Genomic DNA, 144,179 nt, shown 5'->3' with positions numbered 1-144,179 from the left:
CTCCAGAGAGAGAGACGTTCTTTGTAACCGGTCTTCACCCTCATCTAAAAGATCCTGTATTAAATTAGGGAATGTGCACACTGAGTCCTTTTGCGGAATTCGTGGAGTGGAAAATGAGTAGAAACTCCAGGTTTTCGAGAAGTTTTGGGGATTTTGAAGAGGATTTCCGCCCACTGGTTTTGTTCACGCAACGCCTTTTTCAATCGGATTAGAAAAACCCCAAAATGCTCAAAAGAATGAACATAGGCATTACTATAAAAAAATGACGTGCTGTGATTTTGAGCGGCTTGAGGTTTCTTAACAATGGTTAAAAAAAGAGATGTGTCCATTCTTCTGGCGGTTTCAGCTCGGAAAACCATCAGTACTTTACTTTGGGAAAGCTCAAAAGATGCACGGAAGATGACCGGATGTTTTATGGAGCGTGTTGCCATCGCTTTTGCTTAAAAAGAAAACACTAGCTGTTCCTTCATTATTCAATGGAGTGAAAAAAAAAAAACACACTGGAAAAGGACAGGAAAAGGAAGACTTCACAAAAACCATGAGGACTCTCCAAAAAAAAAAAAACAACAGGAGGCCAAAACCAGAGGAAAAACACTCAAGAAAGGACCGAAAAAACAACCCAAAAGACACTTTAAGGAAAAAAAGCTGCCAGAGATTCCGGAAGCGTCTTCTGCTTGAAAAACTTGTTGGGTTCGCAAGAGAAAGCGGTCACTGGACAGGGAAAAAGTAGTCAACCCCTTTTAAGAAAACCTGTTAGTGGTATAGGCACTTGTCCCCCCCTAAAAAAAAAACTCTAACACCTCTTTGATAGAGATCCGATGGGCTAGTCATAAATAGTGAAGACACAAAAGAGAATAGTAAAACCAAAAACACTCAGGTTGAAAAAATGTTGCAGTAATCCGCAAGTGCTAGTAAAAGATGTAAAAAACAGGGTATTTGGTTGATTTGTATCAACCAAATACCCTGTTTTTTACATCTTTTACTAGCACTTGCGGATTACTGCAACATTTTTTCAACCTGAGTGTTTTTGGTTTTACTATTCTCTTTTGTGTCTTCAGGTTTCTTGGTGGTGTGTGAACATGATCATACAGACTTGTTCACTGTGCAAGTAGCCCATGTGTTCCTGTTTCCATAGTTATAAATAGTCCAGCTTATGCAAATCAGGTTGAAATTGTCTTGGGGTGTGTCCATGCACTTGGACTTCTTTCAAGTGCATTGACACGCCCCCAGTGCACTTACAACCTTATTTGCATATGACGTCTATCCTCGATTTCGCATTACCGGAACATCAAATCTCTAAAAAAAAGAATATTATTATTTATCAAGGTGTCGTACGCCTACACAGACATACCTCTACTTTCATGTGTAAAAACCTGCTGCCAGGTTCCCTTTAACGCATGGTCTATTTAGTTGAAAATATCAAAATGAGAGGTTTACGAGTACACTGTACCTTAGACTGAATATTCTAGCAGATTTCTTTAAATCCACTAACTATAATATGTAGGACGACTTCTGGAAAACTCTATTGGATATTTGAACTTCAGGTACAAGCCAAGAAGTTAAAGGTGTCCAGGACCCATAACAGGACTTCCCACCTACCATGTTTTCTTTATAATACTGGCTTCTTATTATGTGGCAAAGGAGTCCTTGAGACCACCCCCAAGGAACCAGGGAATGGCTACGACTAATTTATGGAATGGCTACTTGTAATTTATGGACACGACAAGGCCATGGTCCTCCATGAAAGGTAGTGGTGTGACCACAGAAGGACCAAAAGAGGTGCAGAAGGGTTCCCCGTAATATAACCGCGAGTGGGGTATATGTGGGATCCAAGGGGTAACGTTTCTACTTGCGGTGCCAAGGTGAGGAGACTTTTAAGCCTTGCAATGCTCGTATGGGGAATATGTAAATGGTCTCTTCCGGACAATCTGACTTTTAGGATTGCTACTTCCAATAGATGGAACTAGGGTTTTAGTCATCGTACTGTCTGAAGAGACAATTGGGGTTTATGTAGGACAGATTGTGGCAGACGGTGGCCCGTCAGAGACCTATAGTGCCAAATCTGGGCAAGCAATGTTGACTACAGTCCATTTCACTCAGTCTGACCGCTAGTAGCTCCTTTGAGGAGTCAAGATCCTCAACCCAAATTACACCACCTACTCCGAACAATTATTTTTGCCCAAGTGGGGGTCGTCAATTTTCTTTCCCGTATGAATGATAATATTTCCAGACGTCCAGGGGGGGAAACCTGCTAAGACAAAACATATTTTTTTAGAAATTCTGAGTTTTTCATAAATATATAAAAACAAAAGAGAAAAAAACTTCTCGCATTGTTATTTTTCTTTTTTTGCAGCCACACTACATAACATGGAGATTTTATTTCTTGGAAAAACCTGGATCTTATATAATATCTGGATATTACATTTCTGACGAGAAGATAGAAAGCAGCTTGAATTTTTTCCCTCTGGTCTTTTGGCAAGAAATTACTTTGGCTTGACAGATGCCCGGGGTAGACACAAGGTTTGCAGTGAGAAGCTTTGCTGAGATTTGGGCCCCTAAAGCTGAATGACCTTTATACATTTTCATTTTTTGCATTTTTTCCTCTTTTTTTTGTGCTTTTTTTAACAACTGAATTTTTTTTCCTTATTTTCATTTTATTTATTTTTTTGTTACATATGACCTAATATACTCAGATAAGTATTTAATAAAGAGCCCGGTCCTCCAAAATTAAATAGCTTTCCGTGAGGAGATATCTTCTGTCAAAGTTGTTCCGTTTAACCCTTTCTAATTATGTCCGTTTCTGGAATAGTCGGTGACGACCATTATAGCTGTGACAGCACCCCCATGAGGGTAATCTGCCTATTTAGGCCTTAATCCCTTTTAATGCACACACCTTTCCCTGACTCCGGAGTGGTCACCTACACCGGGGGTGTGTGACAGCCCATACTGGAGCTGTAACTAGGCGGCCATATTGTTTGTCACCCATCTTTCCAGTTCTAACTACAAAAAGAGAGGTGGTAGTGGCCCTCATATGGTTAAACTCTTTCGGTAGAGGGCCCGGGGCAGGGAGAGACTGCAAGGATGATGAATTTGGCCGTTTTTACGTTCCTAACACATCGAGCCCTCCAGACCTTTTGTCAGTGACAGCGGGGGAGATCTGTAATGGTCGCGTAGACAAAAGATGGGTCTGTCTGCATTCTCCGTCCAAAACGGAGTACCGAGAAGGGGGAGAGGGTGTGATCTGGATTGGTAACTGTCTACAACACAATGAAACCTTGTGTTTCTCTCTCTACAAGAAGGCCCACTGAGAAATTCTTACACTTGCGGAATAACTCTAGTCAGGTCTCGGCCTACGTTAATCTGGCACAGAGAGGAAATCTGCGGTCACACAAACAGCGGCTTATGTGTGACCAGAGATGAAATGTCACAGGGTTATGGTGGCATCCTGGTGGAAAAATCTATAGCAGGGCACATAAATGACATCAAATGAGAAGAATGGAATCCCTGCTCCCGATCTGATCCTGCCATTGTGATTAGCAGCTCCATGGTATTTTTTGTTCCCGTGGATTAAACTCGAAGCATCCAAGGCCCAGGCCTATGTCAGTCTCCTGCTCACATAGACAACACCAAAATGTCACCCTATTTAGCATTAAGGCTGCCGTCACACTAGCAGTATTTGGTCAGTATTTTACCTCAGTATTTGTAAGCCAAAACCAGGAGTGGAACAATTAGAGAAAAAGTATAATAGAAACATATGCACCACTTCTGTATTTATCACCCACTCCTGGTTTTGGCTTACAAATACTGATGTAAAATACTGACCAAATACTGATAGTGTGACGGCAGCCTAATACTTATTCACAATAACAATTATATTATCCCTGGTGGTCTAGGGGAGTACAATTTAATTTATACTTTTTAAACTTTTTTTTTCTTCTTCCAAGAGCCAAAACTTTTTTATTTTTTTCATCAACATATTGTATTTTTCGGACTATAAGACGCACTTCTTTTCCCACAAAATTTGGGGCCAAGATCCCAGTCGGCGCAGGAGCCGCCTCCGGCGGCCCACGGCTTTGGGAAAATGGCTGCTGGAAAAGCAATGGATTCCGCCCTGCCTCACCGCCAACACCGGGCCCGCAGCATTTGCTCTGCCTCATTACAGACACGGGGCCCGCAGCCTCGTATCGTTGGGGCACCCACTTCTCTCACCCAAGGCCCACAGCATTGTCCCACTTCTGCAGCCATCGGCTGATGTTACGGTATGATTGACCTGGTAATTTTGTTTTGTGTGGTCAGTACGATTACGGCTATAAATTTAATATATATTTTTTTCATGTTTGACTACTTAGTGTCGCCATGTTCTGACAGCCAAAACTTTTTGTTTGAGGACTTGTGATGAGCGAAGGTGTTATCTGCCATGCTCGGGTGGTAACCGATTGTCTTCGGTGTGGCTAGAATAATATGTTCAAGTCCCCACAGCTGCATGTATGTTCGACAGCCGCAACACAAGCAGGGATTTCCTGTTTGTTAAGCAATCCCTGAATGTGTTGCGGCTGTCTAACAGACACGCAGCCGCAGGGATTTGAACATTTTTCGAGCACGCGAAAATCACTTAGCTAACACCCGAGCATGCTCAGATAACACCTCATCCCAGCACGTTTGCTCATCACTAATGAGGACTTAAATTTGCAGGATCAGCTGTGCTTGTTATGTAACACCCCAGGTAACCGGTTGTTACAGTGATGTTGCCTTCCTTTCGGGAAGGGTGATATCATGTGTGGAGGCAAAGGAGATTATCTCTATCAGGTAAGGCACTCACATTCAACACATCTGAATCTAGGCCAGGAGGGGGAGCTCAGGACCCGGATTGAGGGGAGCTTCCTTAGGCTTTATGTATCCTGGTCTGGAGGAGGAGTCAGCCAGTCTGAGAGAGGAGAGGAGAGGAGTAGGACACTTGAATCCCTCGTGGCCGAGCAGCCACGAGGGAGCTGCAACGCCTAGAAAGAGTGATAACTTGAAGGAGTTAAATAGTTGAGGAGCTTAGACGGAAAAAAACAGAGGAGGAAGAGGCTCAGCAGAGGAACAGCAGAAGGACACCCTGGGAGTTAGAGCGCAGAAGCCGGGCACCAGGAGCCCGAGGTCGTGTTGTTCTCCAGAACGCGCAACAGAACCGGAGGGCATAGGACTGTATGTCAATTGCCTGCGCCAAGTCTGAGGTGAAGCAGTAACTTGAGAGCCCAGGTCATGATAGAGATCCTATAAACAGGCTTACACTGCCTATCATACAGACATCTGTCTTAGAACAGGAGAGAGGGGACTTTGCAACTAAGCTTCAAGGGGCAGGGACCTTGCCATCTTAGCGCAAGTAGGAAAGGCTTACAGACCTCACCTGGGAGAGGGATCTCCTACTGCCTCCAAGCCGGCCGGACCACAGCTACTCTGCACTTGGTACCCTGGACTGATGACTACTGCCATCAGTAAACCAGGTAAAAACTGCAAACCTATGTCCTTGTTCTTTACTAAATCATCCACCACATCATCGGTGCCATACACTTGGGAAGCCCTGTGGACCCCGCTTCACCTGTGGGAAGCGTGACCATCTAGCCGCCCTACCATCACCCCAGAGGACCCCTTTAAGCGGTGTCGGTCCCTACTGACCGAGAACCACAGGTGGCGTCACGAACAATAGACTTTATTCGCAATATCCCTTAAAGACCTTTCCTCTTTAATTGGGCGCCCAGGGCCACGGACCGGGTCGCAGCCACAGTGACATCCCCTTTAAGACTGGACCCGGTGCAGAGTACCCTGCTGCCCTGGTGGGCGACTCATCTTTTGGTACAATTTTTTACTCCATTTTGGGGGGATAAATGAAGTGACCAATAGTGATTTAGCCTAGCCACATCTGGGTTTTTTTGGCACTCCCCATATGGAGTAAATATTACATTGATTTATTAATTCAGATCACTACACAGACAACAATTGAAAATATTTTATTACTGATATATATATATATATATATATGTGTGTATATATATATATATATATATATATATATATATATATATATATATATATATATATATATATATATATATAGGAACAAATGGAACAGCACAATGCTCACCAATGGTGGGTGCCTAGCCCCCTGGATAAAATGGTCCAAACATTAATCCAATATGTATACCAAATAGCAAAAGGAAGGCAGCACTCCAAAGATTTCAGATGAAAAAAAGGTGAAGTTTTAATCGACCAACATCACTGCACAGTGATGTGGGTCGATTAAAACTTCACCTTTTTTTCATCTGAAATCTTTGGAGTGCTGCCTTCTTTTTGCTATTTGGTATATATATATATATATATATATATATATATATACACATATATATACATACATACAGGGTGGTCCAAAAGTAGGTGGACAGAAAATAATAACATTTATTTTGATTTATTATTATTTATTTTGAATTTGTATTCTGTTAAACTAGAGAGATATGTGACAAAATAGTTTATAAATAACTTTTCCCACATGTCTACTTTACATCAGCACAATTTTTTTTTGTTAGGAAGTTATAAGGGTTAGGCTAGTTTCACACTAGCGTTTACCTGATCTGCGGCGGGCTGCGGACTTCCTCCGTGAAGCCCCGCCCTCCGCCGCACCTCCGCTGCTAGCTCCGCCTACATCTGCATGCGGCCAACATGCGGCCTGCGTACCTATATTTAACATTAGGCACGCAGGTCGTGCGGCTGTATGCGGAGGGTGCCGCATGCGTCGTTTTGACGATGCGGCGTCCAGCATAGGACGGAGCCTGTAGCATTTTTTTTTTACGCATCGTCAAAACGACGCATGCGGCACAATCCGCATACAGCCGCACGACCTACGTACCTAATGTTAAATATAGGTACGCAGGCTGCATGCGGGCCGCATGCAGATGTAGGCGGAGGTGCGGCGGAGGTGCGGTGGAGGGCGGGGCTTCACGGAGGAAGTCCGCAGCCCGCCGCAGATCAGGTAACTGCTAGTGTGAAACTAGTCTTAAAAGTTGACCAGTGATTGCTCATTTTTACAACAAAATTTACAAAACCATTTTTTTTAGGGACCACCTCATATTTGAAGTCAGTTTAAGGGTTCTATATGGCTGAAAATACCCAAAAGTGACACCAATCTAAAAACTGCACCCCTCAAGATGCTCAAAACCACATTCAAGAAGTTTATTAACCCTTCAGGTGTTTCACAGCAGCAGAAGCAACATGGAAGGAAAAAATGAACATTTCACTTTTTAGTCACAAAAATTATCTTTTAGCAACAATTTTTTTATTTTCCCAAGGGTAAAAGGAGAAAGTGGACCCCAAAAGTTATTGTCCAGTTTGTCCTGAGCAATCCGATACCCTATATGTGGGGGTAAACCACTGTTTGGGCACACGTCGGAGCTTGGAAGAGAAGTAGTGGAGTTTTGGAAGGCAGACTTTGATGGAGTGGATGTCACGTTGCGTTTGCAAAGTCCCTGATGTACCTAAACAGTAGAAACCCAAACATGTGACCCAATTTTGGAAACTAGACCCCCCCAAAGAAACTTATCTAGATGTGTAGTGAGAACTTTGAACCCCAAAAAACATGTTCGATAAATCTCCCCCTTCATAACCCTACTACACATACTATCCACCTACTTTTGGACGACCCTATATATAGATAGATAGATAGATAGATAGATAGATAGATAGATAGATAGATAGATAGATAGATAGATAGATAGATAGATAGATAGACATACACACTTTTTTTTCCTTTACTTTTTTGGAAAAAGGTTGGTGAACTTTTATATTTTTATTTACCATTTTGTATTATGGGACTTGAACCTGTGATCACTTGATTGCTTTCACAATGTATACTATATTGTAAAATTAGGCTGGATTTTATTTGAGTACAAACATGGCAGACACCTTTAGAAGGCCCAAATGCAAAAGCGGCTAGGGGCGCTGCATATAATGTGTGTAAATATTAATGGTACTCCTGCTGCGAATATATGGACACAACTACCTAAAATGTCCAATTTAGCGTGTAAAAACACAAGGAAATCTATATAAATCTATATCCGCGCTGGAAATACCATGACGTGCAGGCCTAATCGTAACGAAAACTAGCTAAAGGAAGTATCTGTTCTATCCAAAATAAGCAGTGACCTGGTTGGGCAATATTGCAACGTTCAAATAAGCATATGGAATGAAAAAAATGGTTACCGGGTAATAGCAAGTGGTCATCTGTTGATCCGGACTCCCCCAATGTTGATCCGGTGATGGAGAAGAACTTGTGCTTTCTTTAAGGTAAGTGCAGGAAGTTTGCAAGACCTCGCGTGACGTCACATCCACGTGATGATTCACGTGAACGGCTAAGGAATACACACTGTGCCAAAAAGGTACTTGTCCTGGCAATCAGCGTGTGGAAGCGCCGTGCAGCGCTGAAGACCAGGTAATCGCGTGTGTGAGGTAGCGAGGTCTGTCACCGGCCGGGACAGGCTTTTTTTACTCCCTCTCCTCACTCACTTACCTTAAAGAAAGCACAAGTTCTTCTCCATCACCGGATCAACATTGGGGGAGTCCAGATCAACAGATGACCACTTGCTATTACCCGGTAACCATTTTTTTCATTCCATATGCTTATTTGAACGTTGCAATATTGCCCAACCAGGTCACTGCTTATTTTAGATAGAACAGATACTTCCTTTAGCTAGTTTTCTTTACGATTAGGCCTGCGCGTCATGACCTTTAGAAGGCCCGACTGCTGTGACACCACTGTCGACACCCTGTTATCCATTCCCAGTGGATGGGGACCATGGAACAGATACCTCACTAGATTCCAAACGTTTAACTCTGGCCCAGATGTCACCTCTCTGCTGTCCAGAATCCCAGAGGGTCTATCAGCCATATCCTCCTTCTTCACCTCTCGCTTCCTAAAACTCAATGTAGACAAAACCGAACTCATCATCTTTCCCCCATCTCACGTATCCCCCCTACCTGACCTATCTATAACTGTAAACGGCATCACGCTCTCTCCTGCACCTGAAATCCGCTGCCTCGGGGTAACTCTCGACTCTGCCCTGTCCTTCAAACCGCACGTCCAAACTCTTGCCACCTCCTGTCGCCTCCAACTCAAAAATATTGCCAGAATCCATCCCTTCCTCAGCCCACAATCTACTAAAACTCTTGTACATGTCCTCATCATCTCCCGCCTCAATTACTGCAACACCCTCCTCTGTGGCCTCCCCGCTAACACTCTTACACCACTCCAGTCTGTCCTCAACTCTGCTGCCCGGCTAATCCACCTCTCTCCTCGCTACTCTGTTTCTCCCCTCTGCAAATCGCTCAACTGGCTGACACTGATCTACAAAGCCATCCACCACCTGTCCCCTCCCTATATCTCTGAACTGATCTCCCAACATCTTCCCTCACGTAATCTCCGGTCCTCCCAAGACCTCCTACTCTCCTCCACACTTTTCGTTCCTCACACAACCGCCTCCAAGATTTCTCTCGAATATCTCGAGTCGCCCAGCCAGGGCAGTGGGGTACTCGGTACTGGGTCTGGTCTCAGAGGGGGATGTCACGATGGCTGCAACCCGGTCCGTGGCCCTGAGGCTCAACGTTAAAGGGGAACAGTCTTTAAAGGGGAAAATGTTCAAAGTCTGTCGTGACGCCACCTGTGGTGTTCGGTCAGTAGTGGGACCGACGCTCCATTGAAGGGGTTCCCTGGGGGATGTTGTGGCAGCTGGGGTGTTACACTTTCCACAGATGAAGCGGGGTCCCCAGGGGTCCTATTGTGTGTGGCCAAGAAGATGGTATGTGCCGATGAATAAATTGAGGAGACAAGTTGTAAGTCTTTATCTGGTTTACTGTAGTTGTAGTAGTCCACAGTCCAGGGTACCAGGCCTGCCGCCTCCCCACCACCAGAGCTGCCGCACCCCCAACCTTCTGTCTCTTCCCCATTATCCCGTAGAATGTAAGTCCGCAAGGACAGGGTCCTCCTCTGTACCAGTCTGTCACTGTAAAGTTGTTTACTGTAAACGATATCTGTAACTCTGTATGTAACCCCTTCTCATGTACAGCACCATGGAATTAATGGTGCTATATAAATAAATAATAACTGCTGCTGGCCCAATTGACAGTGGCATCTAAGCTGTTGTAATCACAGCTAGCCCCTGATCAAAGCAGTTAATCTCGGGTGCTGGCTGTGTAACACACCTGTGCTTTATGGAGCGGGCTCAGGTCCCAAGCTGACTCCATACATGCAATGCGCACCTTCACTGTGCCTGTACAGTGCATGTTGGTAAACTTAAAAGGGAAATTTGACCCAACTGGGTCCCCAGACACGGTAAGCCTCAGCACTTGTACTGAGCAGAGTGAGATTTTGGCAGGTAGGAGGGACACTGAGGAGCTGTCAAATCGGGTAAATAGGGAAGACTCAATCACAGGGAAGAGGGACACTGAGGAGCTGTCAATCAGGCTAGATGGGGAGGACTCAATCACAGGGAAGAGGGACACTGAGGAGCTGTCAATCAGGCTAGATGGGGAGGACTCAATCACAGGGAAGAGGGACACTGAGGAGCTGTCAATCAGGCTAGATGGGGAGGACTCAATCACAGGGAAGAGGGACACTGAGGAGCTGCCAATCAGGCTAGATGGGGAGGACTCAATCACAGGGAAGAGGGACACTGAGGAGCTGTCAATCAGGCTAGATGGGGAGGACTCAATCACAGGGAAGAGGGACACTGAGGAGCTGTCAATCAGGCTAGATGGGGAGGACTCAATCACAGGGAAGAAGGACACTGAGGAGCTGCCAATCAGGCTAGATGGGGAGGACTCAATCACAGGGAAGAAGGACACTGAGGAGCTGCCAATCAGGCTAGATGGGGAGGACTCAATCACAGGGAAGAAGGACACTGAGGAGCTGTCAATCAGGCTAGATGGGGAGGACTCAATCACAGGGAAGAAGGACACTGAGGAGCTGCCAATCAGGCTAGATGGGGAGGACTCAATCACAGGGAAGAGGGACACTGAGGAGCTGTCAATCAGGCTAGATGGGGAGGACTCAATCACAGGGAAGAAGGACACTGAGGAGCTGCCAATCAGGCTAGATGGGGAGGACTCAATCACAGGGAAGAGGGACACTGAGGAGCTGTCAATCCGGCTAGATGGGGAGGACTCAATCACAGGGAAGAAGGACACTGAGGAGCTGCCAATCAGGCTAGATGGGGAGGACTCAATCACAGGGAAGAGGGACACTGAGGAGCTGTCAATCCGGCTAGATGGGGAGGACTCAATCACAGGGAAGGACACTGAGGAGCTGCCAATCAGGCTAGATGGGGAGGACTCAATCACAGGGAAGAAGGACACTGAGGAGCTGCCAATCAGGCTAGATGGGGAGGACTCAATCACAGGGAAGGACACTGAGGAGCTGCCAATCAGGCTAGATGGGGAGGACTCAATCACAGGGAAGAAGGACACTGAGGAGCTGCCAATCAGGCTAGATGGGGAGGACTCAATCACAGGGAAGAGGGACACTGAGGAGCTGCCAATCAGGCTAGATGGGGAGGACTCAATCACAGGGAAGAGGGACACTGAGGAGCTGTCAATCAGGCTAGATGGGGGAGGACTCAATCACAGGGAAGAAGGACACTGAGGAGCTGCCAATCAGGCTAGATGGGGAGGACTCAATCACAGGGAAGAGGGACACTGAGGAGCTGCCAATCAGGCTAGATGGGGAGGACTCAATCACAGGGAAGAGGGACACTGAGGAGCTGCCAATCAGGCTAGATGGGGAGGACTCAATCACAGGGAAGAGGGACACTGAGGAGCTGTCAATCAGGCTAGATGGGGAGGACTCAATCACAGGGAAGAAGGACACTGAGGAGCTGCCAATCAGGCTAGATGGGGAGGACTCAATCACAGGGAAGAGGGACACTGAGGAGCTGCCAATCAGGCTAGATGGGGAGGACTCAATCACAGGGAAGAGGGACACTGAAGAGCTGCCAATCAGGCTAGATGGGGAGGACTCAATCACAGGGAAGAAGGACACTGAGGAGCTGCCAATCCGGCTAGATGGGGGAGGACTCAATCACAGGGAAGAAGGACACTGAGGAGCTGCCAATCCGGCTAGATGGGGAGGACTCAATCACAGGGAAGAAGGACACTGAGGAGCTGTCAATCAGGCTAGATGGGGAAGACTCAATCACAGGGAAGAAGGACACTGAGGAGCTGCCAATCAGGCTAGATGGGGAGGACTCAATCACAGGGAAGAGGGACACTGAGGAGCTGTCAATCAGGCTAGATGGGGGAGGACTCAATCACAGGGAAGAAGGACACTGAGGAGCTGCCAATCAGGCTAGATGGGGAGGACTCAATCACAGGGAAGAGGGACACTGAGGAGCTGTCAATCAGGCTAGATGGGGAGGACTCAATCACACGGAAGAGGGACACTGAGGAGCTGTCAATCAGGCTAGATGGGGAGGACTCAATCACAGGGAAGAGGGACACTGAAGAGCTGCCAATCAGGCTAGATGGGGAGGACTCAATCACAGGGAAGAAGGACACTGAGGAGCTGCCAATCCGGCTAGATGGGGGAGGACTCAATCACAGGGAAGAAGGACACTGAGGAGCTGCCAATCCGGCTAGATGGGGAGGACTCAATCACAGGGAAGAAGGACACTGAGGAGCTGTCAATCAGGCTAGATGGGGAGGACTCAATCACAGGGAAGAAGGACACTGAGGAGCTGCCAATCAGGCTAGATGGGGAGGACTCAATCACAGGGAAGAAGGACACTGAGGAGCTGCCAATCAGGCTAGATGGGGAGGACTCAATCACAGGGAAGAGGGACACTGAGGAGCTGCCAATCAGGCTAGATGGGGAGGACTCAATCACAGGGAAGAAGGACACTGAGGAGCTGCCAATCAGGCTAGATGGGGAGGACTCAATCACAGGGAAGAAGGACACTGAGGAGCTGCCAATCAGGCTAGATGGGGAGGACTCAATCACAGGGAAGAGGGACACTGAGGAGCTGCCAATCCGGCTAGATGGGGGAGGACTCAATCACAGGGAAGAAGGACACTGAGGAGCTGCCAATCCGGCTAGATGGGGAGGACTCAATCACAGGGAAGAAGGACACTGAGGAGCTGCCAATCAGGCTAGATGGGGGAGGACTCAATCACAGGGAAGAGGGACACCGAGGAGCTGTCAATCAGGCTAGATGGGGGAGGACTCAATCACAGGGAAGAAGGACACTGAGGAGCTGCCAATCAGGCTAGATGGGGGAGGACTCAATCACAGGGAAGAGGGACACTGAGGAGCTGTCAATCAGGCTAGATGGGGGAGGACTCAATCACAGGGAAGAGGGACACTGAGGAGCTGTCAATCAGGCTAGATGGGGAGGACTCAATCACAGGGAAGAAGGACACTGAGGAGCTGCCAATCAGGCTAGATGGGGGAGGACTCAATCACAGGGAAGAGGGACACTGAGGAGCTGTCAATCAGGCTAGATGGGGGAGGACTCAATCACAGGGAAGAGGGACACTGAGGAGCTGTCAATCAGGCTAGATGGGGGAGGACTCAATCACAGGGAAGAGGGACACTGAGGAGCTGCCAATCAGGCTAGATGGGGAGGACTCAATCACAGGGAAGAAGGACACTGAGGAGCTGCCAATCAGGCTAGATGGGGAGGACTCAATCACAGGGAAGAGGGACACTGAGGAGCTGTCAATCCGGCTAGATGGGGAGGACTCAATCACAGGGAAGAAGGACACTGAGGAGCTGCCAATCAGGCTAGATGGGGAGGACTCAATCACAGGGAAGAGGGACACTGAGGAGCTGTCAATCCGGCTAGATGGGGAGGACTCAATCACAGGGAAGGACACTGAGGAGCTGCCAATCAGGCTAGATGGGGAGGACTCAATCACAGGGAAGAAGGACACTGAGGAGCTGCCAATCAGGCTAGATGGGGAGGACTCAATCACAGGGAAGGACACTGAGGAGCTGCCAATCAGGCTAGATGGGGAGGACTCAATCACAGGGAAGAAGGACACTGAGGAGCTGCCAATCAGGCTAGATGGGGAGGACTCAATCACAGGGAAGAGGGACACTGAGGAGCTGCCAATCAGGCTAGATGGGGAGGACTCAATCACAGGGAAGAGGGACACTGAGGAGCTGTCAATCAGGCTAGATGGGGGAGGACTCAATCACAGGGAAGAAGGACACTGAGGAGCTGCCAATCAGGCTAGATGGGGAGGACTCAATCACAGGGAAGAGGGACACTGAGGAGCTGCCAATCAGGCTAGATGGGGAGGACTCAATCACAGGGAAGAGGGACACTGAGGAGCTGCCAATCAGGCTAGATGGGGAGGACTCAATCACAGGGAAGAGGGACACTGAGGAGCTGTCAATCAGGCTAGATGGGGAGGACTCAATCACAGGGAAGAAGGACACTGAGGAGCTGCCAATCAGGCTAGATGGGGAGGACTCAATCACAGGGAAGAGGGACACTGAGGAGCTGCCAATCAGGCTAGATGGGGAGGACTCAATCACAGGGAAGAGGGACACTGAAGAGCTGCCAATCAGGCTAGATGGGGAGGACTCAATCACAGGGAAGAAGGACACTGAGGAGCTGCCAATCCGGCTAGATGGGGGAGGACTCAATCACAGGGAAGAAGGACACTGAGGAGCTGCCAATCCGGCTAGATGGGGAGGACTCAATCACAGGGAAGAAGGACACTGAGGAGCTGTCAATCAGGCTAGATGGGGAAGACTCAATCACAGGGAAGAAGGACACTGAGGAGCTGCCAATCAGGCTAGATGGGGAGGACTCAATCACAGGGAAGAGGGACACTGAGGAGCTGTCAATCAGGCTAGATGGGGGAGGACTCAATCACAGGGAAGAAGGACACTGAGGAGCTGCCAATCAGGCTAGATGGGGAGGACTCAATCACAGGGAAGAGGGACACTGAGGAGCTGTCAATCAGGCTAGATGGGGAGGACTCAATCACACGGAAGAGGGACACTGAGGAGCTGTCAATCAGGCTAGATGGGGAGGACTCAATCACAGGGAAGAGGGACACTGAAGAGCTGCCAATCAGGCTAGATGGGGAGGACTCAATCACAGGGAAGAAGGACACTGAGGAGCTGCCAATCCGGCTAGATGGGGGAGGACTCAATCACAGGGAAGAAGGACACTGAGGAGCTGCCAATCCGGCTAGATGGGGAGGACTCAATCACAGGGAAGAAGGACACTGAGGAGCTGTCAATCAGGCTAGATGGGGAGGACTCAATCACAGGGAAGAAGGACACTGAGGAGCTGCCAATCAGGCTAGATGGGGAGGACTCAATCACAGGGAAGAAGGACACTGAGGAGCTGCCAATCAGGCTAGATGGGGAGGACTCAATCACAGGGAAGAGGGACACTGAGGAGCTGCCAATCAGGCTAGATGGGGAGGACTCAATCACAGGGAAGAAGGACACTGAGGAGCTGCCAATCAGGCTAGATGGGGAGGACTCAATCACAGGGAAGAAGGACACTGAGGAGCTGCCAATCAGGCTAGATGGGGAGGACTCAATCACAGGGAAGAGGGACACTGAGGAGCTGCCAATCCGGCTAGATGGGGGAGGACTCAATCACAGGGAAGAAGGACACTGAGGAGCTGCCAATCCGGCTAGATGGGGAGGACTCAATCACAGGGAAGAAGGACACTGAGGAGCTGCCAATCAGGCTAGATGGGGGAGGACTCAATCACAGGGAAGAGGGACACCGAGGAGCTGTCAATCAGGCTAGATGGGGGAGGACTCAATCACAGGGAAGAAGGACACTGAGGAGCTGCCAATCAGGCTAGATGGGGGAGGACTCAATCACAGGGAAGAGGGACACTGAGGAGCTGTCAATCAGGCTAGATGGGGGAGGACTCAATCACAGGGAAGAGGGACACTGAGGAGCTGTCAATCAGGCTAGATGGGGAGGACTCAATCACAGGGAAGAAGGACACTGAGGAGCTGCCAATCAGGCTAGATGGGGGAGGACTCAATCACAGGGAAGAGGGACACTGAGGAGCTGTCAATCAGGCTAGATGGGGGAGGACTCAATCACAGGGAAGAGGGACACTGAGGAGCTGTCAATCAGGCTAGATGGGGGAGGACTCAATCACAGGGAAGAGGGACACTGAGGAGCTGCCAATCAGGCTAGATGGGGAGGACTCAATCACAGGGAAGAAGGACACTGAGGAGCTTTCAATCAGGCTAGATGGGGGAGGACTCAATCACAGGGAAGAAGGACTCTGAGGAGCTGCCAATCCGGCTAGGCAGGAGGAGATTCATCTGTAGGACAGAGGGACAGTATGGAGCTATCAATCAGGCTTTAGGTGTTTGGAGATACGAAAATAGAGAAGAAGGTCAATGAACAGCCGTCACTCAGGCTAGGTGTCAGGAGATTGAGTATATACTTTCAGGAATGATTATACAGCCATTTTTACATGGATTATCAAATACTCCAGCCTCATCAGGTCTAATTTGTAATGTATTCAATATGTTTTGTGAAATCTGGAGACAGATTTGCTTTAAGCATCATCCTTTACCTCACCCATGGCCTCCTAGACATTTGGATATATTTATTTAATTCTGCGATTATTAATACCGTCGCTAACCCCGTAGCGGACGATTCCTGACTTTGCTGTGAATTCTAGTTCTCTTTTATATAACAGGTCAGTGATAAGAATCATATGGAGAATGCTCCCTCTGCTGGACATCAGAGGATTTACAATCACAGAATAAAAGTAATATGCACAAAACTAATATAAAAAAAATCAATTAAAATCTTAAGTCTCACCCCATATAAATGTATGTAGTGCAAGCGGAGGGTGTCACACCTGCATTGTATGCAGTTACAAAAATGATTTATGTGGATAACGTTAACATCACAGCCCCTGAAGGGACTAGATTTATTAAATCAGGCATAGATTTTCTTTAATTAAATGTATATGAAGCTTCAGGCACACGGCGCAATACTGTCTGTTAATTCTGCCTGAACGTCTTGTAAGGAACAAATTTGCTGGGTCTTTAGGCAAAGTCATAATGTTAAAGACAGAGGCTGAGACCTAAGCTCTGATCCTGTGCACCGTGCAAAAAATGATGGGGGGGGAGGGGAGAAGACATAATACCTTGATAGAAGAATACACACATTCATTTTCCAGGAGTCCTGGAATTACCCCAGTGGAAACATCTCTGTGCATTGTTCTTCTGTGTTCTGGATGTGGTTTGTGATGCTTTACTTGAGGACACACTTTCTATTCAGTCATCTGAGAGCTACCAGATATTATTATTATTTATTGTCATAGCGCCATTTATTCCATGGCGCTTTACATGTGAGGAGGGGTATACATAATAAAAACAAGTACAATGATCTTAAACAATACAAGTCATAACTGGTACAGGAGGAATGAGGACCCTGCCCGCGAGGGCTCACAATCTACAAGGGATGGGTGAGGATACAGTAGGTGAGGATAGAGCTGGTCATGCAGCGGTTTGGTCGATCGGTGGTAGCTGCAGGTTGTAGGCTTGCCGGAAGAGGTAGGTCTTCAGGTTCTTTTTGAAGGTTTCGATGGTAGGCGAGAGTCTGATATGTTGTGGTAGAGGGTTCCAGAGTAGGGGTGATACGCGAGAGAAATCTTGTATACGATTGTGGGAAGAGGAGATAAGAGGGGAGTAGAGTAGGAGATCTTGTGAGGATCGGAGGGTGCGGGTAGGTAAGTACCGGGAGACGAGGTCACAGATGTATGGAGGAGACAGGTTGTGGATGGCTTTGTACGTCATGGTTAGGGCTTTGTAGTGGAGTCTCTGGGCAATGGGGAGCCAGTGAAGGGATTGACAGAGGGGAGAGGCCGGGGAATAGCGGGGGGACAGGTGGATTAGTCGGGCAGCAGAGTTTAGAATAGATTGGAGGGGTGCGAGAGTGTTAGCGGGGAGGCCACAGAGCAGGAGGTTGCAGTAGTCAAGGCGAGAGATGATGAGGGCATGGACTAGGGTTTTTGCAGATTCTTGGTTGAGGAATGAACGGATTCGTGAAATATTTTTGAGTTGAAGTCGGCAGGAAGTGGAAAGGGCTGGGATATGTGGTTTGAAGGAGAGATCAGCGTCAAGGATTACCCCGAGGCAGCGAGCTTGTGGGACTGGGGAGAGTGGGCAGCCATTTACTGTAATGGATAGGTTCGTTGGGGGGGTCGCGTGAGATGGGGGAAAGATGATGAATTCTGTTTTGTCCATGTTAAGTTTCAAAAATATAGCGGAGAAGAAGGATGAAATAGTGGACAGACATTGAGGGATTCTGGTTAGAAGGGAGGTGATATCTGGTCCAGAGATGTAGATCTGTGTCATCAGCATAGAGATGATACTGAAAGCCATGAGATTCTATGAGCTGTCCCAGGCCAAAGGTGTAAATGGAGAAGAGCAAGGGCCCAAGGACTGAACCTTGTGGGACTCCGACAGATAGAGGGCGAGGTGAGGAGATGGTGTGTGAGTGGGAGACGCTGAATGTCCGGTCTGTTAGGTATGATGAGATCCAGGATAGGGCCAAGTCTGCGATGCCAAGGGATGATGCCAAGGGATGAGTTGTCCCCCTTACCAGAAATACGGCTAAAATACAGCGCTTATGTTAGACCAGGAACACAGCTAGAGAACCAAGCATGAATTAGAACAGGAAAACAGGTAGAACACTACAGATGGGTTAGACTAGGAACACAGCTAGAGCACCAAGCATGCATTAGACCAGGGAAACAGCTAGAGCACTACAGATGTGTTAGATCAGGAACACAGCTAGAGTACTGAGCATGCGTTAGACCAGGAACACAGCTAGAGTACCAAGCATGCGTTAGACTAGGAACACAGCTAGAGAACCAAGCATGAATTAGAACAGGAAAACAGGTAGAACACTACAGATGTGTTAGACCAGGAACACATCTAGAGTACCAAGCATGCATTAGAACAGGGAAACAGAGTACTACACATGTGTTAGACCAGGAACACCGCTAGAGTACCAAGCATGCATTAGACCAGGAACACAGCTAGAGTACTGAGCATACGTTAGACCAGGAACACAGCTAGAGTACCGAGCATACGTTAGACTAGGAACACAGCTAGAGTACCAAGCATGCATTAGAACAGGGAAACAGCTAGAACACTACAGATGTGTTAGACCAGGAACACAGCTAGAGTACCAAGCATGCATTAGACCAGGAACACAGCTAGAGTACTGAGCATACGTTAGACTAGGAACACAGCTAGAGTACCAAGCATGCATTAGACCAGGAACACAGCTAGAGTACCAAGCATGCATTAGACCAGGAACACAGCTAGAGTACTGAGCATACGTTAGACCAGGAACACAGCTAGAGTACCAAGCATGCATTAGACCAGGGAAACAGCTAGAGCACTACAGATGTGTTAGACCAGGAACACAGCTAGAGAACTGAGCATTCATTAGACCAGGAACACAGCTAGAGTACCAAGCATGCATTAGACCAGGAACACAGCTAGAGTACCAAGCATGCATTAGACCAGGAACACAGCTAGAGTACTGAGCATACGTTAGACCAGGGAAAGAGCTAGAGCACTACAGATGTGTTAGACCAGGAACACAGCTAGAGAACTGAGCATGCGTTAGACCAGGAACACAGCTAGAACACTACAGATGTGTTAGACCAGGAACACAGCTAGAGAACTGAGCATGCGTTAGACCAGGAATACAGCTAGAGAACTGAGCATGCGTTAGACCAGGAACACAGCTAGAACACTACAGATGTGTTAGACAAGGAACACAGCTAGAGAACTGAGCATTCATTAGACACAGGTCACAGCTACAGTACCACGCCTGTGTTAGACCTGGAATACAGCTAGACACCTTTCTCTTATGCCAACTCTATGTTGGCTTATTTTAGACTATTAATTGCTGTACTCCAATAATAAAAGTAGGCCTTTAATTTTTTGTGTCTCACACGGTCACCCTTTTTTCATGTCTGGAAACTTTGCTTCTTTTTTTTTTTCAAAAGGACGGATATATCAAGACTTTTTTCACTTTTTATGCTTTCAAAAAGTTACAAATTATATTGCGTGCTGTTTTGGCAGAAAATGTACAACTTTTTGCTATTTTATGTGCTTTCGCCAATTTTGAAAAGCAGGTTTGAAAGTGGCTGTGGATATCTCCGCAAACAACCAGATTTTTTTTGAAAGTTGCAAAAATTACTATTTTTTTCTCTTGTAGGTAGGAGAGTGGAAAATCAGTTCTAGACAGTTCTTAAATAAATCTCCATTTTTGCTCTGTCGGATCGGAGGCAACAGCAACAGAACAGTGGACACCAGGTTTGGTGACTATACCCAAGGTATAGTCACATTTAGGTTCGGGGGTGCAAAATTGTTTTAAATCCAAAGATGCATCATATTTATCATACATTGCGCGACATCTTGATACATTTAGTAAAAAATATCGGCAACACAACCACTAGCAAAACTGAACAGGCCAGAAAATAAGTGCAACAACATTGGTAAATGTGAGTAACATTACCTCCCCCTGGTGGAAACTTCCAGTACTGCAATATATATATTTTATTACATAATATTAGTATTTTCATTATTAATAATAATTTGGCAAGTTTATTATATTGTATTATTTTATATCTTTAAGCAACTTGCTTGTAGTAAAATCTACAGACATGTTAATAATGTATCTAAATAGCAATAACAATGCAGAGTTTGTTGACAGCTGCTTTCCTCCTTTGGCTGCTTCAGAAAAGTACTTATAGAAGTATTGTCCATTGTTGATCTAAAGTGATTGTGCCCCCATCAACGTTACCAGTAAATGTGACTCAGCGAGACAGTTACACTTTAAAACGCAGATTGGGATATTCCTCCAAAAATTAAGTTATTCCCCATCCATATAGTGGAAAACTTGGCTGCTTCCTTCCAGAAATTCCTCTCCCGTCCATTAGATGTCCAGCTTTATTGAAGTGAATGGAGCTTAGCTGCAATACCACACACCACCAGTGGACAAGTGTGGCGCTGTTTCCATAAGAAAGCTTTTTTGAAAAAACTTTTGTTTTTTTCTGTTTCAATTTAATAGGCTCGGAAAAAACAAACAAACTCCCTTCACTGGTTTAGTTTGATAAGACGCACATGAGCACACAGACCAGGATTAAGCGGAAGCCTCGGCTGTCTGATACCAGCTGGTATGTGTCACACAATATCTAAAAAAAAAAAAAAAGGATGTAAAAAGAAAAAATGGCTTTGAAATAAAACTGTTCCTGTTCTTGTCCATGATTCCACCTATAATGGCCTATAGACTCCCCAAAATGTATGGATGAGGTGCTGAGGTCAGGTGAGACCAAAATTTAAATTTTGGCCACAAAAGGTAAATACTATGTCTAGTGCCAAAACAATCACAGCTCATCACCCCAAGAACACAATCCACACAGTGAAACATGGTGGTGACAGCATCATCCTGTGGGGATGTTTTTTGGCAGTATGGGGTCAGGGGAAAAGGTCCACGTTGAGGGGAAGATGGGTGGTGCAAAAAACAGGGATATTCTTGAGCATAACCTGTTTCAGTCTGTCAGTGATTTGAGACTGAGACGGAGGTTCACCTTCCAATAAGACAATGACCCAAAGCATACTGCTGAAGCAACACTCCAGTGGTTTAAAGGGAAACGTGTAAATAGTTTTTGAGTGTCTTAAAGTAGAGTAGTTTTTAACCCGTTACACTAAACGACTTACCAACGATCACGACCAGCGATATGACCTGGCCGTGATCATTGGTAAGTCGTTGTGTGGTCACTGGGGAGCTGTCACACAGACAGCTCTCTCCAGCGACCAACGATTCGGGGAACAACTTCGGCATCGTTGAAACTGTCTTCAACGATGCCGAAGTCCCCGGGTAACCAGGGTAAACATTGGGTTACTAAGTGCAGGGCCGCGCTTAGTAACCCGATATTTACCCTGGTTACCATTGTAAAAGTTAACAAAAAACAAACAGTACATATTTACATTCCGATGTCTGTCACGTCCCCCGGCCTCCACAGGGCTAAAACTGCTTTCGGCAGGAGCGCTGCTAATGCACGCGCTGCTGCCGAGAGCTTTTCCTGCACTGTGTCAGCGCCGGCCGTAAAGCAGCGGTTATGTCACCGCTGTGCTTTGCTTTACGGCCGGCCGGCGCTGACACAGTGCAGGGAAAGCTCTCGGCAGCAGCGCGTGCATTAGCAGCGCTCCTGCCGAAAGCAGTTTTAACCCTGTGGACGCCGGGGGACGTGACAGACATCAGAATGTGAGTATGTACTGTTTTTTTTTTTTTTTTACTTTTACAATGGTAACCAAGGTAAATATTGGGTTACTAAGCGCGGCCCTGCGCTTAGTAACCCGATATTTAGCCTGGTTACCAGTGAACACATCGCTGGATCGGCGTCACATACACCGATTCAGTGATGACAGCGGGTGATCAGCGACCAAAAAAAGGTCCTGATCATTCCCAGCGACCAACAATCTCCCAGCAGGGGCCTGGTCGCTGTCACGCTTAACGATTTCGTTAACCATATCGTTGCTACATCACAAAAAGCAGCGATATCGTTAACGAAATCGTTATGTGTGAAGGTAGCTTTAGTCAAAACCCAGACCTTAATCCAATTGACAATCTGTGGTCAGACTTGAAGATTGCTGTGCACCAGAGGAAACCATCTAACTTGAAGAAGCCGGAGCAGCTTTATCTTGAGGAATGGGCAAAAATCTCAGTGGCAAGATGTGGAAAGCTCAGAGACTTATCCAAGGCGACTTTCAGTTGTACTTGCTGCAAAAGGAGGCTCTACAAAGTACTGACTTTAGGGGGGGTGAATACATATGCGCATGCCAATTTTTAGTTATTTGATCCCATAAATTTAATTTATGCCTATATTGTTCCCACTTCACGAACTTACGTCTATATAGTGCTGATGCATCACACAAAGATTGGATTACAAAAATATTTAATGTAACAAAATAGGTAAAAAGCCAATGGGGAAAACACTTCCGCAAGCCACTGTAAATACAAGCAATTTTGTAACTTACTGTTTCTTAAAATTTTCAACCCTTCTTGAGATATTAACCCCTTTTCGACATCGGATGTAAATGTACGCCGATGATGGACTCCCTCCCTTTGATGTGAGCTCCGGCACTGGGCCCACATCTTTCCCGACATGTGTCACCTGTTTTAAACAGCTGATATGTGCACCTAACAGCCGCGGGTGGAATCGCGATCCACCAGCGGCTGTTAACTAGTTAAATGCCGCTGTCAAACTGACAGCGGCATTTAACACAAGCTTCCAATAAGTGCACTGGAAATCCTGCCCATCGGTGACCCCGTCACGTGATCGCGGGTCACCAATGCGTTGGTATGACAACCAGTGATCTCCAGCAGACCTCTATGGTTGTCACTGTCGGATTGCTATGAGTGCCGCCAGGTGGTCGGCGCTCAGAGCAAGTGACCAATTCTGCTACACACAGGCGATCTGATCATCGCCTGTATGTAGCAGTGCCGATTGGGTTAAGGCAGTTTCTAGTCTCCCATGGAGACTACTATTGAAGCATGCCAAAAGTAAAATAATGTTTTTAAAAATATAGAAAAATATATAAAAGCTCAAATCACCCCCTCTTTTGCTGCATTCAAAATAAAACAATAAAAAAATCAAACATATCTCTTATCGCCATGTTCAGAATCAACCAGTCTATCAATATAATAAAACAATTAACCTGATCGCTAAACGGCGTAGCGAGAAAAAAGTCAAAACGCCAGAATTACTTTTTTTTGGTTGGCGCAACATTGCATTAAAATACAATAACGGGCGATCGAAAGATCGTATCTGCACCAAAATGGTATCAATAAAAACACCAGCTCGGCACTCAAAAAATAAGCCCTCACCCGACTCGAGGTACCGAAAAATGGAGACGCTACGGGTATCAGAAAATGGCGCAATTTTTTTTTTAACAAACTCTGGAATTTTTTTCACAACTTAAATAAAAAAAAACCTAGACATGTTTGGCATCTATGAACTCGTAATGACCTGGAGAATCACAATGGCAGGTCAGATTTAGCATTTAGTGAACCCAGCAAAAAAACAAAAAACAACTGTGGGATTGCACTTTTTTTTTGCAATTTTACTACCCTTGGAATTATTTTCCCATTTTCAGTAGAAGACATGGTAAAACCAATGGTGTCGTTCAAAAGTACAACTCGTCCCCACAAAAAACAAGCCCCCACATGGCCATATTGACCGAAAAATAAAAAGGTTATGGCTCTGGGAAGAAGAGGAGTGAAAAATGAAAATGCAAAACCAAAAATACATCTGGTCGTTAAGGGGTTAACACTTTTCTTTTCTTTACAGCTAATCCAAGCCAGCTTATGTGCAGTGTTTACAAGCTACACAGCAGCAGTGGTCGGTCTCCAAGGCAATGAGCTACTGATAAAAGAAAAAGGTGTTAATATCTCGAGAACGGCTGCAAATTTTAATAAATAAATACAAAAAAAATTTTTTGAAAAAAGTTTTGATTAGGGGAATATATACCGTGCATAAGCTGAGTTTTTCAGCACATTATTTTGTGCTGAAAACTTCCCCCTCGGCTTATACGCGAGTCATTGTCCCAGAAAGACGGTGGGTAGGAGGAGTGGCGGAGCAGCGGGTCACAGAGGCAGGAGGCGGCGGCTGCGGCTGTAACTCTGCCTGCTGCTAAAGAGAAATGAATATTCACTGCGCTGGCAGTCAATATTAATTTCTCTTATAGTGCGCACAGTTACAGCCACAGCCGCCGGCTTCCAGCTCACATCCTACTTACCTTCCCTGTGCGCCTTCGCTGCATCTCCTTCCGCTGCCAGTCTTCCAGCTGTGCGATCACGTGTCCCCCGCTCTTTAAGGTAATTAATATTCACCCAAGGGTGCGCAGTGAAAGTAAGTATGATGTGGGTTTTTTTTCATAAGAACCATGCATACAAGGATGGGGATAAGGAGACATGCAGACAAGGATGGGGATAAGGAGCCATGCAGACAAGGACGGGGATAAGGAACCATGCATACAAGGATGGGGATAAGGAGCCATGCAGACAAGGACGGGGATAAGGAGCCGAGCCATGCAGACAAGGATGGGGATAAGGAGCCATGCAGACAAGGACGGGGATAAGGAGCCATGCATACAAGGATGGGGATAAGGAGCCATGCAGACAAGGACGGGGATAAGGAGCCATGCAGACAAGGATGGGGATAAGGAGCCATGCAGACAAGGACGGGGATAAGGAGCCATGCAGACAAGGATGGGGATAAGGAGCCATGCATACAAGGATGGGGATATGGAGCCATGCAGACAACGACAGGGATAAGGAACCATGCATACAAGGACGGGGATAAGGAACCATGCATACAAGGATGGGGATAAGGAGCCATGCAGACAAGGACGGGGATAAGGAACCATGCATACAAGGATGGGGATAAGGAGCCATGCAGACAAGGACGGGGATAAGGAGCCATGCAGACAAGGATGGGGATAAGGAGCCATGCAGACAAGGACGGGGATAAGGAGCCATGCATACAAGGATGGGGATAAGGAGCCATGCAGACAAGGACGGGGATAAGGAGCCATGCAGACAAGGATGGGGATAAGGAGCCATGCAGACAAGGACGGGGATAAGGAGCCATGCAGACAAGGATGGGGATAAGGAGCCATGCATACAAGGATGGGGATATGGAGCCATGCAGACAACGACAGGGATAAGGAACCATGCATACAAGGACGGGGATAAGGAGCCATGCAGACAAGGATGGGGATAAGGAGCCATGCATACAAGGACGGGGATAAGGAGCCATGCATGCAAGGATGGGGATAAGGAGCCATGCAGACAAGGACGGGGATAAGGAGCCATGCAGACAAGGATGGGAATAAGGAGCCATGCAGACAAGGATGGGGATAAGGAGCCATGCAGACAAGGATGGGGATAAGGAGCCATGCATACAAGGAAAGGGATAAGGAGCCATGCATACAAGGACGGGGATAAGGAGCCATGTACACAAGGATGGGGATAAGGAGCCATGTACACAAGGATGGGGATAAGGAGCCATGCAGACAAGGATGGGGATAAGGAGCCATGCAGACAAGGATGGGGATAAGGAGCCATGCAGACAAGGATGGGGATAAGGAGCCATGCGTACAAGGACAGGGATAAGGAGCCATGCAGACAAGGATGGGGATATGGAGCCATGCAGACAAGGACGGGGATAAGGAGCCATGCAGACAAGGACGGGGATAAGGAGCCATGCATACAAGGACGGGGATAAGGAGCCATGCATACAAGGACGGGGATAAGGAGCCATGTACACAAGGATGGGGATAAGGAGCCATGCATACAAGTACGGGGATAAGGAGCCATGCAGACAAGGATGGGGATAAGGAGCCATGCGTACAAGGACAGGGATAAGGAGCCATGCAGACAAAGATGGGGATAAGGAGCCATGCAGACAAGGACGGGGATAAGGAGCCATGCAGACAAGGATGGGAATAAGGAGCCATGCAGACAAGGACGGGGATAAGGAGCCATGCAGACAAGGATGGGGATAAGGAGCCATGCATACAAGGAAAGGGATAAGGAGCCATGCATACAAGGATGGGGATATGGAGCCATGCAGACAAGGACGGGGATAAGGAGCCATGCATACAAGGATGGGGATAAGGAGCCATGCAGACAAGGATGGGGATAAGGAGCCATGCGTACAAGGACAGGGATAAGGAGCCATGCAGACAAGGATGGGGATAAGGAGCCATGCATACAAGGACGGGGATAAGGAGCCATGCAGACAAGGACGGGGATAAGGGGCCATGCAGACAAGGATGGGAATAAGGAGCCATGCATACAAGGATGGGGAGCCATGCATACGGGGACGGGGAGCCATGCATACAAGGACAGGGATAAAGAACCATGCATACAAGGATGGGGATAAGGAGCCATGCATACAAGGATGGGGATAAGGAGCCATGCATACAAGGATGGGGATAAGGAGCCATGCAGACAAGGATGGGAATACGGAGCCATGCAGACAAGGACGGGGATAAGGAGCCATGTACACAAGGATGGCGAGCCGTGCATACAAGGATGGGGAACCATGCATACGGGGACGGGGATAAGGAGCCATGCATACAAGGAAGGGGATAAGGAGCCATGTACACAAGGATGGCGAGCCATGCATACAAGGATGGGGAACCATGCATACAAGGATGGGGATAAGGAGCCATGCATACAAGGACGGGGATAAGGAGCCATGCAGACAAGGACGGGGATAAGGAGCCATGCAGACAAGGATGAGGATAAGAAGCCATGCAGACAAGGATGGGAATAAGGAGCCATGCATACAAGGATGGGAATAAGGAGCCATGCATACAAGGACGGGGATAAGGAGCCATGCAGACAAGGATGGGAATATGCAGCCATGCAGACAAGGACGGGGATAAGGAGCCATGTACACAAGGATGGTGAGCCATGCATACAAGGATGGGGAGCCATGCATACGGGGACGGGGATAAGGAGCCATGCAGGACGGGGATAAAGAACCATGCATACAAGGACGGGGATAAGGAGTCATGCATACAAGGACGGGGATAAGGAGCCATGCATACAAGGACGGGGATAAGGAGCCATGCAGACAAGGACAGGGATAAGGAGCCATGTACACAAGGATGGCGAGCCATGCATACAAAGATGGGGAACCATGCATACGGTGACGGGGAGCCATGCATACAAGGACGGGGATAAGGAGCCATGCATACAAGGACGGGGATAAGAAGCCATGCATACAAGGACGGGGACAATCCATACCCGGCTTATATTCGAGTGAATAAGTTTTCCTAGTGTTTTGTGGCAAAATATGGTGCCTCGGCTTATACTCGGGTCGACTTATACTCGAGTATATACGGTTGTACATGAAAAGAGCCATGCATACAAGACAGGGATAAGGAGCCATGCATACAAGGATGGGGATAAGGAGCCTTGCATACAAGGATGGGGATAAGGAGCCATGCATACAAGGATGGGGATAAGGAGCCATGCAGACAAGGATGGGAATAAGGAGCCATGCAGACAAGGACGGGGATAAGGAGCCATGCATACAAGGATGGGGATAAGGAGCCATGCAGACAAGGACGGGGATAAGGAGCCATGCAGACAAGGATGGGAATAAGGAGCCATGCAGACAAGGATGGGAATAAGGAGCCATGCATACAAGGATGGGGATATGGAGCCATGCAGACAAGGACGGGGATAAGGAGCCATGCATACAAGGATGGGAATATGGAGCCATGCATACAAGGATGGGGATAAGGAGCCATGCAGACAAGGATGGGAATATGGAGCCATGCATACAAGGATGGGGATAAGGAGCCATGCAGACAAGGATGGGAATATGGAGCCATGCATACAAGGATGGGGATAAGGAGCCATGCATACAAGGACGGGGATAAGGAGCCATGCAGACAAGGATGGGAATATGGAGCCATGCATACAAGGATGGGAATATGGAGCCATGCAGACAAGGACGGGGATAAGGAGCCATGTACACAAGGACGGGGATAAGGAGCCATGTACACAAGGACGGGGATAAGGAGCCATGCAGACAAGGAAGGAGCCATGCATACAAGGATGGGGAACCATGCATACGGGGACGGGGAGCCATGCATACAAGGACGGGGTTAAGGAGCCATGCATACAAGGATGGGGACAATCCATACCCGGCTTATATTCGAGTGAATAAGTTTTCCTAGTGTTTTGTGGCAAAATTTGGTGCCTCGGCTTATACTTGGGTCGACTTATACTCGAGTATATACGGTTGTACATGAAATTTAAAAATGTTATAATATGCAAGGCATCAACTCAGCCCAACATAGAAAACTGAATAGTTGCATGAGAAATGTATGCACGAGCCAAGATGAAAAAAAATAGTCTTGGGCTCTTGGTTGAAGTGGAGTTTCAAGGAATCACCCTTAAAGCACCACTTCAGCATTTTTTCTCTTTGGAAATATGAAGGCTTAGGGGCGATCTTATTATATTATTATAATAATAATTATTATTATATACAAATATATGAGGGGACAGTACACAGATCTGTATAATGAGCTTATTACACATAGGCCTGTGATGGGGTGAATCCTCTACATCTAGAGCAAACAAGGTTTAATCATCACAGACTGATTCTTTACTGACACAATGGATTTGTTCAACATTTTTTGGTCTAAGGACCATGTAAATCTACTGAACCAATGTGAAGAGCTAAAAACTTTTTTTTAAAGGGGTATTTACATGAATACATCAGCAGGACCAAGTTTTGAGTATTTCAGAAGTTTTGGGAGCATAAACTCAATTAAGTAATCCTCATAATCTCAAAACTAAAATTTGAGAAGTTTTCAGTTTTAACACAAAGCACATTATGGATTGCTACATCACAACCACCGTTAGTACATAAAAACAGTGCTAGAACCACCATCAGTACATGAATACATCATCAAGGTTAGTACAGTAATCAATTGCAGTTTCAGGTCAGCCCCATATACCCTTGTATCATGTAAACCTGCAACTCCCAGTATATCGTTAACACTGGCAAAGAGATATTGGGATGTGTTGTTACCAGCCACCTTATAGGAGACATCTTCTCTGATTGAAGTCATTCTCATCCCTTTTGTCTCCACACAATACAGGTGCCATTATGAGATTTAATGCCTCTCTACAGACGTCCCTTTTCTCTGTCTTCAGCAGCACTTCCTGACATGGTGCCCTTAAAATCTTAAAAATAAATGTATCACTGTACTGCTCAATAAATAAAAATATCTGCCACGCTGTGCACCTGAACAAATAAGTGGCCCTCACTGTGCTTCCTGCCCAAAAAATACTACCAACACTGCCCCTCTCCATAATATTCACCCACCGCTGTCCCTCTCCATAATGTCCCTCCGACACTGCCTCTGCCTGGAATGTGATTCTACACTGCTGCTCTCCATAATATCCTCCCCATTTTTCCTCTCTTCATAATGCCACAGAGCTGCTCTCTATAATATACCCCCCACAGGCCCTCTCCCTAATGCCACACCACACAGGTCTTCTCCGTAATGTCCCCCCACAGCACATCTCAGAAATGTCCCCCCACAGCTCCTCTCTGTAATATTCCCTTCCGTACAGCTTCTCTCTATAATATCCCCCCCACACAGCTCTTCTCCATAATCTCCCCCCACACTGCCCCTCTCCATGATGTCCCCCCACACAGATCTTCTCTGTAATATTACCCCCACACAGCTCCTTCCCATAATGTCCCCCAACACAGCTCCGCTTTGTAATATTCCCCACACACAGCTCCTCTCCATGATGTCCCCCCACAAAGCTCCTCTCTGTAATATTACCCCCACACAGCTCTTCTCCGTAATATTAACCCCACACAGCTTTTCCATAATCTCCCCCCACACTGCCCCTCTCCATGATGTCCCCCCACACAGCTTTTCTCTGTAATATTACCCCCACACAGCTCCTTCCCATAATGTCCCCCAACACAGCTCCTCTTCGTAATATTCCCCACACACAGCTCCTCTCCATGATGTCCCCCCACACAGCTCTTCTCTGTAATATTACCCCCACACAGCTCTTCTCCGTAATATTAACCCCACACAGCTCTTTTCAATAATCTCCCCCCACACTGCCCCTCTCCATGATGTCCCCCCACAAAGCTCTTCTCTGTAATATTACCCCCACACAGCTCCTTCCCATAATGTCCCCCAACACAGCTCCTCTTCGTAATATTCCCCACACACAGCTCCTCTCCATATTGTCATTCCACATAACTCCTCTCGATAATATTACCCATACAGCTTCTCTCCATAATGTCCCCTCACACAGCTCCTCTTTACAATGTCCCCACTCCTTAGCTCCTCTCCGTAATATTTCCCCCCACAACCTGCCCCTCTACCTACTGTGCCTCCTTCACAATCCTCTCCCCTGTTGCCCCATATTGTGCCCTAATAGTAACAGCTACCCCCCCCCCTCCTCCTACAATAGGATGTTTAATATTTGGCTCCTCCTGGAGCACTTATTTTTTCCGACGTGTCCTTTCCTCCTCTAGGCTGCGGTGCCGGTGACAGCAGAGGTGTGATGAGGTCACAGTGTGGCGTGATGACCTCATCACGCTACTGCACGTCGGTGTGTGGGCTAATGAGTGCTGTCCTGCTATGCCCAAGTCCTAGCACCAAAGTGTTTAACTGGATTTGTGCCTAAAGATGTGAATAAAGTTGAATATAAGGAGGTGAGAATCGGAGTCTCCGGATTCTCCACAGGCCGCATGTTGTCCTCTACAAACTGACATTGTTCTAGGGAACTTATCTGGTTGCGATATGTAAAGTCCAAAAATAAATTTTTCCCTAAAACTAGCACCTGCCCTGGAGGTTCTTGTGCCCTTTGGATCAACATGTGAACTCATAAGTTGGACTTTTTTGGTAATTTTTCAACCTTAAAACTATGAAACTTGAAGGTGTTGTCTGGTTTAGAAAACATAATTTGAAACACCCTATCAGGTCGTAATTTTGAGTTAATAGAAGCCGGGGGTCCGTTAATCAGAAACCATTAACCAGAAGAAAGGTTTTCCTGCCTTGGAGGACTCTGCGTATACGATCATTCCACATATTCGAGTTGAGTTGTTATAAGGATTCAGTAGCAAATAAAGTTCAGTAGGTCTTTACGTGATTAGTGATCCATCAATAAATAACAGATAGCGTCTACCATGAGACATTGTCACGGATTATACTATTACATAGGAAGGTGATTTGGACCTTTGACCCTTGAGGTACTGAAGAGGTTAAAAGGGACAGTCGCCAGGAGAATAGTCTGTCACGTGGTGCAGTGATAATCCGGGATCTCTTGCAGAGGAGGGTTGCCAGCTCACTGAGAACAAGACACAATGGCTAATGACGGCAAGAAGACTGTCCTTATAACAGGGTGTTCATCGGGCATCGGCCTGAAGATCGCGGTGCAGCTGGCGAAGGACCCCCGGGAACGTTATCATGGTGAGAAATCACAGGGCAAATTACTTAGCCCGAAACTTAGATACTTAGCGTCCCAAGGAAATGTTATGAGGAGTAAGAAAGAGGAAGAGGTTATCGGAGGTAATAGTCGGGATTGAGAGGTCACAGTGGAGCACCGGAGAATACTCGACGACACGTAACAATCCGGTGTAGGGGTTCACGCACTCAGGTAGGCACTAGGGGTTCACACAGGCACCGGGTTCTTGCGTCCAAACAGTGTGAGGTTCATTCAATTCCTTAAACTTTCACACTTCTCGAAACACAGTGTCTGCAAATTGAGATTCTGGTTTGGCTATTATCCTAAGTCATGTGACAAGGCTCGTTAAAGGGTCGACATTGACTTTTAGGATCGCTACTTCCTATAGGTGGCACTAGAGTCCTAGTCCTCTTCCTCTCTGAAGAGACAATTTGCAAAGGAAAGACAGCAATTTTCTGACACAAAAGAAACAACAAAAATCGTAGTCCTTTCTAAGGGAAGGCAAAGAAACAACAGGGTCTCGCCAAGACAGCAATACAGGTCATGGTTTAGGTTCAGTCTGATCATCGTTACTGGTTACAGCTCCAAAACCTCACACTCACCTGAGCCAACCCAGCTGCAAACGTATGGGAGCGACCACTCCCACCCAAGCTCTTTTGATCACTCCTAAAGCCCAAACCCAAAATCCAGTGCACTAAAAATCCTCTCGGAAGCACAAACTGTAGAAGACAGGGTTGGGAAACAAACGTAGTCAGCAATTATGGGTGAGGGATCTGAAAATAAGTAAACAGAGTATTTACATTTCAGCCACCTTGCCCTGAAATTGGTCAGTAGTCCTACAAACTACACCCAGGACCTGAGAATATTTCTTATACTCAAGTACTTTAGTGACTAGTGATCCTTATTTCATATCTAGGAAACATGTTTTTTCTAATCCCTTACCACTTCCTTAAATGAGTCCAACAGCCAACAACTTCCATTATTATTCCATTAAGATGTAATTGTTGTGAATAGCAATATGATAAAAGATGTCATGGACAAGAAGCATTCCACCAGTGTTGTGATTTCCTGATGTGAGAGGGGCAGAGAGAGCTGTTTCTCTCTCCTGAAAGAAGCTCTCCCGTGAAGTTTTTTTAGGTGTTGGAGGTGAGCTGTGACATCACCTATTGAGAATAGTGGATCCTGTGTTATCAGCTGTATATACAGGTGTTATCAGTCATTGTGCAGGAGGAGGAGGTGAGCTGTGACATCACCTATTGTGAATGGTGGATCCTGTGTTATCAGCTGTATATAGAGGTGTTATCAGTCATTGTACAGGAGGAGGTCCTAAACAAAGAAGTAAGACAGGCAATTAACAGTAAAAAGAAAGCATTTGCACTATTAAAGCAGGATGGCACCATTGAAGCTCTAAAAAACTATAGGGAGAAAAATACTTTATCTAAAAAATTAATTAAAGCTGCCAAAAAGGAAACAGAGAAGCACATTGCTAAGGAGAGTAAAACTAATCCCAAACTGTTCTTCAACTATATCAATAGTAAAAGAATAAAAACTGAAAATGTAGGCCCCTTAAAAAATAGTGAGGAAAGAATGGTTGTAGATGACGAGGAAAAAGCTAACATATTAAACACCTTCTTCTCCACGGTATTCACGGTGGAAAATGAAATGCTAGGTGAAATCACAAGAAACAATGAAAACCCTATATTAAGGGTCACCAATCTAACCCAAGAAGAGGTGCGAAACCGGCTAAATAAGATTAAAATAGATAAATCTCCGGGTCCGGATGGCATACACCCACGAGTACTAAGAGAACTAAGTAATGTAATAGATAAACCATTATTTCTTATTTTTAGGGACTCTATAGCGACAGGGTCTGTTCCGCAGGACTGGCGCATAGCAAATGTGGTGCCAATATTCAAAAAGGGCTCTAAAAGTGAACCTGGAAATTATAGGCCAGTAAGTCTAACCTCTATTGTTGGTAAAATATTTGAAGGGTTTCTGAGGGATGTTATTCTGGATTATCTCAATGAGAATAACTGTTTAACTCCATATCAGCATGGGTTTATGAGAAATCGCTCCTGTCAAACCAATCTAATCAGTTTTTATGAAGAGGTAAGCTATAGGCTGGACCACGGTGAGTCACTGGACGTGGTATATCTCGATTTTTCCAAAGCGTTTGATACCGTGCCGCACAAGAGGTTGGTACACAAAATGAGAATGCTTGGTCTGGGGGAAAATGTGTGTAAATGGGTTAGTAACTGGCTTAGTGATAGAAAGCAGAGGGTGGTTATAAATGGTATAGTCTCTAACTGGGTCGCTGTGACCAGTGGGGTACCGCAGGGGTCAGTATTGGGACCTGTTCTCTTCAACATATTCATTAATGATCTGGTAGAAGGTTTACACAGTAAAATATCGATATTTGCAGATGATACAAAACTATGTAAAGCAGTTAATACAAGAGAAGATAGTATTCTGCTACAGATGGATCTGGATAAGTTGGAAACTTGGGCTGAAAGGTGGCAGATGAGGTTTAACAATGATAAATGTAAGGTTATACACATGGGAAGAAGGAATCAATGTCACCATTACACACTGAATGGGAAACCACTGGGTAAATCTGACAGGGAGAAGGACTTGGGGATCCTAGTTAATGATAAACTTACCTGGAGCAGCCAGTGCCAGGCAGCAGCTACCAAGGCAAACAGGATCATGGGGTGCATTAAAAGAGGTCTGGATACACATGATGAGAGCATTATACTGCCTCTGTACAAATCCCTAGTTAGACCGCACATGGAGTACTGTGTCCAGTTTTGGGCACCGGTGCTCAGGAAGGATATAATGGAACTAGAGAGAGTACAAAGGAGGGCAACAAAATTAATAAAGGGGATGGGAGAACTACAATACCCAGATAGATTAGCGAAATTAGGATTATTTAGTCTAGAAAAAAGACGACTGAGGGGCGATCTAATAACCATGTATAAGTATATAAGGGGACAATACAAATATCTCGCTGAGGATCTGTTTATACCAAGGAAGGTGACGGGCACAAGGGGGCATTCTTTGCGTCTGGAGGAGAGAAGGTTTTTCCACCAACATAGAAGAGGATTCTTTACTGTTAGGGCAGTGAGAATCTGGAATTGCTTGCCTGAGGAGGTGGTGATGGCGAACTCAGTCGAGGGGTTCAAGAGAGGCCTGGATGTCTTCCTGGAGCAGAACAATATTGTATCATACAATTATTAGGTTCTGTAGAAGGACGTAGATCTGGGGATTTATTATGATGGAATATAGGCTGAACTGGATGGACAAATGTCTTTTTTCGGCCGTACTAACTATGTTACTATGTTACTATGAGGTAAGCTGTGACATCACCTATTGTGATTGGTGGATCCTGTGTTATCAGCTGTATATAGAGGTGTTATCAGTCATTATACAGGAGGAGGTGAACTGTGACATCACCTATTGTGAATGGTGGATCCTGTGTTATCTACTGTATATAGAGGTGTTATCAGTCATTGTACAGGAGGAGGTGAGCTGTGACATCACCTATTGTGAATGGTGGTTCCTGTGTTATCTACTGTATATAGAGGTGTTCTCAGTCATTGTACAGGAGGAGGTGAGCTGTGACATCACTTATTGTGAATGGTGGATCCTGTGTTATCTACTGTATATAGAGGTGTTATCAGTCATTGTACAGGAGGAGGAGGTGAGCTGTGACATCATCTATTGTGAATGGTGGATCCTGTGTTATCTACTGTATATAGAGGTGTTATCAGTCATTGTACAGGAGGAGGTGAGCTGTGACATCACCTATTGTGAATGGTGGATCCTGTGTTATCTACTGTATATAGAGGTGTTCTCAGTCATTTCCACAGGAGGAGGTGAGCTGTGACATCACTTATTGTGAATGGTGGATCCTGTGTTATCTACTGTATATAGAGGTGTTATCAGTCATTGTACAGGAGGAGGTGAGCTGTGACATCACCTATTGTGAATGGTGGTTCCTGTGTTATCTACTGTATATAGAGGTGTTATCAGTCATTGTGCAGGAGGAGGTGAGCTGTGACATCACCTATTGTGAATGGTGGTTCCTGTGTTATCTACTGTATATAGAGGTGTTATCAGTCATTGTGCAGGAGGAGGAGGTGAGCTGTGACATCACCTATTGTGAATGGTGGATCATGTGTTATCTACTGTATATAGAGGTGTTATCAGTCATTGTGCAGGAGGAGGAGGTGAGCTGTGACATCACCTATTGTGAATGGTGGATCATGTGTTATCTACTGTATATAGAGGTGTTATCAGTCATTGTACAGGAGGAGGAGGTGAGCTGTGACATCACCTATTGTGAATGATGGATCCTGGGTTATCTAATGTATATAGAGGTATTATCAGTCATTGTACAGGAGGAGGAGGTGAGCTGTGACATCACCTATTGTGATTGGTGGATCCAGTGTTATCCACTGTATATAGAGGTGTTATCAGTCATTATACAGGAGGAGGAGGTGAGCTGCGACATCACCTATTATGAATGGTGGATCCTGGGTTATCTAATGTATATAGAGGTGTTATCAGTCATTGTACAGGAGGAGGTGAGCTGTGACATCACCTATTGTGAATGGTGGATCCTGTGTTATCTACTATATATAGAGGTGTTATCAGTCATTGTACAGGAGGAGGAGGAGGTGAGCTGTGACATCACCTATTGTGAATGGTGGATCCTATGTTATCTACTGTATATAGAGGGGTTATCAGTCATTGTACAGGAGGAGGAGGTGAGCTGTGACATCACCTATTGTGAATGGTGGATCCTGTGTTATCTACTGTATATAGAGGTGTTATCAGTCATTGTACAGGAGGAGGAGGTGAGCTGTAATATCACCTATTGTGAATGATGGATCCTGTGTTATCTACTGTATATAGAGGTGTTATCAGTCATTGTAGAGGAGTAGGAGGAAGTGAGCTGTGACATCACCTATTGTGAATGGTGGATCCTGTGTTATCTACTGTATATAGAGGTGTTATCAGTCATTGTACAGGAGGAGGAGGTGAGTTGTGACATGACCTATTGTGAATGGTGGATCCTGTTTTATCTACTGTATATAGAGGTGTTATCAGTCATTGTACCGGAGGAGGAGGTGAGCTGTGATATCACCTATTGTGAATGATGGATCCTGTGTTATCTACTGTATATAGAGGTGTTATCAGTCATTGTACAGGAGGAGGTGAGCTGTGACATCACCTATTGTGAATGATGGATCCTGTTTTATCTACTGTATATAGAGGTGTTATCAGTCATTGTACCGGAGGAGGAGGTGAGCTGTGATATCACCTATTGTGAATGATGGATCCTGTGTTATCTACTGTATATAGAGGTGTTATCAGTCATTGTACAGGAGGAGGTGAGCTGTGACATCACCTATTGTGAATGATGGATCCTGTTTTATCTACTGTATATAGAGGTTGTATTAGTCACTGTACAGGCGGAGGTGAGCTGTGACATCACCTATTGTGAATGGTGGTTCCTGTGTTATCTACTGTATATAGAGGTGTTATCAGTCATTGTACCGGAGGAGGTGAGCTGTGATATCACCTATTGTGAATGGTTGATGCTGTGTTATTTACTGTATATCACGGTAATCGCAACGACCCAACAAATATGGCTAGGTTCACATTGCGTTAGTGTCATCAGTTTAACGGATCCGTTAAACGGATGCGCTAACGCTGATGCCCACAATCTCTTTTTTTCTTCAATCACGTTAACGCATGCACTAACGCATGGTACCATTGCGTCGGCATGCGTTAGTAATGGTGGTCTATGCACAGCGAACGCGTCTGTTCGCAGTCCGTTAGACCTAACGTACCCGAAAACGCAGTTGACCGCGTTCGAAGGTGCGTCACAAAGTAACGGATCATCGCTAACACATGCCGATTTTGACATGCGTTAGGATGCGTTACGATAATGGATGGCAATGGGTGCATTAACGGATCTGTTACATAGCGTTATTGCCGCTTAGTAACGGATCCGTTAAACGGATGGCACCTAACGCAATGTGAACCTAGCCTAGCCTAAATCGTTCCTGTCAGTTTTACTGCACGGTAATAAAAATAATAACTGAATTGCTGGGTTTTGATCATTCTGTGCCTGAAAAATATGAATCTGAATAAAAAGTGATAAAAAAATATTATGTACTTCAAAATGGTACCAAAAAATCTGCAACTCGTCTCTTAAAAAATTAGCCCTTGCACAGCTCTGTTCATCAAAACATAAAAAAGTTAAGGCTCTCAGAATGTGGAAAAAAAACCCACTTTTTATTGAAAAAAAAGCATTTTTACTGTGTGATAGCAGCAAAATCTAAAAAAAAAACACTACATAAATTTGGTATGTAATTACACCGACCTGAAGAATAAATCCACCTTATCACTTATACCGCAAAGTGAACTGCGCAAAAGTAAAAATAAGACCTATTCTTTGTATTGCTATCGATTTGTTAATTCTACCTTCCCCAAAAAATCGGAATAAGGCTCGACTCATATTTATCCTGCGCTCTCCACTGATCGCTTACGTAGGGGTTTCTGTGTAAATTTCCCAAAACCGTGATTCAGACAAAACCCCGGATGGAAAAACTCACTTATGAGGCAGATGGAGTCACTTTGGACTGGCCTCTGTTCCGGCAGTATGCCATCATTTTATGCGCATTTTTAAACGCACAAGTGTGGACAACCACAGATCTGTGCATGCCTAAAATGAAACAAAACAAACTATGAGATCCGTTTTCTCCTATTATCCACTGTGAAAATTACAAATTTGGGGCTAAAACATTTTTGTGAAAAAAATGAAAATTTCAAATATGATGACCTAATGTTATCAAATTCTGTGTAGTACATGTGGGTTCAAAGCACTCACTTTACCCCTGGATAAAATCCTTGAGGGGTCTAGTTTCCAAAATGGGGTCACTTGTGTTGTTTTTACAGTTTAGGCACATCAGGGGCTCTCTAACGCGACATGACGCCTGCAGACCATTCCATCAAAGTCTGCATTCCAAAACGTCACTCATTCCTTTCCGAGCTCTGCCAGGCGCCCAACCAGTGGTTTTCCTCCACATTTGGGGTATCAGCATACTTAAGAGACGTTATACAACAAACTTTTGGATCCATTTTCTCTGTTACCCTTATGAAAATAAAAGAAATTGTGGCTAAAAGTACATTTTTGTGTATAAAATGTGATTTTGTATTTTCACAGCTCTATGTTATAAACTTGTGTGAAGCACCCGGGGGTTCCAGGTGCTCATGGCACATCTGGATAAGTTCCTTAGGGGGTCTAGCTTCCAAAATGGTGTCACTTTTGGGGGTTTCCACTGCTTAGGCGCATCAGGGGCTCTCCAAACGTGACATTCCAGCCGTTTTTGTGTTCAAAAAGTCAAACGGTGCTCTTTCCCTTCCGAGCCCTACCATCCAACCAAATAGTAATATTCTGCTACAAATGTGGTATCGGCATACTCAGCAGAAACTGTACAATACATTTTTGGGTCCTTTTTACTCTGTTACCCTTCTGAAAATAAAAAAAATTGGGGCTAAAATATGTTTTTGTGAGTAAAATGTGAATTTTTCATTTTCACAGCTATACGTTATAAATGTCTGTGAAGCACCTGTGGGTTCTAGGTGCTCATGACACATCTAGATATGTTCCCTAATTGTTCTAGTTTCCAAAATAGGGTTACTTTGGGGGGTTCCACTTTTAGGCACATCAAGAGCTCTCCAAATGAGATGGGGAGTCTGCTCTCGAGCCCTGCTATGCGCCCAAATAGTAGTATTTCCCCACATATGGGGTATCGGTATACTCAGTAGAAAATGTTTAACAAATTTTGGGGTCCATTTTTTCCTGTTACCCTTGCAAAAATAAAAAAAATGGGGCTAAAAGTACAATTTTGTGGGTAAAATGTGATTTTTTATTTTCACAGCTCTACGTTATGAACTTCTGTGAAGCACCTGGGGGTTCAAGGTGCTCAATACACATATAGATATGTTCTTTAAGTGGTCTAGTTTCTAGAATTGTGTTAGTTGTGGGGGGTGCTCACTGTTTAGGTACATCAGGGGCTCTCAAAATGCAACATGATGTCATCTCTCAATTCCAGCCATTTTTGGTTTCAAAAAGTCAAACGGTGCTCCTTCCATTCCGAGCCCTGCCATGCGCCCCAACAGTGATTTTCCCCCACATATGGGGTATCAGCATACTCAGTTGAAATTGCACAGCATATTTTACTGTCCTTTTTTCCTGTTACCCTTGTGAAAAGAAAAAAATTGGAGCTATTGTAACATTTTTGTGAAAAAAACTAAATCTTAATTTTTTACCTTCCACATTGCTTTAGTTCCTGTGAAGCACCTGAAGGGTTAATAAACTTCTTGAATATGGTTTTGGGCACCTTGAGGGATGCAGTATAAAGAATGGTGTCACTTTTGGGTACTTTCTGTTTTATAGGCCTCCCAAAGTCACTTCAAATTCAATGTGGTCCCTGTTGTGAATTCTGTGGCAGAGCTCCCTTCTGTGGTCACAAGTGGTACTTCGGCTGATTCTCTCTATGAGCTTCCGTTGGTGGAGGAAAGTGGTACTGCGGCTTCTGAGTTTCCTTCCTCAGGTGATGTGGTGAAGTCGTTAGGTGCTGCTCTATTTAACTCCACCTAGTGCTTTGATCCTGGCTTCCAGTCAATGTTCTAGTATTGGACTTGCTTCCTCCTGGATCGTTCCTGTGGCCTGCTGCTCTGCATAGCTAAGTTCCGCTTTTGTTATTTTTGTTTGCTGTTTTTTCTGTCCAGCTTGCTTATTTGTTTTTTTCTTGCTTGCTGGAAGCTCTGGGACGCAGAGGGTGTACCTCCGTACCATTAGTCGGTACGGAGGGTCTTTTTGCCCCCTTTGCGTGGTTGTTTGTAGGGTTTTGTGTTGACCGCAAAGTTACCTTTCCTATCCTCGCTCTGTTCAGAAAGTCGGGCCTCACTTTGCTAAATCTATTTCATCTCTGCGTTTGTCTTTTCATCTTACTCACAGTCATTATATGTGGGGGGCTGCCTTTTCCTTTGGGGTATTTCTCTGAGGCAAGGTAGGCTTATTTTCTATCTTCAGGCTAGCTAGTTTCTCAGGCTGTGCCGAGTTGCATAGGGAGCGTTAGGCGCAATCCACGGCTGCCTTTAGTGTGGTTGGAGAGGATTAGGAATTGCGGTCAGCAGAGTTCCCACGTCTCAGAGCTCGTTCTATGTTTTTGGGTTATTGTCAGGTCACTGTATGTGCTCTGACTTCTATGTCCATTGTGGTACTGAATTACCTAATCATAACAGGTCCCTAAAAAATGGTTTTGTAAATTTTGTTGGAAAAATGAAAAACTGCTGGTCAACTTTTAACCCTTATAACTTCCTAACAAAGCAAAAATTATGGTTCAAAAATTGTGCTGATGTGAAGTAGACATGTGGGAAATGTTATCTATTAACTATTTTGTGTGACGCGACTCTCTTGATTTAAGGGCCTTAGAATTAAAAGTTTGAAAATTGCAACATTTTCAACAATTTTCCGTTTTTTATTCACAAATAAACGCAAGTCATATCAAAGAAATGTTACCATTAACATAAAGTACAATATGTCACGAAAAGACAATCTCAGAATCAGTGGGATCCGTTGAAGCGTTCCAGAGTTATAACCACATAAAGTGACAGTGGTCAGAATTGTAACATTTGGCTTGGTCATTAAGGTCAAAATTGGCTCAGTCATTAACGGGTTAAACAGCAGATTATGTTCGGATGATTCATTCTCTGTAGAGAACATTTTATTGTCATGTGGGGAAGTGAAAACACCTGTCATAAACTTTATTACCCACAATCATAGACATTCACCCATTATATAAAGATAAAGGCGACTGAGCCGTAATACATAAAAGCCGACAAGCCGACTTTACAATGTTTAACTAACCACAAACAGTGGAAATCTGGGAGTTATATCCGAAAAACAGACTTATCAGTTCAACAACGGAGCATTTTTTGGCAAAATTTCATCTCTTTTTTGCTTCATTTGATTCATTCTGTTTCCTGAGGACCCACAGATATGCTATAATTTAAGGCATAAATTAGCGTAAATGATACTGCATATCTATGCCTGCTATACATTTTTGGTTGATTTTCTTGGGGGGAATTTTGATGTTAGTCTTGTCTTGTGGATATGTTGCTTTTATTGGCGTCAAATTTATCAAAATATGAACATTTGGCACATCCTTAAATACAATACTTCATTCTAGTTATGTTTATGCAATTTTTATGCCACACACTCAAAAATCTGGCGTAATGCTATTTCCCTATAACAATGAACATATTGTGATGCATCAGTAGCACACTTATGCCGTGATGAGGCAGTGACAAAGCAAAGTTCCAAACAAAAGTCTCTTTAATGCATTTACTTCACAGCAGTAATGTCCAACTCTTAAACACAGCACACGATATCCTCCGGATCGCAGACGGGCACCTATCCTCTGGATTATAGTCACTAAACACGCCAGTCCACCTCGGACTTGTTGCTGTGGACGACTGTATCGCCGTGTTAATGTTCTACTTACAGCATCACACAGAACACGATATCCTCCGGATCGCAGCCGGGGACCATATCCTTCAGTTTACAGTCATGAAACATGCCAGTCCTTCTTCAGAACAGGACAGTCTACCTCCGATTCACCACCGGGCACAAGACAGTCCACCTCCGAGACGGCACCGCTGTGTACGCTGTGGGTGCCAGGCATCTCAGCTCCCCTGGCTGTTTGGCTCCGCTGGCCAGTGTTGCCTCACACAGGTGGAGCGCTGCAGAGCTAAATGCTGTGTACTCCTCCACACACCAGACTGACACTGGCTCTGACCCTGACACACCAAAACCCTATACTGCAGGGTCTTTAACTGGGATCTGTGGCCTTCAGCCACATGGAAAATCAGGCCCAGAATGAAACGGACTGCACGGCTACCATCCTGCAGTCTGTTTCAAAACACAAACGCCCAGAGCAGGTTTCCCTAAATTTGCCTTGGACAACCAGCATGTCCAAGACCTATACTCACTTTTAATCTGCATTGCAAGCACAGCTACGCCTGTGACCGCAACGCACTCTCATGGCCTCAATGCACATCCTGGGGGGAACATACAGCGACCCCTACCTGTAACACCAGTCACTCCCTCACAATATTTTTATCCAAAGTTCCCCTCTTTTCAATTTGTGTTCCTCATAAGACATATCTTATATCACTTCAAGATATTTTTATATTTCACCTTTTAGGGAACATGTGTGTCAGGGTCATAAAGGTAGTAATATACTCACCAATCGACGTCTTTTCCCGTTTTCAGCAGAGCTCCGGTACACTACTTCCCCACATCTGTAACCTGCCAGATCATTGTGTGGAGTGGCGATTCGGCTCTCTAGTCTCATTCTGATTTTCATAGACTTGAACTGAGAAAATTCAGAAAAGTAACCTCCGCTCCAGACAGGAATCACTAAGAGATTCATCAGATCTCAAATGCAGTCATGTAGTGCTGCAATAGACCGGAGCGCCGCTGAAACCTGGAGAAAACGGCAACCAGTGAGTATGTTACTTCCTTCATGACAATGACACACATGATCCCTAACAAAGGGAAAAAATGTAAAAACAAACTACTGGAGTGGTCCTTTAATTTTGATGTGTTCGATTGTCCCACAGTCTCAAACACTGACCTTTGCTCCAAGCAAATCTGTTTATTCTAGAGACTTATTCTCTCCGAACACAAAGCCTCTTAATGTACCATATGACGGCCAACTAATACCCACTGATAGCCCAGGGGATAAGGTGAAGTGTTTTGTAACCCAAACTGATAAATCTTCATTAGCAATTCCTGTAGAGCATAATACCTAACACTATAATAATGATTTTTGGCCAAGGTCGAAAAGAAGAGATAAGACTGGAACCAAGTAGACCAATTGTTGGGTTCAATCAGGTCAAAAAAGGTTACTTTTAGCTTTCCAGCCTAAAAGGTCTCCTTAAATATCAACGGGACATGCAATTAAAATCATACAATGTTCTCAGGTCCAAATTTGGAGACCTTTGTGTCAACGTGATGACTGGCCAAATAACTTGATGGTCTGTTGATTTGGTGGAGAGGCACTAACCTCAAGAAGTTCCTGCTCTATTTGCAGTGATTGCCACCATGAGGGACCTCAAAAAGAGCGAGAAGCTGGAAGCAGAAGCTGGGGCGTCCTTCAATAAGACTCTGGTAATCAGACAGCTGGACGTAACCAATGACGAGTCGGTAAAGAAATGTGTGGCAGAGCTGCCTGGCCAGACAGTGGACGTCCTGCGTAAGTGGTCAATATGGTTGACTTGGTTTATGATTATTGGTTTGGAATTGTTTCAATCTGAATCCACTGTAATTGTTTTTTATTGGTTCGCAGTGAACAACGCTGGAGTAGGTCAGGTTGGACCCATAGAAAGTTTCTCAATGGAAGACATGAGGAAAATCTTTGAGACAAACTTTTTCGGGGTGGTACGCTTGGTCAAAGAATTGCTCCCGTCCATGAAGAAGAGAAGAAGTGGCCATATTGTGGTTATCAGCAGCGTCATGGGTCTACAAGGTGAGATACTGTTATGTAGAAGTATGACATTATAGCTCAACGATGTCTCAGACTGTTGGTGATGGTAAGGCATCAGCAAGACAGGTTCAAATCTCATGAGAAAACTAATAAATACAGTAAAAAAAAAATTAAAAATGTTAAAAAAATTAAATGCTCAATTCACCCTCCTTTTTCCCCATTAAAAATAAAGATAATAAAAAATACACATACCGTATTTGGCATTGCCGAATTCAGAAAAGTCCGATCAAAATATAAAAATAACTAACTCAATCAGTAAACATAAAAAAATCAAACTGCCGAAACCGTTTTTTTTCGGTTGTCGCAATTCCACAAAAAATGCTGTAAGGAGCGATCAAAATGTTGTTGTAACGATCTCAAAAACAGCTTCACCAGCCCGAAAAATGAAAGAGTTAGTCTTGGAAAATGGCGACATAATCAAAATTATGTAAAAAAAGGATAACAAAATGGACAAGTTTGGTATTGTCGTAATCGTACTGATGAAAGAAATCATATTGCAAAATCATGTTTACCAGACAAACAATTCCCCAAAATATAATATCAGAATTGCATTTACTTTGCTGCTCTTTTTCCAGTACATTAAGTGGTAAAGTGAATGGTGTCATTCAAAAGTACAACTTGTCCCGCATAAAAGAAACCTTCATATGTCAATGTGGACAAAATAAATAAAACGTTATGGTTCTTGGAAAAATAAAAGTAATAACGGAAATTGGCCACAGAAGGAAGGGCTTAATGGTCGTCTGAGGATTGTTCTGCCGTGCTGAATACAATTCGGAAAATCATCAAGATCCACTTCTGGCAGCTGCTTTTGTAATTACAGTACAGATCAATGACATCGCAGACGATCCGGAGAACATGTGAACAACACCATCATTGTCGGACCCCCTTTACTTTATGGGGTACATTGTGGATTTTCTTATTTTGATGTCAACCTCAAATAACTTTTATTGTTAAAATGAATATAATTTGGGCTAAAAACCATTTTTGTAAATGGGATTCATTCAAAATTTGGAATCACTTACTTTCTATAGCCTCCATTAAGAAGTGACTATTGCTGACTGCAACCGAGTAGTTGTGCTGACGATTGGAGGCAGCAGAGTTGCGTTCCCTTGACATATTGGTGGCAGTGGTGGGATCTGTGTGACCTTTTCGGTGTCATCTGTGACAAAGTGGTAACAGTGATGGGATCTGTGTTGACCCTCCCCCCCTGGCAGAGTATCTTTGACAATAATCGTGAATGCTTATTGGATGGAGCAGATCAGGTGAGGCGCATTGGTGTAATGAGGAGGGTGAGGCCTAAGGATACAACGCCCTTTATCAGGGTGTGCAGAATTATTAGGCAGCTTGTTTTCCTCAGGCAAATGAGACGAAATTCCAAAAAATTTCATGAGACGAAATGGCAAAATCATTTTTTAGCCCCAAATACCAAAAATAAAAGAAAGTAACATTTTAGCAATAATAAATTCACTGCTGCTATATATTTGATTCCTGGGACTGCATGAGGTAAAGTGTTCACCTGGCTGGTCCTGAATTAATAGAGATGATACATCATAGACCCTCATCTATTGGGACACAACGTTCACCTTGATCTGGAGGACCCGTCCTGTTCTGATTTTAATGCCCACTGTGTAATGCTTCATTCTGCCTGCGGGGGCGCTGCTAGATAATGGAACACTTGTTTCTTGGACGTCAGAGCAGCAGGAAACCTACGATCGGCTTCTTGTCTTGAGGGATTATCATGCTACACAGTATCAGTCTGGGGTTTTGTCCACATGTGATGTGTTCACGTTCTCTTTTATTATGCAGGGATTGTATTTAATGACATCTATGCAGCATCAAAGTTTGCAATTGAAGGATTCTGTGAATGTCTGGCCGTACAGCTCTTAAAATTCAATATCTTGTGAGTATATCCAAAATTGCATTTTTCATTGATCACATATTTATCCAATGAGATGTGAGTTTCCATCTGCTTGAGAAACTTCAGAGAGCTGTAGTCTGGTAGTTTTATTCTTGTACATAGGGGCAGTATTATAGTAGTTATATTCTTGTACATAGGGGCAGTATTATAGTAGTTATATTCTCACACATAGGAGCAGTATTATAGTAGTTATATTCTTGTACATAGGAGCAGTATTATAGTAGTTATATCCCTGTGCATAGGAGCAGTATTATAGTAGTTATATTCTTGTACATAGGGAGCAGTATTATAGTAGTTATATTCTTGTACATAGGGGCAGTATTATAGTAGTTATATTCTTGTACATAGGGGCAGTATTATAGTAGTTATATTCTTGTACATAGGGGCAGTATTATAGTAGTTATATTCTTGTACATAGGGGGCAGTATTATAGTAGTTATATTCTTATACATAGGGGCAGTATTATAGTAGTTATATTCTTGTGTATAGGGGCAGTATTATAGTAGTTATATTCTTGTACATAGGAGCAGTATTATAGTAGTTATATTCTTGTACATAGGGGCAGTATTATAGTAGTTATATTCTTGTACATAGGGGGCAGTATTATAGTAGTTATATTCTTGTACATAGGGAGCAGTATTATAGTAGTAATATTCTTGTACATAGGGGGCAGTATTATAGTAGTTATATTCTTGTACATAGGAGCAGTATTATAGTAGTTATATTCTTGTACATAGGAGCAGTATTATAGTAGTTATATTCTTGTACATAGGGAGCAGTATTATAGTAGTTATATTCTTGTACATAGGGGCAGTATTATAGTAGTTATATTCTTGTACATAGGGGCAGTATTATAGTAGTTATATTCTTGTACATAGGAGCAGTATTATAGTAGTTATATTCTTGTACATAGGGAGCAGTATTATAGTAGTTATATTCTTGTACATAGGGGCAGTATTATAGTAGTTATATTCTTGTACATAGGGGGCAGTATTATAGTAGTTATATTCTTGTACATAGGGGCAGTATTATAGTAGTTATATTCTTGTGTATAGGGGCAGTATTATAGTAGTTATATTCTTGTACATAGGGGGTAGTATTATAGTAGTTATATTCTTGTACATAGGGGGCAGTATTATAGTAGTTATATTCTTGTACATAGGGAGCAGTATTATAGTAGTAATATTCTTGTACATAGGGGGCGGTATTATAGTAGTTATATTCTTGTACATAGGGGGCAGTATTATAGTAGTTATATTCTTGTACATAGGGACAAGATTATAGTAGTTATATTCTTGTACATAGGAGCAGTATTATAGTATTATATTCTTGTACATAGGAGGCAGTATTATAGTAGTTATATTCTTGTACATAGGAGCAGTATTATCATAGTTATCTTCTTGTACATAGGGGGCAGTATTATAGTAGTTATATTCTTGTACATAGGGGGCAGTATTATAGTAGTTATATTCTTGTATATAGGGGCAGTATTATAGTAGTTATATTCTTGTACATAGGGGCAAGATTATAGTAGTTATATTCTTGTACATAGGGGCAGTATTATAGTAGTTATATTCTTGTACATAGGGGGCAGTATTATAGTAGTTATATTCTTGTACATGGGGCAGTATTATAGTAGTTATATTCTTGTATATAGGGGCAATATTATAGTAGTTATATTCTTGTACATAGGGGCAGTATTATAGTAGTTATATTCTTATATATAGGGGGCAGTATTATAGTAGTTATATTCTTGTACATAGGGGCAGTATTATAGTAGTTATATTCTTGTACATAGGGGCAGTATTATAGTAGTTATATTCTTGTACATAGGGAGCAGTATAATAGTAGTTATATTCTTGTACATTGGGGGCAGTATTATAGTAGTTATATTCTTGTACATAGGAGCAGTATTATAGTAGTTATATTCTTGTACATAGGGGCTGTATTATAGTAGTTATATTCTTGTACATAGGAGGCAGTATTATAGTAGTTATATTCCTATACATAGGGGCAGTATTATAGTAGTTATATTCTTGTACATATGAGCAGTATTATAGTAGTTATATTCTTGTACATAGGAGGCAGTATTATAGTAGTTATATTCTTGTACATAGGGGCAGTATTATAGTAGTTATATTCTTGTACATAGGAGCAGTATTATAGTAGTTATATTCTTGTACATAGGGGCTGTATTATAGTAGTTATATTCTTGTACATAGGGGCAGTATTATAGTAGTTATACTCTTGTACATAGGGGCAGTATTATAGTAGTTATATTCCTGTACATAGGAGCAGTATTATAGTAGTTATATTCTTGTACATAGGAGGCAGTATTACAGTAGTTATAATCTTGTACATAGGGGCAGTATTATAGTAGTTATATTCTTGTACATAGGAGCAGTATTATAGTAGTTATATTCTTGTACATAGGAGCAGTATTATAGTAGTTATATTCTTGTACATAGGAGGCAGTATTATAGTAGTTATACTCTTGTACATAGGGGCAGTATTATAGTAGTTATATTCCTGTACATAGGAGCAGTATTATAGTAGTTATATTCTTGTACATAGGAGGCAGTATTACAGTAGTTATAATCTTGTACATAGGGGCAGTATTATAGTAGTTATATTCTTGTACATAGGAGCAGTATTATAGTAGTTATATTCTTGTACATAGGAGCAGTATTATAGTAGTTATATTCTTGTACATAGGAGGCAGTATTACAGTAGTTATAATCTTGTACATAGGGGCAGTATTATAGTAGTTATATTCCTGTACATAGGAGCAGTATTATAGTAGTTATATTCTTGTACATAGGAGGCAGTATTACAGTAGTTATAATCTTGTACATAGGGGGCAGTATTATAGTAGTTATATTCTTGTACATAGGAGCAGTATTATAGTAGTTATATTCTTTATCCCTACTCAGATTTTGAATCCACAGATCCTGCAATGCTTTATTACATTTAAAAGATGCTATGGTAATAGCTGCTCTTATGAAATATGCAAGGACTGTTACAGTTTTAAAAAATGTATAAAAATCAGCAGAATTCTAGCTGCAGTGTGGACTATAGTACAGGTTGTAACTCAATGCAAAATTGATGCAATGTGTTTCCAAGGTCCTTTACCCTCTTTTGTAGATATAATCTATGAATACGTTGAACCCACATGTTGTTTCTTAGCGAGGAGTGATGTAATTCATGCTCTTGCTGTTATGTGCAGTGTTTCTCTAATAGAGCCGGGGCCTGTGAACACAGAGTTTGAGATGAAGTTGATGGAAGAAGTGGCTCGCTCCGACTTTCCTGGAGCCGATGCTGAGACCATAAGATACTTTAAGGAGGTTTACCTCCCTAGCGCACATGAGATCTTCGTCACCATGGGGCAGGCACCAGATGCCGTGGCGAAGGTTAGTAATCCAGCTTGGTTCTTTTGCTTCAGCAAAATAGTCCTTAGGGTATGTGCACACGTTGCGGATTTGCCTGTGGATTTTTCCGCACTGAATCGGCATCTCTTGGCAGAAAACGCAGGTAAAAAGCGTTTTGATGCGTTTTTTTGTTTGGATTTGATGCGTTTTTGAAAGCTAAATAAAGATCTATTATTGAAGAAAAAAAAAGATTTGTGATGTAATTTCTTGTCCAACCTCTTCTTTAACATTTGTCCAACCCATACTCCATTACACACAGATCTATAGATAATATTTATCGATCTATGTATAGATCTATCCATCTCATTCCTTCTATCTATCTATAGGTCTATCTATCTATCTATCTATCTATCTATCTATCTATCTATCTATCTATCCATTATCTATCTATCTATCTATCTATCTATTTATCTATCTATTATCTATCTATGGTATCTATCTATCTATCTCATTCCTTCTATCTATCTATAGGTCTATCTATCTATCTATTATCTATCTATCTATTTATCTATCTATCTATCCATTATCTATCTATCTATCTATCTATCTATTTATCTATCTATTATCTATCTATGGTATCTATCTATCTATCTCATTCCTTCTATCTATCTATAGGTCTATCTATCTATCTATTATCTATCTATCTATCTATCTATCTATCTATTATCTATCTATCTATCTATCTATCTATCTATCTATCTATTATCTATCTATCTATCTATCTATCTATCTATTATCTATCTATCTATCTATCTATCTATCTATCTATCTATCTATCTATTATCTATCTATCTATCTATTTATCTATCTATTATCTATCTATCTATCTATTTATCTATCTATTATCTATCTATTTATGTATTTATTATCTATCTATCTATCTATCTATCTATCTCATTCCTTCTATCTATCTATAGGTCTATCTATCTATCTCATTCCTTCTATTTATCTATAGTTAGATAGATAGCTACATATACAGTATATGGGATAGATAGAACAAAAAATGTTGTAGTCAGTAATGGTGACTTTTTAAGAACAAGCAGAGGAAAAAATATGGACTCACTCAATTATGCGGGAAAATATTATGGAATCATGAAAAACAAACAGATAGATAGAAGGGATGAGATAGGTAGATCTATAGATAGATGGATCTATAGATACAAAGAAATATCTATTCATATATCTATCTATAGATGTAGATAGATATATGCATAGATACTGTATATCTATGTATCTATAGATATATCTATAGATAGATATATAAATATATTCATATCTATCTATATATCTAGAGATATATCCATAGTTATCTCATAGATATATCCATAGTTACAGTCATGGACAAAAGTATTGACACCCCTGCAATTCTGTCAAGATAATACTCAGTTTCTTCCTGAAAATGATTGCAATCACAAATAATTCTTTGGTATTATTATCTTCATTTAATTTGTCTTAAATGAAAAAAAACACAAAAAGAATTGTCCTAAAGCCAAATTGGATATAATTCTGCACCAAACATAAAAAAGGGGGTGGACAAAAGTATTGGCACTGTTCGAAAAATCATGTGATGCTTCTCTAATTTGTGTAATTAACAGCACCTGTAACTTACCTGTGGCACCTAACAGGTGTTGGCAATAACTAAATCACACCTGCAGCCAGGTGACATGGATTAAAGTTGACTCAACCTCTGTCCTCGGAGCTAATTTCAGCTTCTTATTTCATGCAGGCCACGGTGAATGTGATAGGAATGCAGCAGCCGGTCTTCCGTCACCAGACGAACCCTCTCTACACCCCTCTCACCGCCATGAAATACGCCGACAACAGTGGAAACCTCTCCGTTAGGACATTCTACAACCTCATCTTCAACTACGGCTCCCTTTTTCATTGTAGCCTCAACCTCTTGAAATGTATCACCTGCAACTGTTTTCGGCGGAGAGTCATGCCAGTCTGAAAAAAAAGGGACATGTTGACCGACCGTTCAGCACTCTTGCATACCTATATGTTTCCATAGAAACAGACTACAAACAAACCCTGTGTAGTCTGATCCTGTAGTGATATGTACGTCCTTTCATGTCTGCCTGCTCTCTGCAGAAAGCTGATAAGCACGTCAGGTTCAGAGGGAAAGGACTAATGGTACCTTTACACTATACGATTTACCAACGATCACGACCAGCGATACGACCTGGCCGTGATCGTTGGTAAGTCGTAGTGTGGTCGCTGGAGAGCTGTCACACAGACAGCTCTCCAGCGACCAACGATGCCGAGGTCCCCGGGTAACCAGGGTAAACATCGGGTTACTAAGCGCAGGGCCCCGCTTAGTAACCCGATGTTTACCCTGGTTACCAGCGTAAAAAACAAACAAACACTACATACTTACATTCCGGTGTCTGTCCCTTGCCGTCTGCTTCCCGCACTGACTGACTGCCGGCCGTAAAGTGAAAGCACAGCACAGCGCGCTGTGCTGTGCTTTCACTTTACGGCCGGCAGTCAGTCAGTGCGGGAAGCAGACGGCAAGGGACCTGACGGACACCGGAATGTAAGTATGTACTGTTTGGTTTTTTTTACATTTACGCTGGTAACCAGGATAAATATCGGGTTACTAAGCGCGGTCCTGCGCTTAGTAACCCGATGTTTACCCTGGTTACAAGCGAACGCATCGCTGGATCGGTGTCACACACACTGATCTAGCGATGACAGCGGGAGATCCAGCGACGAAAGAAAGTTCCAAACGATCTGCTACGACGTACGATTCTCAGCAGGATCCCTGATCGCTGCTGCGTGTCAGACACAGCGATATCGTATGGATATCGCTGGAACGTCACGAATCGTACCGTCGTAGCGATCAAAATGGCACTGTGTAACGGTACCCTAACAAAACTGCATGTTTAGAATACATAGATTTGATAGTATGGAGCTATGGAGACACACAGGTCGGCACAGGAACTGCAGACATAAAACGGTGAAATATTGCTAATCAAGAACATTTAGATTTTTTTTCTGAGGAACTGGAGGCGTAAAAAAAAAAATTGGTTCCAAAATTAACTTACCTTTTAATATGGAAACAGACTCTAAAATAGGAGTATTATGGGTTGTATGATTACGGTAATTTAAGATTTTAGAAATGTAGTGGCCAACTAAAGGGAACGTGTAACATGTAAATGGTCACTTGGGAAAGACGTTCCTATAAAGTAAATCGAGTAGTATTTAGTAGGATAAATCTTTCGATCATGGGGTGAAGAGTTATCGACACCGCTGTCAGTAAGCAGGGGAGGGATTTACATTTTGATAGGATTGCGCTCAGATCCCAAGTGACGATAGTGACACCTACAGGCATAGTAGGGAACTGCACATTACAGTTGACTCAAACCTACAGAGAACAAGGAGTATTACCCTCAAAAATGCATATACAGTTAGGGCCAGAAATATTTGGACAGTGACACAAGTTTTGTTATTTTATCTGTTTACAAAAACATGTTCAGAAATACAATTATATATATAATATGGGCTGAAAGTGCACACTCCCAGCTGCAATATGATAGTTTCCACATCCAAATCGGAGAAAGGGTTTAGGAATCATAGCTCTGTAATGCATAGCGTCCTCTTTTTCAAGGGACCAAAAGTAATTGGACAATGGACTCTAAGGGCTGCAATTAACTCTGAAGGCGTCTCCCTCGTTAACCTGTAATCAATGAAGTAGTTAAAAGGTCAGGGGTGGATTCCAGGTGTGTGGTTTTGCATTTGGAAGCTGTTGCTGTGAGCAGACAACATGCGGTCAAAGGAACTCTCAATTGAGGTGAAGCAGAACATACTGAGGCTGAAAAAAAAGAAAAAATCCATCAGAGAGATAGCAGACATGCTTGGAGTAGCAAAATCAACAGTTGGGTACATTCTGAGAAAAAAGGAATTGACTGGTGAGCTTGGGAACTCAAAAAGGCCTGGGCGTCCACGGATGACAACAGTGGTGGATGATCGCCGCATACTTAATTTGGTGAAGAAGAACCCGTTCACAACATCAACTGAAGTCCAGAACACTCTCAGTGAAGTAGGTGTATCTGTCTCTAAGTCAACAGTAAAGAGAAGACTCCATGACAGTAAATACAAAGGGTTCACATCTAGATGCAAACCATTCATCAATACCAAAAATAGACAGGCCAGAGTTAAATTTGCAGAAAAACACCTCAAGAAGCCAGCTCAGTTCTGGAAAAGTATTCTATGGACAGATGAGACAAAGATCAACCTGTACCAGAATGATGGGAAGAAAAAAGTTTGGAGAAGAAAGGGAACGGCACATGATCCAAGGCACACCACATCCTCTGTAAAACATGGTGGAGGCAACGTGATGGCATGGGCATGCATGGCTTTCAATGGCACTGGGTCACTTGTGTTTATTGATGACATAAGAGCAGACAAGAGTAGCCGGATGAATTCTGAAGTGTACCGGGATATACTTTCAGCCTAGATTCAGCCAAATGCTGCAAAGATGATTGGACGGCGCTTCATAGTACAGATGGACAATGACCCCAAGCATACAGCCAAAGCTACCCAGGAGTTCATGAGTGCCAAAAAGTGGAACATTCTGCAATGGCCAAGTCAATCTCCAGATCTAAACCCAATTGAGCATGCATTTCACTTGCTCAAATCCAGACTTAAGACGGAAAGACCCACAAACAAGCAAGACCTGAAGGCTGCGGCTGTAAAGGCCTGGCAAAGCATTAAGAAGGAGGAAACCCAGCGTTTGGTGATGTCCATGGGTTCCAGACTTAAGGCAGTGATTGCCTCCAAAGGATTTGCAACAAAATATTGAAAATAAAAATATTTTGTTTGGGTTATGTTTATTTGTCCAATTACTTTTGACCTCCTAAAATGTGGAGTGTTTGTAAAGAAATGTGTACAATTCCTACATTTTCTATCAGATATTTTTGTTCAACCCTTCAAATTAAACGTTACAATCTGCACTTGAATTCTGTTGTAGAGGTTTCATTTCAAATCCAATGTGGTGGCATGCAGACCTAACTCGCGAAAATTGTGTCACTGTCCAAATATTTCTGGCCCTAACTGTACTAGTATAAAACAAGATTTGGGTATAATGCAAATGTATCTTTATTATATAAGCTCACTCACAAGAGTCCATGCGGGCATATAGCCCAAATACAAAAAAACATGACGAGAATACAATGGGGGGGACAGAACAGCGAGCGTCACAAACTACCAAGGGACCTCCACTGATGTTTCAATAGCAAGTGAAAGTAAAAACCCTAAGCAAAAAAATTGCAAACAGAGTTCTCCGTGAGAGAGAAGAGGGTCTAACCAGCTAATTCTGGACAGGACCCAAGAGAAAAAATATTGCTCATTATATCAAACAACGATCTAGTGCTTACCCATAGACAAGAAAAACAGAGAAACAGCACAGGCCATAAAATGGAGATCACCAGGCAGCAAAGATTTATACAGCAAACACAGCTTTTATTAAGGTATAACACGAGACAAACATATTAAAAACATTTAAAAAAAAAAAACATAAAGAACAGTTGCCTAAGGTAAGGCATATGCCTGTATACACATAGAACAGGGGACGAAAAATGTGTAAATACTCCTCAAAGTCCTATATGAACAGCATAAGTACTAAAATATACATAAATATATATAGACACCTAAGAATCATATGAGACATAGATAGGACCGAGGTAAGTGGATGCATGCAAAGAGGCAACTCATAGGGGGGCCCATAATAGGTCTTTTACCCACTGAGAACCAGAAATAAGGTATGCAGGATGGTAGCACTCAAAAAAATATGTATATAAGACATGAGGCTATATATGCTTGTTACCCATACTCTATAGACGGTGCAATAACCAAAGTGCACTAAAGATGGCACCACTCAAATACACAGAGTAAGGCATAAAGCTACATACAATGGATAGCAAAGCTCCCCAGGTGGTGCGGTATAAGGTAAACCAAATGGCCCTAGAAGTCCAAATACAGGGACATACCAAAGCATGCACATATAAACCTGCTCAAAAAGAGCCAACTGCCTACTTGCAAAGCATACACCCCAATCATACCCCAAAAAGAGAAACCATATGGGTATAATAACCCAAAATAGGTGACAGGCATACAAAAAAGCGAGTCCCCTACGCGTGTCGCCACTACGGTGGCTTCATCAGGCAGTTGGCTCTTTTTGAGCAGGTTTATATGTGCATGCTTTGGTATGTCCCTGTATTTGGACTTCTAGGGCCATTTGGTTTACCTTATACCGCACCACCTGGGGAGCTTTGCTATCCATTGTATGTAGCTTTATGCCTTACTCTGTGTATTTGAGTGGTGCCATCTTTAGTGCACTTTGGTTATTGCACCGTCTATAGAGTATGGGTAACAAGCATATATAGCCTCATGTCTTATATACATATTTTTTTGAGTGCTACCATCCTGCATACCTTATTTCTGGTTCTCAGTGGGTAAAAGACCTATTATGGGCCCCCCTATGAGTTGCCTCTTTGCATGCATCCACTTACCTCGGTCCTATCTATGTCTCATATGATTCTCAGGTGTCTATATATATTTATGTATATTTTAGTACTTATGCTGTTCATATAGGACTTTGAGGAGTATTTACACATTTTTCGTCCCCTTTTCTATGTGTATACAGGCATATGCCTTACCTTAGGCAACTGTTCTTTATGTTTTGTTTTTTCTAAAATGTTTTTAATATGTTTGTCTCGTGTTATACCTTAATAAAAGCTGTGTTTGCTGTATAAATCTTTGCTGCCTGGTGATCTCCATTTTATGGCCTTTGCTGTTTCTCTGTTTTTCTTGTATATGCTTATATTCTTAGGTCAGGGTTGAATCCCAGTGTTGCATTTTTCTGTGGTGCCCCCATATCATATTATCCTAGTGCTTACCCATGTGGGAGGGAGGAAACCTGGCTGAAAGTGAACGCACTAGCCCCGACGCACGTTTCGCGTAGTTGGCTTCCTCGGGGGGCTGTCAGTGAGTGAGCTTATATAATAAAGATACATTTGCATTATACCCAAATCTTGTTGTGTCTCACTCCGCTTTATACTAGTATATGCATTTTTGAGGGTAATACTCCTTGTTCTCTGTAGGCTTGAATCATTGTTGTGGACTTGCTTTTTGCGCTCTCAGTAAGGTACCGGCCTAGGGGCCATAACTTCTAATGTGTTTCCAGTATGTCAGTAATTGTTAACCACATTACAGCCGACTGCAGACCCCGTGGTTAGTGTTAACAGTATGGTGATGCCATCCTTATTGGTAATTGCATACTGGAAAATTTTCACTCTTTGGAAAACTTAAGGTTTCGTCACACATAACGATTTCTTTAACGATATCGTTGCTTTTCGAGATGTAGCAACGATATCGTTAACAAAATCGTTATATGTGACAGCGACCAACGATCAGGCCCCTGCTGGGAGATCGTTGGTCGCTGGGAATGATCAGGACCTTTTTTTTGGTCGCTGATCACCCGCTGTCATCGCTGAATCTGCGTGTGTGACGCCGATCCAGCGATGTGTTCACTGGTAACCAGGGTAAATATTGGGTTACTAAGCGCAGAGCCGCACTTAGTAACCCGATATTTACCCTGGTTACCATTGTAAATGTAAAAAAAAAAAAACACTACATACTCACATTCCGGTGTCTGTCACGTCCCCCGGCGTCAGCTTCCCGCACTGACCGTGAGTGCCAGCCGTAAAGCACAGCGGTGATGTCACGGCTGTGCTCTGCTTTACGGCCGGCGCTCACAGTCAGTGCAGGAAGCTGACGCCGGGGGACGTGACAGACACCGGAATGTGAGTATGTAGTGTTTTTTTTTTTTTTACATTTACAATGGTAACCAGGGTAAACATCGGGTTACTAAGCACGGCCCTGCGCTTAGTAACCCGATGTTTACCCTGGTTACCCGGGGACTTCGGCATTGTTGGTCGCTGGAGAGCTGTCTGTGTGACAGCTCTCCAGCGACCACACTACGACTTACCAACGATCACGGCCAGGTCGTATCGCTGGTCGTGATCGTTGGTAAATCGTTTAGTGTAACGGTAACTTTATCAAAGGTTTTACAGAGGATAGGGAACGAGGCAGCAAAATGGACAAACCCAATAATCGGACATAGTTATGAAACCACTTCTAATATTGTGATGGTCACCATTGTGCCACCAATATAGACTACTGGACTCCATAAGATCTCTAAAGTGTCCTATGGTATTTGGCACCAAAACATGAGCGACAGTTCCTTGAGATCCTGTAAGTTTCTTGGTGCTGCCTTCATGGATCGGACTTGTTTTCCGGGACGTACCGCAGACGATTGAACGTCTTGAGATCTGGGGATTCGAGGACAAGTCATCACCTCAATCTCTTTGTCATGTTCAGTTCCTGACGATGTCTCAGTGTGATGGAGGAATTATCCTGCTGCCATCAAGGAATACAGCTGACATCAGGGGGCACTGGGTCTTACAATGTTAGGTATATGGTATGTGTCTCATCCATGTGACGCCAGGACCCGAAGTTTCCTAGCAGAACATTTCCCCAGCACTCTGCCTCCGCGGGTCTCGCCTTCATCACACTGCATCCTTAGGTAATTGACGCACACAATCGCACCATCCACATGAGGTAGAACTTGATCCATGAGACCAGGTTGGTTTCTTCCATTGATCCACTTCTGATGCTCACTGCCCATTGCAGGAGCTTTTGATGCTGGACAAGGTGGCGGTTTGCAGCCATACAGCAAGATGTAATGTTTTGCCTGTTCTGATTACTGGCATGTTCTATGATAGCCAGTAATTATTCTTACTGGATTTAATGTTAAAAATGATAATCATGTATTGGATGGAAACTAATGTACCAAATTCCAAAGCCCCGCCCCTGAGGAGCAGCCACATTTTAAATCCTTCCTCCCTGTTCCAGTAAAGGGACAATCAGGTTGCCTATGATATCATTTTTTAACCTCTCAAAAGAAACTTCAGAAAATGAGTCCCCGTGCCAGATTTCCATGCTCCAACTTAATGTGCACTATTCATATGATTGCCGCATACTTGATGTGTTATTAAGAGAAATCCTGAAGTATTATGTTTAATATTAGGATATAGATAATCATAGCAAACACGTCTCTTAAGACATCTTACATTGTAATAAAATTGTAATATGTATTAATTCAAATTAAAATGATGACTTATTTATTATTAGTATTTGCTTTTACATATTGAGTGAAACGTTTCTATGTGATGCCACGCTATGAGATACTAAATAAAATGAAATAGAAAAATGTAAAAAAAAATATTTCAAATCACTTATTTTCACATATACAATATAAAATTGAGGTCAAATGTGTCTTAAGCTAAATCTAAATGCCATTATTAATACTTCTGGTAAATATATGAATAGAAATACAAAATAAATGTCTTAGCGTAATACATGTAAACTTTTTATTATAGTGAAATATTTATAGTTCGTGATATAATATAAATTGATTGGTGTTTATGGTTCTAAACTGAGTTATGTTGATTATTATTAGTGTTCTGTTCTTTTTTTTATTCATATTTTTGCTCATATTTCTGTTCATTGCAATTGGTGAAATCTGTAGTGAAAAGCAGTAGTATAATCCGTCAATTTCCGTGACTCCACACCTGCAGACCTCATCTGGTATTAACATCAGCACAAACACTGTGCCCCCCCCCCCCCCCCCGCCGGGAGCTTCATGGCCGAGCAGCTGCATGCTGCCGTACATCACCAAGCACAATGCTGAGCGTCGGATGCAGTGGTGTAAGGCAGCCACCATTGGAATCTGGAGGAGACGTGTTCTGTGCAGTGACGGGTTACACTGCCATTTCTGCTACAATAGTAAGACCCCGAATCTCTGGAAAACCGCACTATTTCTGTGTCCTTCTTTCGTCCGAAACTGGACATCTTTTTTTCCCTCTGTTTTGCTAGGTTGTGTAACATGGGTGGCGCCCTCCACGCCCATCGATGCCCCGTCGCACAATTTCTTATTGAGTGATTGTTGAACATAATCCTGTTTCCAGCATACTGCCCCCGTGTCCAGCTTTCTTCCCCCGTGTCAAGCTTTCTGCCCCTGTGTCCAGCTTTCTGCCCCTGTGTCCAGCGTTCTGCCCCTGTGTCAAACTTTCTGCCCCTGTGTCCAGCTTTCTGCCCCTGTGTCCGGCGTTCTGCCCGTGTCCAGCTTTCTGAACCCGTGTCCAGCTTTCTGCCTCTGTGTCCAGCTTTCTGCCCCTGTGTCCAGCGTTTTGCCCGTGTCTAGCGTTCTGCCCTGGGCACCCCGGATCGCCGCTCTCAATAAACAAAAAAAAAGAAGTTCTTCTCACCTGGCCGTGCTCCTGCGGCGGGCGAAGTTCTCCGTCTCCACGCAGCTGCAGCGTGCACTCGCCGGCGACTGACAATGATGTCAGACGCCGGCGACATGCACGCACGCTGCGGCTGACGTCAGCTGCCAGCCTCAGATTGGCTGGCGGCTGTTAACTATTGACGTGCGGGCCCGCGCCCACACGTCAATAGCTTTAAACAGCTGCAGCATCGGCGCTAAGGGCCCGGTTAGCCTGCGGCTGCCGGTAGGAGCCCGGTGAGCAGATGAGACAGGGCCCGATGCGGGCCCCCTCTGCCCACCGGGCCCCATACGCCAGTCACGGCTGTAATGCCCTGATGGCGGCCCTGCAAAGTGGACTTCATGGGAGACGACCAAAGAGGACACCATAAAAAAAGCCAGACTGGAATTTGCCAAATTACATGTTGACAAGCCACAAAGCTTCTTTGAGAATGTCCTACTGAGAGATGAGACAAAAATGGAACTTTTTGCCAAGGCACATCAGCTCTATGTTCACAGACGGAAAAATGAAGCATATCAAGAAAAGAACACTGTCCATACTGTGAAACATGGAGGAGGCTGTTATGTTCCTGGGCTGATTGCTTGGCTGTAGACAGTGGAGTTAAAAAACTATGTGTTTTGAATGGAAACTGTCCCATTTAAGGTATGTTGGACGGTCGATTGGCTTCTGATACAGGGATTTCTCTATTTTATTGTTCTGCAGCTTAATGATGGTGTCCAAAAAGTTAATTTCAGTACAGGAGTAGTTGAGTGTCAAGTTGATGGTAGGATGAGATTGATTAAACTGTCCATGGAACATCTTTAGCTGTGGCTCAGACTCCGTCCAGATGATTAAAATGTCATCAATGTAGCGGTAGTACGCCAGAGGCCTGATGGGACATGAGGACAAAAAGTCCCTTTCAAGCTTGGCCATGAAAAGATTTGCATACTGTGGGGCCATTTTACTTCCCATTGCTGTGCCAGTCTCCTGTAGATAGATCTTCTTGTCAAATTCAAAGTAATTGTGGGTGAGGATGAATTTTATAAGTTTCACCACAGAATCGGCATCAGTCCCTGTGTTTTCCAGGAAGAATTTGCAGGCATTTAATCCATCCTGGTGTGGGATATTGGAGTACAAAGATTCCACATCCTTGGTGGCCAGGATGGTTCCTTTCATTTGTTCATTTCATAGATCTTTTATTTATTATTACTTTTGTCAGATTCAAGCTATTTCTGTGACCATTGTGGGTTTTCTGTCATTAAACGACGGGTATCAACAATTTTGACCACGTGTGTATGTTGTGTAATATGCCCAATAGTATGAAAAGGAAGATATACTAGCATACGTTTATCTGTTCACTACATTTATTGTGTCCTGCTGTCTCAACTTAGTCTGACTGATTGCTAACGAGAGAGGAAAAAAAGTAAGATCTAAGAGGTAGTCTCCTATATATTGAGACATAGCTTGGGGAAGCATTCGTGCACATTTATTGAAGTACTGGCAGTTACAACATGGAAGTTAGACAATTAAATAAATCTATTCCCTGTTCATTTGGAACAAAACAATTACTCACCATATGCATTTGTATAATCTATATCCTGGTCGCTGCATTCACTCACATTCACCGCCCTTGCATTAACTCTTTAAACTCCATCCATATCGGCCCCTCTGTCCTTTCCTCTCCTATGTATAGCATTCACACTCTTTTCACATTGCTTAACAGCACAGATCCATTCAGTCCCACAATCCAACACAAGAGATGCTCTCACAAATCACTTAACCATCTGCTCACTCTTTCTATCCTCCTTCCCCTAGTCGCAGGAGACATCTCTCCCAACCTTGGCCCCCCCATGTTATAGCCAGTCAAACCTCCCAACCGCTACACTCAGAAACCCCTCTAACATTATTAATATCCCATGCATGCCTTCTTCCTCTTTCAATTGTGCCCTTTGGAATTCACGCTCTGTGTGTAATAAACTCTCCTTCATCCATGACTTCTTCCTTTCTAATTCTCTTAACCTCCTGGCTCTTACTGAAACCTGAATCCAGCAGTCAGACACCACCGCTGCTCTCTCATATAATGGACTACACTTTTCTCATACCCAAAGATCTGACAACAGAGCAGGTGGAGGCGTTGGTCTGCTTCTATCACCCAAATGTAAATTCCAAGTTATCCTCCAAGTACCCTCACTTGTCTTCCCTTCTTTTGAGGTCCATGCGGTCAGACTCTACATCCCCTTCTCCATGCAAGTGGCGGTCGTGTATCGTCTTCCCCGCCCCTCTCATCAGTTCCTGGATCACTTTGCCACCTGGCTTCCACACTTTCTCTCCTGTGACATGCCCACCCTCATCATGGGTGATTTCAACATCCCCATTGCTTTTCCCCTCTCCGCCATCTGCTTCTCGCCTTCTATCACTAACCTCCTCTTTCAGCCTCTCTCAGCATATTAACTCTCCAAGGCATGAAGACGTTAACTCCCTCGACTTGGTCTTCTTCCGTCTTTGCTCAGTGGATGATTTCACAAACTCCCCTCTCCCGCTCTCTGACCACAACCTTCTTTCATTCTCTATCAAGAACTGCCATCCCGCTCAGGTCACCCCCACTTTCCACACTTACAGAAACATATAGGCCATTAACGACCAGAAACTTATGAAGAACTCGCAGTCATCATTGGCCCCAATCTCCTCCATCTCATGTCCTGATTCTGCTCTGAAGCATTACAATAAAACCCTGCAAGGTGCCCTGGATGAAGCTGCTCCTCCTTTACATAAAACAACTCGGCACAGATGGCGACAACCGTGGCACACGCTGCAAACACGTTTCCTGCAGCGGTGCTCCAGGTGCGCCGAACGCCTGTGGTGAAAATCTAATCTACCCGAAGATTTCATCCATTATAAGTTTATGCTTAAAACATACAACTCTGTCCTTCACCTCTCCAAACAAACCTATTTTAACACCCTCATCATTCTGTCACATCTCCTCTAGTCCCTTTCCCCTGCTGTTATCTCTCACCTAACAAAAATATTCAACCTTTCTCTCTCTTCCGGTATCTTTCCCTCCTTGTTTAAGCATGCCATCATACACCCATTACTTAAAAAACCATCCCTCGACCCAAACTGTGCTGCTAATTATAGACCTGTCTCTAATCTTCCCTTCATCTCTAAACTCCTCGAACGCCTGGTCCACTCCCCTCTTACCCGCTATCTCTCAGATAACTCTCTTCTCGACCCTCTTCAATCTGGTTTCCGCTCTTTACACTCTACTGAAACTGCCCTCACTAAAGTCTCTAATGATCTACTAACAGCTAAATCTAATGGTCACTACTCCATGCTAATTCTCTTGGATCTCTCCGCAGCATTCAACACTGTGGATCATCAGCTCCTTCTCACTATGCTCCGCTCCATCGGCCTCAAGGACACTGTTCTCTCCTGGTTCTCCTCCTATCTCTCTGACCGCTCTTTCATTGTATCTTTTGCTGGTTCCTCCTCCTCTCACCTTCCCCTTACTGTTGGGGTTCCTCAAAGATCAGTCCTAGGCCCCCTCCTCTTCTCTTTGTATACTGCCCCTATTGGACAAACAATCAGTAGATTTTGGTTTCCAGTACCATCTCTATGCTGATGACACCCAATTATACACCTCTTCTCCTGTTGTCACACCGACCTTTTTAGAAAACACCAGTGATTGTCTTACCGCTGTCTCTAACATCATGTCCTCCCTCTATCTGAAACTGAACCTGTCAAAAACTGAACTCCTCGTGTTTTCTCCCTCTACTAACCTACCTTTGCCTGACATTGCCATCTCTGTGTGCGGGTCCACCATTACTCCAAAGCAACATGCCCGCTGCCTTGGGGGTCATACTTGATTCTGAGCTTTCATTCACCCCCCACATCCGATCACTGGCTCGCTCTTGTTATCTGCACCTCAAAAACATTTCTAGAATTCGACCTTTTCTTACTTTTGACTCTGCAAAAACTCTTACTGTTTCACTTATTCATTCTCGTCTGGACTATTGTAACTCTCTACTAATCGGCCTCCCTCTTACCAAACTCTCCCCGCTCCAATCTGTCCTGAATTCTGCAGCCAGGATCATATTCCTCACCAACCGTTACACCGATGCCTCTACCTTGTGCCAGTCATTACACTGGTTACCCATCCACTCAAGAATCCAGTACAAAACTACTATCCTCATCCACAAAGCACTCCATGGCTCAGCACCACCCTACATCTCCTCTCTGGTCTCAGTCTACCACCCTACCCGTGCCCTCCGCTCCGCTAATGACCTCAGGTTAGCATCCTCAATAATCAGAACCTTCCATTCCCGTCTCCAAGACTTTACACGTGCTGCGCCGATTCTTTGGAATGCACTACCTAGGTTAATACGATTAATCTCCAATCCACACAGTTTTAAGCGTGCCCTAAAAACTCATTTGTTCAGACTGGCCTACCGCCTCAATGCATTAACCTAACGATCCCTGTGTGGCCTATTCAAAAAAACAAAAAACATAATCAGGTTCCTCGCATCATGTTCTCATACACTTCATGCAGTTAATAGACCTCTGTGTCTGTACTGCTACATACTTAGGCAGTTAACTGGTTCATGCAGCTTTACATGAACACCCGAGCCTTAGGGTACCGTCACACAGTGGCATTTTGATCGCTACGACGGCACGATTCGTGACGTTCCAGCGATATATCCGTGACGTTCCAGCGATCTCGCAGTGTCTGACACGCTCCTGCGATCAGGGACCCCGCTGAGAATCGTACGTCGTAGCAGATCGTTTGAAACTTTCTTTCGTCGTTTCTTTCGTTTCGTACACTATGGCTGGTCCGAATAACTATAGCAATTGTTACCATCCACCTCTCGTGTCTCCCTTTTCCTCATAGTTTGTAAGCTTGCGAGCAGGGCCCTCACTCCTCTTAGTATCTGTTTTGAACTGTATTTCTGTTATGCTGTAATGTCTATTGTCTATACAAGTCCCCTCTATAATTGTAAAGCGCTGCGGAATATGTTGGCGCTATATAAATAAAAATTATTATTATTATTATGGCAGACCATTTGGATACATAATTGTGAAAACTGAACTATATGGTCAAGTGAATAATGGTACAAACCTATCATAATAATAAATAATAAAATGCAAAGTTTATTGAGACAAAAAAGAAGGGGATAAAATGTGGAAACTAGCGACAAGTGTGTTCCTGCCTATTACACAGGCGACCGATTGATGCTGACAGAGGTCAAAGAAACAGAATTTTAAAAAAGGGGATAGTAGTGATACAAAATGCTGTAAAAAATAAATAAATATTCATAGAGTGCAAAAATTATTTATGAAAAAATGTGCATAAAAATGTAAGCATGATAAATGCACTTATATAAAGATTCTTAGAAATAAAAATATATATGGGAGCAAAATACATGAATTACTAAACCATATATATATACAATTAGTGAATTGTGCCAAACGGACACTGCTGGAACAGCACCAACACCGCTGGAACAGCGCTGACACTGCTGGAACAGCACCGACACCGCTGGAACAGCACCGACACCGCTGGAACAGCGCCGACACTGCTGGAACAGCACCGACACCGATGGAACAGCGATGACACCGCTGGAACAGCACCGACACCGCTGGAACAGTGCTGACACTGCTGGAACAGCACCGACACTGCTGGAACAGCGCCGACACTGCTGGAACAGCGCCGACACCGCTGGAACAGCGCCGACACCGCTGGAACAGCGCCTACACCGCTGGAACAGCACCGACACCGCTGGAACAGCACCGACACTGCTGGAACAGCGCCGACACCGCTAGAACAGCAGCGACACCGCTGGAACAGCGCTGAAGCCGCTGGAACAGCGCCGACACCGCTTGAACAGCACCGACACCGCTGGAACAGCGACGACACCGCTGGAACAGCGCCGACACCGCTGGAACAGCGCCGACACCGCTGGAACAGCGCCTACACCGCTGGAACAGCACCGACACCGCTGGAACAGCACCGACACTGCTGGAACAGCACCGACACCGCTGGAACAGCACCGACACTGCTGGAACAGCGCCGGCACTGCTGGAACAGCGCCGACACCGCTGGAACAACGCCGACACCGCTGAAACAGCGCTAACACCGCTGGAACAGCCCTGACACCGCTGGAACAGCGCCGACACTGCTGGAACAGCACCAACACCGCTGGAACAGCGCTGACACTGCTGGAACAGCACCGACACCGCTGGAACAGCGCCTACACCGCTGGAACAGCGCCGACACTGCTGGAACAGCACCGACACCGATGGAACAGCGCTGACACCGCTGGAACAGCACCGACACCGCTGGAACAGTGCTGACACTGCTGGAACAGCACCGACACTGCTGGAACAGCGCCGACACTGCTGGAACAGCGCCGACACCGCTGGAACAGCGCCGACACCGCTGGAACAGCGCCTACACCGCTGGAACAGCACCGACACCGCTGGAACAGCACCGACACTGCTGGAACAGCGCCGACACCGCTAGAACAGCAGCGACACCGCTGGAACAGCGCTGAAGCCGCTGGAACAGCGCCGACACCGCTTGAACAGCACCGACACCGCTGGAACAGCGACGACACCGCTGGAACAGTGCCGACACTGCTGGAACAGCGCCGACACTGCTGGAACAGCGCCTACACCGCTGGAACAGCGCCAACACCGCTGGAACAGCACCGACACTGCTGGAACAGCGCCGACACCGATGGAACAGCACCAGCACTGGAGGTTGTGTTTAGGTGTTATTGTTTTATGGGGGGGAATTATGGGGATACAGAAGGAGTTGTCCGAGTAGTGGACAACCCCTTTAAGGGCCCCAAACACATTAGATGGCTGTCAGAAACTCTCTCATGCACAGAAGAGGTCGACCAACTGAGCCCAGACGCTGCACTACACCCCGCCATCCCCTCTGCAGAGCTATAAACCGCCGCTGCTGTGACCGGCGCCCATCCCACAGGACTATTCAGACGACATTTATCCAGATATCACTACACACAAACACAAATCCGCGATGTCTGAGTCTTGTCCACCGTGCTTTACACTACAGGTCTGCTTTTCTCGTCATAGCATTTTCCGAGACTCTAGAGTCACTGCCTTGCTGGGTGAAATCTATAAGAACCACTTATTATTTGAAGATGTCCGATACTCCAGCAGTTGCTCCCTGTCTGTTCCTGACCGCCATGCTTTACACTGCACCTTGGCTTTTTCCCATTGGTTGCCTGTATAAAAAGAAGTTTCCCAGGAAGTCGGTGCCTATATTACTGCAGAATGATGTTGTCTCCAAGATGTTGCTTCTTTGCCTTATTTTACAGCCGCCCCTCCTGTGTTTGCTCTCGCCCCCTCCCCATTCTGGACTCTGAGACTCCTCATATTTGGGACAATGATAAAGTGGAGTCTCATGTTTGCAGAGTCAAAGGTGAGGCCCAGCGGCCATGTCACCAAGCAGGGGTGCACAGAAGACCCTCGCAAAACACGTGCCTCCTCCCATCAGAGAGGGAGATAAATAATGCTCCTACCATAACCCCCAAATAATACTGTCACACCACCGTAACGTGCCCATGATACAGTGTGCACACAGTGATAGGGTAATACCGCTATATAGTGCCCAGATAATATAACGACGGGCGCTACATCCACTACATGGGGACTGCACAATGGGCTAAACACAGACTGCTCTGGGTTACATGCAGACTATATATGGCAGTATTATCATGGCACTATATGGCAGTATTATCATGGCACTATATGGCAGTATTATTATGGCACTATTTGGCAGTATTATCATGGCACTATATGGCAGTATTATGGCACTATATGGCAGTTCTATACAGACTGTATGTGGCAGTATTATTATGGCACTATATGGCAGTTCGATAGAGACGGTATATGGCAGTAATATCATGTCACTATTTGGCAGTTCTATACAGACTCTATAAGCCAGTATTATGGCACTATATGGCAGTTTTATACAGACTGTATATGGCAGTATAATATGGCACTATATGGCAGTTCTATACAGAATGTATATGGCAGTATTATGGCACTATATGGCAGTTCTATACAGACTGTATATGGCACTATTATGGCACTATATGGCAGTTCTATACAGACTGTATATGGCAGTATTATGGCACTATATGGCAGTAATATACAGACTATATGGCAGTATTATTATGGCACTATATGGCAGTTCTATACAGATGGTATATGTCAGTATTATCATAGCATTATATGGCTGTTCTATATAGACTTTCTATCGCAGTATTATCATGGCACTATATGGCAGTTCTATACAGAATGTATATGGCAGTATTATGGCACTATATGGCAGTTCTATACAGACTGTATATGGCAGTATTATGGCACTATATGGCAGTTCTATACAGACTGTATATGGCAGTATAACATGGCACTATATGGCAGTTCTATACAGAATGTATATGGCAGTATTATGGCACTATATGGCAGTTCTATACAGACTGTATATGGCAGTATTATGGCACTATATGGCAGTTCTATAGAGACGGTATATGGCAGTAATATCATGTCACTATTTGGCAGTTCTATACAGACTCTATAAGGCAGTATTATGGCACTATATGGCAGTTTTACACAGACTGTATATGGCAGTATAACATGGCACTATATGGCAGTTTTATACAGAATGTATATGGCAGTATTATGGCACTATATGACAGTTCTATACAGACTGTATATGGCAGTATAGTATGGCACTATATGGCAGTAATATACAGACTGTATATGGCAGTATTATTATGGCACTATATGGCAGTTCTATACAGACTGTATATGGCAGTATTATGGCACTATATGGCAGTAATATACAGACTGTATATGGCAGTATTATTATGGCACTATATGGCAGTTCTATACAGACTGTATAAGGCAGTATTATGGCACTATATGGCAGTTCTATACAGACTGTATATGGCAGTATTATCATAGCATTATATAGACTTTATATCGCAGTATTATCATGGCACTATATGGCAGTTCTATACAGACTTTATATGGCAGAATTATGGCACTATATGGCAGTTCTATACAGACTGTATATGGCAGTATTATGGCACTATATGGCAGTTCTATATAGACTTTATATTGCAGTATTATCATGGCACTATATGGCAGTTCTATACAGACTTTATATGGCAGAATTATGGCACTATATGGCAGTTCTATACAGACTTTATGTGGCAGAGTTATGGCACTATATGGCAGTTCTATACAGACTGTATATGGCAGTATTATTATGGCACTATATGGCAGTTCAATATAGACTGTATACGGCAGTATTATGGCACTATATGGCAGTTCTATATAGACTGTATATGGCACTATATGGCAGTTCTATATAGACTGTATATGGCAGTATAATATGGCACTATATGGCAGTATTATCATGGCACTATATGGCAGTATTATGGCACTATATGGCAGTTCTATACAGACTGTATGTGGCAGTATTATTATGGCACTATATGGCAGTTCGATAGAGACGGTATATGGCAGTAATATCATGTCACTATTTGGCAGTTCTATACAGACTCTATAAGCCAGTATTATGGCACTATATGGCAGTTTTATACAGACTGTATATGGCAGTATAATATGGCACTATATGGCAGTTCTATACAGAATGTATATGGCAGTATTATGGCACTATATGGCAGTTCTATACAGACTGTATATGGCACTATTATGGCACTATATGGCAGTTCTATACAGACTGTATATGGCAGTATTATGGCACTATATGGCAGTAATATACAGACTATATGGCAGTATTATTATGGCACTATATGGCAGTTCTATACAGATGGTATATGTCAGTATTATCATAGCATTATATGGCTGTTCTATATAGACTTTATATCGCAGTATTATCATGGCATCATATGGCAGTTCTATACAGACTGTATATGGCAGTATTATGGCACTATATGACAGTTCTATACAGACTGTATATGGCAGTATTATGGCACTATATGGCAGTTCTATAGAGACAGTATATGGCAGTAATATCATGTCACTATTTGGCAGTTCTATACAGACTCTATAAGGCAGTATTATGGCACTATATGGCAGTTTTACACAGACTGTATATGGCAGTATAACATGGCACTATATGGCAGTTTTATACAGAATGTATATGGCAGTATTATGGCACTATATGACAGTTCTATACAGACTGTATATGGCAGTATAATATGGCACTATATGGCAGTAATATACAGACTGTATATGGCAGTATTATTATGGCACTATATGGCAGTTCTATACAGACTGTATATGGCAGTATTATGGCACTATATGGCAGTAATATACAGACTGTATATGGCAGTATTATTATGGCACTATATGGCAGTTCTATACAGACTGTATAAGGCAGTATTATGGCACTATATGGCAGTTCTATACAGACTGTATATGGCAGTATTATCATAGCATTATATAGACTTTATATCGCAGTATTATCATGGCACTATATGGCAGTTCTATACAGACTTTATATGGCAGAATTATGGCACTATATGGCAGTTCTATACAGACTGTATATGGCAGTATTATGGCACTATATGGCAGTTCTATATAGACTTTATATTGCAGTATTATCATGGCACTATATGGCAGTTCTATACAGACTTTATATGGCAGAATTATGGCACTATATGGCAGTTCTATACAGACTTTATGTGGCAGAGTTATGGCACTATATGGCAGTTCTATACAGACTGTATATGGCAGTATTATTATGGCACTATATGGCAGTTCAATATAGACTGTATACGGCAGTATTATGGCACTATATGGCAGTTCTATATAGACTGTATATGGCACTATATGGCAGTTCTACATAGACTGTATATGGCAGTATAATATGGCACTATATGGCAGTATTATCATGGCACTATATGGCAGTATTATGGCACTATATGGCAGTTCTATACAGACTGTATGTGGCAGTATTATTATGGCACTATATGGCAGTTCGATAGAGACGGTATATGGCAGTAATATCATGTCACTATTTGGCAGTTCTATACAGACTCTATAAGCCAGTATTATGGCACTATATGGCAGTTTTATACAGACTGTATATGGCAGTATAATATGGCACTATATGGCAGTTCTATACAGAATGTATATGGCAGTATTATGGCACTATATGGCAGTTCTATACAGACTGTATATGGCACTATTATGGCACTATATGGCAGTTCTATACAGACTGTATATGGCAGTATTATGGCACTATATGGCAGTAATATACAGACTATATGGCAGTATTATTATGGCACTATATGGCAGTTCTATACAGATGGTATATGTCAGTATTATCATAGCATTATATGGCTGTTCTATATAGACTTTATATCGCAGTATTATCATGGCATCATATGGCAGTTCTATACAGACTGTATATGGCAGTATTATGGCACTATATGGCAGTTCTATAGAGACGGTATATGGCAGTAATATCATGTCACTATTTGGCAGTTCTATACAGACTCTATAAGGCAGTATTATGGCACTATATGGCAGTTTTACACAGACTGTATATGGCAGTATAACATGGCACTATATGGCAGTTTTATACAGAATGTATATGGCAGTATTATGGCACTATATGACAGTTCTATACAGACTGTATATGGCAGTATAATATGGCACTATATGGCAGTAATATACAGACTGTATATGGCAGTATTATTATGGCACTATATGGCAGTTCTATACAGACTGTATATGGCAGTATTATGGCACTATATGGCAGTAATATACAGACTGTATATGGCATTATTACTATGGCACTATATGGCAGTTCTATACAGACTGTATATGGCAGTATTATGGCACTATATGGCAGTTCTATACAGACTGTATATGGCAGTATTATCATAGCATTATATAGACTTTATATCGCAGTATTATCATGGCACTATATGGCAGTTCTATACAGACTTTATATGGCAGAATTATGGCACTATATGGCAGTTCCATACAGACTGTATATGGCAGTATTATGGCACTATATGGCAGTGTTATATAGACTTTATATTGCAGTATTATCATGGCACTATATGGCAGTTCTATACAGACTTTATATGGCAGAATTATGGCACTATATGGCAGTTCTATACAGACTTTATATGGCAGAATTATGGCACTATATGGCAGTAATATACAGACTGTATATAGCAGTATTATTATGGCACTATATGGCAGTTCTATATAGACTGTTTATGGCAGTATTATGGCACTATATGGCAGTTCAATACAGACTTTATGTGGCAGAGTTATGGCACTATATGGCAGTTCTATACAGACTGTATATGGCAGTATTATTATGGCACTATATGGCAGTTCTATATAGACTGTATACGGCAGTATTATGGCACTATATGGCAGTTCTATATAGACTGTATATGGCACTATATGGCAGTTCTATATAGACTGTATATGGCAGTATAATATGGAACTATATGGCAGTTCTATACAGACTGTATATGGCAGTATTATTATGGCACTATATGGCAGTTCTATATAGACTGTATACAGCAGTATTATGGCACTATATGGCAGTTCTATATAGACTGTATATGGCACTATATGGCAGTTCTATATAGACTGTATATGGCAGTATAATATGGAACTATATGGCAGTTCTATACAGTGTGTATATGGCAGTATTATGCCATATACAGTCTATATAGAACTGCCATATAGTGCCATGTTATACTGCCATATAGACTGTATGGCTCCGGGGTCTTCTTTGTTGCTCACACTACAGATGCCGCCAGGGGGCGCTCTCCTGCTGTGCTGGGACATCCACCTGTCACAATTGCTCGACATTTGCAGCAGAGTCCTGGCACAGCGCCCCCCTCATATATGTGGCACTGTAATGTATTACATCTCAGTGCAGAGAGGGTCAACAACCGCTGGTGGCCTCTTCTAATTAACCCCTTACTGCCTTCTGCACTGCTGGGAGTTCTGGTACAACAATGCAGTGAAGCACCTGGCACTGGGTTGCTATAAAAGATCCAGCATTGAGAACTACAGACTACAAATCCCAGCATTGTCGTTCCATTCTGCATATGGCTGTTTTAAAGAAGAACTACAGGCATCAGCAATACTTACCTTCTCCTGCAGGCTGGGAGTTGTAGTCCACAAAGAATCGCCGCTGTTCTGCTGTAGAACTGTACAGGTCCCAGTGCACGCCCTCTCTGGCTGGCTGGGACTTGTAGTGCAGCTGGTCTCGCAGTCACATGACCAGGCTGTGTACAGTAATGATACAGTCCCCGCAGTCTCCTCCTCCCCGGGCGGACCCGGAACACCGAGCGGCAGAGACAGCGGCGGCCCCGGCCGGGCACAGCAGCAGAGCCACCCGGGACAATGCAGGGCAACAGCGCGGAGGAGCTGGAGGCGAGTGCGGACACTGGCGCCGTGTGACGTATAGTGTGTCCTGTGCTCTGTGCTGTGCGCTGTCCTGTGCTCTGAGGTCTGTGCAGTGTGTTCTGTCCTGTGCTCTGCATGTTGTGTCCTGTACCCTGAGGTCTGTGCGGTGTATTCTGTGTCCTGTACCCTGAGGTCTGTGCTGTGTATTCTGTGTCCTGTACCCTGAGGTCTGTGCGGTGTATTCTGTGTCCTGTACCCTGAGGTCTGTGCGGTGTATTCTGTACCCTGAGGTCTGTGCGGTGTATTCTGTACCCTGAGGTCTGTGCGATGTATTCTGTACCCTGAGGTCTGTGCGGTGTATTCTGTGTCCTGTACCCTGAGGTCTGTGCGGTGTATTCTGTGTCCTGTACCCTGAGGTCTGTGCGGTGTATTCTGTGTCCTGTACCCTGAGGTCTGTGCGGTGTATTCTGTGTCCTGTACCCTGAGGTCTGTGCGGTGTATTCTGTGTCCTGTACCCTGAGGTCTGTGCGGTGTATTCTGTGTCCTGTACCCTGAGGTCTGTGCGGTGTATTCTGTGTCCTGTACCCTGAGGTCTGTGCGGTGTATTCTGTGTCCTGTACCCTGAGGTCTGTGCGGTGTATTCTGTGTCCTGTACCCTGAGGTCTGTGCGGTGTATTCTGTGTCCTGCACCCTGAGGTCTGTGCGGTGTATTCTGTGTCCTGTACCCTGAGGTCTGTGCGGTGTATTCTGTGTCCTGTACCCTGAGGTCTGTGCGGTGTATTCTGTACCCTGAGGTCTGTGCGGTGTATTCTGTACCCTGAGGTCTGTGCGATGTATTCTGTACCCTGAGGTCTGTGCGGTGTATTCTGTGTCCTGTACCCTGAGGTCTGTGCGGTGTATTCTGTGTCCTGTACCCTGAGGTCTGTGCGGTGTATTCTGTGTCCTGTACCCTGAGGTCTGTGCGGTGTATTCTGTGTCCTGTACCCTGAGGTCTGTGCGGTGTATTCTGTGTCCTGTACCCTGAGGTCTGTGCGGTGTATTCTGTGTCCTGTACCCTGAGGTCTGTGCGGTGTATTCTGTGTCCTGTACCCTGAGGTCTGTGCGGTGTATTCTGTGTCCTGCACCCTGAGGTCTGTGCGGTGTATTCTGTGTCCTGTACCCTGAGGTCTGTGCGGTGTATTCTGTGTCCTGTACCCTGAGGTCTGTGCGGTGTATTCTGTGTCCTGTACCCTGAGGTCTGTGCGGTGTATTCTGTTTCATGTACCCTGAGGTTTGTGCGGTGTATTCTGTACCCTGAGGTCTGTGCGGTGTATTCTGTGTCCTGTACCCTGAGGTCTGTGCGGTGTATTCTGTGTCCTGTACCCTGAGGTCTGTGCGGTGTATTCTGTGTCCTGTACCCTGAGGTCTGTGCGGTGTATTCTGTGTCCTGTGCTCTGAGGTCTGTGCGGTGTATTCTGTTTCATGTACCCTGAGGTTTGTGCGGTGTATTCTGTACCCTGAGGTCTGTGCGGTGTATTCTGTGTCCTGTACCCTGAGGTCTGTGCGGTGTATTCTGCGTCCTGTACCCTGAGGTCTGTGCGGTGTATTCTGTGTCCTGTACCCTGAGGTCTGTGCGGTGTATTCTGTGTCCTGTACCCTGAGGTCTGTGCGGTGTATTCTGTGTCCTGTACCCTGAGGTCTGTGCGGTGTATTCTGTGTCCTGTACCCTGAGGTCTGTGCGGTGTATTCTGCGTCCTGTACCCTGAGGTCTGTGCGGTGTATTCTGTGTCCTGTACCCTGAGGTCTGTGCGGTGTATTCTATGTCCTGTACCCTGAGGTCTGTGCGGTGTATTCTGTGTCCTGTGCTCTGAGGTCTGTGCGGTGTATTCTGTTTCATGTACCCTGAGGTTTGTGCGGTGTATTCTGTACCCTGAGGTCTGTGCGGTGTATTCTGTGTCCTGTACCCTGAGGTCTGTGCGGTGTATTCTGTGTCCTGTACCCTGAGGTCTGTGCGGTGTATTCTGCGTCCTGTACCCTGAGGTCTGTGCGGTGTATTCTGTGTCCTGTACCCTGAGGTCTGTGCGGTGTATTCTATGTCCTGTACCCTGAGGTCTGTGCGGTGTATTCTGTGTCCTGTGCTCTGAGGTCTGTGCGGTGTATTCTGTGTCCTGTGCTCTGAGGTCTGTGCGGTGTATTCTGTGTCCTGCACCCTGAGGTCTGTGCGGTGTATTCTGTACCCTGAGGTCTGTGCGGTGTATTCTGTACCCTGAGGTCTGTGCGGTGTATTCTGCGTCCTGTACCCTGAGGTCTGTGCGGTGTATTCTGTGTCCTGTACCCTGAGGTCTGTGCGGTGTATTCTATGTCCTGTACCCTGAGGTCTGTGCGGTGTATTCTGTGTCCTTTACCCTGAGGTCTGTGCGGTGTATTCTGTGTCCTGTACCCTGAGGTCTGTGCGGTGTATTCTGTGTCCTGTACCCTGAGGTCTGTGCGGTGTATTCTATGTCCTGTACCCTGAGGTCTGTGCGGTGTATTCTGTGTCCTGTACCCTGAGGTCTGTGCGGTGTATTCTGTGTCCTGTGCTCTGAGGTCTGTGCGGTGTATTCTGTGTCCTGCACCCTGAGGTCTGTGCGGTGTATTCTGTACCCTGAGGTCTGTGCGGTGTATTCTGTACCCTGAGGTCTGTGCGGTGTATTCTGTACCCTGAGGTCTGTGCGGTGTATTCTGTGTCCTGTACCCTGAGGTCTGTGCGGTGTATTCTGTGTCCTGTGCTCTGAGGTCTGTGCGGTGTATTCTGTTTCATGTACCCTGAGGTCTGTGCGGTGTATTCTGTACCCTGAGGTCTGTGCGGTGTATTCTGTTTCATGTACCCTGAGGTCTGTGCGGTGTATTCTGTACCCTGAGGTCTGTGCGGTGTATTCTGTGTCCTGTACCCTGAGGTCTGTGCGGTGTATTCTGTGTCCTGTGCTCTGAGGTCTGTGCGGTGTATTCTGTTTCATGTACCCTGAGGTCTGTGCGGTGTATTCTGTACCCTGAGGTCTGTGCGGTGTATTCTGTACCCTGAGGTCTGTGCGGTGTATTCTGTGTCCTGTACCCTGAGGTCTGTGCGGTGTATTCTGTGTCCTGTACCCTGAGGTCTGTGCGGTGTATTCTGTGTCCTGTACCCTGAGGTCTGAGCGGTGTATTCTGTGTCCTGTGCTCTGAGGTCTGTGCGGTGTATTCTGTGTCCTGCACCCTGAGGTCTGTGCGGTGTATTCTGTGTCCTGTGCTCTGAGGTCTGTGCGGTGTATTCTGTGTCCTGCACCCTGAGGTCTGTGCGGTGTATTCTGTGTCCTGTGCTCTGAGGTCTGTGCGGTGTATTCTGTGTCCTGCACCCTGAGGTCTGTGCGGTGTATTCTGTACCCTGAGGTCTGTGCGGTGTATTCTGTTTCATGTACCCTGAGGTCTGTGCGGTGTATTCTGTACCCTGAGGTCTGTGCGGTGTATTCTGTATCCTGTACCCTGAGGTCTGTGCGGTGTATTCTGTGTCCTGTACCCTGAGGTCTGTGCAGTGTATTCTGTGTCCTGTACCCTGAGGTCTGTGCGGTGTATTCTGCGTCCTGTACCCTGAGGTCTGTGCGGTGTATTCTGTGTCCTGTACCCTGAGGTCTGTGCGGTGTATTCTGCGTCCTGTACCCTGAGGTCTGTGCAGTGTATTCTGTGTTCTGTACCCTGAGGTCTGTGCGGTGTATTCTGTGTTCTGTACCCTGATGTCTGTGCAGTGTATTCTGTGTTCTGTACCCTGAGGTCTGTGCGGTGTATTCTGTGTTCTGTACCCTGAGGTCTGTGCAGTGTATTCTGTGTTCTGTACCCTGAGGTCTGTGCGGTGTATTCTGCGTCCTGTACCCTGAGGTCTGTGCGGTGTATTCTGTGTCCTGTACCCTGAGGTCTGTGCGGTGTATTCTGCGTCCTGTACCCTGAGGTCTGTGCAGTGTATTCTGTGTTCTGTACCCTGAGGTCTGTGCGGTGTATTCTGTGTCCTGTACCCTGATGTCTGTGCAGTGTATTCTGTGTTCTGTACCCTGAGGTCTGTGCGGTGTATTCTGTGTCCTGTACCCTGAGGTCTGTGCGGTGTATTCTGTGTCCTGTACCCTGAGGTCTGTGCGGTGTATTCTGTGTCCTGTACCCTGAGGTCTGTGCGGTGTATTCTGTGTCCTGTACCCTGAGGTCTGTGCGGTGTATTCTGCGTCCTGTACCCTGAGGTCTGAGCGGTGTATTCTGTGTCCTGTGCTCTGAGGTCTGTGCGGTGTATTCTGTGTCCTGCACCCTGAGGTCTGTGCGGTGTATTCTGTACCCTGAGGTCTGTGCGGTGTATTCTGTACCCTGAGGTCTGTGCGGTGTATTCTGTGTCCTGTACCCTGAGGTCTGTGCGGTGTATTCTGTGTCCTGTGCTCTGAGGTCTGTGCGGTGTATTCTGTGTCCTGTGCTCTGAGGTCTGTGCGGTGTATTCTGTGTCCTGCACCCTGAGGTCTGTGCGGTGTATTCTGTACCCTGAGGTCTGTGCGGTGTATTCTGTACCCTGAGGTCTGTGCGGTGTATTCTGCGTCCTGTACCCTGAGGTCTGTGCGGTGTATTCTGTGTCCTGTACCCTGAGGTCTGTGCGGTGTATTCTATGTCCTGTACCCTGAGGTCTGTGCGGTGTATTCTGTGTCCTTTACCCTGAGGTCTGTGCGGTGTATTCTGTGTCCTGTACCCTGAGGTCTGTGCGGTGTATTCTGTGTCCTGTACCCTGAGGTCTGTGCGGTGTATTCTATGTCCTGTACCCTGAGGTCTGTGCGGTGTATTCTGTGTCCTGTACCCTGAGGTCTGTGCGGTGTATTCTGTGTCCTGTGCTCTGAGGTCTGTGCGGTGTATTCTGTGTCCTGTACCCTGAGGTCTGTGCGGTGTATTCTGTGTCCTGTACCCTGAGGTCTGTGCGGTGTATTCTGTGTCCTGTGCTCTGAGCTCTGTGCGGTGTATTCTGTGTCCTGCACCCTGAGGTCTGTGCGGTGTATTCTGTACCCTGAGGTCTGTGCGGTGTATTCTGTACCCTGAGGTCTGTGCGGTGTATTCTGTACCCTGAGGTCTGTGCGGTGTATTCTGTGTCCTGTACCCTGAGGTCTGTGCGGTGTATTCTGTGTCCTGTGCTCTGAGGTCTGTGCGGTGTATTCTGTTTCATGTACCCTGAGGTCTGTGCGGTGTATTCTGTACCCTGAGGTCTGTGCGGTGTATTCTGTTTCATGTACCCTGAGGTCTGTGCGGTGTATTCTGTACCCTGAGGTCTGTGCGGTGTATTCTGTGTCCTGTACCCTGAGGTCTGTGCGGTGTATTCTGTGTCCTGTGCTCTGAGGTCTGTGCGGTGTATTCTGTTTCATGTACCCTGAGGTCTGTGCGGTGTATTCTGTACCCTGAGGTCTGTGCGGTGTATTCTGTACCCTGAGGTCTGTGCGGTGTATTCTGTGTCCTGTACCCTGAGGTCTGTGCGGTGTATTCTGTGTCCTGTACCCTGAGGTCTGTGCGGTGTATTCTGTGTCCTGTACCCTGAGGTCTGAGCGGTGTATTCTGTGTCCTGTGCTCTGAGGTCTGTGCGGTGTATTCTGTGTCCTGCACCCTGAGGTCTGTGCGGTGTATTCTGTGTCCTGTGCTCTGAGGTCTGTGCGGTGTATTCTGTGTCCTGCACCCTGAGGTCTGTGCGGTGTATTCTGTGTCCTGTGCTCTGAGGTCTGTGCGGTGTATTCTGTGTCCTGCACCCTGAGGTCTGTGCGGTGTATTCTGTACCCTGAGGTCTGTGCGGTGTATTCTGTTTCATGTACCCTGAGGTCTGTGCGGTGTATTCTGTACCCTGAGGTCTGTGCGGTGTATTCTGTATCCTGTACCCTGAGGTCTGTGCGGTGTATTCTGTGTCCTGTACCCTGAGGTCTGTGCAGTGTATTCTGTGTCCTGTACCCTGAGGTCTGTGCGGTGTATTCTGCGTCCTGTACCCTGAGGTCTGTGCGGTGTATTCTGTGTCCTGTACCCTGAGGTCTGTGCGGTGTATTCTGCGTCCTGTACCCTGAGGTCTGTGCGGTGTATTCTGTGTCCTGTACCCTGAGGTCTGTGCGGTGTATTCTGTGTCCTGTACCCTGAGGTCTGTGCGGTGTATTCTGTGTCCTGTACCCTGAGGTCTGTGCGGTGTATTCTGCGTCCTGTACCCTGAGGTCTGAGCGGTGTATTCTGTGTCCTGTGCTCTGAGGTCTGTGCGGTGTATTCTGTGTCCTGCACCCTGAGGTCTGTGCGGTGTATTCTGTACCCTGAGGTCTGTGCGGTGTATTCTGTACCCTGAGGTCTGTGCGGTGTATTCTGTGTCCTGTACCCTGAGGTCTGTGCGGTGTATTCTGCGTCCTGTACCCTGAGGTCTGTGCGGTGTATTCTGTGTCCTGTACCCTGAGGTCTGTGCGGTGTATTCTGCGTCCTGTACCCTGAGGTCTGAGCGGTGTATTCTGTGTCCTGTGCTCTGAGGTCTGTGCGGTGTATTCTGTGTCCTGCACCCTGAGGTCTGTGCGGTGTATTCTGTACCCTGAGGTCTGTGCGGTGTATTCTGTACCCTGAGGTCTGTGCGGTGTATTCTGTGTCCTGTACCCTGAGGTCTGTGCGGTGTATTCTGTGTCCTGTACCCTGAGCTCTGTGCGGTGTATTCTGCGTCCTGTACCCTGAGGTCTGTGTGGTGTATTCTGTACCCTGAGGTCTGTGCGGTGTATTCTGTACCCTGAGGTCTGTGCGGTGTATTCTGTACCCTGAGGTCTGTGCGGTGTATTCTGTGTCCTGTACCCTGAGGTCTGTGCGGTGTATTCTGCGTCCTGTACCCTGAGGTCTGTGCGGTGTATTCTGTACCCTGAGGTCTGTGCGATGTATTCTGTGTCCTGTACCCTGAGGTCTGTGCGGTGTATTCTGCGTCCTGTACCCTGAGGTCTGTGCGGTGTATTCTGTGTCCTGTACCCTGAGGTTTGTGCGGTGTATTCTGCGTCCTGTACCCTGAGGTCTGAGCGGTGTATTCTGTGTCCTGTGCTCTGAGGTCTGTGCGGTGTATTCTGTGTCCTGCACCCTGAGGTCTGTGCGGTGTATTCTGTACCCTGAGGTCTGTGCGGTGTATTCTGTGTCCTGCACCCTGAGGTCTGTGCGGTGTATTCTGTACCCTGAGGTCTGTGCGGTGTATTCTGTACCCTGAGGTCTGTGCGGTGTATTCTGTGTCCTGTACCCTGAGGTCTGTGCGGTGTATTCTGTGTCCTGTACCCTGAGCTCTGTGCGGTGTATTCTGCGTCCTGTACCCTGAGGTCTGTGTGGTGTATTCTGTACCCTGAGGTCTGTGCGGTGTATTCTGTACCCTGAGGTCTGTGCGGTGTATTCTGTACCCTGAGGTCTGTGCGGTGTATTCTGTGTCCTGTACCCTGAGGTCTGTGCGGTGTATTCTGCGTCCTGTACCCTGAGGTCTGTGCGGTGTATTCTGTACCCTGAGGTCTGTGCGGTGTATTCTGTGTCCTGTACCCTGAGGTCTGTGCGGTGTATTCTGTTTCCTGTACCCTGAGGTCTGTGCGGTGTATTCTGTGTCCTGTACCCTGAGGTCTGTGCGGTGTATTCTGTGTCCTGTACCCTGAGGTCTGTGCGGTGTATTCTGTGTCCTGTACCCTGAGCTCTGTGCGGTGTATTCTGCGTCCTGTACCCTGAGGTCTGTGTGGTGTATTCTGTACCCTGAGGTCTGTGCGGTGTATTCTGTACCCTGAGGTCTGTGCGGTGTATTCTGTGTCCTGTACCCTGAGGTCTGTGCGGTGTATTCTGCGTCCTGTACCCTGAGGTCTGTGCGGTGTATTCTGTACCCTGAGGTCTGTGCGGTGTATTCTGTGTCCTGTACCCTGAGGTCTGTGCGGTGTATTCTGCGTCCTGTACCCTGAGGTCTGAGCGGTGTATTCTGTGTCCTGTGCTCTGAGGTCTGTGCGGTGTATTCTGTGTCCTGCACCCTGAGGTCTGTGCGGTGTATTCTGTACCCTGAGGTCTGTGCGGTGTATTCTGTACCCTGAGGTCTGTGCGGTGTATTCTGTGTCCTGTACCCTGAGGTCTGTGCGGTGTATTCTGTGTCCTGTACCCTGAGGTCTGTGCGGTGTATTCTGCGTCCTGTACCCTGAAGCCTGTGTGGTGTATTCTGTACCCTGAGGTCTGTGCGGTGTATTCTGTACCCTGAGGTCTGTGCGGTGTATTCTGTACCCTGAGGTCTGTGCGGTGTATTCTGTACCCTGAGGTCTGTGCGGTGTATTCTGTGTCCTGTACCCTGAGGTCTGTGCGGTGTATTCTGCGTCCTGTACCCTGAGGTCTGTGTGGTGTATTCTGTGTCCTGTACCCTGAGGTCTGTGCGGTGTATTCTGCGTCCTGTACCCTGAGGTCTGTGCGGTGTATTCCGTGTCCTGTACCCTGAGGTCTGTGCGGTGTATTCTGTTTCCTGTACCCTGAGGTCTGTGCGGTGTATTCTGTGTCCTGTACCCTGAGGTCTGTGCGGTGTATTCTGTGTCCTGTACCCTGAGGTCTGTGCGGTGTATTCTGTGTCCTGTACCCTGAGGTCTGTGCGGTGTATTCTGTGTCCTGTACCCTGAGGTGTGTGTGCGGTGTATTCTGTGTCCTGTACCCTGAGGTCTGTGCGGTGTATTCTGTACCCTGAGGTCTGTGCGGTGTATTCTGTGTCCTGTACCCTGAGGTCTGTGCGGTGTATTCTGCGTCCTGTACCCTGAGGTCTGTGTGGTGTATTCTGTGTCCTGTACCCTGAGGTCTGTGCGGTGTATTCTGCGTCCTGTACCCTGAGGTCTGTGCGGTGTATTCCGTGTCCTGTACCCTGAGGTCTGTGCGGTGTATTCTGTTTCCTGTACCCTGAGCTCTGTGCGGTGTATTCTGTGTCCTGTACCCTGAGGTCTGTGCGGTGTATTCTGTGTCCTGTACCCTGAGGTCTGTGCGGTGTATTCTGTGTCCTGTACCCTGAGGTCTGTGCGGTGTATTCTGTGTCCTGTACCCTGAGGTGTGTGTGCGGTGTATTCTGTGTCCTGTACCCTGAGGTCTGTGCGATGTGTTCTGTGTCCTGTACCCTGAGGTCTGTGCTGTGTATTCTGTGCCCTATACCCTGAGGTCTGTGCGGTGTATTCCGTGTCCTGTACCCTGAGGTCTGTGCAGTGTATTCCGTGTCCTGTACCCTGAGGTCTGTGCGGTGTGTTCTGTGTCCTGTACCCTGAGCTCTGTGCGGTGTATTCTGTGTCCTGTACCCTGAGGTCTGTGCGGTGTATTCTGTGTTCTGTACCCTGAGGTCTGTGCAGTGTATTCTGTGTTCTGTACCCTGAGGTCTGTGCGGTGTATTCTGTGTCCTGTACCCTGAGGTCTGTACGGTGTATTCTGTGTCCTGTACCCTGAGGTCTGTGCGGTGTATTCTGTGTCCTGTACCCTGATGTCTGTGCGGTGTATTCCGTGTCCTGTACCCTGAGGTCTGTGCGATGTGTTCTGTGTCCTGTACCCTGAGGTCTGTGCTGTGTATTCTGTGTCCTATACCCTGAGGTCTGTGCGGTGTATTCCGTGTCCTGTACCCTGAGGTCTGTGCGGTGTATTCTGTGTCCTGTACCCTGAGGTCTGTGCGGTGTATTCCGTGTCCTGTACCCTGAGGTCTGTGCTGTGTATTCTGTGTCCTGTACCCTGAGGTCTGTGCGGTGTATTCCGTGTCCTGTACCCTGAGGTCTGTGCTGTGTATTCTGTGTCCTGTACCCTGAGGTCTGTGCGGTGTATTCCGTGTCCTGTACCCTGAGGTCTGTGCGGTGTGTTCTGTGTCCTGTACCCTGAGCTCTGTGCGGTGTATTCCGTGTCCTGTACCCTGAGGTCTGTGCAGTGTATTCTGTGTGCTGAGGTCTGTGCGGTGTATTCCATGTCCTGTACCCTGAGGTCTGTGCGGTGTATTCTGTTTCCTGTACCCTGAGGTCTGTGCGGTGTATTCTGTATCCTGTACCCTGAGCTCTGTGCGGTGTATTCTGTGTCCTGTACCCTGAGGTCTGTGCGGTGTATTCTGTGTCCTGTACCCTGAGGTCTGTGCGGTGTATTCTGTGTCCTGTACCCTGAGGTCTGTGCGGTGTATTCTGTTTCATGTACCCTGAGGTCTGTGCGGTGTATTCTGTGTCCTGTACCCTGAGCTCTGTGCGGTGTATTCCGTGTCCTGTACCCTGAGGTCTGTGCAGTGTATTCTGTGTGCTGAGGTCTGTGCGGTGTATTCCATGTCCTGTACCCTGAGGTCTGTGCGGTGTATTCTGTTTCCTGTACCCTGAGGTCTGTGCGGTGTATTCCATGTCGTGTACCCTGAGGTCTGTGCGGTGTATTCTGTGTCCTGTACCCTGAGGTCTGTGCAGTGTATTCCATGTCCTGTACCCTGAGGTCTGTGCGGTGTATTCTGTTTCCTGTACCCTGAGGTCTGTGCGGTGTATTCTGTATCCTGTACCCTGAGCTCTGTGCGGTGTATTCTGTGTCCTGTACCCTGAGGTCTGTGCGGTGTATTCTGTGTCCTGTACCCTGAGGTCTGTGCGGTGTATTCTGTGTCCTGTACCCTGAGGTCTGTGCGGTGTATTCTGTGTCCTGTACCCTGAGGTCTGTGCGGTGTATTCTGCATCCTGTACCCTGAGCTCTGTGCGGTGTATTCTGTGTCCTGTACCCTGAGGTCTGTGCGGTGTATTCTGTGTCCTGTACCCTGAGGTCTGTGCGGTGTATTCTGTGTCCTGTACCCTGAGGTCTGTGCGGTGTATTCCGTGTCCTGTACCCTGAGGTCTGTGCGGTGTATTCTGTGTCCTGTACCCTGAGGTCTGTGCGGTGTATTCTGTGTCCTGTACCCTAAGGTCTGTGCGGTGTATTCTGTGTCCTGTACCCTGAGGTCTGTGCGGTGTATTCTGTTTCATGTACCCTGAGGTCTGTGCGGTGTATTCTGTGTCCTGTACCCTGAGGTCTGTGCGGTGTATTCTGTGTCCTGTACCCTGAGCTCTGTGCGGTGTATTCTGTGTCCTGTACCCTGAGGTCTGTGCGGTGTATTCTGTGTCCTGTACCCTGAGGTCTGTGCGGTGTGTTCTGTGTCTTGTACCCTGAGGTCTGTGCGGTGTATTCTGTGTCCTGTACCCTGAGGTCTGTGCGGTGTATTCTGTTTCATGTACCCTGAGGTCTGTGCGGTGTATTCTGTGTCCTGTACCCTGAGCTCTGTGCGGTGTATTCCGTGTCCTGTACCCTGAGGTCTGTGCAGTGTATTCTGTGTGCTGAGGTCTGTGCGGTGTATTCTGTGTCCTGTACCCTGAGGTCTGTGCGGTGTATTCTGTGTCCTGTTTCCTGAGGTCTGTGCTGTGAATTCTGTGTCCTGCACCCTGAGCTCTGTGCGGTGTGTTCTGTGTCTTGTACCCTGAGGTCTGTGCGGTGTATTCTGTGTCCTGAGGTCTGTGCGGTGTATTCTGTGTCCTGTACCCTGAGGTCTGTGCAGTGTATTCTGTGTCCTGTACCCTGAGATCTGGGCGGTGCACACTAAGGTGTAATGCTGGGTTCTGTGCTGTGTTCTTTATCCTGCCCTTTGCGTGTTTTATTCTGTCCTCTACCTTTATCTTGTGTTCTGCCCGCTTTCCGTTATGTTTTACATTCCGTGCTCTGTAGTAATTTTGGTATCTTCTGTGCTGTTTGCTCTCTGTTCTTGTTTTGTGTGTTTTGTGATCTTTGGTCTATATTTTGCTCTATACCGCTCACCCTTTGCCCTATTTTCTGTCTTTATTCTGTACGTTGTGTTTTGTGCTCCTCGGTGTATATCATGTCCTCTGTGCTGTGCTCCATACTCTACATTCTGTGCTTTCTGCTCCCAGCATTTTATGCTCCGTGTTCTGGATCTTTTTTATGTTCTGTGTTTTACATTTATATTGTTTTGTGCATTGTGGTCTTTTTCTTTTCCTTGTGCACTATATGGTGTCCTTCGGCGCATGTGCTATATAAATGACTCATTGTAGCGAGGACACGACGAGGCCTGACACCTGGTTGTTCAAGCGGAGCTTTGTAATTTGGATTTTGATACAGAACTGCTTCAAAATCCACGTAAAAAACAACATACTCTTGCGAACATAGTCTTATGATTGACCCACTTTTGGTAGGTACAAACCACTATTCACTGCGAGCACCGTACACCAGCTGTCATTTTTGTAGATTTTCTTACCCAGTTTTCTAGACATCTCAATTTTGCTCAAATTGGCTCAGGTCCTTACTCATACCATTTCTTTCCGCTTGCAACAAATAATTTTTAAATACCTATCTTCAGGTGAAACATTACCAGTTTATGCTCTTATTTTTTTCCGCTGCTCCCCGGAATACTCAGTTTTGTTTTGTTTTTTTATTTGTTTTTTTATAAATCCGCCATACGGTTGCAGAGATTTGGGCCTTAATCAATAGTGCTAATTTTTATGGTCTTTTTCTAAAGGGGTGTGGTTCGAAGGCTAATTATGCAGAGCAGCCTAAAGACACGCCCCAGAGGATCCTGTGACCACCGCTCCACTGGCAAAGACCATAAAAATTAGCACTAAATTAATAGGACCACATCTCTGGAACCGGATTGCGGATAAAAAAAGCAAACAAAAAACAACCCTGAAAACTCAGGGGAGCACTGAGAATAACGTAAGAGCCAAAAGTGCCCACTTTAGACTTCAAGAAAGATCCTCTCTACTTGCTGCTTATAGGATAACTATTAGTGATGAGCGAACGTGCTCGGATAAGGTGTTATTTGAGCATTCTCGGGGGCTAACCGAGTGTCTTCTACAGTCTCAAATAATATGTTTGGGTCCCCTAACAAAAAGGCAATCCTTGCGTGTGTTGCAGCTGTCGAAGAGAAAATGGACCCCAAAAATTGTTGTGAAATTTCTCCTGAGTACGTAGATACCCCATATGTGGTAGGGGGGGGGAACCACTGTTTGGGCGCACGGCAGGGCTCAGAAGGGAAGGAGCACCATTTCTCTTTTTGAACGCAAAATTGTCTCTAATCAAGAGCTGATGCCATGTCACTTTTGGAAAGCCCATGATGGACCTGAACAGTGGAAACGCCCACAAGTGACCCCATTTTGGAAACTAGACCCCTTACTAACCGAGTGACTTTTGCATGCTCGAATAATATGTTTGAGTCCCCTAACAAACATGAAATCCCTGCATTTGTTGCGGCTGTCGAACAGACGTGAATCATGCATCGAGTGTGCCGAAGACACTCTGTTAGCACCTGAGCATGCTTAGATAACACCTTATCAGCACGTTCGCTCATCACTAATAGTTATCATTTCAACAGTTTTATGTATTAAAAGGGCTACAATGTGCTAGTGATTAATGGGGGTTCTGAGACCCCCACACACTTGTAGGAACGGGCGCCAAAAGCAATGTACGAGCTCCATAGAAACTCTATGGGTCAGTTCACTGCTCTCAGAGCTAACGTGCTGGGATAAGGTGTTATCCGAGTATCTTCGACACGCTCGAATAATATGTTTGACTCCCCGCCGCTGCACGATTCACGTCTGATCGACAGTCGCAACACATGCAGGTTTGCCTGTTTGTTAGGTAATCCCTGCATGTGTAATGGCTGTCTGCCGCCGCAAAACATGCAGCCGCGGGGACTCGAACGTGACGAAGATACTCAGATAATACACGATCACACTCAGATAACACCTTATCCCAGCATGTTGGCGCTTCACTAGTGCAATCCCATAAACTTATTAGTGAGTCGGTACACCGCCCAGGCTGCGCACTTCAGACTATATTGTGGACATTCATAGAAAATGGTGATGTGTTTTGACAAAAGGGGTGTCCCATTAATTTATTTCAGGGTTGGTTGGGGTTCCAGTGGTAATTTTCAATGCAGTGTGACATAAAATTATTTATTCTGAAGGGAAATAGGTTTAACATTCGGCATGGGACTCGTCTATGGCGGGGAATTACCCTGAAGCAAGTCAGTTTGTGTGGGGCTGACAGGAGTCACCTACCTTTTTGATGTCTGAGGTAAAAAGTCAGGAACAGGTGTGTAGTCAGGGACTGATGCATATTCAGAGACTGTTGTGTAGTCAGAGACGGGTGCTTTGTCAGTGACTGGTGTGTAGTCAGGGACTGGTGCATAGTCAGTGACTGGTGCGTAGTCAGGGACTGGTGCGTAGTCAGTGACTGGTGTGTAGTCAGTGACTGGTGCGTAGTCAGTGACTGGTATGAAGTCAGGGACTGGTTCGTAGTCAGGGACTGGTGCGTAGTCAGGGACTGGTGCGTAGTCAGTGACTGGTGTGTAGTCAGGGACGGGTGCGTTGTCAGGGACTGGTGCATAGTCAGGAACATGTGCGTAGTCAGGGACAAGTGTGTAGTCAGGGACTGGTGCGTAGTCAGTGACTGGTGCGTAGTCAGGGAGGGGTGCGTTGTCAGGGACTGGTATGAAGTCAGGGACTGGTTCGTAGTCAGGGACATGTGCGTAGTCAGGGACAAGTGCGTAGTCAGGGACTGGTGCGTGGTCATTGACAAGTGCGTAGTTAGGGACTGGTGCGTAGTCAGGGACATGTGCGTAGTCAGGGACAAGTGTGTAGTGAGGGAGTGGTGCGTAGTCAGTGACTGGTTCGTAGTCAGGGACTGGTGCGTAGTCAGGGACATGTGCGTAGTCAGGGACAAGTGCGTAGTCAGGGACAGGTGCGTAGTCATTGACAAGTGCGTAGTTAGGGACATGTATGTTGTCGGGGATGAAGGCATATAGTCTTTAACGCCTACAGGGTCAATCAAAGATGCACTTACTTTTGGGTCACTTATATACGCTCTTTTTTCCCATATACACATAGACTCACACCCTATGCTTGTGGAGCTGTGGAGTTGGGGTACATTTTCGTGGATTCGGAGTCTGTATAAAATGGACCAATTCCGACTTCTAAAATCTAATATATAAAGCTGAATGTGTGTGTGTATGTGTGTGTGTGTGTGTGTATGTATATGTATGTCCGGGATTGGCATCTGCACCGTCGCAGCTACAGCCACAAAATTTTGCACAGTCACACGTCTGGACCCTGAGAGCGTCATAGGCTATGTTGTGAGGTGAAATTTTAACCCCGCGCTTTCCAATTCACCAAACAATTTTGCCCCTATCTAAATAATGGGGAAAAAGTGAAAGGAAAAGTGTTGGAGGCGTCGCAGCTACAGCCACAAAATTTTGCACAGTCACACGTCTGGACCCCGAGAGCGTCATAGGCTATGTTGTGAGGTGAGATTTTAACCCCGCACTTTCCAATTCACCAAACAATTTTGCCCCTATCTACATAATGGGGAAAAGTGAAAGGAAAAGTGTTGGAGGCAAATTGACAGCTGCCAGATGTGAACAAGAGCGATGGCGCCAAAGAGTATATACCGTACAGTTGCTAAGGTGGGGCCCCGACATGGGATACTCACCACACACGGGGATATGAACACACACTCAAAATGGGCCACACACTACCACGTGCTTGAACACATATACCACCCTCAGCACACATTTCACCACACATACACTAACCTCGCCACATAAAAGTCGAAACACAAAAGTCGCCACTCAAAACTCGCCACGCGCAAAACTCGCCACATGCAAAAACTAGGCTCACGCAAAACTCGCCACAAGTGCAAAACTCACCTCATGGAAAACTCGCCACATGCAAAACTTGCACACGCGGAAAAATTGCCACATGCACAAAAGTTGCAACACATGCAAAAGTTGCCTCACACAAAACTTGCACATACTCAAAAGGCACCACACATAAAACTCGCCATGCGCAAAACTCGCCATGTACAAAACTTGCTGCACACAACTTGCTACACTAACCTGTCACATGCAACTCGACACACAAAAAGTTGCTACGCGCATGTTGCCACACAAAACTCATCTCAAAAAAGTCGCTACATGCATGTCGCCACACGCAACTCAACACACACAACTTGACACATGAAACTCGCCCTAAAACACACACAAGTCTGGTATTATCCTTCAAAAATAAAAATCTGATTAATAAGCAGACAAACTACAAGAGCAACAAATGTACCATATAGGAAATACGGCAGCTGTCAGTCACATGACCTGTCTATTATGTGTATGTGTGAGCTAATATATACTGCCAGGGGGAGGGCTTCCTGTTGGCTGGGGATTTATCAGGCTGCCAATTTAGCTTACAAATACTGAGGTAAAAATACTGAGCAAATAACGTGTGATCGAGGTTTAATACAGGAGGAGATGACACACAGGTATATACTATATACAGGGGAGATGACACACATATATACTATATACAGGAGAGATGACACACAGGTATATACTATATAAAGGAGGAGATGACATACAGGTATATACTATATACAGGATGAGATGACATACAGGTATAAACTATATACAGGAGGAGATGACACACAGGTATATACTATATACAGGAGAGATGACACACAGGTATATACTATATAGAGGAGGAGATGACATACAGGTACATACTATATACAGGAGGAGATGACATACAGGTATAAACTATATACAGGAGGAGATGACACACAGGTATATACTATATATAGAAGATGACATACAGGTATATACTATATACAGGAGGAGATGACACAGATATATACTATATACAGGAGGAGATGACATACAGGTATATGCTATATATAGAAGATGACATACAGGTATATACTATATACAGGAGGAGATGACACAGATATATACTATATACAGGAGGAGATGACATACAGGTATATGCTATATATAGAAGATGACCTACAAGTATGTACTATATACAGGAGGAGATGACATACAGGTATATGCTATATATAGAAGATGACATACAGGTATATACTATATACAGGAGGAGATGACACAGATATATACTATATACAGGAGAGATGACACACAGGTATATACTATATAGAGGAGGAGATGACATACAGGTACATACTATATACAGGAGGAGATGACATACAGGTATAAACTATATACAGGAGGAGATGACACACAGGTATATACTATATATAGAAGATGACATACAGGTATATACTATATACAGGAGGAGATGACACAGATATATACTATATACAGGAGGAGATGACATACAGGTATATGCTATATATAGAAGATGACATACAGGTATATACTATATACAGGAGGAGATGACACATATATACTATATACAGGAGGAGATGACATACAGGTATATGCTATATATAGAAGATGACCTACAAGTATGTACTATATACAGGAGGAGATGACATACAGGTATATGCTATATATAGAAGATGACATACAGGTATATACTATATACAGGAGGAGATGACACAGATATATACTATATACAGGAGGAGATGACATACATGTATATACTATATATAGAAGATGACATACAGGTATATACTATATACAGGGGAGATGACACACAGCAGGTATATACTATATACAGGGGAGATGACATACAGGTATATACTATATACAGGAGATGACATACAGGTGTATACTATATATAAGGGAGATGCAAACATGTATATACTGAGGTGAAAATGAGGGGTGTGAGGTGAAAATGAAAAGGTGTGAGTGCAAAATGAGAGGAGCGAGGGAAAATAGTGGAGTGATCGGAAAATGACAGATGTGAGGTCGAAATGACAAGTGTTAGAGGAGTGAGGGAGAAAATGAGAGATGTGAGGGGGAAAATGAAAGATGTGATTGGGAAAATGAGAGAAGTGAGGTGCTATAACTAACCACAGATATTTACTATGCCCAGGCAACGCCGGGCTCTTCAGCTAGTATATAATAAATGGGATACAGTAGTACGATGCAGGACGCGCTGAATATTTTTTTCATTAGATTTTGGGAAAGTTATAAAGTGTCCTATACATGTCGGTTCTGTTCCTGATCTCAGGATCTCGGCTTTTAGTTGAGATGAATCTGTGCTGCACTTTATGTACATTGTGAGTAATGACCAGTGCGGTGGAGTCGGGAGTCAGGGAATTTGAGGTTTGGTTTACTGACTCCACAGCCCTGCATGCTTGCCTACTTTGTACCGTAAGTACTTCAGGGAGATTGGGAGCAATGGTGAATTTGTAATATATGTTCCCCTTTTTACATTTAAGCCCTTAAGGTACCTTCACACTGACCAACTTCACAACGATATATCGCTTACGATCCGTGACGTTGCAGCGTCCTGGATAGCGATATCGTTCAGTTTGACACGCAGCAGATCCTGCTGTGACATCGTTGGTCGGAGCAGAAAGTCCAGAACTTTATTTCGTCGCTGTGCTCCCGCAGACATCGCTGAATCGGCGTGTGTGACGCCGATTCAGCGATGTCTTCACTGGTAACCAGGGTAAACATCGGGTTACTAAGCGCAGGGCCGCGCTTAGTAACCCGATGTTTACCCTGGTTACCAGTGTAAATGGAAAAAAAAACCAAACACTTCATACTTACATTCCGGTGTCTGTCGCGCCCTCGGCGTTCTGCTTCCCTGCACTGTCAGCGCCGGCCAGCGGTGACGTCACCGCTGTGACGTCACCGCAGTGCTTTACGGCCAGCCGGCGCTCACAGTCAGTGCAGGAAAGAACAGCGACGGGGGACAGACACCGGAATGTAAATATGTAGTGTTTGGTTTTTTTTACATTAGCACTGGTAACCAGGGTAAACATCGGGTTACTAAGCGCGGCCCTGCGCTTAGTAACCCGATGTTTACCCTGGTTACCAGTGGACTTCGCATAGTTGGTCGCTGGAGAGCTGTCTGTGTGACAGCTCTCCAGCGACCACACAGCGACGCTGCAGCGATCGGGATCGTTGTCTAGATCGCTGCAGCATCGCTAAATGTGACGGTACCTTTAGACAAGAGCCCAATTAAATACAGACCTCAGACAAGATAACAGATAAATGCTGACCTCATATCACAGATAAATACAGACATCAGGCCAGTTCCTAGATGAATACAGACCCCCAGACTATAGCCCACATAAATGAAAGTTCCAGACCATACTGTTAATAAATACTGACTACCAGACCAGATCCTACATAAATGCAGATCCCAGATAAATACAGACCAAAGACCAGATCGCAAATAAAGACAAAACCCCAGACCAGACCCCAAATTATTGCAAACCCCAGACCAGACCCCAGATAAACGCAGATCCAAGATAAATACTGACCCAATATCAGATGCCACATACGGTAAACGCCAACCCAAGATAATCCAAGATAAATACAGACCCCTGATCAAATCTCAGATAAATACAGACCTAGACCAGATCCCAGATAAATCCCAGATAAATGCAGAATTGGCACAGCCACCAAACTAAATGCATTAGTGGTGGGTGTCCAGATCTTGGGACCATTGGAAAATGAGTACGGTATATAGCATTCCCTTTTGTCAATGGAAACATGTTCTGTTTAGACTCCATCAAAAGTCGTGTTGGTTATGGACTTTTCTGAATTCTGGAACTTGCACTATTCATTTGCTTGTGGCAGCCCACCCTGAATTGGTGTTGAAGCTTTCGTGAAAAGTCAAGTTTACTGGGATTGAGCACTAGAGTAATACCTTGTGTAAATGAAGAAGTGAAGTGACGTAGTATAAGGAGAACAAGCCAAGAAAAGTGAAATCCTATCTAATCCTAAGGTATCATAAGAGCTATTGTCATCTCTTTTAGAGAACCGTGAAAGTTCTTCTTACATGATCTTGATATTTATCATACTTAGAGTCAGTCTGATACTTCATCAAGTGGAAATACAAAGACACTTGTGCACATCTAAGGTCTCCACAGGGCAGGAGAGCACAGTCGTGGCATTGACTTCTGCAGTCATGTCTCTTACCCATGTGATTGGTTGATACTGAGTCCTCTGTGAGAACCCACTGAGATCCAACTAAGTAGGAAACATAGATTTAGATCAAAGCTGGCATAAGACAATTATAAGGTGTCAACTGAGTATATTTGAATGTTGGCATTTGTTCTAGGCAAGAGACCTTGATCCATCTAGCTCGAAAGTGGCATCAATGGAGACATATTTGAAAGAATCATGCTGACCAATGCCATGGGGTATTGCTCTGCTCAAAGTCCAGTATAGAACTGATCGCTATGATGACAAATTCTACTTACACCCAGCAGCCATTTTGATGTCATATGTAGCTCCAGTATCACCAGTGCCCGGGCCAGTTTAGGTAGTAATTTCCATACACTACTTAATGGACCTGGACCACTGTTTCTTGAAGACCATGTTAATGCATGAGCCCTTGTACAATGATACCTAGATGCCTACACACTTTCAGTAGTTCAGCCAAAATATGGTCTTTCCAACATCTGACAGTGACTTATTGCCTGGAAGCTTGAGGATTGAAACCCCATACACATTTAATACTCATGGTCCTCACAAAATTTTCTTCTATTGTGTGTGGGCACCCTGTCAGATGACCACCCAAAATTGCCATGAAAAGTGGTTCATCTCGTTGATGGTGGTCTTGTAGAGAAGTTCTTTTGAAGAGAGTTCACCACACTTGTCTTCTGTCAGCTGATTTGAATGAATCATGGACTTAGCTGCTCAAATTGTTAAAGATTAGCTTCAGTTTTGAGGAAGTTCATGAGATCATAATTCCTACCAACTTGGAGGAAGGAACGAAGAACCCGTGATCTTCTCCGTACTCTATGTTATTTGGGTGCATAATAGTTGGAGGACAGTTGACTGCCCAATGGCCCAAATGTTGTCAGGTATGTCTGTCAGTGCACCTGGGTGATAGATGGTAGAACACCACGTGGCATCCTGGGGTATATTATTTTTCCTAATATAGACTCAGGGAATTGGCGTCCATTCATGGAATATTGTCCATAACCCGATGCCTCAAGGATTTTCATGATCTGTTGGTGTTTCAGGGGTTCCTACTGTGCCCTGTGTTGGGCACTGTTCCTGGGTTTCCCTTTTTTCCAGAATTCAGCTCTGCACAGCATGCTTACGATATTGGTGAATGTATAATTCCTGCTGATGCAATGTGCGCACTGTGTGGCATCATGTCTGTGTTTTGCAACGTGCATGCCAATTCTAAGTGTACAACGTTCCAGGATGCCACATGATTGCCGGAATTACCTTTAATTTTGTCTTGTAGCTTCAGGACATTAACTTGAAGAACGTTGTGGATTCCTGTGAATGAAATCTGCATGTTCCCCATATGGTTTCATGATGACATCCAAGTTTTATGGTAAATCCTAGGTTATTTTGTCCGGACTGAGTTCTCCGGTTTGGCATGACCTTGATCATTGAAGCTTCAGAGTCCGCAAAGAACTTGAGGAATACAATGGCTTGTGCCAACACTGGTGCCATACTTACTAGGGATGTCATGTCAAACACCAATTGTAGTGGTTTCTCCAAACCTCTGTAACTCTGTTGTAAACCTGTATGTACTATATTGGTGCTTCTACAACGTTCATATGGGGAAAGGGGGGTAGGAAAGGACTTGGGGCATTAGGAAGTTCTGGTGTCAAGGGCAATTGTAACACTTTTCTTCCTTAACCACTTAAGCCTTTTGCTGATGACAGAGACCACGTAAAAACTAATGTCTGATTTTGGCGGCCGATGTTGGCTCAGTAAGGCCCCTTTCACACATCAGTTTTTTGCCATCAGTCGCAATCCGTCGAATTTTGAAAAAAACAGATCCAGCGACTGATGCCACCGGATCCGTTTTTTTCTCATAGACTTGCATTAGCGATGGATGGCCTCACATTTCATCCGTCGTTCGCCGGATCCTTCGAAAATTGTTTGTCCGGCAGCCGGAGACAACGCACACAGTAACGTTTCTTGTCTACGTCGAAAAAAACAGACAGCGACGGATCCGTCACCGTACGTCGTTTGCTAGAATGGAAGCCTATGGCGCTGGATCCGTCAAATGACGGAATCCGGCGACGGATTCTGTTTTTTTTTTAACTGAGCATGCTCCGATCCAGCCAGATCTGCTAGTTGGATCCATCCAAAAAACGGATCAGTCAAATCAGTTTTTCACAATCTGCGACCGATCTGTCGAGCCAACGGATTGTGACTGACGGCAAAAAACTGATGTGTGAAAGAGGCCTAACGAATCGGCGAACGTATACTGGCTTGTTTACACCGGCTACCCAAAACCGACGTGGAGTAAAACGATTGATCTGTCTCCAAACAGCATCACGTTGTTGGCGGCACATTTACCGTTTACATCTGGCGTTGTGCCGCTAATCTGTTGATTTTTATACTGGCATAATCTACCTGGTTACTTGATGAGCAAGTGTTTTGCTCGTTCGTCGGATGATCGCATGACTTGAAAATTGAAAATATTGTCTAAATGCACCATAACTCCTGCGCTACTCTAGACCCCCAGAGATGTTTACAAAATTCCCACCACCACCGTAGGTCTGTGCCTATTGCATTATGGAATTATTGGTGCCACTTAGTATAGGTCATAATTGTCAGCGGCGAGGGTGCGACACCCGGCACGCCCACCAATCAGCGGGTTGTTTACTGTGTAGTGGCTGCTGCTATGATCGGCATTTCAGCGCCTATTATTTTGAATTATTAGGTATAGGACCCCCCGCCAATCCGATGATGATTTTTTTCTAAAGATAGGTTATCAATGTAGTGGACAACCCTTTTAAGCCTTCTTCTGTTCACAGAGACAAAGGAAACAACTCCTTCACTACCTTTGACCACAAGGGAGGTTTCCGTTAACCCATCATTATATAACATATTTGTACCACCAGTAAATTAATTTGGGGGGTGAAAGGGATAGTGCAACAGGAACGCTTGGCATCATTTAGAATTATCCTTCTTTTAGATATGAGACCTCATTAAACCCTTCACCATCCTAAATCTAGCCTAAAGCTTTATGCAACATATTGGTGCCACCAAAAGCAGAAGGGATGGGGCATCAAAGAACCTTGATGTCAAGTAGGATTTTAGGGCTATCCTTCCTCAACCACTGCTGACCATAGACAACATAAAACAACTTACTCCTTCACATCTTAGACGACCGTGGATATTTCAATAATCCATTCACCATCTTCATTCTTGCCTAAAGCATTATTTAACATTTTGATATCTCTTAGGGTTTTTTTTGTATGAGGGGCAGATGAAAGGGGTATCAGGAAGCCTAGGAATCAAGTGGGCTACCATAGAGACAATAAAAACATTTAAATCTTCCACTACCGTAGACCACCAGGGATGTTACAATCATGGTTTGTTTATACCCCCCGTGGGATTCCAAATCAGTATTAAAAATATGTCGTAATGCAACTGCTTTATGCTATTGCATCACATGAACTCACCAGAATAACTATGACCGTGGCAATTAAGTTTGCACTCTTTTACATCTTTATGTAGCGTTATGCAGGTGTTATATACAGCAGTACCTAGCCATGAGTATATACTGTGCATGGAGAACCTCGGCGAAGCTCTCTATGATAGTAGTCGTTCAGATGTTTTGTGTCTCTTGTAGACTGTTGTGGTTCCTCCTTGGCAGTGTCCTTGTCCATATGTAAACAGCTGGGATTTTGGCTCACTACAAAGAATAGCTTGACCTCCGCCAAGAATAAACAATTACTGTGGGCTCATCTCCGCCCCTCCATTTTGCTGTTAAATACTGGATGGATATAATGGAGTTAACCCTTTTACATGCTTGCTGATAAAACAGGCCCACCTTAGAGCATTCACGATCTATGCTTCCCTCACAATAGCGAGTGTTCCCTTTCCCTGCAGCACTCCCACAGGTGGGATGAAGTATGACATTTTTGCTATTGAAATCAGTGGTTTATGTAATGTGGATGTGCCTGGTCTTTTTGTGCGTGGTAGCTTTTTTTTTAGTAACCCTAATAAGATGGGGACTTCCTTCCATTAACTTAGAATTTCTTTAGGGAAGCGGCATACCGGGGTTGCCAGGCCCTGCGATTGGGGCAAGTCAAGTATTTCGGTTACCTGAGTCCTTTCCACCTTTCCATTATTGAAATATGTATTCAGCCCCTAGCACAAGTACTGCATTTTCAGAAAATGCTGATGTAATTATAGTTTGCCCTTAGGCCCTCTGGTTTTCTGCTTTTTTTCTGAAATCACGTGTCAAAAATGAAAGTTATACATTTTTCAAAAAAAATTTTCTTTTTACTTTTTATTTGTTTTTTTTTTTTTTTTCAAGTTCCTAATTCTAGCCCTAGCCTTAACCCTTGCCTGAAATTTTTGGTCCCCATAGAACTTGGCGCCCCAAGGCAAATTATTCTGTGGTTTCCCACGCCCTGTACACAATGACAATGCCTGAGGGTGCCCTCACATATAGCATTTTTTTACTGCTTTTTTCTTGGCTTTTTTTTTTACATATCACATTCATCACATCTATCTAAAAGAAAAACTTTGTTAGCCAGAGCAACCAATTAGAGCTCAGTTCTGATAAAATTAAAGTTTCTCTGTGATTGGTTGCCCTGTTTTTTTTTTATTTTAGGCAGTTTTGATAACTCTTCTCGAATGAGTTTTTTTAAACTATTGTTTGTTGTTTTTTAGTTTTTCTTACAACTTAGGACAATCTAGTGTAGGTGGTTTTTACGCAGTTTGTGGCATTTTATTTTTCTTTAGACCCTTTTTGCTCATGTTGTGTTTTTAGGTGTTTTTTGTTGTGTTTTTTTTTTTCTGATTACAAATCATGTGATTGTAAGAGGAATCTGCAAACCACATGATTTCTAATATGGAGGTAGATTTCTCCAAACCGGTTGCCATCTTCGTTGCCTCCAACTCCTCAATTTCCATGACTCTGACTCCACCAAAATGACTCCGACTCCACAGCCCTGCTACCTTCTACAGGTAGGTTGACTTTTTGGCCACACCGAGGCAGCACTGTCGCAAAAAGATTGGGTTTCCTAAACTAGACAACTATTGATCACACAGTGTCGGACTCAAGGTATCTTACTGATTGCATTAGTTACAGGCTATTGTTACGTATCCCTTGTAGGAGTTCTGGCATGTGCCAAGCAGGAAAGTGTCTCGGATTCGTCTGCCACCGCCAAGTGCTGGAACCAGGTGTGTTTACTCTCACAATGCAAACAGCTGCCGAGCACCGCAACGTTAAGAACCGTTCCCAATAAAAACGTTATGCTATCATAACAGTTCTGCGTTAGTCAACAGAGCAGACCTCAGTTAGACCGCCGCTTCCGCCTGTTATTTGGTGACTCCACCATGTGCTTTTACATACGACTGCAGAGAAAACTCTCCCAGAACATTATAATGGTGCGCACGCACAAAAAAGAGGTAAATGATGATCTTACACCGTGGTGGTAGTAACCTTGCGTGTCCTGTATTGTACCCCCAGTTGGAGAAGAGTGTCCGCCGCCTGCGAGAAAAATTTCATGGCAATGTCCCGATAGAGACGGCGGTGTTGCTGATGAGAAAATTTGCAAACAATCATGCCCAGGTGTGCCAACGGATCATTCTGTGCAAGGATGAACTCAATGGTAAGAGAGGGTCATCAAGGACACTGCTGCCTCATTTATAGTATTCTTCCAGATGTTTCTTAGTTGATTTATGACCATGACTACCGCTTAGTGTCCCTTGTGATTCAATAAAAAAAGTCATTAAGCACAATATAACACTGCGGCCAAGAGTGAACAGGTATCACTCTCCCATCATAATCACCAGACACTGGTAGCTGAAAGAGACTACTCCCAAGCACAATATATACAAAAAAATGGAGTAAACGCAATATCCCACCAATCATTATATAAAAAAATAATTTTTATTCAATTAAATAGTGCATACAAATATATCCATATGGTCCGGGACGCGTGCGCCGCCTTCATCGGCATTTCCGGTATAGTTCTATTTAAACCTGAGAGACTAGTTGATATGCATCCCCTTTGAGAAAGCTGGACCGCGAAACGCGCTTCAAGGGCATGTGGGAAGTCGTGCGATTCACCCCTATTCCTGGGTTAGCACGTTGATTTAACTGCAGTAGTTCTGGCCCATGGTCGATATAGGTTTCTGGGATTATAGGACAGACTTTTTGATGGAGTAATAAGTCTCTGAACTCTGCGTGGTGTGACTACAATCATGCTGATACCATGAGGGATCACATTGTGTCACTCACCTCTTCCCTATCTTATCACTAGTTTTTTGCCTTTTTATCTCCTGTGTTTGGGTCTGTATTGTAATACGTACAATGATATATTTGTATGTACTATTTAATTGAATAAAAATTATTTTTTTATATAATGATTGGTGGGACATTGCGTTTATTCCATTTTTTTTGTATATATTAGTGTCCCTTGTGATAGACAGCCAGCGGCCATCTATCCTCAACACAGCCTGCTGACCCCTATGGCCCTTGCAGTCGCTTCCATCTATCCCCCAATGCAGCCCGCTTCCCTCATCCCCCTCACACGGCCGCAGCTCTCTATTTCCCGACACAGCCCGCTGCCCTCTATTCCCCGACACAGCCCGCTGCCCTCTATTCCCCGACACACCCCGCTGCCTTCTATTCCCCGACACAGCCCGCTGCCCTCTATTCCCCGACACAGCCCGCTGCCCTCTATTACCCGACACAGCCCGCTGCCCTCTATTCCCCGACACAGCCCGCTGCCTTCTATTCCCCGACACAGCCCGCTGCCCTCTATTCCTCGACACAGCCCACTGCCCTCTATTCCCCGACACAACCCGCTGCTCTCTATTCCCCGACACAGCCCGCTGCCCTCTATTCCCCGACACAGCCCGCTGCCCTCTATTCTCCGACACAGCCCGCTGCCTTCTATTCCCCGACACAGCCCGCTACCCTCTATTCCCCGACACAGCCCACTGCCCTCTATTTCCCGACACAGCCCGCTGCCCTCTATTCCACGACACAGCCCGCTGCCCTCTATTTCCCTACACAGCCCGCTGCCCTCTATTCCCCGACACAGCCCACTGCCCTCTATTCCCCGACACAAACCGCTGCCCTCTATTCCCCGACACAGTCCAGTGCCCCGTTTGGAATGTCTTGGGGGATTAGACCCTTCCTCACATTATCTTCCGATGTTGTTGGTGTTCCTGTTACCTTTAGATAGTTACATAGTTAATAATGTTGAATACATACACATGTCCATTAATTTTTCTCCTTTATTTCCTTTATAGACTTTGATCAAGAGGAGAGAAGCAATTTAAAAAAAGACAAGGTGGCGATGGTGAGACATGTTATACACTCTACATTCCATCAAAGAATTACATACCGTATTTACTCGAGTATAAGCTGACCCGAGTATAAGCCGAGGCACCTACTTTTGCCACGGAAAACGAGTATAAGCCGGGTATGCATTGTCCCCTCATCCCTGTCCTGCTATGCGTGGCTCCCCCTGTCCTGTCCTGCTATGTGTCACTCCCCCTGTCCTGTCCTGGTATGTGGCTCCCCCTGTCCTGCTATACGTGGCTCCCCCTGTCCTGTCTTGGTATGTGGCTCCCCCTGTCCTGTCCTGGTATGTGGCTCCCCCTGTCCTGTCCTGGTATGTGTCTCCCCTGTCCTGTCCTGGTATGTGGCTCCCCCTGTCCTGTCCTGATATGTGTCTCCCCTGTCCTGTCCTGGTATGTGGCTCCCCCTGTCCTGTCCTGGTATGTGTCTCCCCTGTCCTGTCCTGCTATGCGTGGCTCTCCCTGTCCTGTCCTGCTATGTGGCTCCCTCTGTCCTGTCCTGCTATGTGTGGCTCCCCCTGTTCTGTCCTAGTATGTGGCTCCCCCCATCCTGTCCTGGTATGTGGCTCCCCCTGTCCTGTCCTAGTATGTGGCTCCCCCTGTCCTGTCCTGGTATGTGGCTCCCCCTGTCCAGCTATGTGTGGCTCCCCCTGTCCTGTCCTGCTACATGGCTCCCTCGTCCTGTCCTGCTATGTGTGGCTCCCCCCGTCGCTATCCTGGTATGTGACTCCCCCTGTCCTGTATATGGCTCCCCTGTCCTGTCCTTTTATATGCATGGCTCCCCCGGTCCCATGGCTCGGCTTCCCCGGTCCCTTGGCTCGGCTCCCCTGGCCCCCATGGCTCGGCTCCCCCCGTGCCATGGTTGTATCCATGGCTCACACCCCCCCTTCCAACCCCACTCCCCGTCCTACTCACCCTCCTCGCGCCTGCATCTCCGTCCCTGCATCTCAGCGGTCACATGGTACCGCTCATTAAGGTAATGAATATGCACTCCACGCCTATGGGAGTGGAGACGCGTACATATTCATTACCTTAATGAGCGGTACCACGTGATCGCTGAGCAGAGGAGAGCTGCTGGCACCGGGACAACAGAGATGCAGGGACGGAGATGCAGCAATGGAGGGTGAGTATGATGTCTTCTGTTAGCCTGCTGCTGCTACGCCGCTCCCACCCCCCTTCCCCCAGCGTTCTGGACAATTGACTCGTGTATAAGCCGAGGAGGGTGTTTTCAGCACAAAAAAATGTGCTGAAAATCTCGGTTTATACACGAGTATATACAGTACATATACAGCTCTGGCAAAAATTAAGAGACCATCAAACAAAACCCTGTCATGGGCAGCGCAATCTCCAGACCTGAACCCCATGGAAAACCTCTGGAATGTAATCAGGAGGATGATGGATAGTCACAAGCCATCACACAAAGGTTTGCGCCAGAAGCAGTGTGAAAGACTGGTGGAAAGCATGCCAAGATGCATGAAAGCTGTGATTAAAAATCATGGTTATTCTACCAAATATTGATTTCTGAACTCTTCCTGAGTTGAACCATTAGTATCGTTGTTTCTAAATGATTATGAACTTGTTTTCTTTGCAGTATTTGAGGTCTGAAAGCACTGGTTGTTTGTTGTTTGTTTTTTTTAATCTTGACCATTTCTCTTTTTCAGAAATGAAATACAAAATGTATTGGTTGGAACTTCGGAGACATGTTGTCAGAAGTTTATAGAATAACAGAACAATTTACATTTTACTCAAAAATATACCTATAAAGAGAAAAATCAGACAAACTAAATATTTTGCAGTGGTCTCTTTATTTGTGCCAGAGCTGTGTATAAAGTCTGCAGACTCTGTGGTATCAGAAAGATAGATTGCAAAAATGACCCCATTTTGCTGTATTCGTGTGAATCAAATCCCCAAAATTTAAGGTTCTCCAGAATCCAAAATTTGGGGCAAAATTCGTAACAAAATTAGTATAGTTACAGAACGATTCTTCCATCTCTGTTCATTCAAGCATTGTCCCTTTTATTGATAGAAGAAGATTTGAAAAACCTCTAATAATTTTTTTCAGTTGTGAAAAACGACTGATATACGGATCCAAAATGGATCCAACATACAGACAAAATAAAGGTCAATTGAGAGAGACAAAAAAAAAGAGGTCTAAGGGTCTCTCCATAGAACAACCATAAAAAAGACCTTCTTTGTCCTCCTATTTTATCAGTATGCCATAGCCCTGGTGGGCCAGTGTCATAGAGTTAGCAAGTGTCAATCATTTAAAAACATATCCTAATAATTTCGGAGCTCTCTATGGTTCCTTCCGTGTGTGATCGGTAGTAGGTCTCCTCTGATGTATTCATTCTTCAGGCCTACAATCCAAAAAGTGGCCTCATATAAAAAGATGGACATAGGAGATCCAACAATTTCCATCAATTCCACCACTGGTCTGTGGCTTCAGGGAGAACATTCGCCCTTCTTCTGACTTTTTGGTTTTGTGCTAAGATAACGTTATAGTGATGATTCTTTTCTGCTCTTTCAGAATGTGATCAATAAAATGAAGAAGGACGGCGACGTACCAAAGGTAAACCTTGTGCCTGTTGTTGGCAGCTGCCCTTTTTTTGGTGATATTGTGTATGTGAGATGTCATATTAGTCGATGGTACCCCTAGGACTTCCATAAACTTATACTAATATACCACCCCAGTACGTGGGACTGAAATGTCGCGATCCACACAGATACATAACTCTTGTGCCTTAAAAGAAGTCTCGCCTGTAATTTAGAACGGTGCATTGTGGGAGTTGTGACTACTCATAGAGGAAAATCTTTAATTAACCCCTTAGTGACAGAGCCAATTTGATACTTAATGACCGAGCCAATTTTTGCAATTCTGACCACTGTCACTTTATGAGGTTATAACTCTGGAACGCTTCAACGGATCCCGCTGATTCTGAGATTGTTTTTTTCGTGACATATTGTACTTCATGTTAGTGGTAACATTTCTTCGATATTACTTGCGATTATTTATGAAAAAAACGAAAATATGGCAAAAAAATTTAAAATTTTGCAATTTTCAAACTTTGTATTTTTATGCCCTTAAATCAGAGAGATATGTCACGAAAAATAGTTAATAAATAACATTTCCCACATGTCTACTTTACATCAGCACAATTTTGGAAACCAAATTTTTTTTGTTAGGGAGTTATAAGGGTTAAAAGTTGACCAGCAATTTCTCATTTTTACAACACCATTTTTTTTTAGGGACCACATCACATTTGAAGTCATTTTGAGGGGTCTATATGATAGAAAATAATGAAGTGTGACACCATTCTAAAAACTACACCCCTCAAGGTTCTCAAAACCACATTCAAGAAGTTTATTAACCCTTTACGTGCTTCACAGGAACTGAAACAATGTGGAAGGAAAAAATGAACATTTAACTTTTTTTTTGCAAACATCTTAATTCAGAACCATTTTTTTTTTTATTTTCACAAGTGTAAAAACAGAAATGTAACCATAAATGTTGTTATGCAATTTCTCCTGAATACGCCAATACCCCATATGTGGGGGTAAACCACTGTTTGTGCGCACCGCAGAACTTAGAAGTGAAGGAGCGCCGTTTGACTTTTTCAATGCAGAATTGGCTGGAATTGAGATCGGACGCCATGTTGCGTTTGGAGAGCCCCTGATGTGCCTAAACAGTGGAAACTCCCCACAAGTGACACCATTTTGGAAACTAGACCCCTTAAGGAACTTATCTAGATGTGTGGTGAGCACTTTGAACCCCCATGTGCTTCACAGAAGTTTATAATGTAGAGCCGTGAAAAAAAAAATCGCATTTTTTCTACAAAAATGATCTTTTTGCCCACAAATTTTTATTTTCACAAGGGTAACAGGAGAAATTAGACCACAAAAGTTGTTGTGCAATTTCTCCTGAGTACGCTGATACCCAATATGTGGGGGTAAACCACTGTTAGGGCGCACCGCAGAGCTTGGAAGAGAAGGAGTGCCGTTTTACTTTTTCAATGTAGAATTGGCTGGAATTGAGATCGGACGCCATGTCGCGTTTGGAGAGCCCCTGATGTGCCTAAACAGTAGAAATCCCCCACAAGTGACCCCATTTTGGAAACTAGACCCCCCATGGAACTTATCTAGATGTGTGGTGAGAACTTTGAATGCCCAAGTGCTTCACAGAAGTTTATAATGCAGAGTCGTGAAAATAAAAAATATTTTTTTTTTCCACAAAAAAGATTTTTTAGCCCCCAAGTTTTTATTTTCACAATGGTAAAAAGAGAAATTGGACCCCAAAAGTTGTTGTCCAATTTGTCCTGAGTATGCTGGTACCCCATATGTGGGGGTAAACCACTGTTTGGGCGCACGGCAGAGCTCGGAAGGAAGGAGCGCCGTTTTGGAATGAAGACTTTGATAGAATGGTCTGCGGGCATTATGTTGCGTTTGTAGAGCCCCTGATGTACCTAACCAGTAGAAACCCTCCACAAGCGACCCCATTTTGGAAACTAGACCCCCCAAGGAACTTATCTAGATGTGTGGTGAGAACTTTGAATGCCCAAGTGCTTCACAGAAGTTTAGAATGCAGAGTCGTGAAAATAAAAAATATTTTTTTTTTCACAAAAATGATATTGTAGCCCCCAAGTTTTTATTTTCACAAGGGTAACAGGAGAAATTGGACTGCAATAGTTGTTGTCCAATTTATCCCGAGTACGCTGATGCGCCATATGGGGGGGTAAACCACTGTTTGGGCGCACGGCAGAGCGCCTTTTTGGAAGGAGCGCCTTTTTGGAATGCATACTTTGATAGAATGGTCTGTGGGCATTATGTTGCGATTGCAGAGCCCCTGATGTACCTAAACTGTAGTAACCCCCCACAAGTGACCCCATTTTGGAAACTAGACCCCCCAAGGAACTTATCTAGATGTGTAGTGAGAACTTTGAATGCCCAAGTGCTTCACAGAAGTTTAGAATGCAGAGTCGTGAAAATAAAAAATATTTTTTTTTTCACAAAAAAAATATTGTAGCCCCCAAGTTTTTATTTTCACAAGGGTAACAGGAGAAATTGGACCACTAAAGTTGTTGTCCAATTTATCCTGAGTACGCTGATGCCCCATATGTGGGGGGTAACCCACTGTTTGGGCGCACAGCAGAGCTCAGAAGGGAGGGAGCACCATTTGACTTTTTGAGCGCAAAATTGGCTGTCGTGTTTGGAGACCCCCTGATGTACCTAAACAGTGGAAACCCCCCAATTCTAGCTCCAACCCTAACCCCAACACACCCCTAACCCTAATCCCAACCTGATCCATAATCCTAACCACTAACCCTAACGATAATCACAACCCTTACCCCAAAACAACCCTAATGTCAACCCTAACCATAACCCTAATCAAAACCCTAAATTCAACACACCCCTAATCCTAATCTCAACCCTAACCTCAAACCTAACCCTAATCCCAATACACCCCTAATCACAACCCTAACCTTAACCCTAATCCCAAACCTAACCCTAATCCCAAACCTAACCCTAATCCCAAGCGTAACCCTAATGCCAACCCTAACCCTAATACCAAATGTAATCTAAACCCTAACCCCAGCTCTAACCCTAACTTTAGCCCCAACCCTAGCCCTAACTTTAGCCCCAACCCTAACCCTAGCCCTAAGGCTACTTTCACACTTGCGTCGTTTGGCATCCGTCGCAATCCGTCGTTTTGGACAAGAAACGGATCCTGCAAATGTGCCCGCAGGATGCATTTTTTGCCCATAGACTTGTATTGCCGACGGATCGTGACGGATGGCCACACGTCGCGTCCGTCGTGCACTGGATCAGTGTTTTGGCGGACCGTCAGCACAAAAAAACGTTCAATGTAACGTTTTTTTTTACGTCGCATCCGCCATTTCTGACCGCGCATGCGTGGCCGTAACTCCGCCCCCTCCTCCCCAGGACATAGATTGGGCAGCGGATGCGTTGAAAAACTACATCCGCTGCCCACGTTGTGCACAATTTTCACAACGTGCGTCGGTATGTCGGGCCGATGCATTGCGACGGCCCCGTACCGACGTAAGTGTGAAAGAAGCCTAACCCTAAATTTAGCGCCAACCCTAACTCTAAATTTAGCCCCAACCCTAACCCTAAATTTAGCCCCAACCCTAACCCTAAATTTAGCCCTAACCCTAATCCTAGCCCTAACCCTAGCCTTAACCCTACCCCTAACCCTACCCCTAACCCTACCCCTAACCCTACCCCTAGCCCTAACCCTAGCCCTAACCCTACCCCTAACCCTACCCCTAACCCTAACCCTACCCCTAATTTTAGCCCCAACTGCTCTTCTCCTGCCGGCCGGCAGATGGAGACAGATGGCGGGCGCACTGCGCATGCGCCCGCCATTTTCTTTTCCCCAGAAGACGCCGGCGGCCAGGAGGAGCAGCAGGAGGACCCAGGGACACAGGTGAGTATGGCAGGTTCCCCGAATCCCCCTATTTCTCTGTCCTCTGATGTGCGATCACATCAGAGGACAGAGAATTACACTTAGCTTTTTTTTTTTTTTTTGCGGTCGCCGGTAAACAGTTAATTACCGGCGATCGCAAAACAGGGGTCGCTAAAACCGACCCCGATCATGCTCTTTGGGGTCTCGGCTACCCCCAGCAGCCGAGACCCCAAAGATTCTCGCGGGGCCGGCGGGCGCACTGCGCATGCGCCCGCCATTTTGAAGATGGCGGCGCCCACCGGGATACACGAGGAGCATCAGGGGAGATAGGTGAGTATTGGGAGGCTATCTGGGACCCCTTTTCTCTGTCCTCTGATGTGCGATCACATCGGAGGACAGAGAAATTAAAAAGAAATCGCGTTTTTTTTTTTTTTTTTTTTTTGCGATCGCCGGTAAACGGTTAATTACCGGTGATCGCAAAAGCGGGGTGGGTAAAAAAAAACCCGAATCATGTTATCTGGGGTCTCGGCTACCCCCGGCAGCCGAGACCCCGGAGAAAATCCGACTCTGGGGGGCGCTATTCACTTTTTCCACAGCGCCGTTAATTAACGGCGCTGTGGTTTAAGTACCCTTAGCGGCCGCCGTTAAAAGGCGTATCGGCGGTCGCTAACGGGATAAAGAGGACCTGTGATCAGGTCAAGCATGTCCATTTTTTTTCTATTTTATTCTCCCTTCTCCCCTGAGTATTTTGGTTCTTGTCTTTTTAAAATGCGCCATACGGTTTTAGAGATATGAGCCTTTTTATTCAGTGCTACTTTTTATAGTTTATACAAAGGGGCGTGGCTCACAGGGTAATAATGCTGAGCAGCCTAAAGACACGCCCCAGAGGATCAGCAGGACTAAAATAATAGCAAAAACTGGACTTTTCACATGCTGAAAGGTCCTCTTAGCTGTACTATTTTTCCTCCCTTTTTCTACACATGCCCTGATATGCTGCTCAGCACTTTGTGTAAACTTTCAAACTTCGCAAACTACATTCAGTAGTGACATTTTCCTAGGTTTTTTTTTTGGTGTTTATTAGCAGATGACAGGCTTTTTCACTGCTTAGATCCTCATAGAGATCAGATATAATCTGAAGTGGAATCTAGCAGCAAGTGTTTCATTTCCCTGCAGTGCCCCCGCAGGTAAAAATAGGTATTACACTAGTGGCGTTAAAAATGTATAACTTTGCAGTACACGAGTAGACTGGCTCCGGCAGAGATATTGATGCATATAAATGAGTGAAGCCCCTTTTTGAGAACATAAAATGATCCTTTGAAAATGTTTTTTGTGAACAAGACAAACTCTAGGAAGGCGACACGTTACACGGTATCTCTTGTCGTATCATTATTGATTTCGTATAATGATCTGTTTTTCCATTTTTAGGGAGATTTGGGCTCTGACAAGGATATAAAGGTAAAGTTCATGATTTTGTGATAATTTATCATATATACATTTATATGTAAATTCGGACGATCGCTCCATCAGTTTATTTTTAGCTTTAAAGGGACAGTCAATATTTTTCACAAAATTAGATAGGGTAAGGTCCAATAACATGAGCTTAATTCGACCTGTTAACCAGCGAGTTCCAATCCAATATATACAAGTCGATTGGCGATATTAATTTTAACATTTAATATTGAAATGAATTAAGTTTGTCGCCTCGCTGCTACTGTGAATACATGTTATGATAGGGCTTATTGTAACTTGTATTCTTATCAGTACCAGCTAATCAAAGTCATATATTTTACTGCTTTTTCTAAAAGTAATAAATCCTACTGCTCCTGTTATTCCATCTTAAAGTGGCATTGTCTCAAGTTGTCTCTTGAGCAGCTCAGAACTATGCAGTCTCCTTACTTCCTGGTTTCTGGGTGGGCGGGCTCTCCTTGAGTGACAGCTCTAGTGAATAGTAGAGCTGTAATAGTAGAACTATAAAGCTCAGCACAAGATCTGCTAGAATACATTCAGTTACAGTTATATGAAAAAGTTTGGCACTCCTATTAATTTTAAGCTTAATGTTTTATAAAAATTGTGTTTTTTGCAACAGCTATTTCAGTTTCATCTATCTAATAACTGTTGGACACAGTAATGTTTCTGTCTTGAAATGAGTTTTTTTGTGCTAACAGAAAATGTGCAATCTGCATTCAAACAAAATTTGACAGGTGCATAAGTATGGGCACCCCACCAGAAAAGTGACACTAATATTTAGTAGATCCTCCATTTGCAAAAATAACAGCCTCTAGTCACTTCCTGTAGCTTTTAATGAGTTCCTGGATCCTGGATGAAGGTATTTTTGACCACTCCTCTTCACAAAACAATTCCAGTTCAGTTAAGTTTGATGGTCGCCGAGCATGGACAGCCCTCTTCAAATGATCCCACAGATGTTCAATGATAGTCAGGTCTGGCGACTGGGATGGCCATTCCAGAACAGTGTAATTGTTCCTCTGCATGAATGCCTGAGTACTAGATTTGGAGCGGTGTTTTGGATCATTGTCTTGCTGAAAGATCCATCCCCTGCGTAACTTCAACTTTTTCACTGATTCATGAACATTATTGTCAAGAATCTGCTGATACTGAGAGGAATCCATGCGTCCCTCAACTTTAACAAGATTCCCGGTGCCGGCATTGGCCACACAGCCCCAAAGCATGATGGAACCTCCACCAAATTTTACTGTGGGTAGCAAGTGTTTTTCTTGGAATGCTGTGTTTTTTGGTCGCCATGCATAACGCCTTTTTGTATGACCAAACAACTCAATCTTGGTTTCATCAGTCCACAGGACCTTCTTCCAAAAAGAAATTGGCTTCTCCAAATGTGCTTTTGCATACCTCAGCCGACTCTGTTTGTGGCGTGCTTGCAGAAACGGCTTCTTTCGCATCACTCTCTCATACAGCTTCTCCTTGTGCAAAGTGCGTTGTATAGTTGACCAATGCACAGTGACACCATCTGCAGCAAGTTGATGCTGCAGCTCTCTGGAGGTGGTCTGAGGATTGTCCTTGACTGATCTCACCATTCTTCTTCTCTTGCCTTTCTGATGTTTTTCTTGGCCTGCCACTTCTGGCCTTAACAAGAACTGTACCTGTGTTCTTCCATTTCTTTACTATGTTCCTCACAGTGGAAATTGACAGGTTAAATCTCTGAGACAGCTTTTTGTATCCTTCCCCTGAACAACTATGTTGAATAACACAGGTCAACAAAAAAAAATTTTTTTTTCTGGTGTCCAAAATATTTTAATGAATTTGGGGTATTTTTGGGGTGCTGATTCTGAATATGCTATCAGTTTTGCCAGATTGGCTCAAGTTTTTGAGATTTTTGGTATCTTATTTATAGCACTTGTTGGTAAATGCGACGCATCATCTCATTAATTTCTTTGGATTAGTACTTGAACTGAGCAGTTCTCAATATAGTTTTGTGTTAATTAGTGTTCTAAAAGTTTGTTCATAGCTTGATTTTTGCACTAACTTTATGTTGTCTGTTTTCCAGTGAAAAGCATGAACTCATCAAGAAGAAGTTGTCTTAACGATCCAGACTCATTCTGTTACATTTGTGGTGAATACACACTGCCAAAACACACTTCATCATCATCATCAGGTGGGGGAAGGTCAGGTAACATGGTAAACACAGGTACAGGCACATCTTCACAATGAGGGACAGGCCTTCTTGCAGATTCCATGTTAGGTTACTCCCATTTTCGTTTCTTATGCTTATTGAATCCTTGCACTTGCACTGCACAGAAATAACAGTCATCATGATGATTTTTTTGCTCTCTCCACACCATTGGAACACCAAATTTGAAGCTTTTTCTTTGTCCTTTGCTCCATTTTCGTAATAATTCGATACATGCTTTGCACACTATGTGTGGTGCCCAAAACTTGTCTTGGTCCCCAAGCATAACCCCAAAATAGGCAAAATACACTTTTTTTTACGAAGTCTGTTATGTTTCTTCTATGTTTTGGCAGTGTGTATTCACCACAAATGTAACAGAATGAGTCTGGATCGTTAAGACAACTTCTTCTTGATGAGTTCATGCTTTTCACTGGAAAACAGACAACAACATAAAGTTAGTGCAAAAATCAAGCTATGAACAAACTTTTAGAACACTAATTAACACAAAACTATATTGAGAACTGCTCAGTTCAAGTACTAATCCAAAGAAATTAATGAGATGATGCGTCGCATTTACCAACAAGTGCTATAAATAAGAAACCAAAAATCTCAAAAACTTGAGCCAATCTGGCAAAACTGATGACATATTCAGAATCAGCACCCCAAAGTTACCCTAAATTCGATGAAATATCTTTGGCACCAAAAATGCTGTTGACCAGTGTAATCTTTGTTTTCAGATCATTAGACAGTTGTTTTGAGGAGCCCATGATGCCACTCTTCAGAGGAGATTCAAACAGGAGAACAACTTGCAAGAGGCCACTTTAAGTAGCTTTTCTCATGATTGCATACACCTGGCTATGAAGTTCAAAGCTCATGAGGTTAGAAAACCAAGAAAAGTGCTTTAGTAAGTCAGTAAAAAGTAGGTAGGAGTATTTAAAACAAGAAAATGATAAGGGTCCCCATACTTATGCACCTGTCAAATTTTGTTTGAATGCAGATTGCACATTTTCTGTTAGTACCATAAACCTCATTTCAAGACAGAAACATTACTGTGTCCAACAGTTATTAGATATATGAAACTGAAATAGCTGTGGCAAAAAAAACAATTTATAAAAAAACATTAAGCTTAAGATTAATAGGGGTGCCCAAACTTTTTCATATAACTGTATCTGTGGTTTGTTCTCAGTCTACACTATCACTGTATTGACACATAGAGATAACAGGGCATTTGAACAATCACACAGCTGAACAGTGAGAACAGTGATTATCAGTCCTGATGTGAAAGCTGCCAGGCTGGCAATTTACAAGTGTGGAAGATCAGCGGGAAGTGAGCTGATAACTGCTGTATAGAAATGAAGAGGCTGGTGTTGTGAATTCCGCTCTTGGGCTCCCTCCGGTGGTTGTAAGTAGCATTTTTGTGAGTTCTGCTCTTTGGCTCCCTCCTGTGGTTTTTAGTGGTATGGCTGCTTCTTGGATTTAGCTTCAGCAGCTGTTTTCACTGATCGTCTTTCTGGCTCGGCTATATTAGTCTGGCCTTATCCCTCATTCAATGCCAGTTGTCAATTGTTCCTGCCTGGAGTCATTGCTCTTAGGACTTTCCTGACACTCTGACCAGTTCTTCAAAGCTAAGTCCTTGCTTGTCCTTTTGCGGATCTCTTGTTGTGGACTTTGTTGTTCAGCACTTTCTTTGTTTTTGTTCATTTGTCCAGCTTTTCAGTATGGATCTATTCAGATAAGCTGGAAGCTCTGGGCAGCAGAGTTTGCCCTTCCACACCTTTAGTCAGGTGTGGAGATTTTTGCATTTCTCTGTGGTGGACTTTTTCTAGTTTTTATTACTGGCCGCACAGTGTTCTGTCCTGTACTATTTTCTATCTAGCTAGAAGTGGCCTCCTGTGCTAAATCTTGTTTCATACTACGTATGTCATTTCCTTCTCCTCTCACAGTCATTATTTGTGGGGGGCTTATCTATCCTTTGGGGATTTTCTCTGAGGCAAGATAGTTTTCCTGCTTCTATCTTTAGGGGTAGTTAGCTTTTAGGCTGTGACGAGATGCCTAGGCAGAGTTAGGAGCATTCCACGGCTACTTCTAGTGTTGTGTTGAGCTTAGGGACTGCGGTCAGTATAGTTGCCACCTGCTCAGAGCTAGACGCATGTCGCTCCTTAATCACCAGATCATAACAGGCTGGAGAGAGCTGACTGGGATGTTGAGTTAACCCCTACCGCTCCTCTGGGCCAGGCCCTAGAGATCGGGCTCCATGGATATGAGCTGTACACTATAAAAGATAAAAGTTCTCATTTCAAGCAGGCCTCTCAATTCTCCTGTAACTGTTGAAATGCGTTACATTATATTGTTATTATTGTCTGTACATGTCTCTACTTAACTGTAAACTGCTGTGGAATATGTTGGTTCTATAGAAATAAAAATTATGATTTACAAGAGAATGACACCAGATAGAAAAAGCAGTCAATTTCAAACGTGCTTATTTTCATCCTGTCTAACCTATTAAAGAAATGTAAAAACTTAAAAACACCCCTTTGCGTATATATAAAAAGTATAGATGTACTATTAGTTCCCAGCACAGCATGATTCCCCCATAGCACCCCACACAGAAGGATGCCCGCACAGCCCACACACAGTATGATACCCTCACTGACCCCCACACAGTATGATATCCTCACTGTCCCCCACAAAGTATGATGCCCCCTAACACAGTATGTGGCCCCCACAGCTTCCCAACACAGTATGATGCCTCACCCCACAGTTTTAACCCTGAAGTACTGACTTACAATAAAAAAACTAAAACGACTCACATCACCCTGTGCCCCTGATAGTCACATCACCTTGTTCCCCTGATGCGCTCACATCACCCTGTTCCCCTGATGCGCTCACATCACCCTGTGCCCCTGATGTGCTCACATCACCCTGTTCCCCTTATGCGCTCACATCACCCTGTTCCCCTTATGCGCTCACATCACCGTGTTCCCCTGATGCGCTCACATCACCCTGTTCCCCTAATGCGCTCACATGACCTTGTTCCCCTGGTGCTCACATCACCTTGTTCCCCTGATGCGCTCATGTCACCTTGTTCCCCTGATGCTCACATCACCCTGTTCCTCTTATGCGCTCACATCACCCTGTTCCCCTGATGCGCTCACATCACCCTGTTCCCCTGATGCGCTCACATCACCCTGTTCCCCTGATGCGCTCACATCACCCTGTGCCCCTGATGTCCTCACATCACTTTGTTCCCCTGATGCGCTCACATCACCCTGTTCCCCTGATGCGCTCACATCACCCTGTTCCCTTGATGCGCTCACATCACCCTCTTCCCCTGATGTGCTCACATCACCTTGTTCCCCTGATGCACTCACATCACCTTGTTCCCCAGAAGCGCTCACATCACCTTGTTCCCCTGATGCACTCACATCACTTTGTTCCCCTGATGCGCTCACATCACCCTGTTCCCCTGATGCGCGCACATCACCTTGTTCCCCTGATGCGCTCACATCACCTTGTTCCCCTGAAGCTCACATCACCCTGTTCCCCTTATGCACTCAGATCACCCTGTTCCCCTGATGTCCTCACATCACCCTTTTCCCCTGATGCGCTCACATCACCCTGTTCCCCTGATGCGCTCACATCACCTTGTTCACCTGATGCGCTCACGTCACCTTGTTCCCTCGATGCTCACATCACCTTGTTCCCCTGATGCGCTCACATCACCCTGTTCCCCTGATGCTCACATCACCTTGTTCCCCTGATGCGCTCACATCACCCTGTTTCCCTGGTGCGCTCACATCACCTTGTTCACCTGATGCGCTCACGTCACCTTGTTCCCCTGATGCTCACATCACCTTGTTCCCCTGATGCGCTCACATCACCCTGTTCCCCTGATGTGCTCACATCACCCTGTTCCCCTGATGCGCTCACATCACCCTGTGCCCCTGATGTCCTCACATCACTTTGTTCCCCTGATGCGCTCACATCACTTTGTTCCCCTGATGCGCTCACATCACCCTCTTCCCCTGATGCGCTCACATCACCCTGTTCCCCTGATGCGCTCACATCACCCTGTTCCCTTGATGCACTCACATCACCTTCTTCCCCTGATGTGCTCACATCACCTTGTTCCCCTGAAGCGCTCACATCACCTTGTTCCCCTGAAGCGCTCACATCACCTTGTTCCCCTGATGCACTCACATCACCTTGTTCCCCTGATGCGCTCACATCACCCTGTTCCCCTGATGCAATCACATTACCCTCTTCCCCTGATGCGCTCACATCACCCTGTTCCCCTGATGCGCTCACATCACCCTGTTCCATTGATGCGCTCACATCACCCTCTTCCCCTGATGCGCTCACGTCACCCTGTTCCCCTGATGCGCTCACATCACCCTGTTCCCTTGATGCACTCACATCACCCTCTTCTCCTGATGTGCTCACATCACCTTGTTCCCCTGAAGAGCTCACATCACCTTGTTCCCCTGAAGCGCTCACATCACCTTGTTCCCCTGATACGCTCACATCACCTTGTTCCCCTGATGCGCTCACATCACCCTGTTCCCCTGATGCACTCACATTACCCTCTTCCCCTGATGCGCTCACATCACCCTGTTCCCCTGATGCGCTCACATCACCTTGTTCCCCTGAAGCACTCACATCACCTTGTTCTCCTGAAACGCTCACATCACCTTGTTCCCCTGATGCACTCACATCACCTTGTTCCCCTGATGCGCTCACATCACCCTGTTCCCCTGATGCACTCACATTACCCTGTTCCCCTGATGCGCTCACATCACCCTGTGCCCCTGATGTCCTCACATCACTTTGTTCCCCTGATGCGCTCACATCACCCTGTTCCCCTGATGCGCTCACATCACCCTGTTCCCCTGATACGCTCACATCACCTTGTTCCCCTGATGCGCTCACATCACCCTGTTCCCCTGATGCACTCACATTACCCTCTTCCCCTGATGCGCTCACATCACCCTGTTCCCCTGATGCGCTCACATCACCTTGTTCCCCTGAAGCACTCACATCACCTTGTTCTCCTGAAGCGCTCACATCACCTTGTTCCCCTGATGCACTCACATCACCTTGTTCCCCTGATGCGCTCACATCACCCTGTTCCCCTGATGCACTCACATTACCCTGTTCCCCTGATGCGCTCACATCACCCTGTGCCCCTGATGTCCTCACATCACTTCGTTCCCCTGATGCGCTCACATCACCCTGTTCCCCTGATGCGCTCACATCACCCTGTTCCCCTGATGCGCTCACATCACCCTGTGCCCCTGATGTCCTCATATCACTTTGTTCCCCTGATGCGCTCACATCACCCTGTTCCCCTGATGCGCTCACATCACCCTGTTCCCCTGATGCACTCACATCACCCTGTGCCCCTGATGTCCTCACATCACTTTGTTCCCCTGATGCTCTCACATCACCCTGTGCCCCTGATGAGCTCACATGACCTTGTTCCCCTGAAGCTCACATCACCTTGTTCCCCTGATGCGCTCATGTCACCTTGTTCCCCTGATGCGTTCACATCACCTTGTTCCCCTGATGCGCTCACATCACCCTGTGCCCCTGATGTCCTCACATCACTTTGTTCCCCTGATGCGCTCACATCACCCTGTTCCCCTGATGTGCTCACATCACCCTGTTCCCCTGATGCGCTCACATCACCCTGTGCCCCTGATGTCCTCACATCACTTTGTTTCCCTGATGCGCTCACATCACCCTGTTCCCCTGATGCGCTCACATCACCCTGTTCCATTGATGCGCTCACATCACCCTCTTCCCCTGATGCGCTCACATCACCCTGTTCCCCTGATGCGCTCACATCACCCTGTTCCCTTGATGCACTCACATCACCCTCTTCCCCTGATGTGCTCACATCACCTTGTTCCCCTGAAGCGCTCACATCACCTTGTTCCCCTGAAGCACTCACATCACCTTGTTCCCCTGATGCACTTACATCACCTTGTTCCCCTGATGCGCTCACATCACCCTGTTCCCCTGATGCACTCACATTACCCTCTTCCCCTGATGCGCTCACATCACCCTGTTCCCCTGATGCGCTCACATCACCCTGTTCCATTGATGTACTCACATCACCCTCTTCCCCTGATGCGCTCACATCACCCTGTTCCCCTGATGCGCTCACATCACCCTGTTCCCTTGATGCACTCACATCACCCTCTTCCCCTGATGTGCTCACATCACCTTGTTCCCCTGAAGCGCTCACGTCACCTTGTTCCCCTGAAGCGCTCACATCACCTTGTTCCCCTGATACGCTCACATCACCTTGTTCCCCTGATGCGCTCACATCACCCTGTTCCCCTGATGCACTCACATTACCCTCTTCCCCTGATGCGCTCACATCACCCTGTTCCCCTGATGCGCTCACATCACCTTGTTCCCCTGAAGCACTCACATCACCTTGTTCCCCTGATGCACTCACATCACCTTGTTCCCCTGATGCGCTCACATCACCCTGTTCCCCTGATGCACTCACATCACCCTGTGCCCCTGATGTCCTCACATCACTTTGTTCCCCTGATGCGCTCACATCACCCTGTTCCCCTGATGCGCTCACATCACCCTGTTCCCCTGATGCGCTCACATCACCCTGTGCCCCTGATGTCCTCACATCACTTTGTTCCCCTGATGCGCTCACATCACCCTGTTCCCCTGATGCGCTCACATCACCCTGTTCCCATGATGCACTCACATCACCCTGTGCCCCTGATGTCCTCACATCACTTTGTTCCCCTGATGCGCTCACATCACCCTGTTCCCCTGATGCGCTCACATCACCCTATTCCATTGATGCGCTCACATCACCCTCTTCCCCTGATGCGCTCACATCACCCTGTTCCCCTGATGCGCTCACATCACCCTGTTCCCTTGATGCGCTCACATCACCCTCTTCCCCTGATGTGCTCACATCACCTTGTTCCCCTGATGCGCTTACATCACCCTGTTCCCCTGATGCGCTCACATCACCCTGTTCCCCTGATGCGCTCACATCACCCTCTTCCCCTGATGTGCTCACATCACCTTGTTCCCCTGTAGAGCTCACATCACCTTGTTCCCCTGAAGCGCTCACATCACCTTGTTCCCCTGATGCACTCACATCACCTTGTTCCCCTGATGCGCTCACATCACCCTGTTCCCCTGATGCGCGCACATCACCTTGTTCCCCTGATACGCTCACATCACCTTGTTCCCCTGATGCTCACATCACCCTGTTCACCTTATGCGCTCACATCACCCTTTTCCCCTGATGTGCTCACATCACCCTGTTCCCCTGATGCGCTCCCATCACCCTGTTCCCCTGACGCGCTCACATCACCCTTTTCCCCTGATGCGCTCACATAACCCTGTTCCCCTGATGCGCTCACATCACCTTGTTCCCCTGATGCGTTCACATCACCTTGTTCTTCTGATGCTCACATCACCTTGTTCCCCTGATGCGCTCACATCACCCTGTTCCCCTGATGCTCACATCACCTTGTTCCCCTGATGTGCTCACATCACCCTGTTTCCCTGGTGCGCTCACATCACCCTGTTCCTCTGATGCGCTCACATCACCTTGTCCCCCTGATGCACTCACATCACTTTGTTCCCCTGATGCGCTCACATCACCCTGTTCCACTTATGCTCTCACATCACCCTGTGCCCCTGATGCGCTCATATCACCCTGTTCTTCTGATGCGCTCACATCACCTTGTTCCACGATGTGCTCACATCACCCTGTTCCCCTTGATGCGCTGACATCATCCTGTTCCCCTGATGCGCTCACATCACCCTGATCCCCTGATGCGCTAACATCACCTTGTTCCCCTGAAGCGCTCACATCACCTTGTTCTCCTGATGCGCTCACATCACCCTGTTCCCCTGATGCGCTCACATCACCATGTTCCCCTGATGCGCTCACGTCACCTTGTTCCCCTGATGCGCTCACGTCACCCTGTTCCCCTTATGCGCTCACATCACCCTGTTCCCCTGATGCGCTCACATCACTTTGTTCCCCTGATGCGCTCACGTCACCTTGTTCCCCTGATGCTCACATCACCTTGTTCACCTGATGTGCTCACATCACCTTGTTCCCCTGATGGGCTCACATCACCCTGTTCTCCTGATGCGCTCACATCACCTTGTTCCCCTGATGCACTCACATCACCTGTTCCCCTGATGCTCTCACATCACCCTGTTCCCCTTATGCACTCACATCACCCTGTGCCCCTGATGCGCTCATATCACCTTGTTCTTCTGATGCGCTCACATCACCTTGTTCCCGATGTGCTCACATCACACTGTTCCGCTTGATGCGCTCACATCACCCTGTTCCCCTGATGCGCTCACATCACCCTGATCCCCTGATGCGCTCACATCACCTTGTTCCCCTGATGCGTGTTTTTTCAACATCTTCTGCAGGATTGCATCGCTCCTTTGCCTTCTGGATATCTGTTTGCTGGGGGACATCACTCCTGCTTGATTTACAGTTTGGACTGGTGCCGTCTGCCTGAACTGTGTGTTCCCTAATGCTCCAAACGTAGAGAGCTTTGCTTCTGCAGTATCAGAGGAGCAGCGATCCTGGAAGCTTCAGAGCAGCGCCCCTCTCATAAGTTGTATTGGATAGAGTTTGTATGCTTCCAGCTTTTGCCACCTCTGATAGACTGCAGTGGTGGCTGGTGACCTTGGCATTCAGCAGTACACAACAGAATTAAACATCCAGAGAGGTTTTTTAATAACGAGTAAATTGCAAAATTGAACTTTGCAATTTTAACTATTTACAATGACGAGAATAACTCTTTAAAGGAAAAGTGTCGATAACTAATTTTTTTTCGTATGCTGTATTAGAGCAAGTTAGTTCCATCTTTAGGTGTTTTAACCAGGCAGACGCGTCACTAATAAAGGGAAGCTCCCGCTTTGGCGCACTGTACCCGAGCACCTAACATGGTCACTTAATTAAGTGTATGGCCAGATGTACCTTACTATGTTTCCCCTTTCCTGAAATGTAACGTTCTGACGGGTGCTATACTATCTCTGAAGGTTGACCATTCCAAAACATTACATAAGGGATAACGCTACCGTGCATGGCATGATGGGAAATGACGACTTTTAATGTAGTAACGTTTTCGATCCCCCCTCGTATACCGAGCGATCCTTGGACTCATGCACTGATAGAACAATATATTCCCAGGACCTCGCTGCAAGATTGAAGTGTTTGCCCCTGACGGAGAAAAATCTGAAGATGTTTAACAACGCCTCCGAAAACCGGATTCCTTCCAACGACAGACAGTTTGCGTGCAAAGACTGTGACAAGATGTGGTGGAGACGAGTCCCTCAGCGGAAGGAGGCAAGTGTTATAATACTCTTACTCGAGGGACCTTTCTCCAGAGTCGATGCTTTGTTATTGATGGTCGAGTTATGGTCGTGCTGAGAGTTTCTGCTGGTAGAGGGGAAGAGAGAGCTGCTCATCTTCTATACAAATTCTTAATTATTTTGTAAAATTAACCCCCTTATCACCCTGTGACGTACATTTTCGGCATACATCACATGCAGAGGTGTATACAGCCGATTCTACTCCATACCAAGCAGACATCGGCTGTATTTCACAGCCGGCATCCGCTTCTAACAGCAGCGACCAGAGCTACCTCCAATCGCAGCGGTTGAACCATTTCATTGCTATTGTCAATCACTGACAGCGCTGACATAGAAATGGCCTGAATTATCTTGAGGGAGCCGATGGGTTACACATGGCGTTCGGGGCCCCCCATGGCTGCCGATTTCGTCCTCCTGTGAAGTGTAGGCACAAATTCGGCATCATTGGATAACATCAGTTTCACTTTATACTGTGATCCTGTAGTATTGTAGTACATAGCCCAAGTGATCAAACTTTTAAAGGTTTAAGTTCCCTAGGGGGACTTAAAAAAATTAAGTAAAAATGTAAAAACAAAATTGTTAAAAAAGAAACAAAAAGAAACGTTAATTAATCTCTTTTCTCCATTCAAAAATAAAGAAATTAAATACTATAAAAAAATAAACATATTTGGTAAGTCCGATCTATCAAAGTATGAAAGTATTTATCTTCTTCCCGACATATGACGTACAGTTACGCCATATGCCAGCTCCCTAACTGAACCCGCATGTTTCACAGCAGATGATGGCTGTGATATTCAGCCATCATCTGCTCTAACATATGATGACTTTCTCTTGTAAAAACTAGCCCGTGGCTTTCTTTCCTAAGAGACCCTGATTTTTTTTTTGCTATGGTATTGCTGTTTATAATTTTTTTTTAATGTTTTTTTTTTTATCACTGTTGTTAATTAGTCCCCTTACGGGACTTGAACTTACGATCATCTGATAATACAAGCGATCAGATGATCGTAAGTTCAAGTTCCATAAGGGGACTATTAATAACAGTGATAAAAAAAAAAAGTAATTTTTTTTTATAAAACTACAATTCAACCCCTGTTTTCCCATATAAAATTAAGAAAAAAAATGCACATATTTGGTATTGTTACATCCGTAAAAGTCCGATCTATAAAAATATAAAATTAATTAACCTGATCGGTAAACGCCGTGATCAGAAAAAAATGGAAATGCCACAATTGTAGGTTTATAGGACGTTGAACTACTGCAAAAAATGCAATCAAAGGCGATTGTATCAATAAAAACGTCAGCTCAGGATGCAAAATAATAAGCTTTTTTTTTTTTTTTTTTGCAATTTTGCCTTACTTGGAATTTTTATCGATTATACAGTATAATGCAATACTTTGGTGCGACTGTGGCATTTAAGTGGTTAAACAGCAGCAATCTGAGATCCCTCTGGTCGCTGCTGTTAGAGGCAGGTCCCGGCCGTATGACGCAGCAGGCACTCGCCACGGGTGAAGGGAGTTCAGCTGCCGTGCATCCTCCATAAACCCGCACCCAACATGCGCTGCCCGTGTATGTCAGGAAGGAGTTAAAAGAGCAGGGTTATGCCAGATTAAACGCTGTCCCTCCGTTTATTTAGGTGTCCAAGTGTCACAGCTGTCGCAAAAAATACGATCCCGTTCCTCATGACAAGATGTGGGGGTTTGCCGAGTTCCATTGCCGTAACTGCAATCGCACATTCAAGTAAGAAAACCCCTAATATTTCCTGTACTAAAGGGTTTTTTTTTGTTTGTTTTTTCTTCTTTAAAAATAATAAAAATTGCTCCGTTTGCCTTCCGTAGCCTTAATTGAGTTGTGAAAGCTTATAAGCCACCACTAGAGGGAGCTATTGCATTCTGTGTTACTATAGGCTTCAATGTGTGAGCTGTATTCACTCTGCTCTCTAGCTCCCTCTAGTGGAGCACAGACAATATAATCATTTTCATTTTATGTCCGGAGAAGGTCTACGCTAAGGTAGAAAGGTATCGGCAACCTAAAATGTAAGTGTGCACCAGCGGAGGCCTCCTCCAGGTGATTGCTTACGCTCAAAATTATTCTTGATGAAAAAAATCTGTAGACATAGGAGTAACTTGCTCCTTATTAGTGGCCACTTTTTAAGTTTTCATTCATTTTTAAAACTTTTTTTTTTTTTCTTATTTTTCCTCGACAGTTTTGCTTATTTAGATGTTTTAGACATATTCCAAAAAAATGTGACTTTTACCCAATGTCGCATTTCTTTTCGTGCGCCTCCCTCCACTCGCCCCCTTGAGTAAGTTTTCTGGATGAGTTTTCAATTCGGCGCATTTTTGTGATTTTTTTTTTTTTGGTGTGAAATTTTTTTCAAAAACTGGTATAAGACAAAAATGAAAGGCCCGATTCACCATATGTGATTTATTGATGACTTTTTTTATTTTCTTTGTCTGGTTTTTTTTTTTTTTACATATTTTGAGCCAAATTTTTCAAAATGGCTGTTCATGAGTAAAAATGCCTGTTACAGTTTTTTTGTGATTAACCAGTTTATGTGACTTTTTAGCACCAAAGGTCGCAAACCCTTAACCCCTTCATGACCTTGGGATTTTCCGTTTTTCCGTGTTCGTTTTTCGCTTCCCTCCTTCCCAGAGCCATAACTTTTTAATTTTTCTGTCAATATGGCCATGTGAGGGCTTATTTTTTGCGGGACGAGTTGTACTTTAGGACGACACCATTGGTTTTACCATGAGCTGCATTTGCCAGAATTGACCTTTTTGTGGGTGTAATCACTCAGTATTTTTTCCCATTTGCAGGGGGTTCTCACAGATGGGACTTTCATGTCCATGTTACATATGTGGTACTCCAGTCTTACCCAGTCGAATCCTTCCTCCCCGACGGAACAGCGGCCCACGAACCCGAAACCCTCACAGCTGCTTTGGAGAAAATTGTTATAACCGAAGAGGTAATTATTCTAATAATATAATAATGCAATCGCATCACTATAAAGTAAGTGCAAGCAAAAAATACACGTGCTTCTCATAAAATTAGAATATCATCGAAAAGTGAATTTGTTTCAGTTCTTCAATACAAAAAGTGAAACTCATATATTATATAGAGTCATTACACACAGAGTGATCTATTTCACTTGTTTATTTCTGTTAATGTTGATGATTATGGCTTACAGCCAATAAAAACCCAAAGTCATTATCTCAGTATATTAGAATACTTTATAACACCAGCTTGAGAAATGATTTTAAAATCTGAAATGTATGTTCAGTAAATGCAGTCAATACTTGGTCGGGGCTCCTTTTGCATCAATTACTTGTTGGCAGAGGGAAGCATGGAGTGCTCTAACATTTCCTGGTAGACGGCTGCGTTGACTTTGGTCTTGATAAAACACAGTGGACCTACACCAGCAGATGACATGGCTCCCAAACCATCACTGATTGTGGAGACTTCACACTAAACCTCCAGCAGCTTGGATTGTGGCCTCTCCACTCTTCCTCCAGACTCTGGGACCTTGATTTCCAAATGAAATGCAAGATTTACTTTAATCTGCAAACACCTTGGACCACTGACAACAGTCCGGTTCTTTTCCTCCTTGGCCCAGGTCAGACGCTTCTGGCGTTGTCTATTGGTCATGAGTGGCTGACACAAGGAATGTGACACTTGTAGCCCATGTCCTGGATATGTCTGTGTGTGGAGGCTCCTGAGGCAATGACTCCAGCAGCAGTCCACTCCTTGTGAATCTCCCCCAAATTTTTGAATGGCCTTTTCTCTACAATCCTTTCATGGCTGCGGTTATCCTGGTTGCTTGTGCACCTTTTTCTACCACACTTTTTCCTTCCACTCAACTTTCCATTAATATACTTGGATACAGCACTCTGTGAACAGACGGCTTTTTTTAGCAATGACCTTTTTTGGCTTCCCCTCCTTGTGGAGTGTGTCAGTGACTGCCTTTTAGACATCTGTCAAGTCAGCAGTCTTCCCCATGATTGTGGAGCTACTCAGGGCCGTGTTTGTCACTAGGCACTTGAGGGCAGGTGCCTGGGGCGGCAGGATGCGGGGGGTGGCACCTGAGGAAGAGTTTTTTTTTTTTTTTAATTATAAGGACCGGGGTCACCGCCAGCCGCCCGCCTACCTCCCCGCCTCCCTCGCCTCCTTGAACTTATCATACTCACCCTCCTCGGCTCCAGTGGTGCCTGCAACTCCAATGGTCTCAGCGCCAGCAGCTTCTTCCTGTGCTGATCGGTCACATGGTACCGCTCATTAAGGTCATGAATATGGAAGCTGCAGCACCGTGACCAAGATGCAGGGACTTTTGGCGTGGTGCGCAGGTGTGAGAAAGGTGAGTATGGCAGGGGAGGAGGATGAGGGAGGACGGGGGCTGCAAAGGCACGCATACAAGATGGGAGAGGGGGGGCTGCAGAGGCACGCATATAAGATGGGATGGGGGGCTGCAGAGGCACGCATACAAGATGGAAGGGGGGCTGCAGAGGCACGCATGCAAGATGGGAGGGGGGGCTGCAGAGCCACGCATACAATATGGGAGAGGGGGGCTGCAGAGGCACACATACAAGATGGGAGGGGGGCTGCAGAGGCACGCATACAAGATGGGAGGGGGGGGCTGCAGAGGAACTCATACAAGATGGGAGGGGGGGCTGCAGAGCCACACATACAAGATGGGAGGGGGGGCTGCAGAGGCATGCATACAAGATGGGAGAGGGGGGGCTGCAGAGGCACGCATACAAGATGGGAGGGGGGCTGCAGAGGCACGCATACAAGATGGGAGAGGGGGGCTGCAGAGGCACACATACAAGATGGGAGAGGGGGGGCTGCAGAGGCACGCATACAAGATGGGAGGGGGGGTTGCAGAGCCACGCATACAAGATGGGAGAGGGGGGCTGCAGAGGCACGCATACAAGATGGGAGAGGGGGGGCTGCAGAGGCACGCATACAAGATGGGAGGGGGCTGCAGAGGGACGCATACAAGATGGGAGGGGGGGCTGCAGAGGTACATATACAAGATGGGAGATGGGGGGCTGCAGAGGCACACTTACAAGATGGGAGAGGGGGGGAAGCAGAGCTATGCATACAAAATGGAGGGGGGGAGCAGAGCCATGCATACAAGATGGAGGGGGGGGAAGCAGAGCCATGCATACAAGATGGGAGGGGGGGAAAGCAGAGCCAGTGTCCGCCCCTGCCCAGGGATCAATTGTACTCGCATCCTACAGAAGTGAGTACAATTGAGGCTCTGACTGCCAGGTCAGAGTGACGTGAGCAGCGTGATCTGATCACACTGCCGATGTCGCTCACTCGCACTACAGAGGCGAACACTGATGGTAAGTGCTGCATTGGAGCTGAAGACACCGAAGATTAAGTGCACGGGGGTAGGGGGGGACAATTGGAGCGGTGATGGAGGGATTTATTGTGTGTGGGGACAATTTAAGTGAGGATAGGGGGATTTATTATGTGTGGGGAGAATTGGAGTGGGGATGGGGGGGAGTTAATGTGTGTGGGGAGATTTGTAGTGGGGATGGGAGGATTTAATGTGTGCAGGAGATTCGAGGACACAAAATGAAGAGCAAAGGGGGAGATGGGGAAACAATACTGGTGAATGAGAGGCATGTATGAGGAAACAGGATGGGGGGCATGTATGAGGAAACAGTATGGGGGGTTGGGGGGCATGTATGAGGAAACAGTACAAGGGAATGAGGGCCATGTATGAGAAAACAGTACTGGGGAATGGGGGGCATGTATGAGGAAACAGTACTGGGGAATGAGGGGCATTTATGACAAAACTGGACAGGGGAATGGGGGCATGTATGAGGAAACAGTACAGGGGAATGGGGGGCATGTATGAGGAAACAGTACTGGAGAATGGAGGGCATATATGAGGAAACAGTACTGGGGAATGAGGGGCATGTATGGGGAAACAGTACTGGGGAATGGGGGGCATGTATGAGGAAACAGTACTGGGGAATGAGGGGCATGAATGAGGAAACAATACTGGGGAATGGGGGGCATGTATGAGGAAACAGTACAGGGGAATGGGGGGCATGTATGAGGAAACAGTACTGGTGAATGGGGGGCATGTATGAGGAAACAGTACTGGGGAATGAGGGGCATGTATGAGGAAACAGTACTGGGGAATGGGGGGGCATGTATGAGGAAACAGTATGGGGGGATGGGGGGCATGTATGAGGAAACTACTGGGGAATGAGGGGCATGTATGAGGAAACAGTACTGGGGAATGAGGGGCATGTATGAGGAAACAGTATGGGGGATGGGTGCAGACAGTATGAGGAGCGAACAGGGGAATGTATGTGGACACAGTATGAGTAGAGATGTGAAAAATGTACAGTATGTAGATAGAGTATGGGGAGTGAGGGTGATGGGATGTGTGCAGGCACAGTATGTGGAGTCAGGTGAGCAGGCAGTATAGAAAGTGAGGGGGTAAATATATGAGAAGACAGTATGATGAACAGGAGGGATGTGAGAGGAGAATAGAAACTGAGTAGTGGGGGCATAGCATGGGGGGACAGTGTAAGGGCACAGCCAGCAGGGGACAGGATACCAAGGAGAGGGAGTGTGATGAGAGAGTATAGTATAGAGACTGGGCCCTATAGGGAGGACACAGTATGAGAGGACAGTGTGAAGAGGGGGCCAGTATAGAAAGGAGAGGTCAGTGTGAAGAGCATGTACCATAAGAGGGACAGTGTGGGGGTCATATTTTGTGCAGACAATATAGTGAGGGGCAATTTTTCATTAAGGAGCATTATAATGACACTTCTATCTTTAAGGGCGTCATGTGGAAATTTTCTGCAAAAAAGTGGAGAAGATGGAAGTCTGCAGAGACGGCTGTGGATGAGAAAACTCATCATGGGGTCTGGACAAGATGAAGAAAAGAAGGAGAACGGCTCCAGAGACGACGTCATCTATCAGGTACCTGGATGTAAATGTTATTTGTAATACTAACTAACGCTCATGTTTATATTTATGTTAGGAGCATTAAAGGGGATGTCCAGGTTTGTGATGAGTCTGCAGTCATTCTTTGTGACTGCAGACTTCTGACTTCTCACAGTGAGCACTGCACGCTGTCAGGATTCTCTCATGCTGGCGATTTACATACATGCGGTCACATGCTGACTAGACATATGTGGCCTCACTGTATGAAAATGAACTGAGTGAGGCCGGGCACGTCTAGTCGGAATGTGGTCAGAAGTATCCAAATCACATGCTTGTGCTGACATGACCATCCACCGGCAAGGGAGAATCCTAGTAGTGTGCAGTGCATGAGTTGTGAGAATTCAGAAGCTGCGATGTCAGGATTTAGCTCTGCAGGTTCCAGTACTCATCATTGGACACTTCACTCACGTTATTTTCATACTTGTGGTCCTGTGACATCGAGCTTCTCTTCTGCTTCTCTGTTTTTCACTGAACATTGAGAGCATTAGGGAGAGGAGCTCGTGGGTACATGACTAAGTGTGTAAATCGCATATGTCCTGGGGAGGGGCGCCAAAATGAATTCTTGCCCCGGGTGCCAGAAACCCTAGATACACCTCTGCCGGTATGCCACTGTGAGCGGTGATTACCGGGTCCGGTGGAGGGAGGTCTGTGCACAGACAGTGAGGCAGGGACTGAGGGTGTGCACAGAGAGAATGGAGACCCGGAGACTGCCCGTCCCAGTCTACGCCGTAGCCTGGAGCCCTCATTATCGTAGGAATATGTCAGGTAATAAATTGTTTTTCTAAAGCTTTATAGTGTAGTTTTAGGTCAGGGAGGGATGGTTAGGGATGAGCTAGCAAGGTGCAGACAGAGGCAGTGATGGCTACTTGCAGACATGTGCGGCACTTGTGGTTTTGCCCTTGCGGTGATACAAAAAAACACTGATAGCAGCGTTTTTTTTTCTATTTCTGCAAGTACCGCATTTGCCGGATCGCGGGAAAACCGCAAGTGCCGCACATGTCCGCAAGTCCCATAGGGAATGAATGAGGCTGAACGCAGTGTTGCTGTAAGTGGCAGATGTGGAAAAACTGTCGGATCTGCTGCAAAAGGCGACTTTCACATCAGCGATTCTTGCCAAAGTCACTGCCAATAGTGTCATACTCACCAAAGGGGGAGGCAGCGCTAAAAATGCCTAGGGCAGCAGAAACTCTAAATACGGCCCTGGAGCTACTGAAACAGACTAAGAGACCTTTTTAAATGCTTAGGAAGCCTCTGCAGGTGTTTTTTTGTTAATTATTCTAATTTACTCAGATAATGACTTTGGGGTTTTCATTGGCTGTAAGCCATAATCATCAACATTAACAGAAATAAACACTGAAAATAGATCACTCTGTAATGACTCTGTATAATATGAGTTTCACTTTTTGTATTGAAGAACTGAAATAAATTAACTTTTTGATGATATTCTAATTTAGTGAGAAGCACCTGTATGTGAGAGAACCAAAATACAGCATTAAAAAATATACATATTTACATTATATTAAATAAAAAAATTTCTGCTGAGGTTGTCTTGCATCTTGAGCTTTTGTAACCGAGGTCATCCTGATTAGAGATGGGTGAACCCAAAGAGTAAAGTTCAGCGTCTGAACGGAACACCTACTGTTCGGGTACAGACACTGAACATGGACCGTGTTACTGTGTGGGTTCAGCTGACCAAACACTGGGTGTCATGTGCATGACAGCGCGACAAACACCGCTTCCGTTAGGTGTGAAATCATCCCCGCCGGTCAGAGAGCCGCGGTTCCCACGCTGTCAAAAAACAGCGGGAGTTCTCAGCTGTGATCGGTGTGACAGCGTGGGAACCGCGGCTCTCTGACCGGCAGGGATGATTTCACACCTATCAGAAGCGGTGTTTGACGCACTGTCTTGCACATTATTGCGCAGCAAACACTGCATGTTCGGGTCACCATTCAAGTGAATGGGGTCTGGGTACTGTTCTGGTACCCGAATCTGAACTTTTTGTAACTGTTAAGCCGAAAATTCCATTAAAAGAAGTTTTAAAGACAACGCTTCTAACTGTTCCTAAATTTATGGACATTGACCCTTTTTTTTAATGTCTACACGCAGATCCTTACATTTCCGGCCTCCAATGTGTCCATCCCAGAAGCAGGGCCAAACACAACCACCCCAAAGTGCTGTACCCCAGCATGCTGCACGTCAGCACCGGGTCTACTGTGGCCACGTGCCTGAGCCAGGGCAGCCTGACCCAGTGCGATCTCGATGATCTCATCCTGGACGACATACAGGAGTCTGGCGAAGACGAGAGTGACAGCAACGACAGCTAGAAACGCAACGCAAGCAGCCAATAGTTCAGCATGCATTTCCATATTTATCATTCCTCTGGGCCATGTCTGTGTTTAGAGAATTGCATAAATGGCAATTACATAATTATTGGAATTGCACCTTTTACGAGCGTAATTAAAAAGCATTAGACACAGTCTTCCATGACCCTCCAGTCTTCCATGACCCTCCAGTCTTCCATGACCCTCCAGTCTTCCATGACCCTCCAGTCTTTCATGACCCTCCAGTCTTTCATGATCCTCCAGTCTTTCATGACCCTCCAGTCTTCCATGGCTCTCCAGTCTTTCATGGCTCTCCAGTCTTCCATGGCCCTCCAGTCTTCCATGACCCTCCAGTCTTCCATGGCTCTCCAGTCTTTCATGACCCTCCAGTCTTTCATGACCCTCCAGTCTTTCATGACCCTCCAGTCTTCCATGGCTCTCCAGTCTTTCATGGCTCTCCAGGCCTCCATGGCCCTCCAGTCTTCCATGACCCTCCAGTCTTCCATGGCTCTCGAGTCTTTCATGGCCCTCCAGTCTTCCATGGCTCTCCAGTCTTCCATGGCTCTCAAGTCTTTCATGGCTCGCCAGTATTCCATGACCCTCCAGTCTGCCATGACCCTCCAGTCTTTCATGACCCTCCAGTCTTCCATGGCCCTCCAGTGTTCCATGGCTCTCCACTCATCCATGACCCTCCAGTCTTCCATGACCCTCCAGTCTTTCATGACCCTCCAGTCTTCCATGGCTCTCCAGTCTTTCATGGCTCTCCAGTCTTCCATGGCCCTCCAGTCTTCCATGACCCTCCAGTCTTCCATGGCTCTCGAGTCTTTCATGGCCCTCCAGTCTTCCATGGCTCTCCAGTCTTCCATGGCTCTCAAGTCTTTCATGGCTCGCCAGTCTTCCATGACCCTCCAGTCTGCCATGACCCTCCAGTCTTTCATGACCCTCCAGTCTTCCATGGCCCTTCAGTGTTCCATGGCTCTCCACTCATCCATGACCCTCCAGTCTTCCATGACCCTCCAGTCTTTCATGACCCTCCAGTCTTTCATGACCCTCCAGTCTTTCATGTCCCTCCAGTTTTTCATGGCCCTCCAGTCTTCTATGGCTCTCCAATCTTCCATGGCCCTCCAGTCTTCCATGGCTTTCCAGTCTTCCATGACCCTCCAGTGTTCCATGGCCATTTAGTCTTTCATGACCCTCCAGTCTTCCATGGCTCTCCAGTCTTCCATGACCCTCCAGTCTTCCATGGCTTTCCATGAGGGGCATGGCCCTCCAGTCTTCCATGGCTTTCCAGTCTTCCATGACCCTGCAGCCTTCCATGGCCCTCCAGTCTTTCATGGCCCTCCAGTCTTCCATGGCTCTCCAGTCTTCCATGACCCTCAAAGTGCACACTGGCCATATTATTTGTGAGATCAGTGGGGCCCTTTACAATTAAACCTTTACTGATCCCCCTAAGGGATGACATATTGCTACTCGGTACGACAGGAATATCCCTGTAACAGCAGTTTTACGACGGCCTTCTCATACAGTTGCATGAGTAGAATACAGGCTGCCATAAACAGCAGCCTGCATTCCGCTGAAGGATTTAAAGGGCAAGTACAAGAATTTTTTTTTTCTTGTGCTTGGAAAGGGAGGCAATCCAACCATAAAATAGACATAGAAAATATGGAATTGCCGTCTATGCGATTGCCTAAACACATTGGTAAAGGCTCCCACTTCATGGTCTTCAACCAGTGCCTTATTCCTTGCGGCTCAGGACTGTGTGAAGGAGTGACGGCTACCTCCTGGGACACTTAAAGCCTCCATTCCGCCTTCGCGTCGTCTCTTCTTCCTCCTTTACACAGTTACTTAAAGTGTCAGTTGTCATTTCAATTTTCAGAAGTTAAGTTTTGCTGTTTTGCAAATATTTTTGTTAGTACTAAATAAGAATATAAGTTTTGCAACAAAAGTGTCGGGTGTGTGATTTACAACGGCGCCGTGAACTTGCTCCAGAGAACCTTACATGGTGAAAAATGCTGGGAAGGGAACGGTCAACTGCTCCGGTGTTTCAGCATCTCAGGAGACAACCAACCAGATTTCTTATTTTCAATTACTTTCCAGCAGTGATATCTAGCTTCTGATTGGTTGCTGTCATCCCTATGACAACTTTGAGCTGCAATACCATGAGGCAAGAAAATGTTCTCATAGGGAACTTAGGGTGAAACTGGTTCTCTTTTATGGGATCGTGTCATGAGAAAATGACCTTCCTGATTAGTCATGGGTTTTATAAGCTGTGACATCACCTATTGTGAATGGTGGATCCTGTGTAACCTACTGTATATAGAGGTGTTATCAGTCATTGTACAGGAGGAGGAGGTGAGCTGTGACATCTATTGTGAATGGTGGATCCTGTGTAACCTACTGTATATAGAGGTGTTATCAGTCGTACAGGACGAGGAGGAGGTGAGCTGTGACATCATCTATTGTGAATGGTGGATCCTGTGTAACCTACTATATATAGAGATGTTATAAGTCATTGTACAGGAGGAGGAGGGGAGCTGTGATATCACCTATTGTGAATGGTGGATCCTGTGTAACCTACTGTATATAGAGGTGTTATCAGTCATTGTACAGGAGGAGGAGGTGAGCTGTGACATCACCTATTGTGAATGGTGGATCCTGTGTTATCTACTGTATATAGAGGTGTTATCAGTCATTGTACAGGAGGAGGAGGTGAGCTGTGATATCACCTATTGTTAATGGTGGATCCTGTGTTATCTTCTGTATATAGAGGTGTTATCAGTCATTATACAGGAGGAGGAGGTGAGCTGTGACATCACCTATTGTGAATGGTGGATCCTGTGTTATCTACTGTATATAGAGATGTTATCAGTCATTGTACAGGAGGAGGAGGAGGTGAGCTGTGACATCACCTATTGTGAATGGTGGATCCTGTGTTATCTACTGTATATAGAGGTATTATCATTAATTGTACAGGAGGAGGAGGTGAGCTGTGACATCACCTATTGTGAATGGTGGATCCTGTGTTATCTACTGTATAGAGAGGTGTTATCAGTCATTGTACAGGAGGAGGTGAGCTGTGATATCACCTATTGTGAATGGTGGATCCTGTGTTATCTACTGTATATAGAGGTGTTATCAGTCATTGTACAGGAGGAGGAGGTGAGCTGTGATATCACCTATTGTGAATGGTGGATCCTGTGTTATCTACTGTATATAGAGGTGTTATCAGTCATTGTACAGGAGGAGGTGAGCTGTGACATCACCTATTGTGAATGGTGGATCCTGTGTTATCTACTGTATATAGAGGAGTTATCAGTCATTGTACAGGAGGAGGAGGTGAGCTGTGATATCACCTATTGTGAATGGTGGATCCTGTGTTATCTACTGTATATAGAGGTGTTATCAGTCATTGTACAGGAGGAGGAGGTAAGCTGTGATATCACCTATTGTTAATGGTGGATCCTGTGTTATCTTCTGTATATAGCGGTGTTATCAGTCATTATACAGGAGGAGGAGGTGAGCTGTGACATCACCTATTGTGAATGGTGGATCCTGTGTTATCTACTGTATATAGAGGTGTTATCAGTCATTGTACAGGAGGAGGAGTTGAGCTGTGACATCATCTTTTGTGAATGGTGGATCCTGTGTTATCTACTGTATATAGAGGTATCAGTCATTGTACAGGAGGAGGAGGTGAGCTGTGACATCACCTATTGTTAATGGTGGATCCTGTGTTATCTACTGTATATAGAGGTGTTATCAGTCATTGTACAGGAGGAGGAGGTGAGCTGTGACATCATCTATTGTGAATGGTGGATCCTGTGTTATCTACTGTATATAGAGGTGTTATTAGTCATACAGGAGGAGGAGGTGAGCTGTGACATCACCTATTGTGAATGGTGGATCCTGTGTTATCTACTGTATATAGAGGTGTTATCAGTCATTGTAACATAGTTAGCAAGGCCGAAAAAAAAAAGACATCTGTCCATCCAGTTCAGCCTATGTTCCGTCAGAATAAATCCCCAGATCTACGTCCTTCTAAAGAACCTAATAGCTGTAAGATACAATATTGTTACGCTCCAGGAAGACATCCAGGCCTCTCTTGAAACCCTTGACTGAGTTCGCCATCACCACCTCCTCAGGCAATGAATTCCAGATTCTCACTGCCCTAACAGTAAAGAATCCTCTTCTATGTTGGTGGAAAAACCTTCTCTCCTCCAGATGCAGAGAATGCCCCCTTGTGACCGTCACCGGAGAGATATTTGTATTGTCCCCTTATATACTTATACACGGTTATTAGGTCGCCCCTCAGTCGTCTTTTTTCTAGACTAAATAATCCTAATTTTGCTAATCTCTCTGGGTATTGTAGTTCCCCCATCCCCTTTATTAATTTCTTGCCCTACTTTGTACTTGTTCTAGTTCCATTATATCCTTCCTGAGCACCGTTGCCCAAAACTGTACACAGTACTTCATGTGCGGTCTAACCAGGGATTTGTACAGAGGCAGTATAATGCTCTCATCATGTGTATCCAGACTTCTTTTTATGCACCCCATGATCCTGTTTGCCTTGGCTGCCTTTCACTGGCTGCTCCAGGTAAGTTTATCATTAACTAGGATCCCCAGGTCCTTCTCCATGTCAGATTTACCCAGTGGTTTCCCGTTCTGTGTGTAATGGTGATATTGATTCCTTCTTCCCATGTGTATAACCTTACATTTATCATTGTTAAACCACATCTGCCACCGCTCGGCCCAAGTTTCCATCTTATCCAGATCTATCGGCCACTGGGTTATGGGCCCAGCACGTTTCCACTGCGCCACTCTGCTGCTTGTACATTGTACAGGAGGAGGTGAGCTGTGACATCACCTATTGTGAATGGTGGATCCTGTGTTATCTACTGTATATAGAGGTGTTATCAGTCATTGTACAGGAGGAGGAGATGAGCTGTGATATCACCTATTGTGAATGGTGGATCCTGTGCTATCTACTGTATATAGAGGTGTTATCAGTCATTGTACAGGAGGGGGAGGTGAGCTGTGATATCACATATTGTGAATGGTGGATCCTGTGTTATCTACTGTATATAGAGGTGTTATCAGTCATTGTACAGGAGGAGGAGGTGAGCTGTGATATCACCTATTGTGAATGGTGGATCCTGTGTTATCTACTGTATATAGAGGTGTTATCAGTCATTGTACAGGAGGAGGTGAGCTGTGACATCACCTATTGTGAATGGTGGATCCTGTGTTATCTACTGTATATAGAGGAGTTATCAGTCATTGTACAGGAGGAGGAGGTGAGCTGTGATATCACCTATTGTGAATGGTGGATCCTGTGTTATCTACTGTATAAAGAGGTGTTATCAGTCATTGTACAGGAGGAGGAGGTGAGCTGTGATATCACCTATTGTTAATGGTGGATCCTGTGTTATCTTCTGTATATAGAGGTGTTATCAGTCATTATACAGGAGGAGCAGGTGAGCTGTGACATCACCTATTGTGAATGGTGGATCCTGTGTTATCTGTTATGACCTGGTAGTTAGGACAACAATGGACCTGATGGTTAAGAGCACCCGGAAAGACCTGATAGCTACAAAAACACAGGAAAAGCTCTGGGAAGTGGAAACTCTGCTGACCGCAATCCCTAATCCTATCACACACACTAGAAATAGCTGTGGATTGCTCCTAACGCTCCCTATGCAACTCGTCACAGCCTCAGAACTAGCTAGCCCTAAAGATAGGAAAATAAAGCCTACCTTGCCTCAGAGAAATTCCCCAAAGGAAAAAGGCAGCCCCCCACATATATTGACTGTGAGTAAAGATGAAATCACAAACACAGAGATGAAATAGATTTAGCAAAGAGAGGCCCGACTTACTGAACAGACAGAGGATAGGAAAGGTAACTTTGCGGTCAGCACAAAAACCTACAAAAAACCACGCAGAGAGTGCAGGGAAAAAAACCTTCTGCACCGACTCACGGTGCGGAGGCGCCCCTCTGCATCCCAGAGCTTCCAGCAAGCAAGGCAATATTCACAATAGCAAGCTGGACAGAAAAAATAGCAAACAAGAAAATAGCAAAGAGGAACTTAGCTTCTGCTGGAGTAAACAGGTAACCAGAACGATCCAGGAGCGAACTAGACCAATAGTACAACATTGACAGCTGGCATGGGGCAAAGATCTAAGTGGAGTTAAATAGAGCAGCCCACTAACGAATTAGCCTCGTCACCTGTGGAAGGAAACTCAGAAACACCCACAGCCACCAGAGGAAGTCCATGGACAGAACCAGCCGAAGTACCATTCATGACCACAGGAGGGAGCTCGACAACAGAATTCACAACAGTACCCCCCCTTGAGGAGGGGTCACCGAACCCTCACCAGAGCCCCCAGGCCGACCAGGATGAGCCAAATGAAAGGCACGAACCAGATCGGCCGCATGAACATCAGAGGCAAAAACCCAGGAATTATCCTCCTGACCATAACCCTTCCACTTGACCAGGTACTGGAGTTTCCGTCTCGAAATGCGAGAATCCAAAATCTTCTCCACCACATACTCCAACTCCCCCTCAACCAACACTGGGGCAGGAGGATCAATGGATGGAACCACAGGCGCCACGTATCTCCGCAATAACGACCTATGGAACACATTATGGATGGCAAAAGAAGCTGGAAGGGCCAAACGAAATGACACAGGATTGATAACCTCAGAAATCTTATACAGACCAATGAAACGAGGCTTAAACTTAAGAGAGGAAACCTTCATAGGAACATAACGAGATGACAACCAAACCAAATCCCCAACACGAAGTCGGGGACCCACACAGCGTCGGCGGTTAGCGAAACGCTGAGCCTTCTCCTGGGACAATGTCAAATTGTCCACCACATGAGTCCAAATCCGCTGCAATCTATCCACCACAGTATCAACACCAGGACAGTCCGAAGACTCAACCTGCCCTGAAGAGAAACGAGGATGGAAACCAGAATTGCAGAAAAACGGCAAAACCAAAGTAGCCGAGCTGGCCCGATTATTAATGGCGAACTCAGCCAACGACAAAAAGGACACCCAATCATCCTGATCAGCAGAAACAAAGCATCTCAGATATGTTTCCAAAGTCTGATTAGTTCGTTCGGTTTGGCCATTTGTCTGAGGATGGAAAGCCGAGGAAAAAGACAAATCAATGCCCATCCTAGCACAGAAGGATCGCCAAAACCTCGAAACAAACTGGGAACCTCTGTCCGAAACGATGTTCTCCGGAATACCATGTAAACGAACCACATGCTGGAAAAGCAATGGCACCAAATCAGAGGAGGAAGGCAATTTAGACAAGGGTACCAAATGGACCATCTTAGAAAAGCGATCACAAACCACCCAAATGACCGACATCTTTTGAGAGACGGGGAGATCCGAAATAAAAACCATAGAAATATGCGTCCACGGCCTCTTCGGGATCGGCAAGGGCAAAAGCAACCCACTGGCACGAGAACAGCAGGGCTTAGCCCGAGCACAAGTCCCACAGGACTGCACAAAAGAACGCACATCCCGTGACAAAGACGGCCACCAAAAGGATCTAGCCACCAAATCTCTGGTACCAAAGATTCCAGGATGCCCAGCCAACACCGAACAATGAACCTCAGAGATAACTCTATTAGTCCACCTATCAGGGACAAACAGTTTCTCCGCTGGGCAACGATCAGGTCTATCAGCCTGAAATTTTTGCAGCACCCGCCGCAAATCAGGGGAGATGGCAGACAAAATTACCCCCTCTTTGAGAATACCCGCCGGCTCAGGAACACCCGGAGAGTCAGGCACAAAACTCCTTGACAGGGCATCAGCCTGTTATGATAGGCAATTCAGTAACACAATGTACATAGCGATCAGAGCACATACAGTGATCTGACAATAACCCAAAATAATAGAACGAGCTCTGAGACGTGGGAACTCTGTAGACCGCAATTCCTGATCCTCTCCAAACACAACTAGAGGCAGCCGTGGATTGCGCCTAACGCTCCCTATGCAACTCGGCACAGCCTGAGAAACTGACTAGCCTGAAGATAGAAAAATAAGCCTACCTTGCCTCAGAGAAATACCCCAAAGGAAAAGGCAGCCCCCCACATATAATGACTGTGAGTAAGATGAAAAGACAAACGTAGGGATGAAATAGATTCAGCAAAGTGAGGCCCGATATTCTAGACAGAACGAGGATAGAAAGATAACTTTGCGGTCTACACAAAACCCTAAAGAAAACCACGCAAAGGGGGCAAAAAGACCCTCCGTACCGAACTAACGGCACGGAGGTACACCCTCTGCGTCCCAGAGCTTCCAGCAAAACAAATAGACAAGCTGGACAGAAAAAATAGCAACAAATAGCAAAGAAGCACTTAGCTATGCTGAGCAGCAGGCCACAGGAATGATCCAGAGAAACACAAGTCCAACACTGGAACATTGACAGGAAGCATGGATCAAAGCATCAGGTGGAGTTAAGTAGAGAAGCAGCTAACGAGCTCACCAGATCACCTGAGGGAGGAAACTCAGAAGCTGCAGTACCACTTGTGACCACAGGAGTGAACTCTGCCACAGAATTCACAACAGTACCCCCCCCTTGAGGAGGGGTCACCGAACCCTCACCAGAGCCCCCAGGCCGACCAGGATGAGCCACATGAAAGGCACGAACAAGATCGGGAGCATGGACATCAGAGGCAAAAACCCAGGAATTATCTTCCTGAGCATAACCCTTCCATTTAACCAGATACTGGAGTTTCCGTCTTGAAACACGAGAATCCAAAATCTTCTCCACAATATACTCCAATTCCCCTCCACCAAAACCGGGGCAGGAGGCTCAACAGATGGAACCATAGGTGCCACGTATCTCCGCAACAATGACCTATGGAATACGTTATGTATGGAAAAAGACTCTGGGAGGGTCAGACGAAAAGACACAGGATTAAGAACCTCAGAAATCCTATACGGACCAATAAAACGAGGTTTAAACTTAGGAGAGGAAACCTTCATAGGAATATGACGAGAAGATAACCAAACCAGATCCCCAACACGAAGTCGGGGACCCACACGGCGTCTGCGATTAGCGAAAAGTTGAGCCTTCTCCTGGGACAAGGTCAAATTGTCCACTACCTGAGTCCAAATCTGCTGCAACCTGTCCACCACAGTATCCACACCAGGACAGTCCGAAGACTCAACCTGTCCTGAAGAGAAACGAGGATGGAACCCAGAATTGCAGAAAAACGGCGAAACCAAGGTAGCCGAGCTGGCCCGATTATTAAGGGCGAACTCAGCCAAAGGCAAAAAGGACACCCAGTCATCCTGATCAGCAGAAACAAAGCATCTCAGATATGTTTCCAAGGTCTGATTGGTTCGTTCGGTCTGGCCATTAGTCTGAGGATGGAAAGCCGAGGAAAAAGACAAGTCAATGCCCATCCTACCACAAAAGGCTCGCCAAAACCTCGAAACAAACTGGGAACCTCTGTCAGAAACAGTATTCTCTGGAATGCCATGCAAACGAACCACATGCTGGAAGAACAAAGGCACCAAATCAGAGGAGGAAGGCAATTTAGACAAGGGTACCAGATGGACCATCTTAGAAAAGCGATCACAGACCACCCAAATGACTGACATCTTTTGAGAAACGGGAAGGTCAGAAATAAAATCCATAGAGATATGTGTCCAAGGCCTCTTCGGGACCGGCAAGGGCAAAAGCAACCCACTGGCACGAGAACAGCAGGGCTTAGACCGAGCACAAATCCCACAGGACTGCACAAAAGTACGCACATCCCGCGACAGAGACGGCCACCAAAAGGATCTAGCCACTAACTCTCTGGTACCAAAGATTCCAGGATGACCAGCCAACACCGAACAATGAAGTTCAGAGATAACTCTATTCGTCCACCTATCAGGGACAAACAGTTTCTCCGCTGGGCAACAATCAGGTTTATTAGCCTGAAATTTTTGCAGCACCCGCCGCAAATCAGGGGAGATGGCAGACACAATTACTCCTTCCTTGAGGATACCCGCCGGCTCAGATAAACCCGGAAAGTCGGGCACAAAACTCCTAGACAGAGCATCCGCCTTCACATTTTTAGCGCCCGGAAGGTACGAAATCACAAAGTCAAAACGGGCAAAAAACAACGACCAACGAGCTTGTCTAGGATTCAAGCGCTTGGCAGACTCGAGATAAGTCAAGTTCTTATGATCAGTCAATACCACCACGCGATGCTTAGCTCCTTCAAGCCAATGACGCCACTCCTCGAATGCCCACTTCATGGCCAGCAACTCTCGGTTGCCCACATCATAATTTCGCTCAGCAGGCGAAAACTTCCTGGAAAAGAAAGCGCATGGTTTCATCACTGAGCAACCAGAACCTCTCTGTGACAAAACAGCCCCTGCTCCAATCTCAGAAGCATCAACCTCGACCTGGAACGGAAGGGAAACATCTGGTTGACACAACACAGGGGCAGAAGAAAAACGACGCTTCAACTCTTGAAAAGCTTCCACAGCAGCAGAAGACCAATTGACCAAATCAGCACCCTTCTTGGTCAAATCGGTCAATGGTTTGGCAACACTAGAAAAATTGCAGATGAAGCGACGATAAAAATTAGCAAAGCCCAGGAATTTTTGCAGACTTTTCAGAGATGTCGGCTGAGTCCAATCATGGATGGCTTGGACCTTAACCAGATCCATCTCAATAGTAGAAGGGGAAAAGATGAACCCCAAAAATGAAACCTTCTGCACACCAAAGAGACACTTTGATCCCTTCACAAACAAAGAATTAGCACGCAGGACCTGAAAAACCGTTCTGACCTGCTTCACATGAGACTCCCAATCATCAGAGAAGATCAAAATGTCATCCAAGTACACAATCAGGAATTTATCCAGGTACTCACGGAAGATGTCATGCATAAAGGATTGAAACACTGATGGAGCATTGGCAAGCCCGAACGGCATCACTAGATACTCAAAATGACCCTCGGGCGTATTAAATGCAGTTTTCCATTCATCGCCTTGCCTGATTCTCACCAGATTATACGCACTACGAAGATCTATCTTAGTGAACCAACTAGCCCCCTTAATCCGAGCAAACAAATCAGATAACAAAGGCAAGGGGTACTGAAATTTAACAGTGATCTTATTAAGAAGGCGGTAATCTATACACGGTCTCAGCAAACCATCCTTCTTGGCTACAAAAAAGAACCCGGCTCCCAATGGCGACGATGACGGGCGAATATGCCCCTTCTCCAGGGATTCCTTCACATAACTGCGCATAGCGGTGTGCTCAGGCACGGATAAATTAAACAGTCGACCTTTTGGGAATTTACTACCAGGAATCAAATTGATAGCACAATCACAATCCCTATGCGGAGGTAGGGCATCGGACTTGGGCTCATCAAATACATCCCGGTAATCAGACAAGAACTCTGGAACCTCAGAAGGGGTGGATGACGAAATTGACAGAAATGGAACATCACCATGTACCCCCTGACAGCCCCAGCTGGACACCAACATGGAATTCCAATCCAATACTGGATTATGGGCTTGTAGCCATGGCAACCCCAACACGACCACATCATGCAGATTATGCAACACCAGAAAGCGAATAACCTCCTGATGTGCAGGAGCCATGCACATGGTCAGCTGGGTTCAGTATTGAGGCTTATTCTTGGCCAAAGGTGTAGCATCAATTCCTCTCAATGGAATAGGACACTGCAAGGGCTCCAAGAAAAACCCACAACGTTTAGCATAATCCAAGTCCATCAAATTCAGGGCAGCACCTGAATCCACAAACGTCATGACAGAATACGACGACAAGGAGCATATCAAGGTAACGGACAGAAGAAATTTTGACTGTACAGTACCAATGGCGGCAGACCTAGCGAACCGCTTAGTGCGCTTAGGACAATCAGAGATAGCATGAGTGGAATCACCACAGTAGAAACACAGCCCATTCAGACGTCTGTGTTCTTGCCGTGCAACTCTGGTCATAGTCCTATCGCACTGCATAGGCTCAGGTTTAATCTCAGGTAATACCGCCAAATGGTGCACAGATTTACGCTCACGCAAGCGTCGACCGATCTGAATGGCCAAAGACATAGACTCATTCAAACCAGCGGGCATAGGAAATCCCACCATGACATCCTTAATGGCTTCAGAGAGACCCTTTCTGAAAATGGCTGCAAGCGCAGATTCATTCCATTGAGTGAGCACGGACCATTTTCTAACTTTCTGGCAATATAGCTCTATCTCATCCTGAGCCTGACAAAGAGCCAGCAAATCTTTTTCTGCCTGATCTACTGAATTAGGCTCATCGTACAGCAATCCAAGCGCCAGGAAAAACGCATCGATATCACCCAATGCAGGATCTCCTGACGCAAGAGAAAATGCCCAGTCCTGAGGGTCGCCACGCAAAAAAGAAATGACGATCCTAACCTGTTGCGCTGGGTCACCAGAAGAGCGAGGTTTCAAAGCCAGAAACAGTTTACAATTATTCTTGAAACTCAGAAACTTAGTTCTATCTCCAAAAAACAAATCTGGAATAGGAATTCTCGGTTCTAACAAAGAATTCTGAACCACAAAATCCTGAATATCTTGAACTCTTGCCGTGAGCTGATCTACACATGAATACAGACCTTTAATGTCCATTGTAACACCTGTGTCCAGAACCACCCAAATGTCTAGGGGGAAAAAAAGACAAATCACAGTGCAAAGGAAAAAAAATGGTCTCAGAACTTCTTTTTTCCCTCTATTGAGAATCATTAGTACCTTTGGCTTCCTGTACTGTTGTGATAGGCAATTCAGTAACACAATGTACATAGCGATCAGAGCACATACAGTGATCTGACAATAACCCAAAATAATAGAATGAGCTCTGAGACGTGGGAACTCTGTAGACCGCAATTCCTGATCCTCTCCAAACACAACTAGAGGCAGCCGTGGATTGCGCCTAACGCTCCCTATGCAACTCGGCACAGCCTGAGAAACTGACTAGCCTGAAGATAGAAAAATAAGCCTACCTTGCCTCAGAGAAATACCCCAAAGGAAAAGGCAGCCCCCCACATATAATGACTGTGATTAAGATGAAAAGACAAACGTAGGGATGAAATAGATTCAGCAAAGTGAGGCCCGATATTCTAGACAGAATGAGGATAGAAAGATAACTTTGCGGTCTACACAAAACCCTAAAGAAAACCACGCAAAGGGGGCAAAAAGACCCTCCGTACCGAACTAACGGCACGGAGGTACACCCTCTGCGTCCCAGAGCTTCCAGCAAAACAAATAGACAAGCTGGACAGAAAAAATAGCAACAAATAGCAAAGAAGCATTTAGCTATGCTGAGCAGCAGGCCACAGGAATGATACAGAGAAACACAAGTCCATCACTGGAACATTGACAGGAAGCATGGATCAAAGCATCAGGTGGAGTTAAGTAGAGAAGCAGCTAACGAGCTCACCAGATCACCTGAGGGAGGAAACTCAGAAGCTGCAGTACCACTTGTGACCACAGGAGTGAACTCTGCCACAGAATTCACAACATCAGCCTTCACATTCTTAGAGTCCGGAAAGTACGAAACCACAAAATCAAAACGGGAGAAAAATAACGACCATCGAGCCTGTCTCGGATTCAACCGTTTGGCAGACTCAAGATAAGTCAAATTCTTGTGATCTGTCAAGACCACCACGCGATGCTTGGCTCCTTCAAGCCAATGACGCCACTCCTCGAATGCCCACTTCATGGCCAACAACTCTCGATTACCAACATCATAATTGCGCTCAGCAGGCGAAAACTTTCTAGAAAAGAAAGCACATGGCTTCATCACCGAGCCATCAGAACTTCTTTGCGACAAAACAGCCCCTGCTCCAATCTCAGAAGCATCAACCTCAACCTGAAATGGGAGCGAAACATCTGGCTGGCACAACACAGGGGCAGAAGAAAAACGATGCTTCAATTCCTGAAAAGCTTCCACAGCCGCAGAAGACCAATTGACCACATCAGCACCTTTCTTGGTCAAATCAGTGAACGGTTTAGCAACACTAGAAAAATTAGCGATGAAGCGACGATAAAAATTAGCAAAGCCCAGGAACTTTTGCAGTCTCTTCACAGATGTCAGCTGAGTCCAATCGTAAATGGCCTGGACTTTAACAGGGTCCATCTCGATAGTAGAAGGGGAAAAAAATGAACCCCAAAAATGAAACCTTCTGTACTCCAAAGAGACACTTTGACCCCTTCACAAACAAGGAATTCGCACGAAGGACCTGGAACACAATTCTGACCTGCTTCACATGAGACTCCCAATCATCCGAAAAGACCAAAATGTCATCCAAATATACAATCATGAATCTATCCAGGTACTCTCGGAAGATGTCATGCATAAAGAACTGAAACTCTGATGGAGCATTGGAAAGCCCAAA

The 144,179-nt window shown here is 45.3% G+C and overlaps 2 protein-coding genes and 1 long non-coding RNA gene across 6 annotated transcripts; 2 read left to right on the top strand and 1 right to left on the bottom strand.

Annotated features, from left to right (window-relative positions):
* The first annotated feature begins 31,962 nt into the window (after positions 1–31,962).
* On the top strand, positions 31,963–52,390 carry RDH8 (retinol dehydrogenase 8). The gene is made up of 6 exons (XM_069767063.1): positions 31,963–32,095; positions 44,270–44,431; positions 44,525–44,704; positions 46,529–46,622; positions 49,867–50,050; positions 51,795–52,390. The coding sequence occupies exons 1-6, from the start codon at positions 31,990–31,992 to the stop codon at positions 52,017–52,019; spliced, it is 951 nt and encodes a 316-aa protein (XP_069623164.1). The 5' UTR covers positions 31,963–31,989; the 3' UTR covers positions 52,020–52,390.
* Positions 50,008–73,720, bottom strand: LOC138677158 (uncharacterized). Its single transcript, XR_011320866.1, has 3 exons — positions 73,588–73,720; positions 51,678–52,015; positions 50,008–50,236 (listed from the first exon to the last, which is right to left on the bottom strand). It is a non-coding gene; the product is annotated as an uncharacterized lncRNA (long non-coding RNA).
* Positions 73,721–73,767: 47 nt separating this feature from the next.
* SHFL (shiftless antiviral inhibitor of ribosomal frameshifting) lies at positions 73,768–131,715 on the top strand. Of its 4 annotated transcripts, none has more exons than XM_069767066.1 (9): positions 73,768–73,872; positions 99,174–99,315; positions 100,967–101,016; positions 103,545–103,586; positions 108,864–108,893; positions 120,296–120,451; positions 122,111–122,214; positions 123,294–123,442; positions 129,556–131,715. In XM_069767066.1, the coding sequence occupies exons 1-9, from the start codon at positions 73,843–73,845 to the stop codon at positions 129,771–129,773; spliced, it is 921 nt and encodes a 306-aa protein (XP_069623167.1). In that variant the 5' UTR covers positions 73,768–73,842; the 3' UTR covers positions 129,774–131,715. The 4 variants fall into 4 exon arrangements, with proteins under 4 accessions (XP_069623167.1, XP_069623169.1, XP_069623168.1 ...); XM_069767068.1 differs by having other exon boundaries at positions 73,783–73,948; XM_069767067.1 differs by lacking the exon at positions 73,768–73,872 and adding an exon at positions 94,990–95,060.
* The last annotated feature ends 12,464 nt before the right edge of the window (positions 131,716–144,179 follow it).

This window comes from Ranitomeya imitator, chromosome 4 (genome assembly GCF_032444005.1).
Source record: "Ranitomeya imitator isolate aRanImi1 chromosome 4, aRanImi1.pri, whole genome shotgun sequence".
NCBI lineage: Eukaryota > Metazoa > Chordata > Amphibia > Anura > Dendrobatidae > Ranitomeya > Ranitomeya imitator.
Note: the sequence above shows the minus strand (reverse complement) of the source record. Positions and strands in the feature narration are given on the sequence as shown.

Coding starts and splice junctions, on each gene's coding strand:
- RDH8 (XM_069767063.1), top strand. CDS start 31,990: ATGGCTAATGACGGCAAGAAGACTGTCCTTATAACAGGGTGTTCATCG. Junction 32,096..44,269: donor CCCCCGGGAACGTTATCATG/GTGAGAAATCAC, acceptor CTCTATTTGCAG/TGATTGCCACCATGAGGGAC. Junction 44,432..44,524: donor CCAGACAGTGGACGTCCTGC/GTAAGTGGTCAA, acceptor ATTGGTTCGCAG/TGAACAACGCTGGAGTAGGT.
- SHFL (XM_069767065.1), top strand. CDS start 99,117: ATGATGATCTTACACCGTGGTGGTAGTAACCTTGCGTGTCCTGTATTG. Junction 101,017..103,544: donor AAAAAGACAAGGTGGCGATG/GTGAGACATGTT, acceptor CTGCTCTTTCAG/AATGTGATCAATAAAATGAA. Junction 120,452..122,110: donor GAGTCCCTCAGCGGAAGGAG/GCAAGTGTTATA, acceptor CCGTTTATTTAG/GTGTCCAAGTGTCACAGCTG.